Genomic DNA, 144,179 nt, shown 5'->3' with positions numbered 1-144,179 from the left:
CAAACACTTCTATTGCAAAACTGTAACAATTTGCATCCTCAATTCCCAAATTATTAAAAACATTAAAGAAATAGGAAAGCTGATGTCATTTTTTGAGTGTGTTGGAGGCATACAATTCTAAATTTGTTTATTTTTACAAAATACAAAGTCTGTGAGTGCAAACATTGGAAACCTTTTATTTGTACTTTAGCCAGTAAGATCTTGAGAGTCTTGTTTTTATGCCATTTTACAAAATGTCCCAACTTTTCTTGAAATAGGGTTTGTTTTAATGACATATAAAGCACATCTAAAACCTGACTAATGTATAATGCTGTGCTCGTGGTGTCAGGTGAATGTTGATGACGATGGTAACTAAATTAGGAAGGCTGACATGAGTTTAGCAGTGCCTGAGGGACTGTTCAGCCCTCGGATAGCGGCCTGCCAGCACTACAGCTACAGCTTCCCTGGATTCGTATAACACCATCATTAGACTCACAGGTCTTGGCAGGCCGAGCAGAGCTATTGCTGAGTTAAATCACATGACAGCTGCATAAAAGGAGCAACAGAAAGGTTGCTGTGGTTATACAATCATATCTGGCCAAATTAAGTCCGTCTTCTCTTTTCCATTCTTTCTCTAAATGAATAAACTTCATTTGGCCAGATGTGTGGTATCACCACAGCAACTTTTTAGTTGTTGGAAGTGTTTTCTGGAAAGAAGTCTTTGGCATGGCTTGACTTTTCTCTCCATCTTAACTCCCCCACTCCACTTTTAGCCTGGCTTCTTTGTCATCAGACTACTTTCCAAAATAAAGAGAGCCTACAGAGTATGGAGACGAAGCAAAAATTGGAGACATATGAGAGCTCGTCTACCAAAAAGTGCAGGTGAAAAAAAGAAATCTAATAATGTTGATTATGTGCTGTGATTCTTAAATCCTTAAACACTTTTTATGCAACTGTTCAATACACAAAACTGTGCGTTGTCTATATTATTTATATTATAGTATTTTATGTCTTACATTTTTATATATTACTTTTTCTTATGGTTTAACTATCAAGCCAGAGTAGCTTACTTTTCATTATTCTGTACATGTGTGCTGATGAATAACAAACTATCTTTGATCTTGATCACAAAAAATAAAATCTATAGATAATATAAATCAAGGATAACACATTTTATGGCCTACATTTTACATTACATTTACATTTTCAGCATTTAGCAGACACTTTTATCCAAAGCGACTTACAGTACTGTGACAGTAAGCAATTGAGGATTAAGGGCCTTGCTCAAGGGCCCAACAGTGGCAACCTGGCAGTGGTGGGGCTTAAACCAGTGACCTTTGGATTACTAGTCCAGTACCTTAACCACTAGGCTACAACTGCCCTAGACTAGAAACAAAAGAAATGGAAGGAGACTTAGAGAAGGAACATTCCTAAGGAAGCTGTGGCTTTAGGGGGAATTTTGACCAAATCAGACAAGGGAAATGAGGATTGCAGTTCTGTATTAGACCCTGACCACAGATTCTCCAGACTGCAGAATTTAAGGATCATGTAATAGTATAAGTGAGGCCACATCTTGTGTTCTGAAAGCTTTTTTAGTAATGCACTGAGACAACTGTACTACTGCAGCTAAATAAAGCCACTCACCCCTAATCTATTTTCATTTACTTTGCTCACATGACTGAACTGTAATCCTTTCTTAACTAATTTCACATATAGTTTTTTGACCTTATGTTTAGCATGTGTAAAAAAAAACAACGTAACACCTATTTAAAAAAATCGGTGCTGATTTAATAACAGTGTCCACCAACAGTCTCAACTACAAAAAAGCGAAATAAAATAATTCATGTAACTTGACAGATTTCTCCACATACACTGATGAGGCATAACATTGTGACCACCTCCTTGTTTCTACACTCACTGTCCATTTTATCAGCTCCGCTTACCATATAGGAGCACTTTGTAGATCTACAATTACTGACTGTAGACATTCCTTTTTAGCCTGCTTTCAAAGCAAAACCTTTGGGTGGTGGGTCATTCTCAGCACTGCAGTGACACTGACATGGTGGTGGTGTGTTAGTGTATGTTGTGCTGGTATAAGTGGATAAGACACAGCAATGCTCATGGAGTTTTCAAACACCTCACTGTCACTGCTGGACTGAGAATAGTCCACCAACCAAAAATATCCAGCCAACAGTGCTTTGTGGGCAGCGTCCTGTGACCACTGATGAAGGTCTAGAAGATGACCAACTCAAACAGCAGCAATAGATAAGCGATCGTCTATGACTTTACATCTACAAGGTGGACCAACTAGGTAGGAGTGTCTAATAGAGTGGACAGTGAGTGGACACTCACTGGTATTTAAAAACTCCATCAGTGCTGCTGTGTCTGATCCACTCATACCAGCACAACACACACTAACACACCACCACCATATCATTGTAACGGCAGTGCTGAGAATCATCCACCACCTAAATAATACCTGCTCTGTCGTAGTCCTGTGAGGGTCCTGACCATTGAAGAACAGAGTAAAAGGAGGTTAAAAAAGTATGTAGAGAAACAGATGGACTACAGTCAGTAATTGTAGAACTACAAAGTGCTTATATATGGTAAGTGGAGCTGATAAAATGAACAATGAGTGAAGAAACAAGGAGGTGGTCATAATGTTATGGCTGATCAGTGTATGATCCCGATAATACCATATCCACAGTGAAGTATTGAAGTGGGGGCGTGATATGATATGGGGCTGCTTCTCTACAAATGGTAGTGCGGCATTACACATCACTGAAGAATGACAAGAATGGAGCAATGTACTAGACAAGAATTTAATCTTTCGGGCCAAGAATTTAAGTCTGGATGTTTTAAAAGGACAATGACTCTAAACATGTAGCCAAAATAAATTAAGACTGTTCTAAAAAAGTGGAACTTCAAGTACTTGTTTGCTTCATTTGCATTGTACCTCCTGTGCTAATCTAAAGATGAGCAAACTAATCATCATCAGACACCAGACATGTCTTTGCTGAATCAGTACATATGAAGTAAAAAGATGACTGTATATATTATTTTTTGGCATTTGCTTTCCCATATTCTTGGACACAGTAGCTAATGAGCTAAATATACACATGGAACGATAACGGCACAGTAAGTGGGACAGAACAGATACCAAAGGTTTTCTTTATCTCTAAACACTGAGCTTCCTGCCAGTCATAACATGGCTCCTGTTGTACGAAGAAGACAATCCTCTCTGACAGACTGCTAATGAGAAATCTAAGAAAACAAGCCAACTTTCCCACTTCATCTTAACCTGGTCTTTATCAGCCTAGCTCATTAATCAAAACCGCAGCCTCAGACTGCCTGCTGGACCAAAAAAAATACTTGCTTATCTCGATGAGAGTAATAGGCTAGCAGGCTATAATAAGCAGGCTAGGAGCATTAGCCATGCCCCTCAGCAACAGGAACAAGCCAGGCTTTGTGTGCACTATTCACACTGATAAAACACGTGCACGTCCCAGACAGTGAAGGTCACTCTAGGTTACTCTAATCTGACCGCATTTTTCAGTAACGAGTAATCTAACGCGTTACTATTTCCAATCCAGTAATCAGATTAAAGTTACTTATCCAAGTTACTGTGCGTTACTATTTTTGTCATTTTCCTTAGTAAAAAGATATATATTTGCTTTCTTCTTGCGTCTCGGGGAGTGACGTCTGGCCTATGCGACAGTTAAGTCACGGGCTGCGTCCGGAATCGGTTACTTAGAGTGTGCACTAGATTGGAGGAAGTGTGCACTACTCGACCAACGCCGAGTGATGACGTGGGGACGTGATGACGTAATATCACCATGGTTACAGACTCATTACAAATCCCACTCGCCAAAATGTAGGATATTTATCGTCTTTTTGTTATTTATTTGTCTTTAAAAATGTTTTATTTTATTTATCTTACTTACACTTGTGAACAGAGGACTCCGTTTTCCGCGTCTTTCTTGTTTCTTATTGCGCTTCAATCGCAGCTCCAGTTGCATTATGGGATACATTAGCAGACCGCATTATATAACTAATAAAGTAACTTGTAATCTAACTTAGTTACTTTTAAAATCAAGTAATCCATAAAGTAACTAAGTTACTTTTTAAAGGAGTAATCAGTAATCAGTAATCAGATTACTTTTTCAAGGTAACTATGCCATCACTGGTCCCAGATCAGCCAGGCTCCGGGGCCGTATGATCATTCACCCGAGGCTCTGTGGTGACTGGAACTTTCATCAGATTCGAATTCTTAGAAAAGGAGGAAATGCTAAATTGTAATTATCAGGTTTTGTTAGAGCCATCTAGAATTAAACACTTAGAAATTATAAATCCAAAGCTTTTTAAATATTATGAAAGGATTGTTGAAGCTAGCTAACAATCATATTAGTAATCATGTCGTGCCAAATGCTGTTTATGTGTAAAATAAAAAATAAATTATTTAGCTAATTCTCTAGTAAATATTAATAAGCTACCAGCTAAGTAATCAGTAAACAGCAGTCTAGTATAACAATAAGTATAACAAGTGTTTTAATTGGTTCCTTTAGTAAGATGTTGTACAGAATATTTCAACCCATATTTTTTATTCTTTTAATCAGAAGTTAACCGTTTTTGATTGACAGCAGTTTTATGTAGCATTCCCAAGCAGCACCAGACCACCTGCTGGCCTGACTGAGATATTGTGGTAAGAGAAAGTACAGAAAGTATGAAGCTAACCCATGCCCCCTCCGACACGTGGGCAGAATGCCGTATGCATCTTATCACATACACTTTGACGAGTGCAGTGCAGCTCAGCGTTGTGTACGGAGAGACACACCCTGAGAGCACCAGTCATGAGAGAGAGAGACCCCATCCGGCTTAGTCCCGCCCATATCTGAACAACAGGCCAATAGTTGTGCATGTGGCCGCTCAGCCTTAGTCGGCAGGCAGAGCTGGGATTCCATACAATGTATTCGAGATCCCAGCTCTGGTTCCAGCGTGTGTTTTTACCGCTGCGCCACCTAAGCAGCGTTAATAATTATCTTAGAACCAGAAGAAAAGTCTTCAGTCAAGCATGAAGGTGGGTCAATGATGATATGAGGAGGCTTTTTTGATAAATAATTGCAGGTAATGTCGAGTCTGTGTAAAATCACATTGTAGATTTTCATGTCATAATAAGCATGTTTTGTGCTTCATCTAAAGTTTAGATACTCACCAGGAAACACTGTTCGTATTGCAACCTCCCCTCTTCAACAAACCCTGATTGAGCTTAAACACGGAAAAATGAACTTTGAACCACATTAAACAGCAATTAGTAAATTCTGTGCTTTCAGCCAACAGCATAATGCAGCACAATGCAGTACAGTTTTATAAATATTACTGCTGTAACATTACTGTACAGATTCAGATCAAATCCAGGTCCAGTTAACATACTTTTCCACACAGACCTTTTATACTTCTTGCTGGCACTCCTTCCCAGTAATATATTAACTTTTGTTCACACATGAGCCAAGACGGCATGTACACAGCAATCATATTACATTTTTAAATGACAAATTGCTGCTGCAGTGTACTTACTGTACCTCCAAATAGATAAATTGCTGGTTACTACCTAGTCAACTATGCATTACTAATTTTCTAAACATGACAATTAGTTGTACATTAAAGTAGAGATGAATACTCATATTCTGAAAATGTTTTCTGAACTACCCATATACCTAAACATGTGCACATACTTAAACGTGTCACACATGTCAAACACACAAGGTACCCATATACACACACAAAGGGTTAAGCATAGGTATGCGCACATACACACATCCTGTTTCAGAGGGCCTGGAGTGACCCCTTAACACCTCAGTCAAATGACAAACGGCTACACCCACACCCACACACAATAACTGAAATAACAGGTCAAAAGGGACAAACCTCCAGCGGCACATTAAATCACTGTTTATCCCCATGGATCTGAGCCCACCAAAACACTTAGACATATTACTGATCCAGCAGCTCATTCCACACACACACACACACACACACTTTTTATTTCTATTTTAGTAGGGTATTCTCATTGACTTGACAATTGACAATGCACGTGTTGTCATATGCTTATGGGAATACTGGGGGACACATTTGACTTACCTATTGACATACCATTTACCATGGGTTCATTCTTAGCTTCACCCGATACCCAACTACCACAAACATAAACACAATGTGTTTGAACTGTTTCTCAGTACTACACACATAAGTCTAGTCTACTTTAACGCACACATTCATTTGTTTAGAGTGTGCATTTACTCAACTGTCCACAAATGCTCTTTTAAATAAATGGGCACAAATTCCAGCAGACATACGTCAGTCTTCTCAAAAGAGTGCCTTTTCAGTGGTTTTAGTTTAAGTGGCTTTTGTTATAACTGAAAAAAATACACAGAGGTTCCTCACGGCAAGAAGGTCCTGGGTTCGATACCTAGGTGGGGTGGTCTGGGTCCTTTCTGTGTGGAGTTTGAATGTTATCCCCGTGTCTGCATGGGTTTCCTCCCACAGTCCAAAGACATGCAAGTGAGGTGAATTGGAGACATTAAATTTGTCCAAGATTGTTCGATATAACCTTGTGAACTGATGAACCTTGTGTATTAAGTAACTACTGTTTCTGTCATGAATGTAACCAAAGTGTAAAACATGACGTTAAAATCCTAATAAACAAACAATAATTATTATAATAAAATTGTTCAATTCTTAATTTTTTACCATTCAGGTTTCTGATTCTACACCCTCTTGAACTTTATAATTATAAGTAAACCCATTGTTGCTAACTGGTAAACTTAAACATGGTGGTGGTGTGTTAGTGTGTGTTGTGCAGGTATGAGTGGATAAGACACAGCAGCATGGGCAGCATCCTGTGACCACTGATGAAGGTCTAGAAGATGACCAACTCAAACAGCAGCAATAGATGAACGATTGTCTCTGACTTTACATCTACAAGGTGAACCTACTAGGTAGGGGTGACTAATAGAGTGGACAGTGAGTGGACACCAGCAGCGCTGCTGTGTCTGATCCACTCATACCAGCACAACACACACTAACACACCACCACCATGTCAGTGTCACTGCAGTGCTGAGAATGATCCACCACCGAAATAATACCTGTTCTGTGGTGGTCCTGTGGGGGTCCTGACCATTATAGAACAGGGTGAAAGCAGGTTAAAAAAGTATGTAGAGAAACAGATGGACTACATTCAGTAATTGTAGAACGACAAAGTGCTTCTATATGGTAAGTGGAGCTGATAAAATGGACAGTGAGTGTAGAAACAAGGAGGTGGTTTTAATGTTATGGCTGATCAGTGTATATCGAGCTTCTGCATTCCATGGCATCCTATGACCTTATTCCAATTTAGAAATGTGAGCTGAAGAGAAGGAACTAGAAAACAAAAAAGGATCCAGGAGCCTGAATGATTTGCAGATAATGATCTGGAGTACTTTTAAATTCTTGGCTCAGTTTGTCCAGAGCTAAATGTATAGGGTAGGTTTAACTTACAATGGCAACACATTGAGGTTTTGTCTTGGAGGTTGTTAATGTTAAACACTGTACTAAAATGTATGTAGTGGGCTGTATAATATAATCTAGAAATATACCAGACCAACACACACACACGTCATATACATTTTTAAGTAAATGTATAGGTAAGGCATATACTTCACCCAAGCAGAGCAGTTTAGGCCCCTATTTAAAAGAAACCCGTAGGAGGAGGTGAAGGTGGATTAGAACGATTGGCCCCTGCTATTATTTCGAGAGTTGATGAACAAAAGATGTGCTAGAAGCCACATGGCCACATAACAGACTGCTGCTCCCACATACGTTTCCCTCCACAGCAGAGAGTAATCAACCTCTCACTCGACCTGCTTCACCACCGCCTTTCCTTCCTCTGCCTCAACCGCACACACAAACATATGCACAGGAATGAATTCCTTAAAGCCAAATATGCATGCAGATGTCAGTATGCACATGCACACACACTCAGTATATATAAATATTACTATATATTAACAAGATCAAGATAAGAAACATACCGCTGTATTGTTATAATTATTTATTTGGATTAGGGGACAAGTTGGTAACCATTCCATGAAATACTGGGATAGACCTATTATCTACTTGCATGTTTTAATGAGGTGGGGAAAACAGACATAAACCTCACACCAACATTACCTGTTGTGAAATGCTGCTACCCAGTTTTTATTATGATGCACCTTTAGCATGTAGCATGTAGTTTGGGTTGTAAGCAGGGGTTTGAGGAAGGATAGTAGAATAAAAATAGAATAGAATGACTGTGTCATATATACAGATACACGTGTACAGTACAATGAAATTCTTCTTTTGCATATCCCAGCTTGTTTAGAAGTTGGGGTCAGCCACTGTTCAGTGCCCCATGCCGAGAGGGTTAAGGGCTTTACTCAAGGGCCCAGCTTGGGATTTGAATTCTCAATCTTTCAACTGATAGCCCAAAGCTCTACCCACTAAGCTACCACTGTCTCCTTGATGTGGTGTTTTGAAGTAATAACATTACAATAAATGAAGCTTACACATTTAACTAAAGTTCCTGGTAGCAAGGTGGTAGTTTCACTATATTTTTATTACCTAGCATATTATAGTATTGATAATATACACCGATCAGCCATAACATTAAAACCACCTTCTTGTTTCTACTCACATTGTCCATTTTATCAGCTCCACTTACTATATGGAAGCACTTTGTAGGTCTACAATTACTGACTGTAGTCCATCGGTTTCTCTACATGCTTTGTTAGCCCCCTTTCATGCTGTTCTTCATTGGTCAGGACTCTCCCAGGACCACTACAGAGCAGGTAGTCACTGCAGTGACACTGACATGGTGGTGGTGTGTTAGTGTGTGTTGTCCTGTGACCACTGATGAAGGTCTCTAAGATGACCAAGTCAAACAGCAGTAATGATCGTCTCTGACTTTACATCTACAAGGTGGACCAACTAGCTAGTAGTGTCTAATAGAGTGGACAGTGAGTGGACACAGTATTTAAAAACTCCATGAGCATTGCTGTGTCTGATTCACTCCTACCAGCACAACACACACTAACACACCACCACCATGTCAGTGTCACTGCAGTGCTGAGAATTATCCACCACCCAAATAATACCTGCTCTGTGGTGGTCCTGTGGGGGTCCTGACCATTGAAGAACAGGGTGAAAGCAGGCTAAAAAGGTATGTAGAGAAACAGATGGAACTTCAAAGTGCTCCTATATGGTAAGTGGAGCTGATGAAATGGACAGTGAGTGTAGAAACAAGGAGGTGGTTTTAATGTTATGGCTGATCAGTGTATTTAGCATTGGTTATATATTTATTGTGAGGTAATTTAAGGGATTTTTCAGGTCAGTGCAGTGAGGCTGTTTCTAGAAATGGTTTATTATGGGTATCTTCAGACAGCTACTTTTGTTTAAATATACACTAAAATGGCAAAATCTTTGCCTCTATTGATGCACGCCAATGTTTTTTAAAGGCAACAATTAAACATGGTGAAACCAAAGTTTGTGTGCTTTCACCATTACCAGTGCAATTTACCCCCCTGCCACCTTGTTTGATGGACAGCTAAGAACAGTGGACTGTTGACACAGCTTTCAGGGATAATAATCAAGCATCAACCAGATGTTTTCTTTGCATGATGTTAACTGAACTCGTCGTAGTTTTTTTTCCTTCCTATTACCATTGTAAGCATTTTGAAATAAAGCATTCCTCAAGACCATCACTCCTGGAGCCAAGCTCACAGAGCCAGAACAATGCAAACATTCATCAGAACGGCTCTGAACTTTTGAAACTGCGGTCAAGCTGCTTCTGCTACACACTACATACAGAAACTGATTAAATCAGAGCTCGCAGTTCAAACAACGAAACTTCCCCTCAACAAAAGCTTCACGTCTGATGGAAGCCATTAAAAAATATCTGGTTGTAATTCCACCTCCCGTAATATACACCCCCTCGGGCTGTTTGTTCTCGAAATAGCGCAAAGCAGCGGATGTGGGAGTTCCTGCAGTGCAAACACAGTTTGTCATTAGAGATGAAGTGAGGCCGGGAGGACACGAGAGCGGCGGCAGGCCTGTGAGGAGGGGGAGAGGAAACAGGGACAGTGTATGCCACCCTGCCGGTGAGGTCCTTGGCCTTTCACTGCTTGATCTCGACCACTGTTTCAGCTAAAGCACTTGAGATATTCCATATGGCTCCAGTCACGTGGCTAACACATACATGGATAGGCCTACACACCAGCACATGGGTTTAGCACACTTCCTGTGAGGAGGCATGGTGGGTGACACATGTGGAAGAGATTGGAGGAAAACTAAGCTGATGAATGACCACATCACAACAGGTTTACAGGAGGAGTGACACATAAAAGACTACACTTAAATCTTTCATTGCAGGAATTTTTACATCTGGCACAATTTTTTATCTAAAGCACATTACAAGTCAGACAGAACGGTATACATTCATCCAGCCCAGCAGCTGAAATTTAATTGTCATGATCAAAAACCCATTTGGGATTTCAACTAAAAACCTGAATAGCTTTATAAATAGTTGAATAGTTAAATTAATAAATCATTATGTAGGGTTCTGACCTATTTTACCCCTAGCATCAAAAGTTGAGTAGTCAGCTTTAATTGTTTACATTTACATTTTCAGCATATGCCTTTATCCAAAGCGACTTACATTACAGTCTGAGCAACTGAGGGTTAAGGGCCGTGCTCAAGGGCCCAACAGCAGCAACCTAGCAGTGGTGGGGCTTGAACCAGCAACCTTTGGATTACTAGTCCTGTGCCTTAACCACTAGGCTACGGCTTGCCCTGTTTATAGGAACACAAAGCCATAATTGAAGGAAATTACAGAAGAGCTAACTCATCCTAAAAGTCCTAAAAGATCCTATAGAAACAGCTAAAGACATGCAAATATATTTAGCCTCAACTTAGTCAGTGTGTAGGTGGTATCCCACTGCACAAAACATGCCAGTATGGGTGAGCAGCAAATCTAAATTGCCCCAGATGTGAGTTTAAACCAATGAGTGTGTGGGTGAAATTAAGGGTGTTATTAAGGCTCCAGACTGAATGAGACCAGGATGTGCCTAGTGTTTCCAGGAGCAGCTGGAAAGAAGTGTAAATACTCAGTGTTCATGGCTCAAAAATGCTAATTGACTAAGCAAAAATAGGATTCATGAGATAGTTGCAAGGAGACAACCTTACTTACCAGGAGAAACATCAGTGCTCACCTGACCTGTGCAAAAAAGTTAGTTTTCATTTCTTCAGAAATCTTGCATTTTAGAATCAGAATCCTTACTTTACCAAGTACCAGGTGTACAAGAAATTTCTCTTGGTGCAGGTGTCAACATTTAGATGTAGTCAAATAATATAGAAAAAGGTATATTATATAAACATAGACATTAATAGAACATAAATACAGTACACTAACAATGTGTTCGGGAGAAGTATGGCATGATATATACAGATATATACAGATATTTATATATACAACCCCAAATAAGAAAACGTTGGGACGGTATGGAAAATGCAAATAAAATAAAAACACAGTGTTCCTTACATTTACTTTGACTTTCATTAGATTGCAGACAGGATGAACCTGAGATATTTCAGGTTTTATCTGCTCAACTTTTCATTTATTAATATACTTCCATTTCTGCATTTCAGGCCACCAACACATTCCAAAAAAAGTTGGGACAGGGGCAATTTAAGGCTAGTAAATGGTTTGGTATGAAAGCAGCATCCAGGAAAGGCTGAGTCTTTGATGAACAATAATGGACAGAGGATCTCCAGTTTGTCTACAAATGTGTGAGAAAATCATTGAAATGTTTAAAAACAATGAACCTCAAAGAAAGATTGGAAGGGATTTGCATATTTCTCCCTCTACAGTGCATAATATCATTAAACCATTCAAGGAATCGGGTGGAATTTCAGTGCATAAAGACATGGGCGCAAGCTTAAGCTGAACGCCCGTGATCTTCAATCCCTCAGACGGCACTGCATCAAGAACCGCCACTCAACAATAGCTGATATAACCACATGGGTGAGGGATTCATTTGGCAAACCTTTGTCAGGCACTACAATATAGAGTTACATGCACAAATGCCACCCAAAACTTTACTGTGCAAAAAATAAGCCTTATGTTAACCATGTCCAGAAGCGGGCCGACTTCTCTGGGCTCAAAGACATCTAGGATGGACCATCACACAGTGGAAACATGTATTGTGGTCAGATAAATCAGCATTCCAGGTTTTTTTTTGGAAAATGTACATACAGCAAGTGCATTTTATGGTAATTACAATATGGTATTTTTGGTTTGGTAATTTTTGGGCTTTTTATGGTAATAACTGGCACTAACAAACTAAAAGTAAATAAAAAAGCAATGGAATTGAAATATAAAAGTAAACTAACAAAACTTTAAGTAGAAAATTGTACAAAAATTAAAGTGATTATTATTCCCAGTAGTAGGGTAAGGTGCGTATGTGTTCAGGAGAATTAGGGCATGATATATACAGATGATGCACACGTATATACAGCAAGTGTGCATAATTGTGCATAATTCTGGCATTTTATAGTAATAAAATAAAAACAAATAAATGGTAATTTATTGTTTATTTATGGTAATAACTGGTATTTTATAGTAATAACAATCAAGCAAACTTATACCAGGACTTGGAACCTTCTGATATTATTATTGAATATTGTATTTAACACTCCATAAGACAGATACCTCTACATAAGATAAATTATGGTAGTCTGTCCATTAGCTAAAGCTGAGATGTAATTAGGTTATAAAGTAAAGCAATGATCCAAAATACAAAAGCAGGTTTACTATCTAAATTGCTCAGAAGAAACACAAGTAAGTAATTTGTCAAATCCAAAAGAAATGTGGTGCTAAGGCCAGTAATGAGCAGTGTGCCTGATTTAAACAGTTCCTCCAGAGCAATGTGAAAGATTGATAGTACAGTCATTGTTCACAGAAAGTTAGGCTGAAAGCAAGTATTTGCTTGTAGGGTGGTGTGAGCATTAGGTAACTTTGTTTGTAAAAAAAAAAAAAATGAAATAATGTGTTACAAAACTTTACAAAATATATACAGGTTTTTTTTTTATTGGATTTAAACTCTAACAGATGCAAATGAAAAGGAAACCACTCCCTCTGAACCACACATTATTTTCTGTCACCCAGTGCTGAATTAACCACAGGCACGACAAGCATCTGTTTAAAAAAGAAATTACACATTAAAAAAAACGAGGAAAATAGCCCGTAGAAGGCAATTCCTCCTGCAGGTAATAATTAGCCTAGCTCAGTGCAGACGCTCGGCCGTCTCCCTGAGGTTAACCAGACGAGGTCGAACACCCACCACACATAGTCAGCATGTTTGCTTAGACCAGAGAACCAAAAACAGCACAGGAACATACTTGTTTCTAGAATTACTTAGAAATCAGGTCAACAGAGCAGCTATAACTCCAATAACATTAGATATAATTTTATTTGAAGAGCTGAATTCTCTTACGGAGCAATTCTCTTATTTTACCTCCTACAGACACTTTAGCTTTTTATAAGCATGCTTGTTTAATTACATTATCTCTGCACAGCCTGACAATGGAATTTAATTTATAGGAACAGTTTACTAACTAATGAAATGTAATTTCGTTCCACTTATCCCAAAAGTAATTAGCTTATTTGCCAAAATAAAATTAGCATCTTATGTTTGCTGCTTTCAATTTGTGCTAAAGCTGCAAGGCTAATGTGTGATGATTTATGCATGCAGTGCTAAACTAGTGCAAGACTTATGACATCAAACAAGTCTTGGCTTATCAATTACATTTGTCAAAGGGAAAAATTATTGTAACTCATTTTCATACAATGGCTGACCTGGCTCTGATCCCAGGTTTCAAACATTTACATTTTCAGCATTTAGCAGACACCTTTATCCAAAGCGACTTACAGTACAGTTACAGTATACAGTCTGAGCAATTGAGGGTTAAGGGCCTTGTTTAAGGGCCCAACAGCAGCAACCTGGCAGTGGTGGGGCTTGAACCAGCGATCTTCTGATTACTAGTCCAGTACCCTACCCTCTAGGCTACGGCTTGCCCTCAAACAAGCTGGGATATGTGAAGAAAAATTTTTGGTGTACTGTACACCTGTATATGTATACATGACAAATAAAGGCATTCTATTCTATTCTATTCTAAATTGCCCCTAGGTGCAAGTAAACAATTGAATGGGTAACTGAGTGATGCTTTACCTTGGATTAAAGGTGTGTGTGGGGTGTATTACTGCACCTGTTTCCAGGAGCCATTTGACCAAGAGCAACACTGATTAGGATTAAGAGTTGCTTTTGTCATTTTTTTTATTTAGCAGAATTTACTGCTGCACCAACCGAGTGTGAATTAAGCAGTTATTAAGAATAAATGCAGCTGCTCTGGTGGCGCAGCTGTAAAAACACACGCTAGCACACCAGAGCTGGGATCTCGAATACATCGTATCGAGCATTGGCTCTGCCTGCCGGCTGGGCTAAGCACACACATGAACAATGATTGGCCTGTTGTTCATATAGGGGTGGGATATTGAGCCAGATAGGGACTGTCATGACTGATGCAACTACGACCTCTGCTGGCTGATTGATGGCGCCTGCACATAGACGGGGAGAGAGTGCGGATCTGGATGTGTCTCTCTGTACACAGGGCTGGTCCACAGCTCATCTCGTCTGGTGTAAGTGACAAAATGCATACGGCTGCTGCCCACGTGTCGGAGGGGGTGTGGATTAGCTTTGTTCTCCTCAATCGGAGATTAGTGGAGTGGAAGCATGATGCAATTGGGCAAGTGGACGCTATAAAAGTCGGGAGAAAATGCATTAAAAAAAGAATAAATGCATTAATAAATGAATAAAGGACAAATAATTTTATGAATTTATGTTTTCTTAGACAAGGCCGGTTAGGTGTCTTATGTTAGATTGTTTTAAACTACAAAACAAATGTGTATTATTTAAAATATGCTATTTGCATTATGCTCAACTATTGGTAGTACGAATACATTACATTTAAGCTACATTAGCCTCATAGCTTTAGTGCAAAACTAAAGAACTTTTTAAAGAAGCGGGTTAAACCACACAATGTAGTTCATAAGCAGGAATTGTTCCTGAAATAAAAATAGTTAATGGCTGCTCGTCTTTGATCCCTCACCCACATCATAAGACTGAAAATCATAACCGTAGCGCACACACACTCAGGGTGCTCGATGAGAGAGATAAATCAGATTTGAGCAGTCCTGTGACATGTCTTTGAATCCTCTTAGTTCTGCAGCTCCCACATTTACTTTGGATCGCAAGCTAAAGACTTAAAATTATTTTCCACCATAACCACTGCAGTAAAACCATTTTTTTCGTCTGAGACTGCACCACATTGGTCTCAGCAGGGTATTGCACGTGCACAGATTCCAATAATAAAAGTTTGATTTGGGTAGACGTTCTGTGTGTACCAGAGACTAAGTGGAAAGGAGAGTAAGGTTAGGAGCATCTGTGCTTTCAAACTGTTCTTTCATGGTGTAGATGGAAACGGGGTAGAGAATTGTACTGACTTGTCAGACAGAGAAATAAAGATGGAAAGGATATACAGCAGGTTAGAATGATAAATGATGCAGATGGGAATGTGCCGACAATGAGGAGTGGGTATTAAGAAAATGGAAAGAGTACATTGAGGAGCTGATGAATAAAGAAAATGAGAAAGAAGGTTAGATTACATATAAATAATGAACCAAAAGTGCCTCAGTAAAGAGAAATGCCTAGTTTACACTACAAGATTTTTGCCCTGATTTTCGCTTGCGGACTGGTCGCCGATAGATTTGCCGGCTCGGAAGCAACACGGCGTTCACTCTGCAGTAGAAACTCGGCTCTCAATCGCTATCTTAACTGCTCAACGACTTGATCCAAGCGGCTTGCCGATCGCTCGCCGACTGAAATGAGATATCTAGATGTTAAATATCTGGATATCAGTTGGGCAATTGTCAGGGGAGGAGTTGTAAAAAGGTGGGACAGGGGCATAATATAGTTTATATCAGAATACATCGGCACACACATGTTTTAAAGTATTTCTGACCTTATCGTTCTTGACAAAACACAACACCAACATTGCATTGCAGAAAATATTTATTAACCTCCAACTCACTACAGAACAATCCATGCTGTTCACGTAGCCAAATCCACGCCTTTACTCAGATTCATTTCTTTTTCCTCTCTGCTTTTACGCAGCACATCAGTGCACAAACAACTTTGATCGCTCGCTTATTGATGAAGTGCATTTTTGGACATGGTATCATTAAACCCCCTATCGCAGATCAGTCGTGTAGTATGAAAACCACAATGACTGAAAAGACTTACAAGTGCTAGAGATCCAGTTGTGTAGTGTGAACTGTACAGCGACCTGAACAACTTGAAAGTCGTGTAGTGTGAACTTGGCATAACACAAAGTGAGGGCAGCTATATAGAGAATGAAGAGTGGAAAGGCAGTTGGCCCAGATGACATACCAGTGAATGCATGAAAATCTTTAGGAGCGAGCAGTGGTGTTTTTACCTAGATTGTATAGGATGTCTGAGAATTGGAGAATAAGCGTAAAGGTTCAGATTTTTACTGATAATAATAAGTGCAGAGCTGTAGTAACTAAAGAGACAAGTTGACCAGCCACAGCATGAAGATCTGTGAAAGAGTAGTGGAACATAGGCTGAGAAAAAAAAGTGAGGATTAGTGAGCAGCAATATAGTTTTATGCCAGCAAAGTGCACCACAGATGCTTTGATAATGATGGAGAAGTATATGGAAGGGCAGAAGGTGCTGCATTGTGTTTTTGTGTATCTAGTGGAAGCTTATGGTATGGTTTCAAGAGACGAGCTGTGTATTGTATTAGGAGAAGTATGTTGGGGTGGTGCAAGATGTGTATGAGGACAGTGTGACAGTGGTTAGATGTGCAGTGGAAATTTACATTTACATTTTTGGCATTTAGCAGACAGAAGTGCTTCCATAGTAAATATTACCTTACTTTAGTTTAAGTAGACAACAGTCCAAGAACACAAATCTGCTTAGAGTTTTTTTTTGTTAATAAGAGTGTTAGTAAATAAGTACACGTCAGCTTAAGTGCTTACTAAAGAGGTGATGAATGTTTTAATCGTCTTTTGAAGAGAGTGAGAGACTCAGATGTTCGGACAGACAAGGGAAGCTCGTTTCACCACTTGGGTGCAAGTACAGAGAAGAGCCTTGATGCTTGTCTTCTTCTAGTCCTGGGTGGAGGATCAAGTCGAGCGAGACTAGTGGCTCGGAGGTTGCGCGGTACAGAGTGGGGTTTGATTAGACCTCAAAGGTAGCTTGGGGCTGGTCCAATTTTGGCTTTGTAGGCGAGCATCAGTGTTTTAAATTGAATGTGTGCAGCTACAGGAAGCCAGTGAAGAGAACGCAGCAGTGGGGTGATGTGGCAGTGTTTAGGTTGGTTAAAAACCAGGCGAGCTGCTGCATTTTGGATGAGTTGCAAGGGTTTAATAGTGGACATAGGAGCACCTGCCAGGAGGAAGTTGCAGTAGTCCAGCCATGAGATTACAAGTGACTGGACAAGAATCTGAGTGGCTTCCATGGAGAGAAATGGCAGAATCTTCTTGATATTATTATACAGGAGGAACCGGCACAATCTTGTCATGTTGGCTTCATGAGGAGAGAAGGTCAGCTGGTTATCCAGGACAACACCAAGCCTTCTTACATTATCAGATGGTCTGTTTTAGGAATCAACAAGAGAGATGACTAGGTCCTGGGTTGGAGATTGATCTCCAGGAATAAGTAACAGCCCGGTCTTGCTGGGATTAAGTTTTAGATGATGAGAAATGACAGAGCAGGTAGGATGTTGAGATGAGATTGAGATGGTTTGGGCATGTGCAGAGGAGGGATGACAGTTATATCAGGAGATGGGTGCTAAGGATGGAACCACCAGAAAGAAGGAGGAGAGGAAGAAGAAGAAGGTTATAAATGTGGTGAGGGAGGACATGCAGATGGTTGGAGTGACAGAGGAAGATGTTTAGGACAGGGCAAGATTGAGACGAATGATCTGCTATGGTGACGAAGAAGAGGAAGGAGCAGGAGCAGACTTTAAAATATAGTTGTAAGATCATTGTGCCATTGTGCCTGCTTTGAGTCATAAATGTTTGTGTTTTATATGAAAACAGGTTTTATAGAAAAACAAATGGTTTACAGATTGCTTAAATGTCCTTAAAGCTGAGCCTGCACCCTCCAGCCTTCTTGGCAAAGATTTACAACCAGAATTACTAAACTAATGAATTCTGGAGTGTCTCATTGTATTAATGTTGACCTAGTTCTTTACCGACTTTAAAGAACGCTTAGTGGTAAAGCAGCCAGATTTTAAATACTGGAATACCAATAGGGCAGAGTAAAATACTATGAAAGAGGGGCACAACATAAAGCAGTGAATGTAAACATACAGTTGATTCTCACCCGAGGAGTATTAATAAAAACGTCAGGCTTGTCAAAAGCATTTAAACTGATGCGAAACGAAAGCAGAGCAGAGTGGCCTAGTGTGGGTGAATTGTGTAGATATTTAATCTTCTACTTAAAAAGTTCCCACCAAAACACAGAACGTAGTTCAGCTCCAGAAGTTTCTTTAAAGGGTAGCTCTGTGTACAAGGTCTGGGAGGAACCTTCTCTCGCATGTTTAGCTTGGCTCAACTCCGCCTGATCCTGAGAGAGCTGACCGTTAATCTAGGTTTGAAATACGTCTCTTTTTAATTAGCCGAGTTCACTATCCGAGCTGCATAATGAATTCCAAATGCCCAAGGGGTGCACAGTAAGGGGATAGGGCTCTGTGGACAACTTGACCCCTGGCTGGCCTTGTACTCGTGTGTGCACCTCCTGCAGACTGACTCCAGTTAGTAGGAGTTTACACAAGCTCAGTGAGTGACAGAATAACAGGCGAGCTAATGGAATCAAACTGACCCTTACTAAGTTATCTGCTCCCTAGAGATGCAGCACCCGGTCCGGCTTTCCAAAACATTACATTTATACGTCATAGCTCAGGTAATGTGGCATGCTTGGTCTTTACTAGTGTTATTGCAGTTTTGAATTTCTTTTAGGAGAGCACGTACAAACCACCAATTCAGAAGACTGGCGGCTAGCACATACTTACCTTAAGCTGTGATACCACTTAATACAAAGTCATTGGGCAGATCAGCATAACTGAAGGAGGGCTCAAACTGACCTTGTCCATACATTTATACCCACAGATGACCCAAATGCATGTGATGAGAATGAGAAATTATATTCCTTTCATCCAGAAAGCACAGCCAATCAGCTTTCAGATCCCAGCCATATAAGACTTTTGGTACAGTTGAGGCTTAAACTAGGTACTCGTGCTTTTTCCTATTTCCCAAAAGCATGCCAGAATGTGGACAGCTACTCTAACTTGCTTCTGGATACGCATGAAAGACTAAAAAGGTAAGTGTGTGATGCCATGGGTTGGACTGCCATATTATATTTGTGCCCAGTGTATCTTGGAAGGCTTAGGACACACTAAGATGATTAACAATCTAGTTTGCTTGTGCTACATTTGTACCAAAAGAGAACCAATTAATTAATTTATGGGAGGCCTGTCAATGTAGCCTAGTTATATGTGCACAGAAAGGTAACCAGTAATAGTAAATCATTGTTTGTTTGTTTGTTGTTTACACCATGTTTACCCATTGGTCATTCTCATGGCAAGATAGGTAACTAGCTTTGTTCGGGTTATTTATTCATGTTCTTTGTCTTGTGTCCTTTCTGTGTTTATTTCTATATGTGTATTATCAGTCCTGTATTTTTCAAATAATTGATCAGAGTTTCTGTTTTGGTTTTGTTAAAGATTTCTACTATTGTGTTTGGAATTACGAGTCTTTGTCGTTCTATGTTATATTTTGTGCATTTTGTCAGTAAATGTTCGATGGTTACTTGTGTGTTACAGTGTTCGCATATCGGTGGGTGTTCTCCCTTCACCATGTGTACATGTGTTAGGCGGGAGTGCCCAATACGACATCTTGTGTATGTCGTCTGTTCCAGTCTCTTTCCAGTAGTAAATCATTGTTAACAATAGAATTTGGCCATGCAATAAAATTATATAACATTATAGAACCTTCAGTACCACATGGTTATTTGAATTGCTCTATGTCACATGCGCCACGTCATTTTATGTGGCCCGCAAGAGCTTAAACGATGTATGATTGTCTTAAAATACACTGTAAAACTGCATCTCCCACAGTGCATGCCGATTTGCCACTAGATGACAAATTAGCGTTTAACTGAGGCGGTTTTCCAACAGGTGATGTTGAGAAATATTTACAAATAATCCCAAAATGTACAAGAAGAGAAAATTGAAGCAGAAGGAGGTCATTTAATGAAAGATGGGAAAGTGAATAAAAGTTTGTGCTTCAAGAAGAAAAACTGGTACGTCTCTTGTGTTATGAGGCAATATAAACTTCTTTATATTGTAAAGAAGTACAATATAAATGTAGATATACAGTACATTATAAATATACAGTAAACATTTGGCATTTTGACACCAAGCACATAATTTAGCCTCCAAGAAAAACAACAAATTGTCCAAGACTTAAAAGGCAGACTGCAATCACAGCAGGATACGTTACAATCGGCCCTTTGAGGGCCATCATAATGCAGATGTGGCCCCTCGGTGAAAATGAGTTTGACACCCCTGCTCTGTGTAGACTTTTTACCATGCAGACTATCAGAAAATTCAAAAAAAGAAAAAGAACAGTTGCATGTACATGTGTCTTAAGATAAGATAACACTTAATTAATCCCCAAAGGGAAATTACAGAAGTACTACAACTTTATGCAAACGTTTGATGACAGTTGCATGCTGGAGATTCAGCTAATAGGGGTAAGAATGTCAAACATTTGGGTATTTTTCAAAAATGTCGCCTTAGAAAACAAGACAAGATCAACAGAAAAAAATAGTCTAGTAAATAAAATCTGACAGTCAGCAGACATCATGCTGTTATTCATTCCCAGACCACCCTTGAGAGTTGACCGGGTCTGTCCTAGGCCATGTGGTTCTGGCATGCAGCCACTCCAAACGGGGTCAAACTGGGTCTCCTCTGCAGCACATGTTGCAGCCACACAGCTCAGCCACACAGATCAGCAATAAAGTGCTGCCACACAGCTCAGCAACAAGCTCTGCCACACAGCTCAGCAACGAAGCTCTGCCACATTGAGCTGAGTCACAAAGCTCTGCCACACAGCTCAGCCATGAAGCTCTGCCACACAGCTCAGCCAAGAAGCTCAGCAACAAAGCACTGCCACACAGCTCAGCCATGAAGCTCTGCCACACAGCTTAGCCATGAAGCTCATTCACGAAGCTCAGCAACACAGCTCAGCCACAAAGCTCTGTCACACTGAGCTCAGTCACAAAGCTTAGCAACACAGCTCAGCCACAAAGCTCTGTCACACTGAGCTCAGTCACAAAGCTTAGCAACACAGCTCAGCCACAAAGCTCTGTCACACAGCTTAGTCATGAAGCTTTGCCTCACAGTACTGCCACACAGCTCAGCCATGAAGCTCTGCCACAAAGCTCTGCTGCACAATTTATCCATAAAGCTCTGCCACACAGCTCAGCCATGAAGCTCTGCCATACAGCTCAGCCAAGAAGCTCTGCCATACAGCTCAGCCACAAAGCTCAGCCATAAAACTCTGCTACACAGCTACGAAGCTCTGCCACAAAGCTCTGCCACAAAGCTCAGCCAAAAGGCTCTGCCACACAGGTCAGCCATAAACCTCTGTCAAGAGACTCAGCCACACAGCTATTCCACAAAGCTCGACCATGAGGTTCTGCTACACATCTCAGCCACAAAGCTCTGCCACAAAGCTCAGCCATGAACCTCTGTCAAGAGACTCAGCCACACAGCTCGGCAACACAGCTCAGCTGCTCAACAAGACACATTAAGTGGCTGCCACAGGGCTGCAGAAGAGGGGTAGAACAGGGGAGCATATAGGTCCTGTTCAGAATCTACCAGCTTGCTTATTCATTGACAATGAGGTCATTTCCGAATTAGTCCATTGTCTACAGAGCCTCAGAATCTTAAATAGTGATCTGTTGTCCTTACAGAATCACCATAATCGACCAGAAATAATCGAGAGACTCTGGGTGATAACACAAAGTATCTCTTCAGCATGTAGAAAAAAGAGCAGCATGGACTAAAAAAAGTAATGACAGCAAAAAAGTGAAAGACTGGAAAGTCCTGAAGAGACCAAAATACACTTAATGTCACTCGACCGATGAGGTCATGCTCAAACCACAAGACCAGGCTGGTCAATCGTGGCATTTTTTTCACGGCCCTGTAGAGGGCCAGTTAGCCACAAAGCTAGGGGAAATGCCAAAAAGAGCAGCTATTTTCAGATGGAAATGAGGCTCTGGCGCCAGAGCGTATGGTCAGATGATAGTTCAGCCAAGTTGGTGACAGCAAAAAGCAGCGTGCCGCCAGAGGAGCGTGTCGGAGGAATGGTGTAGGCAAAACTGCTAAATGTGCCTGCTGCAAGGGACCACTAATGACCGCCACTTAGCATCATGGGAATGACAAGGCCACCATGATAGAATAGCTGTCCTGGTCTTTTTACAGTGCAATGCACCCACACAATTTATATCAAACTGCTGATTATAGAGAAGTAATACTTGGAACTGAGCTGGAGACACAATGATACAGACATCTTTAAACAATGTGATATGTGATTAACACAAGTGTAACTTCAGACTGAGAAAACAGCATCTGAAAAACAGAGCATGTTTATACACTGATCAGCCATTACATTAAAACCACCTCCTTGTTTCTACACTCACTGTCCATTTTATCAGCTCCACTTACCATATAGAAGCACTTTGTAGTTCTACAATTACTGACTCTAGTCCATCTGTTTCTCTGCATGCTTTGTTAGCCCTCTTTCATGCTGTTCTTCAATGGTCAGGACTCTCCCAGGACCACAACAGGACCACCACAGAGTAGGTATTATTTATGTGGTGGATTATTCTCAGCACTGCAGTGACACTGACATGGTGGTGGTGTGTTAGTGTGTGTTGTGCCGGTATGAGTGGATAAGACACAGCAGCGCTGCTGGAGTTTTTAAACACCTCAATGTCACAGCTGGACTGAGAATAGTCCACCAACCAAAAATATTCATCCAACAGCATCCTGTGGGAAGCGTCCTGTGACCGCTGATCAAGATCTCAAAAATGACCAACTCAAACAGCAGCAATAGATGAGCGATCGTCTCTGACTTTACATCTACAAGGTGGACCAACTAAGTAGGGGTGTCTAATAGAGTGGACAGTGAGTGGACACGGTATTTAAAAACTCCAGCAGCGCTGCTGTGTCTGATCCACTCATACCAGAACAACACACACTAACACATCACCATCATGTCAGTGTCACTGCAATGCTGAGAATTATCCGTCACCTAAATAATACCTGCTCTGTGGTGGTCCTGTGGGGGTCCTGACCATTGAAGAACAGGGTGAAAGCAGGCTAAAACTACCACACCCTGAACAGAAGCCAATCCATTGCAAGACATTGCACACTCATTCAATTATTCACCCGAACCTTCTGTATGTTTTGTGGGAGGTGGAGGAAAACTGTACTACACAAAGGAAATCCACAAGAACTAAACATGTGACACGGCGTATAGACAGTGACTTTAAAGTTAGTAACTATACTGCTATGCAGCACCCATTCGACCAGCTTCACCCCTGTGTTGCCCCACACAACCAGCAGCATTATTGTATTGCACTGTAAACCACCTACTCCCATTAATTATTTATTTTATCATATAGATCAACTGATTTAAAAAAAAGTCATCCTTTGCTGAATGCTTAATGCTGAAATCGTGCTCCCCTGTTAAAATGAGTCTTTGAACATGTGGTACAAATGTGGTAATTATAAATAATGCTGAAATAATGTCAGCATATTTCTTCAACCAGTAGGAAAATAGTTTCCAATGTTCAGACAACGCTAATCAGCCCTGTGAGTTATGCTTGAAATAATACTTAAAAGTCATAAGAGGTCCTCGACCACACAGCAGCACAACAACTTTCTGACCATGTCCTTCTAATGTCTGTGAATGGACAATTATCTCACACATACGCACTGATAAAAAACGAGAAGATAACTGAACTCGGCCTGGTCTATCACACGACCCGTCCACACACAGCTTAGAGAAAAAACAGAGAAGCATAGAGGAACTGCAGGACTGTTATGTTACACCTCTAATTCGATCCATAGGCTGATCTCACCACCCTGGATCCCCTGAGAAACACACTGACAAAAATATAACCAAATCCATCAAGGTTAAATAATAATGTTGGAGCCGCGCAGTCAGTACGACTGTTTACATTCACATTATTAAATCTGAGACAAGCCAGAAACTGTAGAAAAACGAGGGCACAGGACTTGTACAAACCGTACAAAAAAATTACTCAAGCAAAGCAAAACAGAGTCTACGTGCCACGGCAATTTAAAACGTCAACATCCGAGAGTAATGTCTGAAATATTACCAAACTTTTACGCTCAATTTGGATGCAAGCGTCCATGCGCAAGCCTGCTATATAAAACACACAGTGCCCATTAAGCCACGGCTTATAAAAGCACACCATCTACCAATTACACCACATTCCCTGTGCAGTCCAGCTGCCTCTGTCCTCCAAATCACTATAATTCCAAAGTACAGTGTGGTCATTTTCAAGGCAGGGAGCGCAGGTCTTCCTAACTGTCTGAAATTTAAAGCCTGTGGTTTTCTGCATGAAGTTTACATCAGCTGTCATAATGTTAACAGTATACACTGATCAGCCATAACATTAAAACCACCTCCTTGTTTCTACACTCACTGTCCATTTAATCAGCTCCACTTACTGTATAGAAGCACTTTGGAGTTCTACAATTACCGACTGTAGTCCATCTATTTCTCTGCATGCTTTGTTAGCCCCCTTTCATGCAGTGACACATGGTGGTGGTGTGTTTGTGTGTTGTGCTGGTATGAGTGGATAAGACACAGCAGCGCTGAAGAAGTTTTTAAACACCTCACTGTCTCTGCTGGACTAAGAATAGTCCACCAACTAAAAACATCCAGCCAACAGCGCCTCGTGGGATCTCAAAGATGACCGACTCAAACAGCAGCAATAGATGAGCGATCGTCTCTGACTTTACATCTACAAGGTGAACAAACTAGGTAGGAGTGTCTAATAGAGTGGACAGTGAGTGGACACGGTATTTAAAAACTCCAGCAGCGCTGCTGTGTCTAATCCACTCATACCAGCACAACACACACTAACACACCACCACCATGTCAGTGTCACTGACAGATGCCTCAGGCTACAAATCAGCATCCTTACACAGCGTCAAAGACCCTGTCCCCTTTCCAGTCTGGTCTTTTCCAACCCAGCAGACTTTAGTGGCCAATTTTGTCTGCTGTAGGCAATGCCAAGTGTGCTTGCTAGGGTGCCCAGATGACCAGTAGCAGAGCTGAGATTTGATCCCTGAGAGTTCAGAATCCCCAATATCCCCAGCGCCACCTGGGCCCAATGTAGTTTTGTTTTTTAAATAATGCCTCATAATACTCCTTTTTTCACACTTTATTGTGCATGTTGTGTTTTTTATGTGCCTCCCTTTAAAGATGATCTCATTTGTCAAATTGTTTTAATGTGTCTAAATGAGTTTTGTGAGGGAGGTGTAGGAATGAAGATGATTGTATTAAAGTTCAGTGTTTATTCCCCCCTGTTGTTCTTGCTGCTTTTTTCATATTTTCTTTTCTTAATAAAGATAAAAGAGGAAGAGGATGGCCAGTAACAGGCTGAATAGATACCGTTTGAGGAATAATGAACAAGACGTTAAGAAGCCCGAAAACCCAAACAGATGACAGGATGTTTTGGAGAAACACAGTCCATATGGTCACCAGGAGTCGGAATAAACTTGGCAGCACTGTGTTTACAGGATTAATGCACATAATTGCTGCAGATTTGTCAGCTGCACATACAATATAAAATTTTACGACCTGCCAGATGTGCACTATTAGATTCAGACTTGGTGATTGAGCAGGTCAGTTGAGTATACTGAAATTATTTTCATGTTCATGGAAGCAGTTTAAAGTGACCTGGTTTGTAACCATCATTATACTGGAATCATTATAAGACTGTAAACTGTGTGCATAAAGGAATTAACACAAGGTAAGTTGGGTTCTTCTAGATCCATCCTGTTGACAATTTAATTTCTGTCCGTCACAGCAGAAACTTACACTTATTAAACCAGGCGACTTTTTGCATTCTGTACCTGCCCAGTATCTGTGCTCCTGTCTGTACTGTAGCCTTACATTTAGAAGTGCAACCTAATGATGTATTTTGCAGTTCTAGCCCTTCAGCCTCAAGGTTTAGCATAACTTACATTCTAAGATGTTCTATAGCTATTCAAGTTGCTATTTTAGGTACCTTAGCTTTTCACTGACCACAAGGCGTTTTCAACTACAAAATTGCTGCTCACTGGATGTTTATTTTGTTTTTACACTATTCTGTGTCAATACTAGAGACTGTTGTGTAAAACAATACTTAACTTACTCAGACCAGCCCGTATGGCACCAACAATTGTCATTATTCATGCTGTGGTCAAAGTCACTCAAATAATAGAGGATGTATGTAGACATGAACACAGGTTTGTGTATAATGTAATGCATTGTGCTGCTGCTGCTGCTGCTGCTGCTGCCACCGTGCTGCTAATAATAAAGTGGGTGATGGTGTAGATTGCATATTCTAAATAAATAAACATTAACATTTGTGGAATTAAAAAAAAAAAGCAGTCCAACACCATTAACCTGATAAATCACTGTTTTTAGTAGAAATGCTATTTCTACATAGCAAAAAATGTACTTGAAAGTGTAGCAGAGTAATAAAAACAAAACAAACCCAACAATTAGGACATGCATGCCACTCATTCTGAGTAATCGAAGCATTGATTGAAAGGGGGTTGTTCGAAATAATAGAGTGGAGGAGTTCAATTGGTGAAGTCATTCATTCTGCAGAAGAACGGGTGTTAATTTTGGCCCTTATTTAAGGTAGGAGGGGGGCAAATGTTGCACAGCTTGGTCATAGCACATTTCCTTCTGAAATACTGGTTAAAATGGGTTGTTCCAGACATTGTTCTGATGAACAGCGTACTTTGATTAAAAAGTTGATTGTAGAGGGAAAAACATACAGAGAAGTGCAGCAAATTATTGGCTGCTCAGCTAAAATGATCTCAAATGCCTTGAAGTGACAACCAAAACCTGAAAGATGCAGAAGGAAGTGTGGAACTACTGTTCGAATGGATCGAAGAATAGCCAAAATGGCAAATACTCAGCCAGTGATCACCTCCAGAAAGATCAAGGAACATCTGAAGTTACCAGTGAGTACAGAAGATGATTAAGTGAAGCCAATTTACCAACAAGAACAAGAAGTCCCGTTGTTAAGATAAAGACGTGTCCTGAATGGGTTCAAATTTGCCAAGGAACACATTGACTGGTCCAAAGAGAAATGGCCCAACATTTTGTGGACTGGTGAAAGCAAAATTGTTCTTTTTGGGTCAAGTGGCCGTAGACAGTATGTCAGATGACCCTCGAGCACTGAATTCAAGCCAAAGTTCACTGTGAACACAGTAAAGCATGGTGGTACAAAATTATGATATAGGGATGTTTTTCATACCATGGTGTTACGCCTATTTACGGCATACGAGGGATCATGGATCAGTTTAAATATATCAGAATACTTGAGGAGATCATGTTGCCCTATGTCAAAGAAGAAATGTCCTTAAAATGGGTGTTTCAACATGACAATGACCCAAAACATCTTGGTTACAGACAAACCAGTGATAGCTCAGTGGTTAAGGTACTGGACTAGTAAACAGAAGGTTGCCGGTTCAAGCCCCGCCACCACCAAGTTGCCACTGTTGGGTCCCTGAGCAAGGCCCTTAACCCTCAATTGCTCATCGTGTTCCGCTCATTGTGTAAGTCGCTTTGGATAAAAGCGTCTGCTAAATGCTGAAAATGTAAACAAGATTGAGGTAATAGAGTGGCCAGCACAATCCCCTGACTTCAATCCCAGAGAGAACTTGTGGGCTGATATCTGAAACGTGTTCTTTTGAAGCAAAACCCAAAAATGCAGAAGAACTGTGGAATGTCGTCTAATCATCCTGGACTGTAATACCTGTTCAGAGGTGCCAGAATTTGGTCGACTCCATGCAACACAGATCTCGGAAACCATGCCACTAAATATTAGTTCAGTAATTTAAAGTAAAGTGAAACCTCAAAAATTTTTTGTTTATACAAACATTTTTATAGAGTTTTAAAAGTAGCAATGTTACATTAGCTAATGTGCTGCTTTGTTAAACTTAGCAGCTTGGTTGTTAGCATCATAGTGTTTCAGTGTGGGTAACCAAGAATGGATATTCTGGATACCAAACCTGTTCTTGTGTTGTTTATGTTAATCTTTGGTTGAAGGGAAGTAAAATAAAACTAGCGTGCAAATGGTGCAGGGGGATATACCTCTAGCACACCAGTGCTGGAATTCTGGACTCTCCGAGTTCAAATCTAAGTTCTGCTACCTGTCAGCTGGGAGCCACTTAGCGGGCACGATAAGCAGTGCCTGTGGCAGACAAAATTGGTCTGCTGGGTGGGGAAAGACCGGACTAAAAAGAGGGAGGCTGTGTCGACGCTGTGTAAGGACCCTGGTTAGAAGCCCGAGGTGCCAGAAGTGGAGAAATATGGAGATCTGCTTGTGACTCTCTGTGCGTGAGACTGGTCTCACATGGGAAACTATGGGTGAATAAGAAGGGGTCGGTGGACTGAGCAGGCGTTGGAGAGAGCGTGCGTCAGGCAAATTTACCCTCCTTGGACGTAAACGGGGTCCCTAGCAGCGGAAGCCTAATTGGTTATGCTAAATTGGGAGATAAAGGCATAAAAAAAGACTGCAAAAAATACCAACACCCGTATGTCTTAGCTTCTGTAATCTGTTAGCTTGTTTAGTCTCAAAGATTCTGTGCTGTTTTATAACAGAGGGAACACAGCAAGCATCTTGTCTGATGGAAAACTTGTGATAATGAGATTTCTCCCTCAATCCTTCCTTGGATGACGTCTAATCTACTGACTCTCGGTCATCCCTGACCACAAAATGGATAATAACAGTGTGAGTCAATTTAACGCAATCAGATTCCTCTCACAGTTTATTAAAGCACTTTATTTCAGCCTGCATAATCGTAGCATGGCATGGATCACTATGGGCACCACATAATCCCAAAACAAATGACTCAGTGGAAACGTGGGGAGCAGATCTGTCCTAATATCACAGCGGCGGGAGTCTATGCAACTCCCCCATCCTTCTCCCGCGCTGTAAAAGGCCTCCTTTGTGCGAGCGTCATCGCCATGGCTACTGCGGTCTGACTGTAAGACCTTTAAAAATGATTAGAGTTCCTGTCGACGGAGAGCACTGTAGCAAAGCCCTGTTTTCCCAGATCTGATAGGGACGTAAAAGCAATACACACCGCGGCTCTGCAAAAACAGGACTTTTCATTTATCCCTCACATTAATTAAAATAGAATTACAGAACGGAGGGAATGTGAAACCCCAGACTAACCAAACACACAGGGCTGGGAGAGCAGCTTTCGCTTCAGAGAAATGGCATTGATTCAGACTGATGGGAAATGCTCTGGCCTTTTGTGCATTTTTTAATGTGCATTTAAAACTTTGGAACTCTTTACCACGGCACCTTTGGGCCATTTTAATTTGCTTCGGTTGTTTTATTCTAATATATGTCCCCTTTATTTTAAATTGATTGTCATTTGGGTGTGTTTGAAAATCTAGTGAGCTGCCTTGCTGTCTTACTGCCTACATAGGCAGCTGCCTCAGTAGAGGAAATTCTAATAAGCCATTGACTTATAAGGCAAGTTATTCAAACGCGCTACTTAGACAGCGATTCCATCAGTTTTCGATAACATAGTTAGCCTCATGCCATTCAAACCAATGGGATGGAGTGGCACAACGCGCTAGCATGTCAACTAACATCTCCCTCCGTGTACCGAAAACGGTTAAATTCGCTGACAAGGCCGAACTTGCAAACTCAATAATAATTTATTTACGTTTGAAAATAATTCTGTTCGTTTCTCTGCACCGTCCGTCATGTTTTTTAATTTTTCTGTGAGAAAAGTTGTGCCGCAGTGGATGCTGGGATTGCCTCCACTCAGTCAGCATCAGATGCTAACTTGTTCTTGGGTTAAAATAGCGTTGAAATTTTAAGATACCTCATTAGTGAGCATATTAAGGCATCTAGGATTTCGAACAGCCTCCTTCTCGGGGGCGCGCATAGGATGACTTAAAATGCTGTCTATGTAGAGAGATCACTAGTTGTTCGAACACACCCTTTGAGTTTCTTGAAAGATGCCCATACAAGGGTTCTTCAAAAATTTTCTGCATTTTTTTAAAACTTTATTTATTAAGAATTTCAAAAACAAATGACTTTAGTTTTCTACAGTCACCTTCTTTTCCGTTGCATTTTTCTCAGCGTCATACCAACTTTTTAATGCCATCAGCAAAAAATATTTTTGGTTGAACGTGTAGCCACTGATGCACCGCTGCTCTCACATCATCACCACATAAAAATCTTCGTTCTCTAAAAGCTTCTTTGAGCGTCCAAAAAGGTGGAAATCAGATGGTGCTAAATCCAGACTATAAGCTCTCTCAGTATATCAGACACAACCAGTTACTACTCCTCCCACCCTCACTGTATCCAACCAAAATATAAAAAGGCGGAAACTTTTTGACGATCCCTAATAAATAAAATATTATTATTATTTATAACACTCATGTAAGTCTTTACATTTATACACTGAAAATCTTTAACCAAAGGGGCACATGTAGGGGCATCAGATTTACAACTTTCGGGTCCTTATAATGTAAAGCATTGTGCAATTCAAGCTTTTCCTGTTAAACTATCAGCTCATGTTTACACACGTTGTAAAATTTGACATTTGCAGCATTTAGCATACGCTTCAATTCAAAGCAACTTACAATTGACTGAATACAGTTCAAGCAATTGAGGGTTAAGGGCCTTGCTCAAGGCCCCAACAGTGGCAACTTGTTGGTAATAAGGCTTGAACCAGTAGCTTTCTGATTACTAGTCCAGTACCTTAACCACTGAGCTACCACTGCCCAATTTACTTTTATCAACTACTGTATATCATAAGGCTGGTGGGTCTGGTGCATCCTGGTAACACTGGGCACATGAATTCATGAAATGGTATATTAAGAGCAATCAATCCACCCTTGACTCCCCAAAATTGCTAGCCTGCAATTAAGTGATAATGAGTGTCCATGCATACAGTGTTTTCAGGTAGGCACCGGACCCACCACATCCAAGACCAGGATAAAGCATTTACTAAAGATAAGTGATCCACAATTTTATCTGGCTCCATTTTCAGGACAGAACAGGGTTAAATGTTTGCTGAAATATAACAGCGGTTAGCATAATACAATCAACCAATCCCGTAGGGAAAAGTCATAAATGAAGATGAATGGAGACGTATTAGCAGAAATCCGGCCGGAGGGGAACACGAGGACCAAGAGCGAGGCCAAATGAAACATGTGATGGTGCTCTGTCTACATCTATGCGCTCATATAACACTGATCCAAGCTCGACAAACGAGTCTTTGTGTTCCCCATGAGCCGTGTTACCCAGCTAGACAATACAAACTGTTCTCTGAGCATGTAGCCCGGAGCAGGACACGTCTCTCCGCTCGTAATCTCACCTAAACATCTCAACAGGTGGTGTTTGATTGCACACGGCCAGTCCTAACTCCAGCTCCTCTTCCTCTCCAGCTAAATGTTAGCACTTTCCCTGCCGTATAATGAGCACAACTAGATCCAGTTTCAGTGCTAAGTTGTTTCTCTTGAGCTGGATTGTTACATCATGTTGATTTAAGTCAGGTTTCTAATTGCTTAGGGGTGTAGGAGTTTGTAATTCGCTCCCTGTGCACTAGTCTAAAACTAGAAACAGTACCAGATATTTACCTATCCGTATTCAAGTACACTATGGGGTCTTTCTGAAAACCTGGTGATCTCTTGACATAGATGCATTTTATGTAATCCTACGCTCCCAAGATGAAGGCATGTCTAAATTCTTGATATGTAATTTTATTTACTGCTTTTCCTGATAGGTAATTTTATTTACTGCTATTCCTGATAGGTAATTTCATTTACTGCTTTTCCTGTTAGGTAATTTTATTTACTGCTTTTCCTGTTAGGTAATTTTATTTACTGCTTTTCCTGATAGGTAATTTCATTTACTGCTTTTCCTGTTAGGTAATTTTATTTACTGCTTTTCCCGATAGGTAATTTTAATTACTGCTTTTCCTGTTAGGTAATTTTAATTACTGCTTTTCCTGATAGGTAATTTTAATTACTGCTTTTCCTGATAGGTAATTTTATTTACTACTTTTCCTGATAGGTCATTTTATTTACTACTTTTCCTGATAGGTCATTTTATTTACTTCTTTTCCAGATAGGTAATTTTATTTACTACTTTTCCAGATAGGTAATTTTATTTACTACTTTTCCTGATAGGTAATTTTATTTACTGCTTTTCCTGATAGGTATTAGGATTTTAATTGGCTTAACATGCTACCTTAAAATGCTCCTACTGAGGTGCCTTGTTTCGAAACTATTAACTGACTGAAAAACAAGGGAGCTTCTTTAGTGGTGAAGTCAATCCCAGCATTCAGTGCGGCACAACTTTTCTCACAAAAAATTACAAATATGATATGCGGAGTTATTTTGAAATGTAAATACATTATCATTGATTTTTAATTTGTATAAATGTGTACAAGTGTCATTTATTTGCAAATCCGGGCTTGTCAGTGACAGTTTTCGGTACACGGAAGGAGATGTTAGCTGGCATGCTAGTGGGTTGTACCACCTCAGCCCATTGGTTTGAATAGCCTGAGGCTAACTGTGTTGGCTAAGCAAGCAAAACTGCAAGACTGTGATTTAGTAATTCTCTTGAGACTTTAGTTAACTAATACAGCTACAATAAAAAATTAAGGCATTATGACTGATTATAAACAAGGATCCACTAAAGGCTTAAAAATGGGTCGTGACTCACCACTTCATAAGAGAATTTTGAATCAATTTGCAATTTTTAATGCAGGAATACAGATAAGGCTTTTTACAATCTACCATACATAATATTGTAAACAGATTTATGGAATTCGAAGAAAACCAGGGTTGTGGTTATGTAGTGATTGTGCATGACCTTTAAGCCCTCAGATGGCAAACTGTCATGCTACTGTAATAAATTTAGCCACATGGGCTTGGGAGTTCTTCGGAAAGCCATTGTCAACACAGTCTGCACATTTATCAAGAAATGCAACTCGAATTTCTATTACTCAAAGACAAACCCATACATCAATTTATGCAGAAATGCCACTGAGTTCTCTAGGCTCAGGCTCATCTAATCTCAGATGAACCGATCAGATGAGCCCATGTTTCAGCTTGTTTTAGAGAAAAACAGACATCAAGTACTATTAATATACTAGAAGTATGAATTAAACTAAAAAGAATTAGGTATTAAATGTAGGGTCACCATGTTAATGTGTTAATTTATATTTATTAATTAGGGATAAATGGCATGTACATTTTGCCTGGTGTTCAACATGGTTTATCTGAATATTAAGTAGGCAATAAAAAAACTAAAAGGAAAACATGAAACAAGACAGAGCCGTTATGCCACTGGAATCCACCATCACAGACTTCACAGACTTCTGGCAGGTCGATTATTGTGCAGGACTCTGTGAGGCACAAAGAGAAAGAAGGAAGAGTGAAGTGAGACTGGATCTGGATAAAGTATCTTACTTACAGCAAAGCTTGTGACTATGTTGGCCACACCACAAAACGTGAACATTTAGAAACATGATGAATCACTACACTGATCAACATGCCAGATCAGACTGATTCCATATTGGCAAAGCTGCATTCACCGTTCCTGTTCAACCTGCACACTGAGCATATAATGAGTGAAACATGACTGATAACCTTTTGTATTCAGTAATCAGGAAGACCTGAAGGCTTTTATAAGAAAAGCTAAAGAACAGAAAGAGCAGATGTGACCTCAGTTTAATATGAAGAAGACACAAGTCATGACAAAATGAAAGTGGTGGACAGACTTTACCTACTTGAATCAATTATTAATAGCAAAGGATCAGGCAGTCAGGAAATACAAAACAGACTGGCACTTAGCAGAACAAAAATCAAGGAACTGGAAAACATCTTCAGATTTAAAGATTTGTCTCTCCAAACAAAGACCAGAACTGTCCTGACTACTGTCTTTTATTTGGGTCTTTTATATGTGAAAGCTGGACAGTAAAAATCAGGACAGGAAAAATATTGATGCCTTTGGACTTTTGGATGACAAAAAAGAAAAACAAAACGGAACAATCAAACCAACCTGTCAATCAAAGCCCAGATAAACAAACTCCAGCTCTCTAATTTTGGACATTCTTATTATGAAAAGAGTTTGTTGGAAAAGCTAATGCTTGGAAAAGTTAAAGGTAAAAAAGAAAGAGGATGGTCAGCAATAAAAGGATTGATACAATAAAAGGAACAATAAACAAGTCATTAAAAAGCCAAACAGAAGACCGAATGTGAGGAACACTATTTAAATGGTCCCCAGGACGTACTTTAATTTCCTTCAGGATCAAAACAGTATCTATCTATCTGTCTGTCTGTCTATCTGTCTGTCTGTCTGTCTAGCTATCTATCTGTCTGTCTATCTATCTGTCAGTCTGCCTGTCTCTATTTGTCTGTCAATCAATCTCTGTCTGTCTGTCAATCTATCTGTCAGTCAGTCAATCTGTCTGTCTATCTATCTGTCTACCTCTCTGTCTGTCTGTCAATCTGTCTATCTCTCTATCTGTCTGTCTATCTATCTGTCTACCTCTCAATCTGTCTGTCTGTCTATCTATCTGTCTACCTCTCTATCTGTCTGTCTATCTATCTGTCTACCTCTCTATCTGTCTGTCTATCCCTCTATCTGTTTGTCTGTCAATCTATCTGTCTGTCTATCTATCGATCTGTCTATCTCTCTATCTCTGTCAATCTATCCGTCTGTCTATCTATCTATCTGTCCACCTCTCTATCTGTCTATTTTTTTTATTTTTTATTTAACCTTTATTTAACCAGGAGGTCCCATTGAGATTCAAAATCTCTTTTACAAGAGAGACCTGGCCAAGGTTGCAGCCAAACCACAAAACAAGAATTAACAACATCTTAAAACAATTTACATTTTAAATAATTAAACATGTGCAATATAATAAATAGAACACAATATAAAAATACAAAGAGTCTCAAGAAAAACAAGTACAAATCTCCATCACTACATCCTTTAAGATAGCTTTAAATCTATTTAAGGACATAAGTGTTTCTATTTTGAGCACTTTTTGTATTTTATTCCATCCCCAAGCTGCCGAATAGGAGAATGCAGTTTTTCCTAATTCAGTTGACACTCGTGGTACATTAAAAAGCAACCACTTATTAGAGCGAAGCTGATATGGACCAGAGCTAACAAACAGGAGATTACAAAGATACATTGGAAGTTTGCCAAGTATTGCTTTATAGATAAAAATATACCAATGCTGTTGTCTACGAATTGTAAGGGATGTCCAACCAACTAAATTATAAAGGATACAGTGATGAGTAAGGGACTTGGAATTTGTAATGAAGCATGATACACTGAATCCACATGTCGCAATATGTGGGATGCAGCAAGCATGTACAATATGTCACCATAATCAATCACAGACAGAAAAGTAGCTTCTACAAGTTTCTTTTTAGCACTGAATGTAAAACATGATTTGTTTCTAAAATAAAAACCAAGTTTTGCTTTAAGCTTTTTAACTAAATTTGCAATATGTACATTAAAAGATAGCTTATCATCTATCCATATTCCTAAGTACTTGTAAGAAGACACTCTCTCAATGAATTTCCCTTCTAAAGACAAGATTCCGCAATTATCCAACTGCTGTGTTCTAGCTTTTGAAAAGACCATGAACTTTGTTTTCTTTGTATTTAAAATTAGTTTTAGATTCAGAAATGTGTTTTGCAAGGTCTGAAATGCAGCCTGTAGTTCTTGTACTGCTCCTGAAATAGTGGTCGCGCATGTATACACTACTGTATCATCAGCGTATAAATGTAATTTTGCTTGAATGTCTTTACCTAAATCATTTATAAAAATTGAATACAGAATGGGCCCCAAGATTGATCCTTGAGGGACACCTTTGGTTACCTCAAGAAATTCAGATTTATAACCTTCAGCATAAACACATTGAGTACGATCTTCAAGATAGTTCTGAAACCATGTAACAGCCTTCGTACTTAAACCAATTGATCTTAATTTGGTTAGTAACAACTCATGACTAACTGAATCAAATGCCTTGGAGAAATCGACAAATAATGCAGCACAATGTTGTTTTTTGTCCAAAGCTTCTATAATATGGCTTGTCACTAATGTAGCAGCAGTGATAGTGCTATGACCACTTCTAAACCCTGACTGAAAATGATTTAAAATGTTTTTATCAGATAAAAATTGTTTTAACTGTAAATTTACAAATGATTCAAAAATCTTAGGCAAAACTGAAAGTTTAGATATTGGGCGATAATTATTCAGATCCGATGGGTCTCCACCTTTATATAAGGGGAACTTTTAGGAATAGAATTGGAAAAAAGACTTAGATTGAAAATATACGCAATAGGATCAGCAATAAAATCAGCCGACAACTTTAGAAGAAATGGATCGAGATTATCAGGACCAGTAGACTTTTTATGATCAATGTCTTTCAAAGCTTTATGAACTTCTGACACTAAAATAGGTCTGAAATGAAAAGGTTCCAAATTTCCATTTTCATGTTCAGTTTCAGAAATGGCAGGATGTGTATGAACTGTTTGATCAAATATAGAACCAGCATAAATAAAATGATTATTAAAATGATTGACCATAGCTTTTTTTATCTTTTATTTCATCAGAACCAACTAGAATCTGATTTGGCAGGTTAGAAGTCACATGCTCACCAGACAAAGATTTAACTGACTTCCAAAACTTTAAAGGGTTTTTTAAATTTTCTGTGACAGACTTCAGATAAAACTCAGATTTTGATTTTCGAATCATTATAGTACACTTGTTTCTTATTGTTCTAAACAAAGTCCAGTCAGCAGAAGAGTTGGATAATCTAGCTTGTGTCCACAATTTATTTCTCAGATAAATTAGTTCTGACAGACTGTCTGAGAACCAAGGATTGTCTTTACCACTGATCCTAAACTTCTTAATTGGTACATGTTTATTTATAATTGAAAAAAAAATTTAATGAAAAAAAATCCCATGCCAATTCAGAATCTGAAATCAAAGATACCCTGCTAAGCTCACTGTGATACAAATCATGCAGAAAGGCTTGTTGGTCAAAACTTTTAAAATGTCTTTTTAAAATGACACGGGGTTTTGCCTTAGGGATTTTTGTATTTCTAACACATGCAATTACACAATGGTCACTAACATCATTACAAAACACAGCAGCCGATGTGTATTTATGAGCTGTGTTTGTTATGATTAGATCAAGCAGGGTTGATTTTATTTGTGCTTTTGGATTTATTCTTGTTGGCTCATTAATGAGTTGCACCATGTTTAAATTGTTACACAAATTTTTAACACAATCTGAGTTCCCTGAGAGCCAATCCCAATTCAGATCACCCATGAGAATAAATTCAGAGTCATTGAGTTTATGTAGTATATCAGATATAGATTGAAAAGCATCATTTGAGGCAGATGGAGGTCTATAGCATCCAACTACTGTAATATCAGAATCCTTTGATATAGTCACTTTAATTGCCAGAATTTCAAACTGTTTAGCTTTAGTAACTGACAGTTACAGAACTTAAAAACTTCGTTTTCACATATACGGCAACCCCACCTCCTTTGCCAACCCAGTCCGATCTAAAAACATTATATCCTTCTATGAAAATTAATTCATCAGGTACAGATTTTTTAAGCCAGGTCTCAGAGATAATAATAATATCAGTGTTAGTTGTACTTGCCCAGATCTTGATCAAATCCATTTTAGGGACAAGACTTCTAACATTTAAATGTAAAAAACCAAGACCACATCTGTTTTTGAAGTCAGAAGGAGTAATTAAGGATTGCAAGGTGTTAGTAGACTCAGCAGGACCAGGATTTGGCTGAACATTACCAGACAACATCAATAAAAGCATAATCATACAACGCAACTTATGTTTAACTGAATAATATTTATCATTTCTATTGTCCTTTTCGAACTGAGTAGATGAAAAATCTGAAACAATAAAATAGTCATTTAACAACAGTAGATTCTGAAGATACAGGATCTTATTTGCTTGTGAACAGAAAGGGTTTTGACACAGGTTGATTAGCTGATGGTATAACTCAAAATAACTTGTAGATGAAGTTGAAATTTGACCATAATTCAACTGTATTAATATACAGCCTCTTGCAACACTTGCATTATAACCACCAGCACTCACAACATTATGTTTACTCACACTTTGGTCTCTGTGTTTGTTTTATTACACTATTTATTGATCCAGTTTGTGGTATTTCTCTTGTATATGTAAACACAGCTTTAAAGATGTTAGAACGTGAAAGTTCTAGCTAGAACATCAATTAGACTACATCTTCATTACTATACTACTAAAAATATTAAGACATCTTATCTACACGTCTATAAGATTTTGATATGGCTGAACTGTTGCTTTAAATTCCTGTCTCTTGCAGGCTTTAGTGTGTTACCTTGGCTAGCAGCGTGGGCCGAGGTACTCCAAGCCAATCACATAGCTGGTTTCTGTAACTCCTCACTGTGGTGAGGTCACTCTCCCTGAAAGATGAAGATAATGAAGAGATGAATGAGGTACTGTGGACCGGAGTCGTCCTGTAAGGTGAATGTGATTTCAACACTCACCAATTAGTGTCACTGAGTACCGTCGTGACATCATCCAGCACATTGGCATCTACCACATCATCGTAGGTCAGGAACATCTCATACACCTGACTGGCAGTGGCTTTTCTGATCTGATGGGGAGGGGGAGCAGGATAAGGATTAAATAACAAGGTAGGAATGAGAAATGTTTATAACATGATACTTAGGGTGCATTGTCACTGTGAGCCTCTGCGCAAACTGCTGCTTTGTTCAGCGCTTGGTTTGAGCGAATCTGCATTTGTGTGGAATAACCATCAAATTTACTCTGAAAGCGTCCACATGTATCTGTGTTTAGTTGGACTTCTCTCCTGTTTCACTTTTAAACTTGTGTTTTAGCTGAGAAGTTGTAAGAATCAGCTTTTTAGAGTGTCTAAAATGCTTATCATTAGAAAAAAGGTTAACATTGGTTAATGTACTAAAAGAGTGACAAGTTGTTTGTACTGTGTCATATCAAACAGTTTGTCTCATTGGAGGCGCTTTGAAAAGGTCAGCGGCAAACTGGGTCAAAGTTCAATCAGATGAACTTAGAGCACCCAGGCAAGCGCAAAAATCGTGAGCCCAGCACCAAGGTGGCGCAGCAGGATATTCCACTAGCACATCAGTGACCTGGGTTCAAATCTTGGCTACCAGTCGGTTGGGCGCCACCTATCGAGCACAACTGGCAAACAAAAAATTGGCCACCGTGTCTGCTGGGTGGAAAAATAGCTGGACTAAGTGGGTGGGGTCTACAAATGCTGTGTAAGGACCCTGGTTAGCAGACTAAGGCGCCTGTGCAGAACGACGCACGGGTGTAAAAGAAGGGGTCCGCAAGGACTGCAGACGCGTCAAAAGGGGCGTGGAGCAGGCAAATATACCCTCCTCGAACGCAGTCGGGATCCCCAGCAGTGAAAGACAAACTGATCGTGTTAAATTGGAAAAAATGCATAAATAAATAGAAAAAAAATAGTGAGCCCAACGCGGCAAAAGTGCTTGGTGCGCGCAGTTCAGGGAAGCGCAGCGTCAAGCTAAACGGCACCGCCTTACTCCATAGGAAATAACGACAGAGCCAGCGCTAAAGCGCTTTTTGGCGCTTCTCATGTGAATGCACAGAGCCCTGACCCCAAACCCAAAGAACACATCAGGGATAATTCTAAACGTCAACTGTAAGTCAGACGTTGTCGTCCAACTTCATTGCTTTGGGATAGGGAGAGGGGGGGATCAGGAACATTCTGTTGTCTCCTCATTGTGCTAAAGGTTCAAATCAGTTTTTTGTTAAAAAAACAGAATAGATAAATGAAAGGAAGTAAGCATGAGTAGACTGTTGAAAGAATAAAATAAAGAAGCAAAGAGGAAATAAAATAAAAGGGAAAGTCGTAATTACAGGTGATTTCTTTATGAAGGAACTAAAAAGATACAATGATGGATGACTAGATATGAGAAACAGAAACAATGAAGAAGGTAACAGAAGGAAGGAACTGATTAATAAATGGATGAATAGAAATCAGTTAATAAAAAAGAAACCAAGAAACATGAAGGTTAAAAGACAGAACAAAGAAAAAACAGGAGAAAGAGCGAAAAGCCTGCCAGCAGCAGTGCCAGTGCCAAACCCCAACTGCACAAGAGAGGCAATGTGCAATATCTGCTTACACACGTACATTCCTCATGTGCAGCTGTACAGGAGCTAAGAAAAAAAAAAGTCATCTCTCTCACACAATGACCAGAGGCTCACAGACACTCACCACAGGGAAAGGATGGCACAGCAGCATCAGCAGCTGTGCCAAGATCTTCTTCCTTACATCTCCCTGAAACTGGATCAGCCCACAGTATCTAAAAAAGAACAGGAATCTTAGGAGTGGTTTTTTTTTTTATTACACTTGCACTTTTTAGTCCCGCTGGCATGAATCATTTGGATCAGTGTGAACACAGTAATCGTTCTTAGATGTGGACCAATACAAAAACACTGAGACTCCTGAGAAGAGGTGATCTCGGTCCGTTCCAAAACAAACTCTAAAATTTTCGCTTTATCAGTATGAGTTATCAAATGTAGACTGATGGGTAAATATTGCAATTTTTATAAAATCCATAACCAATTAAAATAGGCAAGGGGTCTGAACACTTTCTGGATCCACCGTAGAATTCAGACACATGTTACACGTTGCACGTAATGATAAACCAGTCATAGTAAATAAATTTGTCAGTACTTACACGGCTATGCAGGAGCGTAACTTCTGAATGTCCTTCGACTTCTTCATCTCCTCTTTACATAAAGCCAACAGCTCCACACAGAACGGGTGACTAAAAACATTAAAAGAATGACATATACAGTGGGGTCAAAAAGTATTTAGTCAGCCACTGATTGTGCAGGTTCTCCTACTTAGAAAGATGAGAGAGGTCTGTAATTTTCATCATAGCTACACTTCAACTATGAGAGAGAAAATGAGAAAAAAAAATCCAGGAAATCACATTGTAGGATTTTTAAAGAATTTATTTGTAAATTATGGTGGAAAATAAGTATTTGGTCAATAACAAAAGTTTAACTCAATACTTTGTAACATAACCTTTGTTGGCAATGACAGAGGTCAAACGTTTCCTGTAAGTCTTCACCAGGTTTGCACACACTGTAGCTGGTATTTTGGCCCATTCCTCCATGCAGATCTCCTCTAGAGCAGTGATGTTTTGGGGCTGTTGCTGGGCAACACGGACTCCACAAATTTTCTATGGGGTTGAGGTCTGGAGACTGGCTAGACCACTCCAGGACCTTGAAATGCTTTTTACGGAGCCACTCCTTCGTTGCCCGGGCGGTGTGTTTGGGATCACTGTCATGCTGGAAGACCCAGCCACGTTCCATCTTCAATGCTCTCACTGATGGAAGGAGGTTTTGGCTTAAAATCTCACGATACATGGCCCCGTTCATTCTTCCCTTAACACGGATCAGTCGTCCTGTCCCCTTTGCAGAAAAACAGCCCCAAAGCATGATGTTTTCACCCCTATGCTTCGCAGTAGGTATGGTGTTTACTCAGCATTCTTCTTCCTCCAAACACGACGAGTTGAGTTTTTACCAAAAAGTTCCATTTTGGTTTCATCTGACCACATGATATTCTCCCAATCCTCTTCTGGATCATCCATATGCTCTCTGGCAAACTTCAGACGGGCCTGGACATGAACTGGCTTAAGCAGGGGGACACGCCTGGCACTGCAGGATTTGAGTCCCTCTCGGCGTAGTGTGTTACTGATGGTAACCTTGTTACTTTGGTCCCAGCTCTCTGCAGGTCATTCGTCAGGTCCCTCCGTGTAGTTCTGGGATTTTTGCTCACCGTTCTCATGATCATTTTGACCCCACGGGATGAGATCTTGACCCCAAAGGAGATTATCAATCATCTTGTATGTCTTCCATTTTCTTACAATTGCTCCCTCAGTTGATTTATTCACACCAACCTGCTTGCCTATTGTAGATTCACTCTTCCCAGCCTGGTGCAGGTCTACAATTTTCTTCCTGGTGTCCTTCGACAGCTCTTTGGTCTTGGCCATGGTTGAGTTTGGAGTCTGACTGTTTGAGGCTGTGGACAGGAGTCTTTTATACAGATAACGAGGTCAAATAGGTGCCATTAATACAGGTAACGAGTGGAGGACAGAAACGCTTCTTAAAGAAGAAGTTACAGGTCTGTGAGAGCCAGAAATCTTGCTTGTTTGTTATTGACCAAATACTTATTTTCCACCATAATTTACAAATAAATTCTTTAAAAATCCTACAATGTGATTTCCTGGATTTTTTTTTCTCATTTTGTCTCTCATAGTTGAAGTGTACCTATGATGAAAATTACAGACCTCTCTCATCTTTCTAAGTAGGAGAACCTGCACAATCAGTGGCTGACAATACTTTTTGACCCCACTGTACTTATATAGAACCTTACACCGATTAGGCATAACATTAGAACCACCTCACTGTCAATTTTATCAGCTCCACTTACCATATAGGAGCACTTTGTAGTTCTACAATTACTGACTGTAGTCCATCTGTTTCTTTAAATACCTTTTTAACCTGCTTTCACCCTGTTCTTCAATGGCCAGGACCCCCAGAGAGCAGGTATTATTTAGGTGGTGGATCATTCTCAGCACTGCAGTGACACTGACATGGTTGGTGGTGGTGTGTTAGTGTGTGTTGTGCTGGTATGAGTGGATCAGACACAGCAGCACTGCTGGAGTTTTTAAATACTGTGTCCACTCACTGTCTACTTTATTAGACACTCCTACCTAGTTGTAGATGTAGATGTAAAGTCAGAGATGATCGCTCATCTATTGCTGCTGTTTGAGTTGGTCATCTTCTAGACCTTCATCAGTGGTCACAAGATGCTGCCCATGGGGCGCTGTTGGCAGGATATTTTTGGTTGGTGGACTATTCTCAGTCCAGTAGGACAGAGAGGTGTTTAAAAACTCCATCAGCGCTGCTGTGTCTGACCCACTCATACCAGCACAACACACACTAACATACCACCACCATGTCAGTGTCACTGCAGTGCTGAGAATGATCCACCACCTAAATAATACCTGCTCTGTAGTGGTCTTGTGGGGGTCCTGACCATTGAAGAACAGCATGAAAGGGAGCTAACAAAGCATGCAGAAAAACAGATGGACTACAGTCAGCAACTGTAGAACTACAAAGTGCTCCTATATGTTAAGTGGAGCTGATGAAATGGACAGTAAGTGTAGAAACAAGGAGGTGGTTTTAATGTTATTGCTGATTGGTGTATATACTCTATATGGCCAAAAGTATGCAGACACCTGACCATGAGCTTCATGGACATCCAGTTCTAAAACTACTGGTACTGTTCTAGAGATACCTTATGCTATAAAAGCCTCCACCCACCAGGCTTTTCTCAGTATTTTGGAGTGCTTCTGTGGTCATTTGTGTCCATTTTATTTTAATTCTTTTATGCATACACCCCCTTTTCCCCCAATCCGCTGCTGGGGACCCCAATGTCCAAGGAGGGTGTATATTATTGTGTATGCAGTCCACCAATCCCTTATTTACCCATTCTTTGGTGGATTTGCACGTGAGGTCGGCTTCGCATAGGGAAAGCCACGCCCTGATCTCCGCACTCCTCCACTTTCTGTACAGGCGCCCTCGGCAACCAAGGTCCTTACACAGCGTTGATAACCCCACCCCACCCTTTAGTCTGGTCTTTCCAACCCAGCAGACTGGAGGCCAGTTTTGTCTGCTAGAGGGCACCCAGCCGACCGGTAGCAGAGACGAGATTCAAACCCGGGAGTTCCGAAGTGGGGATTATCCCGCTGCGCCACCTGGGCGCCCATTTGTGTTCATTTTATTAAAAGAGCATTTGGTCTGGCACTGATGTTACATTGGAAGGCCTGGTTCCAATTAATTCCAAAGCTGTTCAGGTGGGAGGTGGGATAAGGTCAGAGCTCTGTGAAAGCAGTGACTGGAGTTCCTCCACAACAAGCTTATAAAACCATGTCCTCCGGTCATGCTGGAATAAAAAGAGCCCTTCTCAAACTGTTAGCACAAAATTGAAAGCATTTTTATATGAATAATCTATTTTTATATGGATTATTTTTAATTGATTTAAGCTTTAAGAGAGGTGTCCACATACTTTTAGGTAAACAGTGCACAAAAACATATTACATAAGCATGTTGCTAAAGCATATTATTTAGAAATTTTGCAATGAGGAGCAAAGACCAACTTACTTCTCCTGATGAATGAAGATTTCGAAACAGCCGTTGGATAACATTTGATCCAGCATCTTCAGTAAAGGCACAGACACTCTGATGGAGAAAAATAATATGGTACGAATTAAGGGTTTCATTTCAAAACATTATAACAAGGGCCCTACTAAATTCACAGAAAAATGTGCCTAATTTCACGGACCTCGTTTTTCAAAAATCACAGATTTCGAAAGAAAAGTGCCACATTTCAGTGTCTCTAAATAACACTCATAAATCGAATGATAAAATAAATGGAAGGTACAGTGCACAGCACAGCCTACATTAATAAACCTAGAACATTCAGTGATGGTCTCAAAAATGAAAATCTTCGTCCTTGTTTTGACACCCTCCCCCTTCCAGTTACACGAATCATGTTTTTAGCTGCTTTACACTTCGATCTCAGACATTTTGACTAACCGATTACTAACTGAATTGCCGTAGGATTACTAGTGTAACAGAGTTTTCTGTGGTTTTGTGTGCTGACGCTGTTTGATGTATGTGTTTACTTATTAAGTGCATTTTGTCCCTTTGGGGATTTCAGTCAATGGAAAAAGTGTGCTTGTCTACACACATGATCATCTCACCATCTCACGCTGGCCATAACCTGTTTTGGCACCTTCCATCAGGCCGACGCTTTAGCCACATAAAGACCAGAACAACCAGGCTACAAAGAAGCTTTTTTCCACACTCCATTTTGCTCATGAACAATTGAACAATACAGAACTGTTCATCTTTGGGACACTTGTACATCCACAAATGACCTATTTAACTTACATAATGACTCGCAACACTGCATACACTGGTCTTTCACATTCATTTTTCATTTCTTATTTATATATTTTTCTATTTATATTTTTTATACTGCATAGAACTCTGCACTTTTAACCCATAATATGAATTGTACATGCTAATTGTTTACAGGTATGAATGTGTGTTAGAGAGAGAGTATATGTGTGTGTGTGTATGTATAAGACTGCCCTTATTGTATTTATCGTGCACTGCTAGCATATCTATAACCAAAGTCAATTCCTTGTATGTGTGAGCATACTTGGCCAATAAAGTCTGATTCTGATCTCTCTGTAGTCTGTTCTTCACCTCAAAAGAACAAGTCAGTAAAGTAAAAAGCCCCCGATAATCTGTCTATGTACAGTTTTATTTCTTACTTTATAAACTCAGCAAACTCTAAAGACGCTCGAGTAAACTAGAACCACCTCATAGTTCAAACTAACCAGTAAACGCAAGGTAATTGAATGCTACACAAATGAATAAATCGCTAAACACAAACTTTAAATTGTGAATTTCACAGCAAATTGCATATTACATTGAAAAAGGCTCATTTCATGGCCGTGAATTAGGTAGGGCCTTAACTATAAGCCATTCAGCATTAAAATATCAGCTGGTACAGATTTGTCAGCTGCCCATTAACTCTCCTGTTCTACCACATCCCAAAGGTGCTTTGGTCAATTCAGATCTGAAGACCGTGAAGAGCATTGACGTACACTAAACTCATTGTTCAACAAACCACATTGACTTGTGATTTGTACCATTATGCATTATCTTGCTGCAAGTAGACAAGTGAACAATGGCCATAAAGGTATGCCCATGGTCAGCAGTACTCAGACAGGTATGGATTTACAACTGAAAGTCATCGTGTTTAAAATGAAAAGCTCTTTGGCCTGACCAGGACTGCAGTAGGAGGTAAAATACCTGTCATTGCGAATGTTGTCTCTGAAGATGTGTAGTACTGCGTCTCCAAACTCCTGCAGCTGTGCATGATCCTGCTGGATGCTCTTCAGGTGTTCGAACAGTGATTGGGAGGAGAATCGCACCTGTGGAAACAAGCACATGCTCGTCTGATTCTGTTCTTCATTATCAGTATGAGACAGATCTGGACCGCAGGCAGGCCAGTCAAGCACACACACTCTGTGTCTACAAAGCCACACGATTGTAAAGTAGGCAGAATAAAGCCTGGAATTGTCTTAAATGCAATAAGCACAGACTTCCCAGAACAAGATGTCTCTCTAAAATACAAATATACACCTCTACATTAATGGGACCTTCACACATATGCAACTCACTCATGGCGTGTGCACTGACGCACCACTATACCATGACAAAAGTTGTTTTTGCACCTTCTGATGAAAACAGACTAGATCAGTGGTGGGTAGACTATGGCTAATCTTGTCTGTTGAGTATATACAAAACTGTCCAAAAGACCATATTCATTTCACCTTTTTACTGCTATACCCTGCGTCTACTAGATGGTGCACTTTAAACACTACCGACCTTTGCTAAAGCCGAGTCTGTTGTCTCTACACACAGATATTCATTCTATACATTTGCATTGAATACGGTAGGTAGATAATCTTTACTTTTTTTTAATATATATTTTCTTTATGCATTTTCACTCCTTTTTCTCCCTTTTTAGCACGTCCAATTGCCCGATTGCATCATGCTTCCTCTCCACCAATGCCGATCTCTGCTCTGATTGAGGAGAACAAAGCTAATCCACACCCCCTCCGACACGTGGGCAGCATGACGTATGCATCTTATCACCTTCACTTTGACGAGTGCAGTGCAGCTTAGCACTGTGTACGGAGAGACACACCCTGAGAGCACTCTCATCTAATCTCTGTACATGCGCCATCCATTGCACCAGTCATGAGAGAGAGATCCCATCCGGCTTAGTCCCGCCCATATCTGAACAACAGGCCAATCGTTGTTCATGTGGCCGCTTAGCCTTAGCCGACAGGCAGAGCTGAGATTCGATACAATGTATTCGAGATCCCAGCTCTGGTTCCAGCGTGTGTTTTTACTACTGCGCCACCTGAGCGGCATAATCTTTACTTCTTAGGTAATGAGTTTCACATGTATTTATTTATATTAGTATATTCCCCTGTTGGCTACTCGCCCGGCATGTCTGTCATTTTTTTGTCTGTCAAATTTTAAAACCCAGTGTGGCTCTTGAGCTAAAAAGAGCCACCCCTGGTCTAAATGGTACTTTTTGTCTTTGGTACAAAGAACTTGACAGGCATTTTTGAAAAGCAAGCTGAAATAAGAGCCGAAATATAACGTACGGTTGATGGTTAAAGACCTAAATTATTTGCAATCTTGCGCTAAGAAATTCAAATGTTCTTTTTGGGACATTTGGCACCAATTGGCACCATCTAAAAAAATCTGTATAATCTTCATATTCTATGCTGGATAAATTTTTTTTTTATAAACTTAGGTTTTAGTTTTTGATAATCTTGTCCATTAAATAAATATAAAAAACTCAAACCTAAAATGTAAACTTTTACCTGCTGTCAGGTCTGTAAAAAAAAAAAAAAAGCTGGTGGACAATAACACGTTTAAAGGGTGCTGTGTAAGTCCCTGTTTTTGCTTTTTTCTTTAAAATGTGATAAACAACAAACTTTAGTCAAGTTTTAGGGTGCTAGTAGTAATTTGTAGTAGGCGTTTCATTCTCTTGACATACACATTTAGATGTAAAAAGCCTCTAATTCATGACTGAACTGTTTTTAGGGATTACATCTGATCAGATGTGGTTGGGACAGTCTTACATAAGCACTAAAACATAATTGTCCACTTGCTGGCGCACGTCTCTCTGTGTACATGAGTGATAGGATTTGCGTTGTCGGGAGGCTCGCTTTGTTCTTTGCTCGCCTTTTTCTCTGTTTTATGCATAATTTTTGCATGTTCTAGTGCTTAGTTATGCACCAGCACTGCTCCAGTAGCCACCAGCAGTGCTTCAGACTCAAAATAATAGATACTCTGAGTGGCCACCATACAATCAGGTTTTACATTACATATTTATGTATCTATTTACAATGTTTATTTACTGTTTATCATATGTGTATGTTTAGCACTTTTGTGGATCTTAGTGCTGTGCTTTTGTATATTTTCGCACCCCTGGAAAAAAAAATAACCTCGCTGTTTCGGACCAGTTCATTAAATCAAGGTTCCTCTGTATATGTATAATGTATATTATTAAATTGGATTACACAGTGGGCAGGTACTTTTGAAAACAGATGCAAAGACAGATAGAGAGCATAGAAACACGTCCCAACAGCTTTTCCCAGCCACCAAAACATAAGTGAATAAAGTTTAAGTATGAAGAGGCAGAAATGTTATTGCTTAAATACTAAAATATATTGCGATATCATTCTGGCCATTTCCAAATCCACTGCTGGCTCCCGCTCTTCACTTGCAATATTCTACTGCATGTTGCAACTCCCAGTCCCAGAGCTTAACTGTGGGAACATCTCAGATATCAGATGCTGGCACTCAGGCCATGCAGTCCAACCCTGACTAAGGTGGTTTAATCGCCACGTCAATGCTGATCGTCCCAAAGAGGGGAACAAGAACAAAAATGGGGGGAAAAGTCTTTGTGGCCTCTGAGGAAATTTGTTTATGGGCACTGGTGGTACATGATCTCGATTTGCACAAGCTCCCGGCACTTATTAAAGCCTTTTACCCTTATTTTTCTTGATTACATCTACAAATACTTGAGAATATGGAGAGCAAAAGGGCTACAAATCATGCTGAAAGATTTTTCCTATTGGCTTCTGACCAGCGGAGTAGATTCTCACTGAAAGAATTAGAGAAAAGGAGAAAGAAAAAAGACGGAGGGGTAGGGAAAAAGATATTAGATGAGAAGAAGTAATGAAAACAGGTAAAGCAGGGGGATGGGAAGCCAGCCAGAGAAACAGACTGAATAGGAAAAAGAGGAAGAAATGGAGCATGCAAGGCAAAGCAAGAGTGACAGAAAGAGTTAGAGACTGAGAGAAAGACGGAGTGAGAGCTTGAGCTTTCCTGGACAGCCGATTTGCTTCAGAGCCTCTCATTCATCACTGAAATGCATGAGCTCAAAAGTGCAGGCTGGGTTGCCAGAAGCGCTCGTTCGGCTCCAGCTCCGTTCTCTCTGACTGAATTCTCTGCTTCAGTGTTCCAGCTGGGCTTCTGGTCTCAAAAAACATCACAAAGACTTGCCATTTTTAGGCTTTTGTGGGAATTGAGTTTACAGTCTGACATAAAGCATTTAAAATAAATTATTAAGAAAACAGGACAGCATTTAACAACTCTTTTCCCTAGACAGTTCACAATCAAAACAGTTATTTATTCTTGGAATTATACAGAGATTACTCAGATCTGTGAATCACTGTTTCATGTCTTTATCCAGTGTCCATGTGGGCCGTTTAGGTGGCGCAGCAGTAAAACACATGCTGAACACCAGAGCTGGGATCTCGAATACATCGTATCGAATCTCAGATCTGCCCCAGCTGGGCTGAGCAGCCACATGAACAACGATTGGCCTGTTGTTCAGACAGAGGTGGGATATTAAAAGCCGGATAGGGTTTCTCTCTCATTACTAATGCAATTAAGACCTCTGCTGGCTGATTGATGGTGCCTGCACAGAGACGGGAAAAGTGTGCTGATCAGGGTGTGTCTCTCTGTACACAGTGCTGATCCGCATTGCACTCGTCAAAGTGTAGGTGACAAAATGCATATGACTGCTGCCCACGTGTCAGAGGGGGAGTGGGTTAGCTTTGTTCTCCTCAATCAGTGCAGGGATCTGCATTGGTGGAGAGGAAGCATGACGCAATCAGGCAATTGGACGAGCAAAAAGGGAGAAAAAGGGGAGAAAGTGCACAAACAAAATATTTTAAAAAAGTGTCCACGTGGAGCTACCTACACCAGGTTACGTATGACACAAGTGCTAGCCCTCCTGGAACCCAATGAGATTGCATTGCAGTGACTACAGTTGGAAAAAAGCTTAACATAAGAGCAATCTGGACGATTTTCAATTACAGAACACACCTTGACGCTGATTGGACTATGATATTCAGAAGCACGACAAACTGTCCAGAACAGTCACAGCTAGTTTAACACTGTGGTGGAATGTGATAGAAAAAAATTCTTCCTCTTCGCCCTTTGGTGGTGCGTCGCCCTACTGCCCTAAGGAATGAGCAGCCCCGGCTACTCTTCATGTGACCTCCTTCCAATTTTGCAGGCACCAGTCCAGAACGCATATTCATCAAACCCTTCATCCCTTCATCAAACCCTGCCAGTTGTGTTTGTGTGGACACTTGGCCAGGTCGGTGGATCTGCTGAGATTCAAACTGACAAAAACCCACAACCCTGCAGTGATGTGCTAGTGAGTTAGACTGTGTGCGTGTGTGTGTGTGTTTTTGTATGATGCTTTATTACTGATTAATTTGTTTAAACAGGTAAAACTAATAATATGCAAATATGTTTTGCCTTTGCATTGAACATTTACAGGCAGATGATCGAACATTGCACCCCTGAGGAAAAATATATGTGGAATGATTAAGATAAACAGTAAAATTGATGGCTCATTAAATTGATGCCATTAAAATGTGGCAAACTCTCTGACAGAAAGTTTCTGGCTACAGCTAGAGGCTGTGTTCCAAACCACATGCTTTGTACCATACGTAGTCATTTTGTGTGCTATCTAGTATGGAAACATGTGATTTGGGGTTTTAAAGACAGAGATATATGAGATATATTTTTAAAAAGTGTAAGGGTTATTATTTTTTATTTGGGCACCCGAGTGGCCTATTACAGTTCGAATCTCGGCGGTGCTATCAGCTAGCCAGGCGTCTACACTGACAAGATTGGCTATGTCTGAGAAAAGTGGGTTAGCCAAAGCCAAAGGATAAGAGCCCTGTCCGGGGTATTCCTGCTTTGCGATAAATGAAAATGAATTGATGAATGAATGAGGGTTTTCAAGGATACATAAAGGATACATAAAGCAGACACATTCATGACCTTAAAAACCTAAAACCTGCTAAATGCACACATGCTTAAGTCAAAACTACCGGAGGATCCCTTCTGCTTTGAAGCCTTACATATTAAATTTGGCTGCTACCAGTTTGGTTGGGACTAAAGGCAACACATTAAGTAAGCAAGACAAAATATAACAGCAATTCCTGCAGTGTCTCCATACTCACAAATGTGCAAAAAATGCTTTTCCTTAAGGTCATAATAGACTTATTTTTAAATTCAAGTGTTTCAGCCACTGCAGTTGCTAAAAGGTGTGATAAATGATTTATATGAAGGAAATTATATGCTTCCAACTTTGCAGCACTAGTTTAGAGAAGGCTTTTTACCAGGGGTGTCAAACTCATTTTCACCGAGGGCCACATCTGCATTATGATGGCCCTCAAAGGGCTTATTGTAACATATCCTGCTGTGATTGCATTGGATAATTCGTTGTTTTTCTTGAAGGCTAAATTCTGTGTTTGACGTCAGAATGCCAAATGTTTACTGTATATTTATAATGTATATCTACATTTATATTGTACTCCTTTACCACAGATACAGCCTCATAACACAAGAGACGTATTAGTTTTTCTTCTTAAAGCACAAACTGCACTTTCCCATCTTTCATTAAATTTCCTCCTTTTGCTTCAATTTTCTCTTCTTGTATATTTTGGGATTATTTGTAAATATTTCTCAACATCACTTGTTGGAAAAACCACCTTAGTTAATCACTGATGTGGAAACACTGGCATCTAGTGGCGAGTCGCGGTCACTTTGCGGGTCACAAAAGTGCCATGCATTGTGGGAGATGAAGTTTATGTACGATTTTACAGTGTATTTTAAGACAATCATACGTCTTTTAAGCTCACGCGAGTTTCTGAAATGGGATGTCCGTGTCCAAATACTTTTTTTGTTGCTGTGTTGGGCTCGCGATTTTTGTGCTTGATGCGGTTCTCAAAGTTCACCTGATTTAACTTTGACCCGGTTTGCCGCTGGCCATTTCAAAGCACCTCCAATGAGACAAACTGTTTGATATGACACAGTAAAAAGGACTCAGGCCATACCAACAATGTTTAAAAAGAACAAAGCTTAACATGACTTATTGTACTAAAACAACAAGCTAGGAATTTATTAGTGAAGAGAACTTATGAGCAGTAATAATTAGGAGAAGACTTTAGTATCCTTATGTCGATCTTTTGGTATATTAATCCATGATAAGATAAGATAAGATTTTTTTTTACATTAAGTGTTTAGACTTGGAGAAGCTAATTCTCACAATTTCTCAGCACCCCAAGCTGTAACCACCACGCAGTGAGGAAAATCCAGCTAAACACAGATACATGTGGAGCGTTCAGAGTGAATTTGACGGTTATTCCACACAAATGCAGATTCGTCTCATATTTTACCACACCGCTCAAGCCAAACGCTGAACACGTCGAGTTTAAGGGTACAAATTTCTCGATGAAGGGCGTCGAGTTTCAAAGATTTCCAGTTTAGGGGACGTCGAGTTACAAGGTACCACTGTGCTACTTTGTACAATAGGGAGTGGTTTGGAATGCCATTCTGTTCTAATCATGCTGTTTCCCCACCTCAAGGCAAAATCCCCTACAAGTCATAAAGTCTGTCCCTGTGAGCCAAATGCTGAACTTGTAGCTGTAAGCTTTCCATGACTATTTACTGTTAGTCAGTGGGGTGTTAGTGGGAGGATCTCGGGTGTATCGTACGTACCGTGGACTCGGTGAGACCGCCCACAGAAACAGCCAGGCCCAAGAGTGTGTGGTAGCGGTAGTCTTGCAGTCGCAGGAGCTGTGTGACCCGAGGGAAAGCTTGAGATGCTGCGTTCCAGTTCAGAGACTTCACACCACCTCTTTAAAACAACAGATCAGGATTAGAACATGCGCACACAACACAGATAACATCAGGAGCAGATCGGATTTGATAAGAGAGCTGTTTACGTGCCCACTTGTGAAATTTCCACAAAACTTTCCACATAACCTACACAGATCTCATCAACTCATGGAAAAAAATCAGAGCTAATCTTTGGAGCGATCTGATACTGAAAAAACAAATTTGAGATCCGTTTTTTCCTCACAGCTCTGATATCGATTTGAGAAAGTAATGAACCTAGGAAAGACGTTATAAGCATTAAAATGATTATACTTTGACTTATGGCCAAGTTTAGTTTGGCAGTTGTAGCTAGAGCACCTGGTCAAGTTTTTGAGAAGTGAAAAAATTAGAGAAATGTGGTGAAATGTGAGCAGTTATATCATTAATCCCTATAACAGTATAATTACGAAATATTTTTTACTATTATTTTAAACATATGTTCATTTGGTATACAGTGGCACTCACAAGCAGCCCTATAAATAAGCAAATCGGAGTGGCGCAGCAGTCCAACGTGCTAGCCCATCACAACTGGGATCTCTACCTCTCGAGTTTAATTTCCAGCTGTGCTTTTGACCGACCGGTCACATACACAGACACACGATTGACTGTGTGTCTGTAGGGGGCGGTTAACAGTCAAAGCAGGCCCCCTTGTCGCTGCTATAATTACAAACTCGAAAACTGGATGACCAAGGTACCTGCACATTAAGAACAGTGGCTGATCATGAGTGTTTTTTTTTTTTGCTATTTTGTTTATGCATTTTCTCTCTTTTTGTCCCAAATTTGCTTAGCCGATTAGTCTTCTCCAGCTGGGGACCCCATCTGTGTATGAGGAGGGTATATTCGCCTGACAGACTGTGTGTGCAGTCCACCGACCCCTGTCTATTCACCCATAATTCAGTGGATTCGCAAGTGAGGCCGGTCTCATGCATGAAGAGTCCACTTCTGTACAGGCGCCTTTTGCTACTAACCAGGGTCCTTACACAGCGTTAAACAGCAGACTAGTGGCTAATTTCGTCTGGGGGGCACTCAGGCAACCGACAGCAGAGCTGAGATTCAAACTCGAGAAGTGTTCAACCCCTCTCCATATTTGTGTTGGACTTTTTTATATACAGTGTATCACAAAAGTGAGTACACCCCTCACATTTCTGCAGATATTTAAGTATATCTTTTCATGGGACAACACTGACAAAATGACACTTTGACACAATGAAAAGTAGTCTGTGTGCAGCTTATATAACAGTGTAAATTTATTCTTCCCTCAAAATAACTCAATATACAGCCATTAATGTCTAAACCACCGGCAACAAAAGTGAGTACACCCCTTAGTGAAAGTTCCTGAAGTGTCAATATTTTGTGTGGCCACCATTATTTCCCAGAACTGCCTTAACTCTCCTGGGCATGGAGTTTACCAGAGCTTCACAGGTTGCCACTGGAATGCTTTTCCACTCCTCCATGACGACATCACGGAGCTGGCGGATATTCGAGACTTTGCGCTCCTCCACCTTCCGCTTGAGGATGCCCCAAAGATGTTCTATTGGGTTTAGGTCTGGAGACATGCTTGGCCAGTCCATCACCTTTACCCTCAGCCTCTTCAATAAAGCAGTGGTCGTCTTAGAGGTGTGTTTGGGGTCATTATCATGCTGGAACACTGCCCTGCGACCCAGTTTCCGGAGGGAGGGGATCATGCTCTGCTTCAGTATTTCACAGTACATATTGGAGTTCATGTGTCCCTCAATGAAATGTAACTCCCCAACACCTGCTGCACTCATGCAGCCCCAGACCATGGCATTCCCACCACCATGCTTGACTGTAGGCATGACACACTTATCTTTGTACTTCTCACTTGATTGCCGCCACACATGCTTGAGACCATCTGAACCAAACAAATTAATCTTGGTCTCATCAGACCATAGGACATGGTTCCAGTAATCCATGTCCTTTGTTGACATGTCTTCAGCAAACTGTTTGCGGGCTTTCTTGTGTAGAGACTTCAGAAGAGGCTTCATTCTGGGGTGACAGCCATGCAGACCAATTTGATGTAGTGTGCGGCGTATGGTCTGAGCACTGACAGGCTGACCCCCCACCTTTTCAATCTCTGCAGCAATGCTGACAGCACTCCTGCGCCTATCTTTCAAAGACAGCAGTTGGATGTGACGCTGAGCACGTGCACTCAGCTTCTTTGGACGACCAATGCGAGGTCTGTTCTGAGTGGACCCTGCTCTTTTAAAACGCTGGATGATCTTGGCCACTGTGCTGCAGCTCAGTTTCAGGGTGTTGGCAATCTTCTTGTAGCCTTGGCCATCTTCATGTAGCGCAACAATTCGTCTTTTAAGATCCTCAGAGAGTTCTTTGCCATGAGGTGCCATGTTGGAACTTTCAGTGACCAGTATGAGAGAGTGTGAGAGCTGTACTACTAAATTGAACACAACTGCTCCCTATGCACACCTGAGACCTAGTAACACTAACAAATCACATGACATTTTGGAGGGAAAATGACAAGCAGTGCTCAATTTGGACATTTAGGGGTGTAGTCTCTTAGGGGTGTACTCACTTTTGTTGCCGGTGGTTTAGACATTAATGGCTGTATATTGAGTTATTTTGAGGGAAGAATAAATTTACACTGTTATATAAGCTGCACACAGACTACTTTTCATTGTGTCAAAGTGTCATTTTGTCAGTGTTGTCCCATGAAAAGATATACTTAAATATCTGCAGAAATGTGAGGGGTGTACTCACTTTTGTGATACACTGTATGTTTGCCCCTAAGCAAATGAACTGTACTTAAATTACACCAGAGCTGAGGCTGGCCAGGAATCACAGAGGTGTCACAACCTCAGGCCTGGATGCTAAAGGCCACTGGCTGGCTTGCTGGCAAACAAAGCCTGCACCAGGGAGTTGTGTCCCAGACACAAAGTCACTGTGCGCCTTTAGGTACCCAAGCAAGCCGCACGTTCCCATCTATTGAATTATGTCTAGGCAGGAGAATTTTTGAGTGTCTGGTATCTAGTTTTACTAGGTTACCCCTAAATTAGGGTTAAATAGGGGCTTAATCATAGTTCTTACAGAGCTGTAACAATCTGGAAAAAGGACAGGACATGAGTAGGTATAAACTGGAATGTGCCCACTGTTCAAAATGTGTGCACCCCTGGCAAAATTTTAAACAACATTTGAAGCAGAGTATTAATAAATGCACATACCACAAAAATGTATTAAAATTTGCATGTTTTTTTTACACAAATCAGGAGGTGCACAAACTTATGCACACAACTGTACTAGTTTAACAGCATAGTTTAACACACACTTAAAATAAACAGTACTCTGTATACACGTTTCAACGTCTCCTAATGGATAAAAAATATAAAAGGAAAATACCAAAGTGTGAATAAGTTATGGCTCCCTCCTGAATCCTGAATCCTTCTGTTCTTGCATATCGGTAAACAAAGCATGATATTGCACAGCAACAACAAAATATATTTATAGATCATAATTTCATTTTGTCAGTATCAGCAGGAGCTGAAACTATTAGACACAGTGAGGCACTTACAGAGGAAAAATATTAAGCAGCTCCTCCCGGTGGGGGATGTTAGGTACTACAGGATCTGTGCTGTGGAGCAGACGAAGAAACACAGATCCAGCATTAGCTCTGTAACGGTCAATCTTTTCTGCAGCTTGCTGAGACAGGAAGCACATCATCCGCAGGCATCTATAAACACAGAACAAGAACAGAAATGAGACAGAGAGAGAGAAAGCAAAAAAGATGGTGATATACAGTATAATGCCCCTTTTCCATTGCACGATAAGCTATGACCCTGCGGTCACATATGGGGACATAACATTTTGGCTTTGTTATGCCTCATACCTCGCTCTGCTTAACTTAGACATGGTGTCCCCAATAGTAGACACTTTTGTCTGCCATCTAGTAGTAGCAGCAAAAGTGCTAAACAATAAATAAGACAAAAACAAATTCAGTCATGGGCTACCTCCACCGAACAGCAAGACAGATCGCTTCAGACGTTCTTTTGTGCCAACTGCCATCAGACTGCATAACAATAGCAGAATACACAGGCTGTCCTCACACTGACAAGCCCCCCCCCATAAAATAACTCAAGACCCCCCCCTTTTCCTCCCAACATGGGACTCTACATTCTTATTACATATTACACATTCTAATCTACATATAGTGGTTTGTTATATAGTTGTTATTACCATACTGATGTATAATAGTAATTGCATCTCATAGCTAATATACAGGTATATTTTTTTGAATTCTCTATTTTTCCCCCAATTTTCTCCCCTAATCTAGTCGTGTCCAATTGCCCTAAATGCGTCCTCTATACTGATTCGACCCTTCACCGCTGACTGAGGACGCCTCTCAACTGACATACGCCCCCTCCGGCACGTACAGTCAGTACAGACTGCATTTTTCACCACTGTGTACAGAGGGCCACACCCCCATCAGCATTATTCCTCAGCCCTGTGCAGGCGCCATCAGTCAGCCAGCAGGGGCCGCAGTTGCACCAGTTATGAGGACCTATGGTCTGACTTTTTACCTCTATGAACAACAGCCAATCGTTGTTCATGCAGCCACCCAGCCCAGTCGGAAAGGCAGAGCCGAGATTCGATACAATGTACTGGAAACCCCAACTCTGGTGTGCTAGAGTACTTTTTTACCGCTGCGCCACCTGAGCGGCTACATAGCTAATATTTTTTATAATTTTCTTATTTTTATTTTATTCTACTCTATTTTATTTACTCTATTTACTGTACTTACACTGTACTGGAGCTGCTGTGACACTCGAATTTCCCCCATGGGGATCAATAAAGGAATCTTACAAATAAAATAATCAAAGCTTTCATAGTTCAATACTTTCTAAATCTATGGTCCAAGATTTAGTGGTTGTTTTCATAGCCAAGTGACCCGTACTGTTGCTAAATGTCTGTGCTAAATTTGGTTAGCCTTCTTGACCAGGGACCACGTGTACCGAAGCAGGTCGTACAGGTGGGGCAAGAAACTGTGCAGACCATGATTGGTCAAACAGAATTACCAGTAAGCGCTATTTTTAAAACCCAATTGCAATAGATTTCATTAATTTCAATGTTGTGAAAAAACATGAAAAACAAGGCAAAAGAAAATCAAATTTCACAACAACCGCAGTAGAGCAAACAAAAAATGGTTTTGCGGTTGTCACTGCTATTGTTGACAGTTACTGGTCTGGTGAAGTAGCCTTCACATCCTCACCACAAGCAAATTGTTACTTTCATTGGTTTTAACAGTAAACAGCACAACAGCAGCACTGGTGGTTCAGGATTTAAAAGCGAGCCATATTGTGCTGTGCGGTACCGTGCAATGAAAAAGAAGCATTAGTGCCATTGTGTTTTAGAAAATTTGATATGGATTGCATATCGCAGCGTAGGGCTGGGCGGTATGACCAAAAATTTGTTCCAAAAGATTCTGACGGTTTCACAGTATATCACAGTACGTTTTTTGTTTGTTTCCTACGCTTCCAGTTGACTTATAACGCTGGTTTAGCAGCTGACCTGAAGTATTTTCGCCCTGTAAGAGATTCCTAGAATCCACTGTTTTAATTATTGCTCTGAAAGCTTCTTTCTCAACTGTCTATAGAGGAATTGTGTCCTTACATATGTGGATTGTTACTGCGTTTGTAATGTCATTGTTTGCAACAGCTGTGGCTCAACAAACCGTACAGTATATAGTGTTATAGTCTGTTCTAAACTGCCGACATGCCTCATTTCTTTGGCAGGTTCTTTTGGTGCACATTTGGTCTTCCTCTCTTTATCCTCCATCTGTTTTTTTTTTTCACCATATCGAGGAAGCCTGTCTCATCTGTTAACACTGTTATGTTAACGGTACCTGGCTAACTCGTGAGCTGTATCTAAACTGCACGGCGTTCCATAGCGTTTTTATCGGTGAACAATATTATATATTTTTTTGCTTACTGAAGCTTACAGCTGTTAAAATTAACTATGCTAGTATGGTAGTATTTGAAAAATCCATAGCATATGAGGAATCAAAAATGGTATACTGAATGTACCATCATACCGCCCAGCACTATCACAGCGGCAGAAGGAAGAGACCCCATCAGACCCACCCTTCTTCTAAAAAAGCCAACTGTGTGTGTGTGTGGATGCCCTGACAGGTCGGTGGATCTGCTAAGATTCAAACTCGCTGAGTCACCTGAGCGCCCCTTTTTTTTTTTTTAACCATGACCCCTTAGGGACTATGTAATCATTACAGTAAAGTATTTGATTTGATGGTAAATGCAAGTGGCATCATACGGAAAATAAAACGAGCTTATTTCAGACTAATAAATATCCATAAAAAAATGAATTATGTGAAAAATCTCCATGGGTCTGTATGAAAACCTAGTGAGCTGCCTTGCTGCCTATTGCCTACCTGGGCAGCTGCCTAAGTAGAAAGGATTCTAATAAGACATTGTACTCATAAGGCAGATTATTTAGGCGCACTACTAAGACAGAGATTACGGCAATACGTCACAGCAGTTTTCGCTTACTAAGCTAACACAGTTAGCCTCAGGCTATTCAAACCAATGGGCTGAGGCAGCACAATCCGCTAGCATGCCAGCTAACATCTCCCTCCAAGTACCCAAAATAGTTAAACTGTCACTGACGAGGCCAAATTTGCAAAATTTCACTTGTGCACCTAAAAATCAATACAAATTTATTTACATTTGAGAAGACCTCCATTCGTTGCTTTGCATTCGTCCGGCACATTTGTAATTTTTTTGTGAGAAAAGTTGTGCCGCACTGAATGCTGGGATTGCCTTCACAGCTAAGGAAGCATCAGATGCTCCCTTGTTATTCAGTCAGATTATAGCTCTAAAATAAAACCTTAGTAGGAGGCATTTTAAGGTATCTACGAATTTATACATGCCTTCTTCTCAGAAGCGTGTAGAAAGATGTAAAATTTTGTCTATGTAGAGATCACTAGGTTTTCAGACAGACCTCAAGTCACTCTGATTCACTCTGTTCACCCGCTTTACTTCTCCTTTGCCAGAATTTGTTACAGTTGATCTGAGATTAGGAATGCACACAGACAACAAGCCATTGTGAATGTAGGGTAGCACTTACATAGAAGGAGACACGAGATCAGGGGCAGAACTGGCAACATGAAGAGTAATATCCTGCAGACCAGACATGGCTGCTGCCCGAACCCTGAAAAAAAGGAGGCAAAAATGATCAAACACACAAACATTTAGAGCATTTAATTGAACACACATAAGCAAAAAAAACCTGGACCTGAATGTAAAGTTAGTAAGATTTGAGTTTTTGCTTTGTGCTGGTACAGCATGTGCTTAGCTGGTGAAGCTGACTGCAGGTTGATATAGATCAGGTCATAAAAACAAACCTGGATTCTGCGTGTGTGCATGTGTAAAAAAAATATTTATTACACATTTTATAGGCTGCTATGTATTTGTGTAGCTTTTGGCTTTATATTCAGCACAGGGTCGACACTGTAGAGCAGCTTGAGTGAGTGCCTTACAGCAGCATGAATCATGTGGACCTGGATTCAATCATATCCAACCTGGCTGGTGTATAAAAGTAGCTTGGCATGTTCTTTTAGTGTGTTTTTTTTCTCTGTGGAGTTTAGTTTTGTTTAATAAAAAAAAACAAAAATAATAAAAAAGGAATTTATTTTTTAAAGTGAGTGAGTAAATATGTGATACCCTGTATTCCTGCCCAGTGCCCAGTGCTGTTTGATTATTCTCAACTCTCTTTGGCCCTTAATATTTGTCCCTACTTTTGTCTGACCATTTTGTTGTCTTTTTTGACATTTATTTATCTTCAATAATTGCTTAATTCTAATCAAGTCACGTTTCACAAGGTAAGTTTCATTTGGTCTCTTATGGAAAACAATTTCAGATGATGCCCTTCTGAGTGGTCAATGAAACGGGCTGTATGTCCAAAAGAAAGCTATTTCACACGTTTCTAGCACCAGGTGCGTCCACCTGATGGAAGGAGCGAGCACTGACCAGGCTCCCACGTCTCCTCTGCTGTCCGTGGTGTAGTTGTTCATGCAGCCCAGCAGAGCCTCGAACACACCGGTCACGTTGTTCTTACATAAAGCACAATCAGGACTGGCCTGAAAACACACTCCTACGGTTAAAAACACCCTGTGAAAGAAACACACACACACACAAGTGGGACTTAGACAAAGCGGGGGAGTGAGACGGATCGTGATGGATCATGTTGAAAAATCATGAATTTCAGGTCAGGCTGGTAGGAGCAACAGGCGCTAATTGTGTTTGCTATTCCCAAGATCCAGCCGTTCCTCGGCCACACAGGCGAGGGAAAAGAAGGAAGGGAGGGGGGTGGGAATGAATGGAGACTGGTGAGAGTGAAGGGGCGGAAAGATAAAGAGAGAAGGTAACCAGTCAGGTGAGAGTAAAGGAGGAGGAGAGAGAATGATTAAGGTAAGGGAAGGAGATAGACAGATGACTGACTGGGCGAGAGCTGTAGCTGCATCTCTTCTGGCCTCTGGAAACCCTTCTTCCTTCTCTGTGATCCTACAAGCTTCCTGCAGCCCTTCCAACACCTAAACACAAGAGCACAGACAAGCAGGTTAACATCGGAGGCCACAAGATCCACTGTTTTAATGGGTTTTTTTACAGCGCCACTTGTTGGCGAATATGGTTGTACACTGACCATGGTCAAGCAAGCTTTACATCGCAATAAGCTTAGAGTTTGCTGTCAAAGAAGAAAGCCTTTGCTTCAATGTCAGCGCCTTTATTTGCCAGCTCCACGTTAGTGAATATGGTTACTGATCATGGTCCAGCAAGCTTTACATCGCAATAGGCTTAGAGTTTGCTGTCAAAGATGTCAGCACCTTGGCGGCTCAGGTGGCGCAGCGGTAAAGTACGCTAGCGCACCAGAGTTGGGGTTTCGAATACATCGTATCGAATCTCAGCTCTGCCTTTCTGACTGGGCTGGGCGGCTGCATGAACAACGATTGGCTGTTGTTCAGGGTTAGAGGGTAAAAAAAGTCGGATCATAGGTCCTCATAACTGGTGCAACTGCGGCCCCTGCTGGCTGACTGATGACGCCTGCACAGGGCTGAGGAATAATGCTGATGGGGGTGTGGCCCTCCATACACAGTCAAGTGTATGAACTCGACTCGTGCAGGTGAAAAATGCAGTCTGTACTGACTGTACGTGCCGGAGGGGGCGTATGTCAGTTGAGAGGCGTCCTCAGTCAGCGGTGAAGGGTCGAATCAGTATAGAGGATGCGTTCAGGGTAATTGGTCATGACTAGATTAGGGGAGAAAAATTTGGGGGGGAAAAGTGTGGGGGGGGGGGGGGGGGAGATCTCAGCACCTTAAAACGTGTTGTACTACAGACTTTGAATGTATGTGTAGCCTGCTTGATTGTGGACAGTGACACTTATGTTTGTACTTTTGTCAAGTAAATGAAACAACACTAAAAAAAGTAAACTTTATAGACACCAAACTGCGAAAGCTCACATTTTCCACTCAGGACCATAAAGCTAGTGTGGACAGAGGCTCACAAATACAGGACAGATAAAGATTAGAAAAACTTTGCCCAGTCAGACACATCTGGATTTCTGCTGTAACATGCAGACGGCAGAGTCTGCATTTGGCATAAACAGCATGTTCTGAACTAACAGGAGTGGAACTGGACATGTACCAGTCTGTGTAAATGCTAGAGACTGTATGGTTGTCTTTATGAAGGTCCTGGGTTCGATCCCCAGGCGGGGTCGGTCCGGGTCCTTTCTGTGCAGAGTTTGCATGTTCTCCCCGTGTCTGCGTGGGTTTCCTCCGGGAGCTCCGGTTTCCTCCCACAGTCCAAAAACATGCAGTCAAGTTAATTGGAGACTGAATTGCCCTATAGGTGAATGTGTGTGTGTGTGCCTGCCCTGCAATGGACTGGCGCCCCATTCAGGTTGTTACTGTGTGCCTTGCGTGACCCTAATTGGATAAGTGAGAGTAAGTACATGTCATATGTAATGAAATATTAATTGCACATTACAGAATTAAATAATATGAATTGCTGTCACATCTGGAAATGTGTTAAACAAGTTCACATTTTTGCATTGATTTGTACCTGATTAACTTTGCTGCAAATCATGAAATGTGGAAGAGATCCGAGAGCTAAAGCACAACCACAGCGCATCTGGACCTCTGTACTCCTCAATCCTGCTAGATACCCACTCACCAACTGCTCTGTACACATACACATACACCGGAGACACGTCAGGCAATGCAGCGGTGCCCTGAATCAGAGTTTAGATTAAGATGAATTCTCTATCACACACACACACACACACACACACACACACACACACACACACACACACACACACACACACGTGTCTAAGTCTAATCTGAGGACTACAACCTGGATCCTGCAACATGGGGACCCACATTTCTAAAAGCTCTCTCTCACACACACACACACATTACTATTATTATTGTAACTATTATTAACATTATTATTATTACTGTATTACTATTTTATTATTATCATTATAATAAACACACTTTATAATTAACACATTATTATTGTTATTATTACTACTATTATTGTATTATTGTTGTTATTACTATTGTTATCAGTATATATTATCATCAATATCATCATCAGTCTTGCTATTTCTTTTTTATTATTATTATTATTATTATTATTATTAACACACATTATTGATATTATTATTACTATCGATTTATTATTGTTGTTATTACTATTATTTTTACTAATATATTATCATCATAATCATCATCACGATCATTAATATTGTTATCATCATCATTAACACACACATTATTGTTATTATATTATTACTATTTATTATTGTTGTTGTTATTACTATTAATGTTACTAATATATTATCATTAGTATCATTATTATTAGTATCATAATTATTATCATTCTTATTATTATAATTATCATTATTATTTTTATCAGAAATATTATTATTATTATTATCATTGTTATTATTATCATAATTATTGTTAATTTTATCACTATTTTTCATTATTGTTATCATTATCATTTTTATTGTTGTTATTATTATTACTAATATATTATCAGTATCCTTATTATGATCATTATTATTGTAATTATAATAATAATTATTACTATTTTTTTATTGTTGTTATTACTATAATTACTAATATATTATCAACATGATTATCATCATTATTATCATTATTTACACATTATTATTGTTATTATAACTTTCATTATTACTTTTGCTTAATGCTGAACTTGTGTACCTTGCACATTGGTATCAGCCACCCCGGATTGGACCTGGTAGTACTCCTGACACAGAGCTGCAAGAGCCGACACTGCTGTTTCCTACACACACACACACACACACACACACACACACACACACACACACACACACACACACATTAAAAACCACACTTAAGCAAATCAGTGTCATTCTGTATGTATGATTAGAACAACGTCGCTGTACCTGGATCTCCTCATTGCCATTTAAACTGTCATCTATGAGCGACTGCCATCCACCTGCAACATAAGACACAAAACATTAAATCCAGCCCATGTGTGTCTTATCACAGCCAGATATAATCTAAGCACATTAAACAGTGTAATGAATTTGTTTTTTGAGTGTGTTTACTTACTAATGACAGGGTCGCCTTTAAACGGCATCATGGAGTGAGACAGTTTCTCAATGAGGAAACACACTGCAGGCAGAAGGAAGGAAAAGTCGGTCAGCATGCTGTCACGTTAAAATTCAAAGCGTTACAATATAATTTTACTTATTATAGCCAAATTAGCTAACTGAATGCTGCAATGCTCGATATCTGCCAGCACTTAAAAATTCAAATTGCATCTTTTTAGCTGCACAAGACAAGTTCATGTGTGAATCATCTTTGTGTACGGAGAGTCACACCCTGATCACATTATCCCTCGTCTCTCTGCAAGTGCCATCAATCAGCCAGCAGAGGTCGTAACTGTATCTGTTATGAGGAATCCCTTTTCTGTGCCCACCAATCGTTGTTCATGCAGGCACCCAGACCGCTGGTAGCAGAACTGAGATTCGATCCGAGGAGTTGGAGATGTCAGCGCTGGTGTGCTAGCATGTTTTACTGCTGCGCCACATGAGCACCCTTTTTCTTTTTGTTTAATTAATGTAATTAGATTTTTGTTTTACCACTGCTTTATGCTTGTCAGGCTTCCACAGAATCACTGATAACAATGCAGTAACACACCCCAAACATGACATCAATCCAACATTGGGCCACAACCATTACTTTCCCCCTTTTCAGACATAGCCAGTCATATTTGGATTTACATGCCCGACCAGCTGATAGAGGTAGCAGGTTAGCGTAATTTATCACTGCACAAGCAGAGCATTCCTGCTGTTCCTTAAATGAATATAATCATTTAAAATGTGTTATCTTCATTTATATTTTATTTTTATTTATCTTCGTACACCATCATGCAGTCATGATATGTGTCCAGTTCAAATAAATGTAAACTGTGGACTAAATGTACCCGGTACTGTTTTCAGACTGACATGAGGGGAGGGTTCAACAAAAACCTGACTGAACAATAATGAAACTGTAGCACACTTCATGAATAAAAACACCGTGGGTAAAATGATGGCAAATGAGTGTGCTGTGAGCTCTGTCACTAAGAACACATCTCCATAAAATCCTCAGGGTTTAAACAAGGTACAAAAGATGAATTTGTAAATTTACCTGCTGGCCTCATCAGCTCCCCACCAAAACCCCTGCAGAAAGAAAACAGAACGATACAAAAAAAAAAAAAAAAAAAAAAGAATATTAAAAGATGTCATTTGTTTTATGAAGGTTTAACATAACCTGTGTTATTTATGCCTTCTTGTTGGAACAAATATGTTTACCTGTACAGCTTTCTGTCAGAGACCTAAAACACAGAGATATGTGATTCAGAGCCAGAATTCAGATATAGCAATAAATAAATTAGTAAAACACTTAAACATAAGCTCAAACATGCAAGTTTACTTGTAATCTTTGCTGATATTGCTCTAACAGACATTGTTAGCCAATGAGTTGTCGCACTTATGTCCATTAATATTACTAATAATCATAATGTTCTAGCACTTGATAAGTGGGAAAGAAATATTTTTGGTCTTCATAATAAAAGGGTGGATTTTGAGAAGGCCTATGACTTGCTGGTGCCAGGGATTTTTTTTGTTAATGTTGTCTATTGTACTTTAAACCCAGTCAGTTGGATTAGGGAACAGTTACTGATCTTTAGGGACAAAATTTTTTCTGTAATAGTTTCCCTTGGCTAGGTTCACATACTGCCATGAACCCTCTGTTTTTGGTGCCAAGCCTGAGATTCAAACCTTCAGTACTTCTTCTCTTATCATTACACCTTATGAAGCTCATGAAATATTAGCTTAAAATAATGTAATTTTATGTATTTTAAATAATAATAAAATACACTAAAAAAAACGTTGCTTTTCTGTTGATCAACATTTCCTGATTTATTTCCACTATTTATGGTGAATTCTAGTACTATCTATTTAATTTCATGGTGTACTGTCAGTAGGGGCTGAACTGCCTCGGCTGGAGTGTGGATGTCAGGAGTAAACATTACACTATTGTAAACTAAATTCATATTTTAAAGCAATGCACTATGCTAAATAAAGAAGTGTCATTTCATTCATTTAATTTTATGATTACATTTATTTATTTATACGATTTGGAGTGCATAGGTCTTCCATATGTGTGCATATAATAGCTGTAGTATTTGTGCGTATAAGTAACATATTGCTGACCTTCTGGTGGATGTCCTTGAGACCCTGGATAGAGTCTGAAGACAGGAAGTCTGTGACAGGCCTGAAAAAAAATTGTCTCTTTGTTAGAATTTTAAGGTTATGTTTTACACTTTGGTTACATTCATGATAGCCAGGTTGCTTATAGGTTACACATGATTCATCAGTTTAAGTTTAATGTCAAACACAGTTAGGACAATTTTGTATCTTCAATTCGCCTCACTTGGCTGGCTGTACAAGGAAACAAAAGCTTTTGGATCTCCAGAAACTCCACACAGAAAGGACACGGACCACTTAGGAATCGAACTCAGGACCTTCTTGCTGTGAGGTGACAGTACTAACCACTGAACCCTCATTGACTGCTTACTCTCAAAATCATTTGAGGTAATTCAGGATGAGTTTGTCTGGACCAAGCAAACAACAAACTGCATGGAATAACCCTTTAAGTGATGCTCAGTAAAGTTCAAATAGGGCTGGACACAACCCTTCCAAGATGTGCACTGCAAAGCATCTCATACGTAGAGTCAGGGCGCCTTTGACCAGCCAGCAGAGGCTGCATTTTATTTATTTATTATTTTATTTTATTAGGATTTTAACGTGATGTTTTACACACTTTGGTTACATTCATGACAGGACAGGTCGTTACTGGTTACACAAGATTCATCAGTTCAAATTTTTAATGTCAAACACGATCATAGATAATTTTGTATCTCCAATTATACTGACTGCATGTATGCATGCAGGGGAGAACATGCAAACTCCACACAGAAAAGACCTGGACCGATCCACCTAGGAATCAAACTCAGGACCTTCTCGATGTGAGGTGACAGGGCTACCCACCGAGCCACTGTGCCGCCCCAGAAGCTGCAGTTGCTGCAGTAATGTGGAATCCTTTCAACCATCCCTCCCGACAGACACTGGCGCCTGGCCGTTCGATAGCAGAACTGAGATTTGAACTCGGAGCACAGTAATCTTAGGCATTCCTCGTAGAGGTATAGATGCTGTGTATGTCTACTGAACTATTCCCACAAAACAGTTGATGTAAGGTAAGTCAGTACCTGCTACTTTGAGCACCCAGTTCGTACAGGGCATGAGCGATCTCAGCACACGCCAGTATTGCTCCATGGCGGCCATGCAGATCCATTCCCGTCGCCATCGGCAACAGCTGAGGGAGAACTAAAAGACAGGTGAGAGTAGAAATCATCATTGAGGTCATATCAATGAGCAGATTAGATACTGGAGTTGTTTGGGTCATTCTACATACAGTCCTGCACTCAGTGATCACATCTTTAAATTGAGGGGTCACTGACTTAATAATCTTGCACTCTTGTGATAACTAGGGCCCTTCTAAAATTTCACGGACCTCGTTAAAGTGCCACATTTCATGGCAGTTATTAAATTACACTGAATGATAGAATAAATGGAAGCTACAGTACACAGCACAGCCTACATTAATAGTTGAATGTAAACCTAGAACATACAGTGACGGTGCAAGGCATCATGTTCTGTCTCAAAGACGAAAATACTCGTCCGTGTTTTGACCCCCCATCTGAGTCCACAGAATTGGTTGGGAATTGGTTACCTGAGTCGAGTTTTTAGCTGCTTTACACTTCGACATCTTGGACATTTTGACTAAGCGATTAATAACTGAATTGCCGTAGGATTGCTAGCACCTTGATACTTAAACACTACGCAAATAAAAAACGTTAAATCGTGAAACACAAATTTCACAGCAAATTGCACATTACACAGGAAATGTCTCATTTCAAGGTCTGTGACACAATTTTCAGCCAATAAAGTTCTATAAACATGTAAATGGTGAATTGTACTTCTTAACATCTTAGTTTCCATACCAAAAATTAAGGACCTTAGTGCACCTTCCTATAGATTCTACATTTTCATTTTCCGGCATTTAGCAGCCACCCTTTTCCAAAGCCACTTAAGAGTACTGTGACAGTATACAATCTAAGCAATTGAGAGCCTTGCTCTTAGTGGCAACCTGGCAGTGGTGAGGCTTGAACTAGCAGCCTTTCAATTACTAGTCCAGTACCTTAACCGCTAGGCTACAACTGCCCTCTACAAGTGTCTGAAAGAGTGCTGGAGGGATGGAACACCAGTTTTCCAAAGATCATTCCTCAACATGTGTAATTCTTCCGCCGCCACACCTCTAAGACATTTGTGCAGTCGGCCTAAATATAATTATTTTAATAATTATGCAATTAAAAAGGGTAAGTACACGCTTATTAGCTTCTGTACCACATTTCCTTTAGGCCACAAGTTTGGCTTGTCTTGATCCACCCATCAGTAATCGAGGAAGACAGGAGTTATGGTTCTTCTCTGTACAAGCATCCAGACTGTCTGTTCACACATCTCAGTTTTTTGCCATCTTCAAAAGATGATTAAAGCTCTTCATCACCTCTTTACTGAGGCCCTGCAGTTACTACTCTGTTTCTAACAGGGTTTCAGCAGATTTGTGTTCTTAGACTGTTGTATATTTCTTGTATGCTAGAATAAAGAGGAAGCTCTTCTGTAAGTCGCTCTGGATAAGAGCGTCTGCTAAATGCTCCAAATGTGAATAATAATAATTAAAAGTGTGTAAAGTTGCCTAGATCACAATGCCTAGATGCTGACAGACTTTATTTGCTTTATACTGACAACACTGACCGACTTCTGTCCAGCATGATTAACCTGTTTCTCCTGATCCCTCCCTCACGCCCAAACATCAGCATTCCATCGTCTCTTACCTGTGTTGGCCATGTAATCTGGGGCCTGTGGAGTGAGGTTATGCAGGGCTTTGGATGCCAGCTCCCGGATAGCCCTGAACACAAAAGCATAACTAGTTAGACACAGTACAGAGAGGGTTTGAAACACTGAATTTACACAATTTCCTGTGCACACTATATAGAAGTGACCCACCCATACACACAGTCACACACACCTCAAATTTTTGTGTGACACACAAAAACAGTGTAAAACACGAAACAGTTTCTTCATTTAATTTTATTTTTAATCTCTGCTTTATTCTGGTCAGGGTTGTGATGGGTCCTGTTCCCCAGGGACACTTGATGCAAGGCAGGTACATACCCCGGACAGAGCGCTAATCTATCACGGGGCTTTTGGTAACCCCGACATAGCTGATAATGTCTGTGTGAGCACCCAACAGGCTGATAGCACCACTGAGATTGGACGTGGGCTAGTGTAACAAACCGCTGCACCACCTGAGCACCTAAAACAACCAACTGTAGTTGAGACAGTAGGTTTTTATTTTATTTTAATGTAATTGTTTGAAGTGAAGTTAAATTAAGTAACTAGCATTAAGTGTGTTTACATGCACACTATGGTCAGATTACTGTAAGAAATCAGATTATGATGTGCTGTGCTTTTGACTGGAAAGGAGTCCACACAGACACAACAGGCTGTGTCTGAGGGGAGATGGTTAAATAGGTTTGTCATTGCTACTGTACACTGTGGTGCTTTCTCTGTCGCATTTTCTGAGACAGCCAATTGTGTCTGTGTAGACAGCCAATTGTGTCTGATAGCACCGCAAAGATATAGAGTAAAGGACTGCACCTGCACTTTAAATAAAGATTTTATGTGGACAAAAAGTATGTGGACGCCTGACCAAGTGGTTGTTGGACATCTTAAAACCATGGCCACAAACACACCTTACTTAGTTTGAAAAGGCTTTCCACATATTTTTGGAGCATGTCTGTGGAAAATTGTGTCCATTCAGTCAAAAGAGCCTTGGTAAGACAGGATGAGAAGGCCTGGCTTGCAATCAACATTCCAATTCATCCGAAAGATGCTTAGTACAGCTATAAACATGGGTCTGTGCAGACCATTAGAGTCCTATATTAATTAAATATTGTATTTCTGTGACCATTTATTTACCAATATTCTAATCAAGTTCAATATTCTAATCAGACACCCCTCCTTACCTATCCCAGTGGTTGATTTTCCTAGTCACCAAATGGTCGATCATCGGCTTTGTGTATTCCTCAAAACCTGCTATATAGACACTGAGGACAAAGCACAAGAGAAGAGTTAGCGTGGTTAAACTGAATGGTGTGTGCAGTTGTAAAAATGGATTAATGATCAGCTTGATGTGATGCACTATGAAGATATTAATATTGGTAAAACATGACAATTTTCTTTTATGCTGTTATACAACAGTTAGTTCCGACCTTACAGTCTGATTGGTTGAGAAGCGTTCTAACTGTGCTGATATTCGTGATAACAGCACGGCCTTTTCACACCACAACTGTATTACTCCGCTGACGCGTTGCCATTAACGACAATTATTATGAAATTCAGGGCTTCTTTGATTTGTTTTCTTTCTTTATTTTGTAAAAACTGTTGTATAAAAGCAATAGAACACTCGAGGTCGTGTGTTATCGCCTTCGGCTCGTGTCTGCGACCAAATCACAGCCGTGTTATTCAGGATAACACACTCCCTCTTGTGTTCTATTGCTTAAATATACATCATAAAATACTAAACACCCTCTGCTTAGGAAAAGTTTCATCAAGCAGGACACCAAATATTAAAAAAATAATTTTAGCTTTTTCCCCCCAAATTATTTGTATATATTTAATAGTATGTCTTTTTGAAACTGAAAACACCTCATCCTCATCCACCAAGTCTCTCTCTCTCTATAAACTATACGGCCATGAATGTGTGGACAAGTGGAAGGGTGGATAAAAAAAGCCACCAAAAAAGAATATGACAGGATGACTCAGGTTTCCAAAAGCTCACCTGAACATACCACAAAAGGTGTGGAACACTAAGCTTTAGACTAATGAGACCAAGGTGGAGCAGTTTGCCATTCCCAGTGTATTACCACTAACTGTAAAGCATGGCAGAGGAATGATTTTAAACCTTGCAATTAAGAGCTGGGATTCGAATGCACTTCCAATCTTCCGTTTGATATCCCGAAGCGCTACCCACTAGGCTACTACTGTCCCAGTTATGAGGTCACAACAAAAGCCTGATAGTGGTGCAATAGCAGTGTTACAGGTTTGGGAATGATCCAACAACCAAAATGCTAACTTCACAGTTAAGCTCTTTGTATTATTTAGCTCTTTCCAACTAATTAGCATAAGCTGAAAAACATAAGGTAAAGTGGGGGCAGTAAAACAAAAAAAAGCATGTTTAACACTTTAACAGCACAATTCTGAATTTTTTTTTTTTTTTTTTGGTTGATGTGGTAGCCGGGACAGTGGTGGCCTAGTGGGTAGAGCTTTGGGCTATCAACTGGAAGATTGGCTGTTCAAGTCCAGGCTCTGCTATGCAGCCACTGTTGGGTCCTTGAGCAAGGCCCTTAACCCTGTCTGCTCCAGGGGCGCTGTACGATGGCTGACCCTGTGCTCTGATCCCAGCTTCCAAAACAAGCTGGGATATGCGACAGGGACAGGTGTACAGTAGTATTTCATTGTACTGTACACCTGTATATGTATATATGACAAATAAAGGATATCTATATCTTGATATCTTTAGAATAATATGGGCAAAAATTCTGTTACTTTACTTTTTTGTTTTTAAGTGGCTACGGTGCTGTGTGGGTTTTAAACTGCCCCTTGAGCACATAAAGACACATTTGGTCAAGCTACTCGCTGAAAAAGCAGTGTGTGTCACTTTGTTCCCTAAGGCTAGAATTTTACACATTGTTCCTCTACTGAAGTGGCATCTTAGCAGCTTGCTCGGTGACATTTCAATGTCAGACCTGCCCTTCAGCTAATGGGTATATTCTTAGACAGACTGACAGGGAAATGTCTTCATACACCCGATTTTAAAAGAATGCAGGTAGGCAGTGCAGTGCATATAATCCTGAGTGTTAACTGAAAGCAGTGTCCGAGTCAGACCGGATCTGATCCTGATCATACACAGGAAGTCTCACAGCAGTTGTTTTTTTCTTTACCTGATGGTCAGGTAGCAGTTATTCAGGTTCCCAACGGTGAAATAGTCTGCGGCTGTTAAGATATCAATACCGTGGGGGAATGTGCCCTGAGGAGAGAAATCTCACAGCTCATTAATTATGCATAGTTAGAGTTACACCAGTACTGTCGGGAAAATTAGCTTAATATATACCGATCTATATGTATAGATGTAGTCTATCTGTTTCTCTACATACTATCTTAGCCTGCTTTTACCCTGTTCTTCAATGGTCAGGACCCTCACATGACCACTACAGAGCAGGTATTATTTATGTGGTGGATCATTCTCAGCACTGCAGTGACACTGACATGGTGGTGGTGTGTTAGTGTGTGTTGTGCTGGTATGAGTGGATCAGAAACAGCAGCACTGCTGGAGTTTTTAAATACTGTGTCCACTCATTGTCCACTCTAATAGACACTCCTACCTAGTTGGTCCACCTTGAAATACGATCGCTCATCTATTGCTGCTGTTTGAGTTGGTCATCTTCTAGACCTTCATCAGTGGTCATAGGGCGCTGCCCACGGGCTGCTTTTGGCTCGGTGAACTATTCTCAATACAGCAGTGACAGTGAGGTGTTTAGAAACTCCATCAGTAGAAACCACCATGTCAGTGTCACTGCAGTGCTGAGAATGATCCACCACCCAAATAATACGTACTCTGTGGTGGTCCTGACCTTTGACGAACAAGGTGAAAGCAGGCTAAAAAGGTATGTAGAGAAACAGATAGACTACAGTCAGTAATTGTAGAACTACAAATTGCTTCTATATGGTAAGTGGAGCTGATAAAATGGACAGTGAGTGTAGAAACAAGGAGGTGGTTTTAATGTTATGGCTGATCGGTATATAAATAAATATATATACGTATATATATATACAGTGCTCAGCATAAATGAGTACACCCCCTTTGAAAAGTAAGATTTTAATCAATATCTCACTGAACACAGGAACAATTTTCTAAATTTTGACAAGACTGAGTTTCATAGAACATTTCTTTAACCCATAACATAAAAGTAAGGTTAATAATATAACTTAGATTACAAAATATTCAGTTTTACTCAAATGAGTTGATGCAAAAATGAATACACCCCACATCAAAAAGTACTACATCTAGTATTTTATATGACCACTATGATTTTTATGGACAGCATTAAGTCTTCTAATCATGGAATGAACAAGTTGGCGACAAATTGCAACGTCTATCTTTTTCAATTCTTCAAGAACGACCTCTTTTAGAGCCTGGATGCTGGATGGAGAGTGATGCTCAACCTGTGTCTTCAGAATTCCCCATAGGTGTTTGATTGGGTTCAGATCAGGAGACATACTGATTCACTTACACCCTGTTCTTCTTCAGAAATGCAACAGTGGCCTTAGATGTGTGTTTTGGATCATTGTCATGTTGGAAAAGTGCATGACAACCAAGGGCATGAAGTGATGGTAGCATCTTGTCCTTCAATATAGAGCAGCACATCTGTGAATTCATGATACTATCGATGAAATGCAGCTCCCCAACACCAGCAGCACTCATGCAGCCCCACATAAGGACACTGCCACCACCATGTTTCACTGTAGGCACCATGCATTCTTCTTTGTACTCCTCACCTTTGCGACGCCATACAGTTTGGAAGCCATCAGTTCCAAAAACATTTATCTTGGTCTCATCACTCCAGAGTATAGAGTCCCAGTAGTCTTCATCTTTTTCAGCATGGGCCCTGGCAAATTCTAGGCGGGCTTTTTTGTGCATGGGCTTCAGGAGAGGCTTCCTTCGTGGATGATACCCATGCATGCCATTCTTCTGCAGTGTACGCTGTACTGTGTCACGGGAAAAAGTCACCCCAGTTTGGCTTTTTACCTCTTTAGCTAACTGCAGTGAACTTGCATGCCGATTTTCTTCAACACTTCTCATCAGAAGACGCTCCTGTTTGGGTGTTAACATCCGTGGATGGCCTGGACGTCTCTGTAAGATGGTTGCAGTTCCATCTTTGTTAAATTTTTGTATCACTTTTGCTACAGTATTCTGACTGATCAGTAAAGCTTTGCCGATCTTCTTGTAGCCTTCACCTTTCTTGTGTAAAGAAACAATTTTCTTTCTCAGGTCTTGTGACATTTCTCTTCCATGTGGTGCCACTGCTGACAGCATGAAATGGGATGGGGTTTTCTTTGTTAAGTAATGCCCTTTTAACTGTCAACTGTCTGCTGGACACCTGTTTAATGAATAATTAGACTCACATGTGGTTAAATTCATGTTAATTAGAATTTTGTAGTCTAAACTCCTAAGACTTTCATTGGGGTGTACTCATTTTTGCAACATGGTCTTAAATGAATTTGTTAAGAAAATAACTTTTTTGTGTGTACAAATGAACAAATCTTGTTTGCAATCAATGGCCCACATTTGTAGGAGTATTCTGTAGTATAGTACCCCATAGAAAATGTTGATTCTGTAAAGAAACTAAAGGTTTTCTGACAAATCTGTTGGGGTGTACTCATTTATGCTGAGCACTGTATATATATTCACTTGTGTACATTAGTAAAATACATCTATTATCTACTAAGCGATTCTGCATTGCTGCTGCTTCTTTTTCAACTTGTCCAAACATCTGTAATAGCCTGTGGTATTCTATAAATCTTTCTGTAAATACAGTTTGGCTTCAGGTGTTGTACATGGCCATCAAATTAGTAAAATGATGGATTAAATGTATTTGACTCTAACAGGTATTCAAACTAGTGTAATTCTGGTGTCTGTTCTTACCTGCCTGCCGACATTTTCTTGGAAAGCAGCCTGAAGAAGAGAAAAGACCCATTTAATTCTATTATTATACATGCAGTAAAGGTGAGAGGTGCCAGAGGTTGGTGAGAACTTACAGATGCAGCTTTCCTGCATGTGACGTTCCTGTCGAAAATGGCAGCAATCACCAGAGCACTAATCAGAGATGAAAAGAAAGAAAATTCATATTTAAATACAGTCTATTTTTTATTATTTAAATCCTGGCAATCCTGACTACACCTTAGACCCCTTTTTAATAGTTTTACAAAGCCCATTTGACAGCATTGTACACCTGGATTTGGGCAGTTTATAAAGTCATGACTTAAGGTGATACATCATAATTAGTGACAGATTTATCATTACAGAAGTGTAAATGACCTTTGCCAAGGGCACTGACACGACCCCATACCATGACAGACCCTGGCTTTTGGACCCAGGCTGATAACAGTCTGGATTATCCTTTTCGTCTTTGAGCACACGGAATCTATTTTTTCCAAAAAAAAGACCTGGAATGCTGATTCATCTGACCACAATACACGTTTCAACTGTGTGATGATCCATCCTAGATGATTCAGAGCCCAGAGAAGCCCGCTTCTGGACGTGGTTAACATACGACTTATGTTAACTTATGCACAATTACGTTTTAAGTGGCATTTGTGCATGTAACTCCGTGTTGAAGTGCTTGACAAAGGTTTGCCAAAGTAATCCCTCACCCGTGTGGTTATATCGACTATCATTACTTCAGTGGCGGTTCTTGATGCAGTGTCATCTGAGGGATCGAAGATCATGACATTCAGCTTAAGCTTGCGCCCTTGGCCTTTACGCACTGAAATTCCTCCTGATTCCTTGAATGGTTTAATGATATTATGCACTGTAGAGGGAGAAATATGCAAATCCCTTCCAATCTTTCTTTGAGGTACATTGTTTTCAAACATTTCAATAATTTTTTCACACATTTGTTGATAAACTGGATCCTCTGATCATATTTGCTCATCAAAGACTCAGCCTTTCCTGGATGCTGCTTTTGTACCAAACCATGATCACAATCACCTGCTGACATCACCTGTTTGGAATTACATCATTATTTAGTTTTTTCACCTCATTACTAGTCCTAAATTGCCTCTGTCCCAACTTTTTTGGAATGTGTTGCAGACCTGAAATGCAGGAATGTAGGTATATTAACAAATAAAATGAAGTTGAGCAGATAAAACATGAAATATCTCAGGTTCATCCTGTCTACAATCAAATAAAAGTCAAAGTAAATGTAAGGAACACTGCATTTTTTTATTTTATTAGCATTTTCCATACTGTCCCAACTTTTTCTGATTTGGGGTTGTATTTTTTATATACTTTTTCTTTTTATACATCTGAACCTTAATATTTAAGGACTTCATTGTTGTGTATTTTTCACTGTTTTAGTGTGTATGAGTTACATTGAAAATTTTGTTATACACTGCCTGGCCAAAAAAAGGTCACACACTCTAATATTTGGCTGGACCGCCTTTAGCTTTGATTACAACATTCTGCAATGTCACAACATTTATTTCACTTCAGCCGCCTCTCTTCTTACCCTGATGCGCCCATCACTCTGGAATAGCATAAATCTGGACTCATCAGACCACATGACCTTCTTCCATTGCTCCAGAGTCCAATCTTTATGCTCCCTAGCTAATTGAAGCCGTTTTTGCCGGTTAGCCTCACTGACAAGTGGTTTTCTTAAGGCTACACAGCTGTTTAGTCCCAATCCCTTGAGTTCCCTTTGCATTGTGCATGTGGAAATGCTCTTACTGTCACTATTAAACATACCACTGAGTTTTACTGTTTTTTTTCTACGATTTGAATTCACCAAACGTTTAAGTGATCGCCGATCACCATCATTCAAAATTTTTTTCCAACCACATTCCTTCCTCGAAGATGATGTTTCCCCACTGTCCTTCCACTTTTTAATAATGCGTTGGACAGTTCTTAACCCGATTTTAGTAGTTTCAGCAATCTCCTTAGATGTTTTTTCTGCTTGATGCATGACAAATCCAGGTGGTGACCTTTTTTTTGGCCAGGCAGTGTATTTTTATATACACAATAACAATAAAGGCATTCATTCAAACATGCAAACATTTGATCTTTGTGAAGGAAGTGCTGACATCAAAAAAATCAACAAAAAGTTTTAATTTGGGTTGTCCAAATTTTTGCATGCAGTATATTTTTCAATGTCAACCAGAAGTCTGATCTAAGCTATTATCATACAGCCTTACAGCATATTCAACCTAATCCCAAGGTGGTCAAAAAGACAGAATAGAGAGAAGAAGTTTTATGTTTCCCTGAGGAAAACACCCCTATGCTTCCTCATTTAATTATCTTTGATCTGTTTTTGTTACTCCAGGATAATTAGTCGATTACTGTACAACAGAAACTATGACATACTTGAAGGATTTGGTTAATGGGTTTCGGCGCTGAATGCAGCATTGTGCAATCTTTACCCAGCTCTGCACGATGAGCTGGAATAACTCCCGCTCACCTGCTGAGCCTCTACTCAGATTATGATGAAATTCTCCCAGTGTGTGAAACGTAGCTTGTTGTTTTTTCCCGTAGCACCCCAGTGCCCTCTTTTCTTTCTGTTTCTGCACTCTCCCTCTTCCATGCTGACAGGCTATGTGAACGTGCCCGCGAGGGATTCCCACCAAAGATATACACACAGTCTGGAGAATGATGTGCCGCTGGCACCGTCGCTCGCGGGCACACGCACGGGAGCACACAACAGGCACACTTAAGAAAACACCATGCACAGCTACAAACATACACTGATGGATTTGATGAACTGGTGGTGGCCTGGAGCAACACAAAATCGAGGCTGATTTTCTGTGCTTGTTGCAGTGTATGTACACAAACACCTCTGCTATTGTTAGTGTTTGGGATTTAAATGTACCATTTTTACAGCACTAACGGCAAGTCTTAAGGTGCATTTACATACACTTTGTTCAGCTCTTGGCTTGAGTGGTGCAGTAACATGTCATTAAAGTGCAAATATGAGACAAATCTGCATTTGTGTGGAACAAGCATCAACTCCACTTTGAAGGCGTCCACATGTATCTGTGTTTAGCTGTATTTTTCTCACTGTGTGGTGGTTTCACATTTAAACTTGTGTTATAGCTCGGGGTGCTGAGAAATGGTAAGAATCAGCTTTTCGGAGCGAGAGTCTAAAACACCCATCATTAAAAAAAAGCTTTACACGGCTTAATGTACTAAAAGAACGACACAGGAACACTAAACCTCTCTTCGTTATTACTGCTCATAAGTTCTCTTCAATAATGAAATTCCTCACCTGTTGTTGAAGTACAATAAGTCACGTTAAGCTTTGTTCATGCTAAGCATTGTTCATCCTGCCTGAGTCGCTTTTACTGCGTCATATCAAACAGTTCATCTCATTGGCGGCGCTTTGAAAAGGTCAGCGGCAAACTGGGTCAAAGTTCAATCAGATGAACTCTGAGCACCAAGGCAGGCGCAAAAATCCTGAGACCAACGCGGCAAAAGCTAAACAGCATCGCCACACTGCATTTATTTGTCATATATACATATGCACGTGTACAGTACAACAAACTGGGGTCAGAGCGCAGGGTCAGCCATTGTATGGCACCCCTGGAGCAGAGAGGGTTAAAAGTCCTGCTCAGGGGCCCAACAGTGGCTGCATGGCAGAGCTGGGATTCGAACTCTCAACTTATTGATTGGTAGCCCACAGCTCTACCCACTATGCTACCACTGTCGCATCATCAGTTTACTTTCTGAGCATGGTTTTGACATCAAATCATCATTCCAGATGTGTATGTTTAGAAATTTGTGATGCAGAAGGCATCGTTCTGGTTGTATGAACTGACTCAAGCTGACATACAGCAGCAAGTGCAGAAGATTGTTAGGAAGACAACAGGACCTAACAAGCTTGTGCGAGAAGGTGACCGAAACCACACCGACCAAGCCGAAACCTGGCAGGGCTCGTTCTTATGGCGAATCTGCATTTGTGTGGAACAAGCATCAACTTCACTTTGAAGGTGTCCACATGTATCTGTGTTTAGCTGTATTTTCCTCACTGTGTGGTGGTTTCACATTTAAACTTGTGTTATAGCTCGGGGTGCTGAGAAATGGTAAGAATCAGCTTTTCGGAGCGAGAGTCTAAAACACCCATCATTAAAAAAAAGCTTTACACGGCTTAATGTACTAAAAGAACGACACAGGAACACTAAACCTCTTTATTTTAGTTATTACTGCTCATAAGTTCTCTCCGCTAATGAAATTCCTCACTTGTTGTAGTACAATAAGTCACGTTAAGCTTTGTTCATGCTAAGCATTGTTAATTCTGTAAATTGAGTCGCTTTTACCATGGCATATCAAACAGTTCATCTCATTGGAGGCACTTTGAAAAGGTCAGTGGCAAATGGGTCAAAGTTCAATCAGGTAAACTCCAAGCACCAAGGCAAGCGCAAAAATCCCAAGCCCAACACGGTAAAAGCTAAACGGCATCGCCACACTCTATAGGCATGCGCTATTACAGTACAACAAACTGGAGTCAGAGCGCAGGGTCAGCCACTGGAGCAGAGAGGGTTAAGGGCCTCGCTCAAGGGCCCAACAGTGGCTGCATGGCAGAGCTGGGATTCAAACTCTCAACTTTTTAATTGATAGACCAAAGCCCTACCCACAAGGCTACCACTGTCCCATCATCAGTTCAGTTTCTAAACACGGTTCTGACATGGTCATCATTCCAGATGTGTATGTTTAGACAGCTGTGACACAGAAGGCATAGTTCTGGCTGTACGAACTGACTCAGGTTGACATACACACAGCGCACAAGCAGATGCAGCAAGTGCAGAAGATTGCTGGGAAGCGACAACAGGACCTAACAAGCTTGTGCGAGAAGGTGACCGAAACCACACCGACCAAGCCGAAACCTGGCAGCGCTCGGGAGGGAGGGGGGTTGAGTGACAAACTGAACCAAACGGTGCAGTCGGTTGTGGATGGGCCCGCACTTGCCCTTGGAGCAGGGAGGGGAGGGGAGAGGCATGTCAAATCAGACGGTATATCTTCATCTCTACTTTACTGGATACCATTACAGCAAGGCTTTATGATTGAAAAGACAATGATTAACCTGTAATGCTCTAGGCTATTTTTATTTTTTCTTCTGTCTGATACGTACACACATACACACACGTACACACACACACACACACACAACTTGTCAAGTTTTCTAAAACCTACACTTTTCCATTCTTCTGTAAAACAGATTTTACAGATAAGCATAACCCAAATACACATTTAGAGATACAGAAAAAGGGCACTCAGGTGGTGCAGTGATAAATTCCACAAGCCCAGGGTTTGAATACCAAGCGTTGCCATCAGCCCTTTGGCAAGGTTATAATAGTTTTGGATTTTTCATTATAGTTTAGTTTTATTTCGTTGTGACTTTTTTTTCTCTAATTCAGTTAGTTTTAATTAGTTTATAGAGTGGGTTTGCTAGTTTTTATTAGTTTTTATTATTTTCTTAATGCTTAGTTTTAGTTTAGTTTTCATTAGTTCTAGTATTAGTTTTAGTTTTTTCATACTTTGGGTTATTTTTCAGGTGCAGGATTAAAAAAGGTCAGAGTAAGTATTGTGTAATAAAAACTCAACAAAAGATACCATTTAAAAAATGTATTCAATTACTGTTGAACAACCAACTGTAAACTGTAACAGTCCACAAGATAGTAGCCTTAAGTGCAAAACGTGTATAATACTGCTGCTGAAAATAATCAGAAGACTAAGGACACACATGAACAGAATAATTAGGGCTGTCACGCGATAACAAATGTTGGGCCCCCTCAACAAATTGCATATGCTGACAGCTGATCAGAATGAATTAAAAGTACTCACAGAAGTTACACTTCAAGTCCAAATTCCTGCCTCTGGTATTTTTAATGCACAGTTTTAGTTATTTTAATTTTACTTTTAAGTTTAACGAAAATATTGTAATATAATAATAACGACCTGGCGAGTGCAGCCAATGTGGGGGCAGTGAGGTGAGTGGTTGAGTTCATGTTGTGGAGCAGGGCTCTAGAGTGCGACCAATTCGCACATGCGACCTAATTTCTCAATGGTGCGACTAAAAAAAATCTCAGGTCGCACCGGTGCGACCAGCAGTTCAAGGGGAAAAAAGTCTCCGCTACTCTGAAAGTCTCCCTGTGGTACAACAACAGACACACATTAGGCCAATATAATGGTCTAAACCAATCAGAGACAGTGAAGGGCGGGACAATATTGTATCGGTGATATGTGAGCGACATTCAGCTCAACCAATCAGAATGCAGCACCGGACGTTCAGTTAGTTTAGTTTTGTATATGAGACTCGCCGGACGGCCAAAGTATAAAAGTTCGGTTTCTGGAGCTAGGCAGTTTAAAGTGTTGTAACGCTTACTGAAGTCCTGACTAAACCGTTACAGTGAAGTCTACCTTGTCGTGTGCTTTTATTCCCACACATTCATCACCACACAGCAAGAGACCCGTAACAGTGGTGAGCCGACCCTCTAGTAGCAATAGGCTAATGCTAGCGGTTAAGTGCGACGATAGCGAAAGTAAAAACACAATAATATTTTCGTTAAGTAAAATATAAAAATAACTAAAAGACAGTGAAGTGTTAGAATACATGTTATCAAAATACACAGTAAGTGCACCGCAATCGATTTTGGGAATCTGTGTAAAAGATCCAGTAAAGCCGATAATATAATGCACTTTATTTAAGATTACACTCTAACACTAGAGCCCCATACACACACACACACACACACACACACACACAAAAATATATATATACATACATACATACATACATACATGAATAGATATACTCTATTATTATTGTTATAATTTTTATAATAGTGTACTATAATGAGATTATAATACTATAATTAACTGTAAAGAGCATGGGAAAACCATGGCCGTCAAAATTGTATTTGTGACTGGTTCTAATACATTTTGAATTGAAAGGATGAAAAGCACAATGCATCTATAAAACACATTACATGCCGCAGTAAATGCACTGCCCATGGGTCCCCTCTCCCCACTGCCTTTCAGCGGCAGACAGCAACAAACATCAACAGACGAGGCCATGTTGACCAGACTGTTATTTAATCATTTACAAGTCAATATTGCCTATATGGACAGCGAAAAAACAAGTGAACCTGTAAAACTAAGGTGTTAAATGCGATGCAGTTGAAAATTAGGGTGCACCTAACTTTTGTGCTGGTGCACCTAAGAAAAAAAGTTAGGCGCACCAGTGCAACCAGTGCAAAAAGTTAGTCTAGAGCCCTGTGGAGGCCCCCCTGCCATGGGCTCCGGTGCACCTTTTGTGTGTACCGTAGTTTTTCCTGCCCTTGTAATTCACACAAGAACAATTTTTCCTTAAAAAAAGGGCTATTCTAAGAAAAAGAATGTTGTTTTCTAACGTCTCACCTGTCATGTAATGTGATTTACAAATATATTGTCTGGCCCTTTAAGAATGTTAAGAGTACCATAGGGCATAGGGAGCAAGTATGTAGGGAAGATCTCAGAATTGACCGTGTCCGGCTGTGCTTATTTTGTTCTGTTAATCAGCGTTCTGATTCATGCACTTTTAAAAAACGCAAATTACCACAGAGACACATATTTACGTGGCAAAAACAGCTCAATAAAAATAGTTTGATTAATCGATTAATTTTTTTAATCGCGATAAAAAATTTAACACTTTAATCACGATTACGACAGCCCTAATAATAATATAAACTAATTCATGAGACACACATCAGGGAGCTCAATCTGAGAAAAACATCAACTTAACTTTTGCTCTCATCATTTGGCAGGCTAGCGTGGTGAGCAGAAACAGAATGTAAACAAGAAGTGCCGTCAGGGAGCATGAGGTACCGTACGGTGCCGGCAGCTAACGTAAAACTGCTCAAGTGAAAAAATCTATTTCATATCAGTTCACAATGCTCATAAATAAATTGACAAACACGAAAACGAAGGGTATTCTATCTATAATTTTAGTATGCTTTAGTTAGTTTTGTAAACGCATAATACAGTTACAGTTAGTTATCATTTTTTCTTTTAATTATCGTTTTTATTTATTTCAGTTAACGAAAATGTTTTTTCAATTTCAGTTTTTGTTATTTCGTTCGTTTTCGTTAACGATAATAACCCTGCCGTGATTGGCTATTTCTGGGGAGCAATGAATTAGCATCCTGTCCAAAGTCTGTTACCATTACTCATGTTACTCATTACTTCAAAATTTTTATAAATGTGTTCAAGTGTAATTTACATCCAATTTTGTGTTTGTCAGTGACAATGTATCATTAATTTGAATGGCCTGGGGCTAATTCTCTTAGCTTAGTAAGCTAAAACTGCGACAGTGGGCAGGGACAGCCAATGATGCAACCGCTGTCTAACTAACAGATATTTTTCGTAAGTCTGCGAGCAATCGTAGAGACGCTCCGATCGAGTCGTTAAACAGTTCACACATAGCGATCGAGAGCTGATTTTCGAGCACCAAGCGAATTTACGGAGATTTCATATGACAGCCCTCGAACACAGCCAATTGTTTTTGTGTGGACCTGGGCAGGTCTGAGGCTCTGATAAGACTTAAACTCGCGACTTCAGACACCGCGGTGGTGTGTTAGTGTGTTATGCCTAGTTCACACTACACGATTTTTGCCCTGATGGGCGCAAAATTTGCCGGCTCGGGAGCAACTTGGCATTCGTTCGGCGATCGAAACCACTCTCAATCTCTAGTTAGGCACCTAAAAATTTTATTTTGACTCAAGAACGAGTGAGCATCGGAAGCGTCCTTAGTGATCAAGGCAATCCCAGCATTCAGTGCGGCAGCTCTTCTCTCACAGAAAAATAAAAAAAACATGGCTGACGGGGCGGAGAAATGAATGGAGTTATTTTCAAACATAAATAAATTATTATTGATTTTTTATTATATTTATATATATATTTATATTATATTTATATTATTGATATTGATATTATTGACTTGTATAAACTTGCACAAGTGTTTTTATTTGCAAGTTCGGGCTCGTCAGCGAATTTAACTGTTTTCGGTACACAAAGGGAGATGTGAGTTGACATGCTAGCACGCTGTGCCACCCCATCCCATTGGTTTGAATGGCAAGATGCTAAATGCGAAAACCGATGGAATCGCTGTCTAAGTAGCGCGTTCAAATAACTTGCCTTATAAGTCACTGACCTATTAGAATCCTCTCTACTGAAGCAGCTGCCTATGTAGGCAGTAAGACAGCAAGGCAGCTCCCTAGGTTTTCGAACACACCCACTGTGTGAACTACTCAACAACTCGATCCGAGCGGCTCGCCAAGCGATCGGCGAATGAAGATAAATATCTAGCTTGCCAGATATCTGGATATGAGTTGGCTGACTAACAATGAGTGTGGTGTCGAACAGCCAATGAGAACGCAAGATACGGGGTGAGGGGAAACGCAGGGGAGTTGTAAAAAGGTGGGACGGGGCAGACACTCAAGTTTTACAGTATTTCTGACCTTACCGTTCTCTACAAAACAACATCAACTTTGCATTGCAAAACATACGTATTAACTTCCAACTCACTATAGAACAAACAATCCATGCTGGCCACGTAGCCAAATCCACTCAGATTCATTTATTTCTCCTACTTGATTTAACGCTGCACATCAGCACACAAACTTTGATCTCTCGCTACTTGATGACGTGCATTTTTGGACGTGGTATCATTAAACCCCTCGTCACTTCTCGTGTGTGTTTTTATGACAAAACGTAGTTTGAGAGACCAGAGAAGCTCGCCTGTGATTCCAGTTGATGATAGATGGTGTAGTGTGAAACCCCCCTATCACCAATCAGTCGTGTAGTGTGAAATACACACCGACTTGATAGACTCCTGATTACAGTTGTGTAGTGTGAACTGTATAGCGACCTGACGACTTGGCAAAGTGTAGTGTGAACTTGGCATTGGACAGCTGCACCACCCGAGCTCCTAGCAAATTTTCTGTTTTTTTTTTTTTCTTACTTTAGATGCAGTAAAAACATGCTGAGTTGTGTATTATATAGAATATAAAATTCGATGCAATAACAGCCCTGCAACACACACTGACAAAGACAAAAAACAACACACCTGACTTAGACAGAGAAAGGGTGTGAAGAAAAGACTGGGAGAGGCATTCCAAACTGGTTTTAAACAATATCAATGCCTTCTAAAAACACTCAGCGTTCCTTTAAACACCTATATTATGTATAAACCACCTTTTTATATAAAAATTACAAATGTTTTCACTTACAGTACAACTATATGTTTTGTTACTGTAGTCCCCTTAGGGTTTTTGCTGAACTTGGCCAAACCGAGCGTAGAAACAAGCATTTATTGTTTTGTGTATAATCCGCACAAACAGTCTGACTTAAACAGGTTTTCCTGGTGTGAGGAAACAGGGGAGGGTCTAGAAATTGCTGACTAGCTTAGACGAACTGACAGTATGAGAAACAGAAACATAGTAGCAGGATTACTGCTCTTCCCTGAAGCCTGAAGATTCACTATATGGATAAAAGTATTGAGACACCTCTTCTAATTTATGTGTTTCAGCCACAATAATTGCTGACAAATGTAATACATCAGTTATATGGGGGAAACTTTACACTTACAACTTGGCAGAAACAGTTTAGGGAAGGCCCTTTCCTGTTCCAGCATGATTGTGCCCCTGTGCACAAAACAAGAAACTCCAGTCTACTGCATAGAGCCCTGACCTTAGCCCCACTGAACAGCTTTGGAATGAACTGGAATATCAATCAAGTATTGCTTGACCAACATCAGTGGTCAGACATACAGATGCTCTTTTCAATGAATGAGTACAAATTCCCAAAGACATACCCAAAGTGGCTGTTGTTATAGCTGAAAAGATCACATAGAGGTCACTATTTCAAATATATTACCATTTGTTTTTGCAAGTCCAATTACTTTTGTCCATATAGTTTAGCAAAAGCACTGGTCAACAAAGCCACCTGCAATGCAATTCTGCTACTGTAAGCACATCACCCACGCTGACCAAGGACCAATGGTGAATTATTTAAGACCTCCTTTAACCTATAAAAGAATACGCTTTGCTCTTTGTATTCTTTCACCTTTTTACACCAAGGTTTCAATCGAATGGTCGCTTTTGCACTGGCAAGGAGGTGAGCCCTGCTTTGACCGACTCTCCCTCAGACACAGCTTATTATGTATGTTAAGCATCCGGGACTGGATAAATTACCACATTAGACTGTTCCATCAACCCAATGGCCCCTGAGAGTTTATTGTTGCTAATTAATAACAATAAACTTAGATATCCTGTCAAGGCTAAAGGGAGACCAGGTGCTCACGTGGCGCAGCAGTCTTCAATGCTAGCTCAGCACTGAAGGATGCTTAAGGTTCTACCGTCCCAGCAGGCATCCAACAGATATTATTGATCAGTGGGATGAGGACAGGTTTGTGCCTTTTCAAACTACGTCCAATCAAATAAAATTATACAGGTGAACTTTAATTGAATTCTAGATACATTAAAGCAAACATGGTGCACATGACCATCATTTGGAGAGTTACAGGAAGGGGATTGTATACCTTTGTGAATATCGTATTTTTTCTCGTCGACAAGTGTAGAATCATGGGTAAAAATCAACATATTGATTGCATATGTGTGCAAAAAGTTCAAGGGGCCTGAATACTTTCTGAAGCCACTTTAAAATCCCAAAATGCAGCCACAAACTAAAACTTTTCCAACTGTTTTCTAATCCAAATGCTACAGACAAGTCATAAAACAAGCACAGCATGTGTAAACATGAATACATTTTGTATCTACTGTGATTTAGCATTAATGGCAAGTTCACACTACATGACTTTCCAAATCGTCAGGTCGCCGTACAGTTCACACTGCACAACTGGATCTCTTCTAATCGGGAGTCTTTCAAGTCGGTGTGTATTTCACACTACACGACTGATCGGCGATAGGGGGTTTCACACTACACCATCTATCACCAACTGGAATCGCAGGTGAGCTTCTCTGTTCTCTCAAACTATGTTTTGTCACGAAATCACACGCAAGAAGTGACGAGGGGTGTAATGATACCACGTCCAAAGATGCACGTCAACAAGTAGCAAGTGATCAAAGTTTGTGCGGCTACAAGACCAGCAGGGATTGTTCTATAGTGAGTTGGAGGTTAATAAATATTTTTGCAATGCAACGTTGGTGTTATGTTTTGTAGAGAACGATCAGGTCAGAAATACTGTAAAACTTGTGTGTGTGCCGATGTATTCTGATATAAACTATATTATGCCCCTGTCCTACCTTTTTACAACTCCTCCCCTGCGTTTCCCCTCACCCGTATCTTGCGTTCTCATTGGCTGTTCGACACCGCGCTCATTGCCAGTTGACATGCTAGATATATAACTTCAGTCACAGAGCGCTCGGCGAGCCTTGGATCGAGTTGTTGAGTAGTTCACACAGCGATTGAGGGCCGAGTTTCGATTGCCGAGCGAACGCCGAGTTGCTCACGAGCCGGCAAATCTAGCGCCGACCAGTCGCCGAGCGAAAATCAGGGCAAAAATCATGTAGTGTGAACTAGGCATAAGTCTACTGAAAAACAAATTTTGGTGCCACTCTAAAGACTTAACAGTAGCATCCTAGCAGTAGCGGGGCTTGAACCAGTAACGTTCTGATTACTAGTCCAGTACCTTAAGTGCTGAGCTACCACAGCCTCTAATCTACTCCTGATTTGTTGAGCTATGCACATGGTTTGTGAATGGATGTTATTACCTGGCAATCTGATTGACGTACAGTTGCAGCTCTTTGGGGTCGTAAGCTCGAGCAAATGCCCAGCACACGTAGCATGCAGCATCCCGCACATTTGAGCCCAGACTGCATGCTCCTCTTCGTTCATCGTAGACCAGGGCCTTCAGGATTAGTGGGACCACTGCAGGAGCACAGAAACTCATTTACATTCAGTCTAAAAGGGCTACGATCAAATCTTATGTTAATTGCATAGGAATATATTGGATTTTAACATCATGTTCTACACACTTTTGGTTACATTCAGGACAGGTAACTAATGGTTAGCTGGTAGCTACTGGTAAAATTCATCAGTTCAAGTTAAAAGTCAAACACAGTCATGGACAATTTTGCATCTCCAATTCACCTCACTTGCACGTCTTTGGACTGTGGGAGGAAACCGGAACACCCGGAGGAAACCCACACAGACACGGGGAGAACATGCAAACTCCACAAAGAAAGGACCTGGATTGCTCCACCTGGGAATAAAACCCAGGACCTTCTTGCTGTGAGGCAACAGTGCTACCCACCGAGCCACCGTGCCTCGCCACAACATACACAACTGAACTGAGATGTGAGTCTGAGTTTTGAGACTGCAACTGACTGCTGGACATATTAGTTACTGCCAAGAAAGAAGATCCATCATTTGACTATACTAATAAATATTTATGAACACCAGAGACCTTGTGCAGATGTAGCTTACTGGTTATAGCATGAGACTAGTGATCAGAAGGTTGCTAGTACAAGTTCTACCACTTCCAAGCTGCCAGTGTTGGGCCTCTCAGCAAGGCCCCTGAACCTTAATTGCTTGCATTGTATCAGTCAAAATTGTATGTTGCTTTGGATTAAAGCGTCTGCTAAATGTTGTAAATGTAAACTAAATAGATTTGGAAGGACTAATGATAACACTCATTGATCACAACTGACCAAGCTAATTTTCAAACTTCTCTAACTTAGAAAATCATTTTTTTTGTGGATCTAATTCCCCAAGCTGTTGTCACAAAGCATAATGCCCCGTCAGAACACCTCTCAAAAATGTTCAACAAAGAATTGTTTGTCAGACTGCTAGACCACAAATCATAATTACTCACTCAAAAATTCGGATTTTCACTGCTCCGTGAACTCCATGAATTACAGATTGCTTTACACCGACCCCAGCAAACATTGAACTGAAAATGTGTGCAGTTTGTGTGTGGCTGCTCGATCATGGAAATCATCATGACGCTCCTAAAGGTTATTTTATTTGCTGAATTTTATGTCTGAACTACTCCGTTTGTGCTGCATTATTAATGACAATGTTTGTCAGTGAGTAAGTAGCAGATGTGTCTAAAACAATTGCATGTCTGCATACTGTTGGCCACGTAGTGTGTTTAGTGCAGGTAATGTGTTTATTGTGCTTATGTTAGCATTTTTAGGTAGTGTCCATATACACTGATCAGCCATAACATTATGACCACCTCCTTGTTTCTGCACACACCGTCCATTTTATCAGCTCCACTTACCATACAGAAGCACTTTGTAGTTCTACAGTTACTGACTATAGTCCATCTACTTTTCTACATACTTTTTTAGCCTGCTTTCACCCTGTTCTTCAATGGTCAGGACCCCCACGGTATTATTTATTATTTTTTTATTTATTATTAAATACCGTGTCCACTCACTGTCCACTCTATTAGACACTCCTACCTAGTTGGTCCACCTTGTAGATGTAAAGTCAGAGACGATCGCTCATCTACTGCTGCTGTTTGAGTTGGTCATCTTCTAGACCTTCATCAGTGGTCACAGGACGCTGCCTATGGGGCGCTGTCGGCTGGATGTTTTTTGAATGGTGGACTGTTCTCAGTCCTGCAGTGACAGTGAGGTGTTTAAAAACTCCAGCAGCACTGCTGTGTCTGATCCACTCATACCAGCACAACACACACTAACACACCACCACCATGTCAGTGTCACTGCAGTGCTGAGAATAATCCACCACATAAATAATACCTGCTCTGTGGTGGTCCTGACCATTGAAGAACAGGGTGAAAGCAGGCTAAAACAGTATGTAGAGAAACAGATGGACTACAGTCAGTGATTGTAGAACTTCAAAGTGCTTCTATATGGTAAGTGGAGCTGATAAAATGGACAGTGAGTGTAGAAACAAGGAGGTGGGGTTTTAATGTTATGGCTGATCAGTGTGTGTGTACATACATATATTGTTTTCATTATTTTACCTGTAGTTCATTTAGCATTTTTAGTAAAGAATTATAGTAATAAGACACACTTGAAAATTCTCCTAAAAGTCTTTATGCAGAGACTTCATTAAAAAATAAAACATGATAAAAATGATCCAACCCCATTTTATAGGAAAAACCATTAAAAGCTAATTTTGTGCAATAAAGATAAGTAATTAGAAATAAACTCCCACTGATCCGTTCCCACAGAGCCGGTATGAACCCGACACATCAGGCAAAACAGAAATTCAACTGCATGCAAATCTCAGCAGTGTATCCTCACGCTGTTTCCACACCCCTCTTCCCCCCTGATCTGGATTATACACCACCATGCTGAAGATCTCAAGCTTGTAAAAGCCATGCTGGTGAATCGTGGCTCGGGGCCTGACTAATATTAGCTAGAGAGGTGCTGCCTCAGGGCTCTACCTGGGCATAGACTCCACCCCACTTAGAGCTACAGAGACAGTCACACAGGGACAGATCAGACACGACAGCTTCAATAGTCTCGTGCACGTCGTCATCGTCCTCGCCGACACCGTACGAGGCCGGGGACAGCTTCGCGCGTTCTGAGCGGCCCACCCGTTGTCCGTCAGTGATTAGGTAAGTACCAGGCATATATTGAGGATCTTATTATTAAATTGTACTTAATGGCTCTTAGACACGAACTAAAATTGAATCACCTCTGTTAGCCACATGACGTGATTTTAGGGTTGATTTGAGTCATTTCAGCAATTCTAGAAATTTATACTGGGGTAGAAACAGCAGGTGCTTTTGACTTTTGATATATAGTCATATAGATATTATTTGGGGTTTTAGAAACACCCCAAAACCTCTTGTTTTTTCACAGGTTATACTTATCAATGCAAAACATTGTGGGGAAAACTCTGTAAAGTAACTATTCTATGTCTAGAGAGCACAGAGGAAGAGTCCTATTTAAATAAAAGGTCAAATATTGACAGATGATTATTGTCCTCGTGACTGGGATTCTCTTGAAAATTGTATTAAATCTACAGTATTTTACTGCTTCATTCGTACAATGTTAACACTGTTCACTAAATGATTTTCCTTCTTTTTTTTTTAATTCAACATTGATTAGCAGTTCCTTCTGTACAATATAAAATATTCAGACGTTAAGATACAGCGAACAAAAAGAAGAAATAAAATTTCACAACACAAACGTCTTCGAGCAATTTTATTCCTTCGGAGGGAGCGGCCGTATTTGCGTGGAGCTTAACCAAAACTGGACTGACAACCTGTTGTGACAATGCATGACAAGCAGGTTCCTTAAGGCAGTGACTTAACAACAGAGAACCTGCAATACTTCTCAAGAAGAAAAAAAGAAACCTCACCCTTCCAATACCAACCCTGCGGCTTCTAAATCTTAGCATAGTCGTCCTCAACGAACCCTGATCTTTACAGCCGAGCTACGCAGGTCCAGTCCTGATAATCCACTACGGGCTTAAGTTTTATGGTGTAGAATTAGAAATACAACTCAAGTCCATTATTAAGTCCTATGAGGTAGATTTGGGTCGGGTTAAAGAGAGCTGTACTGCTGGAGTTGGGCATCCTCGGGTTAAAACGAGTACATCTTTCAGTGTCAAGAAGCAAAGGCGAAATCGTCTGTATGGTTTCACAGCTAAAATTTGGCACTCCTCCCGTATGAAGTACCGTTACGATAATTCATCATCAGCAGCAGCCAGTCTGCTTTCCTTAGTCCTCAGAGCAGGTGAGATCATTGAGTCTTTAAGTGGTTTGCAGGTGGGGTTACGGGAAGCAGGTGTATGCAGTTTCCCACGCCGTCAGCATGGGCTTCGAAGATGAGAAGCAAGTCTCCACAGGCCTACGGTTTCATCGCAAGAACCGCTCCTACCTGTCGCAGCACCGTGTGCCAGGAGCAAGCGGTGCTTCAAACAATCCACATGACCAAAGCCAAAAAAAGCCCTAAAAAAATTGCCTCAGCGTATGCAAAACTAGCTCAGAGTTTGAATACATACCCGTAAACTTCACTGGCAAATAGCACCCCGGGGAAATAAACGCAGCTAGCCTGCAGGGTACAGTTCACACAGGGTGAAGGTACCCTTAAAAAAAAAAAGGTATCAGAAACATTGCATAACCACAACTATTCATTCTATATTTTTTCCTGTTTAGGACTAAGAACATGGAAACTCAAACTCAGCCGGAGAGAAAACCGAAGAAGCCTCATTACATCCCCCGTCCTCCTGGCAAGCCCTTCAAGTATCAGTGCTTCCAATGTCCCTTCACGTGCAACATCAAGTCCCATCTTTTTAACCATATGAAGTACAACCTGTGTAAGAACTCCATCTCCTTGGTGTCCCTGCGTGGGGAACAAACTGCAAGAGCATCCAGAGCCCCACAGCGCTGCACCTCCTCAAACCAACTCCCTTTAGGAGCCTCGATGCCTGCTAAACCAAGCCCGATCCGGCTCGACCCCCCAGATCACCCGAGCTGCAAAGCTGGAACAGCAGAAAAACTTGATGAGTCAGTCGTCCAAGAGGAACAGAGTGCGGAAAAGATGACGGAAACAGAGAGTTCTGAGAAGACATCTCAAAAGAACGTCTCTGAGCTGAAGATTAGTGAGAGCAGGACTCTGGGTACTTCTGAGGGGCTGATCAAGTGCACTTCGTCGTCGGCATTTTCTCCAGTTTCACGGAAATGCGAAAGTGAGACGCTAGTTTCACCTAACTTCCACTCAGGGCAAACCTGGGGTCATCAAGCCACCACTGTACCCCTCAAACCTACAGCAGATTACCAGCCATACCTGCTCCCGGAAAGATCTTCACATGTCTTCTACCAGCCTTACATGCAAAATCAGGGCATTCCTCCAGCCTACTGCCTAAGCCTGCAAGAGCATCAAAGAACACTGGTCCCAGCACCTTTAATCCCACCAAGTCCAGCCCTCCTTCATCCATACCACTACAGATACGGCCACTCTTTTCTTCCAGTTCCACCACTGCCTTACGGTCTTTATGGTCCTCCAGAACATCCTTCGTCCTTACAAGGCCAGAGGTACGTCCCAGTACATATGTTCCCGCACAGCTTTGAGTCCAGGGACTATAGGGGGTACGGTTATCTCCAGACGAGCCCCTACAACAGAGTATCAGATACCAGGGAGGACCAACAGCCTGGAGGGGACCGGACCACACGCCAGAGCCCCATGGCTGGCTGTGCTGCATCTGGGTCTCCAGACAGGCCGGGTGTTGCAGAATTCGCCCAGCACCGTTCTGCCAACCCACAGAACTCTACCTGCCAATCAGACTGCCCCACTTCAGGAAATAGACCAATTACAGAACCTGATAGGATTCCGTGTAGCCAGCAGCAAGAGGGTGGTGAACAAAAGCAAAAACGGTAAGTAATCAGAACTCAGTTTAAACATTTATAATTCACTATAAAGCATTAACACAAATCAAGGATTTTTAATAATTACTTCTCTCTTCTCAGAGATAACACGGAAACTACCACTCCCATAAACAGCGCTGAATATTCATCAGACGAAGCTGTGAATGATGAGAGCGATGGCAAAACAGCTCCATTAAACCTGTCCAAGAGAAAGAGGAACAGGTCTCTCTCCACAGTCCATGAATCCGACACGGATATCAGCTCTGACTCTGAAGCCGAAGCCCCTCTCAACCTCTGCCTCCGTGCTCTTTCCAGCAGTCCGGTTAAATGGCCCCCCACCAGTTCTGAGCTCCAAAAACACGTCAATACCAGGCAGGTTCAGACCACGCCGTCCGACCAGGAGCAGTGTGACCGCAGACACTCGGCAGCTTTTGCTCTCTGCCAGCTTGCCAGCTCTAGCAACATCAATGCTGCCGACCCTCCATCGGCACCACAAGTGGACACTCAAAGACCAAATTGTCCAGAGCTTTCTGCAACACATTCGGGCACGGAAAAGTCTGAGCAGAGCACTTTGTCCAGGGGGAAGAAACGAGCAAGTGATGAGCCCAAGAAAAAGAACAACAAGAGATCAAGAGTGAAAGAGCTGGTCTGAGACCAGAGATGGAGAACACAGAACTGCTAACTGATAATCAGTGTGTCCAGAATTAATACAGTCACTAAATGTATGTCCAGTTTGTTCTTGGGTACAACTACAAATGTCATTGTGTTTCTACATCCTTAAAAGTATTTGCTGTTGCTAAAATCTAGATGTCCTATTACTGTGGCATCTTTTACATATCCTGAAATATTCTTAATGGATGTTTATGATGTGCTGCAGCACACATTTTCACTGCATTGTTATAATGTTTAAACCTTTTTTATCTCAAGTGTAAATAAATTGTTTAAAAAATTTTAATTGTGTAATTGTGTGTAATTTTGCTTCCTCAATCAACACTCACAGACCATTTTATCAGGTACATTTGTTTATCCGGTACGTACATTCAATAATTATTTTATATTTAAAGACCAACTTAATTCACCCTTTCATTCCATCTTAATTCATTGCCCTGAAAATCGCAAATCACATCACGGACCTTTAAATGAGCCATTTCCTGTGTAATATAAAATTAAAATGTAAAGTTTGTGTTTAGCGAATTTAACATTTTTCATTCACGTAGCGTTCAAGTGCCTCACGTTTACTGGTTAATTTGCACTATGAGGCGGTCCTAACAATCCTACAGCAATTCAGTTAGTAATCGGTTAGTCAAAATGCCAAAGATGTCGAAGTGTAAAGCAGCTAAAATCACGACTCGGGTAACTGAGTCTGGAAAACTTCCAACCAATTCTATGGACGTGGGGGGAGATGAGAATTTTCAGATTTGAGACAGAACCTTGCACCGTCGCTGGATGTTCTAGGTTTACATTCAACCATTAAGGTAGCTGTGCTGTGTATTGTAGCTTCCATTTATTATATCGTTTAGTTTATGAGTGCAATTTAATGAATGTCGTGAAATGTGGCACTTTTTTTTAAAAATCTGTGAAATCTGAAATGATTTTTAAAAACCAAGGTCCATGAAATTACGCAAATTTTCCCGTGAATTTAGTTAGTTTGTTTGTTTTATTAGGATTTTAACGTCATGTTTTACACTCTTCGTCACAGAAACGTTACTCGTTACACAAGATTCATCAGTTCACAAGGTTATATCAAACACAGTCATGGACAATTTTGTATCTCAACTTCACCTCACTTGCACGTCTTTGTACTGTGGGAGGAAACCGGAGCTCCGAGAGGAAACCTATGCAGACACGGGGAGAACATGCAAACTCCACACCGAAAGGACCCGGACCGCCCCACTTGGGGATCGAATCCAGGACCTTCTTGCTGTGAGACGACAATTCTACCCACTGAGCCACCGTATACAGCTATACAATTACTGACTGTAATCTAATGCTCTGTACACTATCATCATTCTGTACCGATCAACCAAAAAGGGACCTGCACATTCTCAGCACTGCACTGACACCAACATGGTGCTGTTACATGGCTTTAATTAAGCTTATGCTTTCAGTGGCATGTAAAATCTCAATACTGTTTGCAGGGAATCTGCCCGATTTTACAACGTTCCCACCTCCATAGTTTAGTATCAATCTAATTTTTTTTTCTCAAATTTGAAAGGTTGCCGCCAATTAGACTAGTGGGTAGAGCTTTGAGCTATCAATCAAAAAATTGAGAGTTTGAATCTTGGCTCTGCCATGCTGCCAGTGTTGGGCCCATGAGCAAGAACTATAACCCTCTCTGCTCCAGAGGCGCCATACCATGGCTGACACTGTGCTCTGACCCCTATCCTTACATTGTACTGTACATGTGTATATATATATATATACATATGACAGATAAAGACATTCCATTCTATTTTATTCTTTCTTTCATTTGACCAGAGTATAAAAAGCCTACAAGTGCTCCTTGCTGTCCTTGAAGGCATGCACATATCCCACCAGAAATATTTTTATTTCAATAGTAATCTGAGGATTTTGCGATTTTCTGTTATTCCTCCACTAAAAAATTGAGGAGGTAAACCTACCATCTGAAAGGCGTGAAGGAAGCAGCAATCCTCTACGACCCAGCTCAGCAAGAGCGAGGCATCCCCCATGCCATGCGTTATCTGTCTCCTGAAAGCTGGAATACAAGTAAACACACCAGCTCAAAAGCTACTCAAAGCACACATTTGCACATACACATACATACACTAACACAACCACACATGCACTTACACATGCGCGCACACACACACACAGTCTTTTTCCCTGGACTCTGGACAACTTCAATACACAACTACCAAGTTACTATATTACTTGCATCTCTGCACAATATAGCATTTTTTGCACATCACTCTTTAATATCTGCTGCTATATAAACCCTACGCTGATAACTGTATATCAGAAAATATTTTCACCTTACTTATCATTTACTCATTACCATGTACTGGCCAACACTAAACTTGTCTTTGGTCCTGTCACCTCAAACTCTTCAGATCAAAAATGTCTTTTGTATGTATTGTACTCTTTTTTTATCTATACTGTGTATACTGCATTGTTTTGCACTTGTGTTTATGTTGCACCCTGGTCTTGGTGGAACATTGTTTCGTATCGTTATGTACTTGTACACTGATCAGCCATAACATTAAAACCACCACCCTGTTTCTACACTCACTGTTCATTTTATCAGCTCCACTTACAATATAGAAGCACTTTGTAGTTCTACAATTACTGACTGTAGTCCATCTGTTTCTTTACATACGTTTTTAGCCTGCTTTCACCCTGTTCTTTAATGGTCAGGACCCCCACAGGACCACCACAGAGCAGGTATTATTTAGGTGGTGGATCATTCTCAGCACTGCAGTGACACTGACATGGTGGTGGTGTGTTAGTGTGTGTTGTGCTGGTATGAGTGGATCAGACACAGCAGCGCTGCTGGAGTTTTTAAACACCGTGTCCACTCACTGTCCACTCTATTAGACACTCCTACCTAGTTGGTCCACCTTGTAGATGTAAAGTCAGAGACGATCGCTCATCTATTGCTGCTGCTTGAGTTGGTCATCTTCTAGACCTCCATCAGTGGTCACAGAACGCTGCCCACGGGGCGCTATTGGCTCGATATTTTTGGTTGGTGGACTATTCTCAGTCCAGCAGTGACAGTGAGGTGTTTAAAAACTCCAGCAGCGCTGCTGTGTCTTATCCACTCATACCATCACAACACACACTAACACACCGCCACCATGTCAGTGTCACTGCAGTGCTGAGAATGATCCACCACCTAAATAATACCTGCTGTGTAGTGGTCCTGGGAGAGTCCTGACCACTGAAGAACAGCATGAAAGGGGGTTAACAAAGCATGTAGAGAAACAGATGGACTACAGTCAGTAACTGTAGAACTACAAAGTACTTCTATATGGTAAGTGGAGCTGATAAAATGGACAGTGAGTGTCGAAACAAGGAGGTGGTTTTAATGTTATTGCTAATCAGTGTAATAGCTATAATGACAATAAAGCCTCTCTTGAACTCTTGAACTTCTAAACAAAGAAAAGCACACAAAATGTAAAAAAAAGCCCTTATCAAGAAAAGACTTGTATTTCCAGTCCTGCTATCTCACTTCTATATAAGCAGCACTGATACACACCATCCTCAGCATATCACAAACACAAAAAGTCAAATAAACCTACAACTTATGCAGCAAATTCATTAATAAAGGAACAGAAAATGCATACAATGCACATACCTGAAACAGTCCAAAACTGAGCCAACCACATCGTCTGCCAGCTCCTTGGGCAGCCTTCCAGTCACTCTTCCAATACTGAACACAAACACGGTTAAGAACAAAAAAAAAAATTTTGAATGTATTATCTTTTAATTTTGGAGCTGTGCTTGCTGCATTCCAATATCTCATAAAGTTGCAAGATTTTTATTCAGTGTTGGAGGCTTTTTTGTTCCAAACTGCCTCTTTAAGCAACATCAGCTGTACTAGTGGACACATTTCCTGAAGAAATAATAGTCTGGTGTTGGGTTTGATGGTTTGTGTTGGGTAAAAGTTTGGGAAAGGTCTTTTCCTGTTTGACCAAGACAGTAGCCTAGTGCATAATGCAAGCTGAACAGAACTGGTAACTCAAATTTGGTGTGATCTGCTAATAGCTTTGATCTCAACACTACCCAGCCTTCAAGACAAATTGGAAAAGCGACTGTGAGCCAGGTCTTGCTACCCAACATCATCTCCCAACCTTAGTAATGCTCTTGAAGCTGAATGGAAGTGATTCCATCAGTCATAATTTAATATCTAGAATCAAGTTGCAGCAGAAGTGAAGGGTGTTATATTAGAGGAGGGGGAACCAACTTCACATTAAAGCTAATGATTTCACCTGTGGTTTAGTTATAATGTTCAGGGTTCATGTTGCTAACATGTAACGGAACCTCACATTTAGGGTAAGTGGAAAAATTAGTTTTTATGATTGAGGTTATTAGAATCGAGTAGGAAACTAAACTGTAGATGTTCTCACCCTTTAGCTGCAGACCAGCGCACTATAGTCTCCTTATCTTTCAGCCCCACCAGCAATTGCTCTGCAAAAAGCACCAACAATAAGTTATAATGAAACAAGCCAAAACGCCACTTGGCACCCCTTCCACGTTTCCTCCACAACAGTAGAAAGTGGAACTTACCGATGACGTTCTCCACCTCCTCGGGTATGTCATAGTCCTCCTCTGAGCTGACAGACTCCAGCTCGGGTTTTACATCCAGAACTTTACCTTCAGCAGTGGACTGGCTAAGGTTGAAAGCCAGAGATCTGCTTCCTCTCTGGTACCTGCACAGCAAACGCAGACTCTTTTTATAAATAAAGGCTGAATGGTTCATATGTGGATGTGGTAGTTATAGTGTGAAGGTTCTTTGCTGCATTAAGAATTACTACCAAGGCAACTTCAGAATCTCAAACTCTTATCAGAAAATTCTTAACCCATTAATGGTCTCACCAAAACAATAATGTTTAAAAAATATTTCTTTGCATTTCTAGTTTAGTTTTTTGGGACTTTACCAACAACAAACATTTTATATGCTTACTTATATTGTATTTTTTAATGAGCCTCAACCAAACAGTTGAGATGATCACAAAAATGATGCGACTCTTACGGATGATTTTTCAGCTGTTAGCTTTAAGTTAACATATTGGTTAGAAAAGTTGTTTACTTAAAACCACAGTGACATCTACCAATATTTTTAAATTTAACACGTCAACCAAAAAGTAGATATGGCCCAAACAAGATAGCTGAGCAGACCGTTAAAGGGTTAAGAAGAATGTTAGGCCATCTCTGTATGCTATGGCTGAGGCATAACTGAATTATGCATCAGAAAAGAATCAGAAAATATTTATATTATAACTTTTATATTATTATATTTTAATATTTTTATTTATTATTTATATTAATTTATTTATATTTGCATTTATATACAGTATTTAAAGCATACAGTATTACGGTCGTAAACTAACACAATTTAAGCAACTAAGAATTACGGACTTTGCTCAGGAGCCCGACAGTGGCATCTTGGTGGTGGTAGAGCTCAGCCTTCTGATTATTAATCCAGTACCTTAACCACTGAGCTAGCACAGTCAAAAAATGACTTAAAAGTATAGAGACGCTGAATAACGATGTTGTGACGAGACCTAGCAGTTCATACCCCAAATCCTAGAACTGTTTCCTGTTTAAAGATGCTCTGCAAAAAAGAGTCACCCAAAATGTTCCCATTTTCACATATATAATCATTGGGTTCTCAATCCAGTGTAAACACAAAGCCATTCACTAGTTTGCAGGAACTGGCATCAGCTCCAGCACCAGAACTTTGTTGGTGGAACAAAGATACATCACACCTAGCCTGAACTAAAAGCTTTAGAATGGCCACTTACCTAGAGGACAAGTAAAGAGAGTAAGGCAGGGAGTGAATTTAAAAACAGGGTTGAAACACAGAGCTCTTACCTCCACTTGGCCACACGGGGTTTGACAAAAGTGAGGCCCAGTCTCTGTACCACCTTCACACTGAGCTTCCTCAGCATGGCCTGGTTACTTTCTGCTAATCTCTTCTGATCCAAACACTGGAGCACTTTGGGAGCTGCAAACACACACACACACACACACACACACACACAGACAGACACACTCAGAAATATCAATATCACATAGGTATTGGAGCTGGTAAACCCCAGCAGAGTTGAGAAATGGGCAAGCAGAAGTATTACCCACCATACTGAAGGAAGTCCTCACGCTTGCCATGCTTAGAAAGCTGAGCCTGGTGAAGAAAAAGAGAAGAGATTCAGGAGACAAAATGTGCTTAGAATTTTCCAGAAAATCCCAGGAAATACAAAGAGAGAAAATAGTAATCAACTATGTAGGGTTTTTTGTGCATCAATAAACGTTATATGGCCGAAGTATGTGGAAACCTGGGCATCTTGGTTCAAAACTATAAGCATTTATTTGGAGGCAACTCAATTCAAAGCTGTAACAGTCTAACCTCTTCTAGAAAAGCTTTAACAAAATGTTAGTGTGTGAGGTCTGGTGCTAATGTTGAACAAGACGTTCCAATTCATCCTAAAGTTGCTTAACTGGGTTGAAGGGTTCCAGGTCTAATGGAAAGTAGGGCATGGCAACAACGAGAGAGAGGCTCCATGACTGGATTATGTAAAAAATAAAAAAGGTAAAAGAAATAGATAAGGTAAGAAGAAATGTAAGAAATATTATTCTGTGATCATCCTGCCCTCGACCAGTGAGCAGAGATCGTATTTACGGCATCAGTGAGAAGAACTGTCAACCCTCCTCCCTCAGAAACAGCCAATAGCATCTGTTGGATGCCCGGCCAAGTCGATAACAGAGCTGGGATTTGAATTTGAAAGCTCAGCAGTGGTGGGTTAGCACAGATTTCTGAGATTTGTTCTGACCTGGACCATGTAAAGTCCATGGCTTGCCTGAACACACCAGCCAGATAATTTACATTTACAAAGCGGATTCCAAAAAAGTTGGGACACTAAACAAATTGTGAATAAAAACTGAATGCAATGATGAGGAGATGGCAAATGTCAATATTTTATTCGTAATAGAACATAGATGACAGATCAAAAGTTTAATCTGAGTAAATGTAACATTTTAAAGGAAAAATATGTTGATTCAAAATTTCACAGTGTCAACAAATCCCAAAACAGTTGGGACAAGTAGCAATAAGTGGCTGGAAAAAGGAAATTGAGCATATAACGAACAGCTGGAAGACCAATTAACACTAATTAGGTCAATTGACAACATGATTGGGTATAAAAAGAGCTTCTCAGAGTGTCAGTGTCTCTCAGAAGCCAAGATGGTAAGAGGATCACCAATTCCACCATTGTTGCGCAAAAAGATAGTGCAGCAATACCAGAATGGTGTTACCCAGCGTAAAATAGCAAAGACTTTTAAGTTATCATCATCAACCGTGCATAACATCATCAAAAGATTCAGAGAATCTGGAACAATCGCTGTGCGTAAGGGTCAAGGCCGTAAAACTCTACTGGATGCTCGTGATCTCCGGGCCCTTAAACGTCACTGCACCTCAAACAGGAATGCCACTGTCAAGGAAATAACAGAATGGGCTCAGGAATACTTCCAGAAAGCATTGTCAGTGAACACAATCTACCGTGCCATCTGCCGTTGCCAGCTGAAACTCTACAGTGCAAAGAGGAAGCCATTTCTAAGCAAGCTCCACAAGCTCAGACGTTTGCACTGGGCCAGGGGTTATTTAAAATGGAGTGTGGCAAAATGGAAGACTGTTCTGTGGTCAGATGAGTCACGATTTGAAGTTCTTTATGGAACACTGGGACGCCATGTCATCCGGACCAGAGAGGACAAGGATGACCCAAGTTGTTATCAACGCTCCGTTCAGAAGCCTGCATCACTGATGGTATGGGGTTGCATGAGTGCTTGTGGCATGGGCAGCTTGCATGTCTGGAAAGGCACCATTAATGCAGAGAACTATGTTCAGGTTCTAGAACAACATATGCTCCCATCTAGACGTCATCTCTTTCAGGGAAGACTCTGCATTTTTCAACAAGATAATGCCAGACCACATTCTGCAGCAATCACAACATCATGGCTACGTAGGAGAAGGATCCGGGTACTGAAATGGCCAGCCTGCAGTCCAGATCTTTCACCTATAGAGAACATTTGGCGCATCATAAAGAGGAAGGTGCGACAAAGAAGGCCCAAGACGATTGAACAGTTAGAGGCCTGTATTAGACATGAATGGGAGAGCATTCCTATTTCTAAACTTGAGAAACTGGTCTCCTCTGTCCCCAGACGTCTGTTGAGTGTTGTAAGAAGAAGGGGGGATGCCACACAGTGGTAAAAATGGCCTTGTCCCAACTTTTTTGGGATTTGTTGATGCCATGAAATTTTGAAACAACATATTTTTCCCTTAAAATGATACATTCTCTCAGTTTAAACTTTTGATCTGTGATTTGTGTTCTATTCTGAATAAAATATTAGATGTTGGCACCTCAACATCATTGCATTCAGTTTTTATTCACAATTTGTTTAGTGTCCCAACTTTTTTGGAATCCGGTTTGTACAATTTCAGCATTTAGCAGACACCTTCATCCAAAGAGACTAACAACTGAAACTGTATACACTGCAAGCAATTAAGGGCCTTGCTTAAGGACCTTGCTAAAGGACAGAACAGTGGCAACCTGGCAGATACTTTTACCACTGAGCCCTTGTCAGACACCAGGAAAAAAAAGAAAAAATTTTCTTCACACCTTCAGTTCACACCGGTTGGCACATGGAATTCTAATTAACAGCCAACAGGAGCGGCACTTCTAAATAGAAACCTGCGAGGAATGCTCATCTTGTCTTTGCTTGCCAAAGCTGTAGCCTGGTGACATTTAAGCTGATGCAAAACTCTGGTGACGGTTTTGTTTCCTCGGGCATTCATGACACACAGAGCCAGTTTTGAAAGCCCCAGGTGAATAAGACACACCAGGGTTAACAAAAGCAGCAAGCAGCACCACCTTTTACTGGCTCCAGCTCACCAAAAAAACACACGGGGCCGGTTTTTAAGCCAGGAGCAGAAATCCTGTTTGCTGTCCCAAATAACACTAATGCTTCCAGTCGGTTTTCATCTTTTAACCAGATGAGCTGATTCCCACTGCTTTAGCAGGTATGTTAGACATGCATAGTGCTAATACAACATGTTAAAAACACCTGCTAAAGCTATATCTCACAGCTACGCACATTAGTCAACTCCCAAAAACACACACACCTAGCATTATATACAGATTATGTCATAGCAATATTTCCTGAGCCAGGTTACACAGCCAGGGATTCTGTATTGTTTATTTGATCTGTAGAACCTGAAAGTTTTATTGGCTGCTCGTTTGTCCTCAGGCAGAGCTTTTACAGTACACAAGAATTCAACCAGATGTGAGGAACCAGTAGCAAACCAGCACCCCCTGCTGGACAGAATAGTAAGAACTCTAACACACCAGAAGCCTCTGAAATCGGTCAAAATATTATCTTCAATACTATTGTTTTTTTTTGTTTTTTTTAATAGACCCTCAATATTCATAGTTGAGTAAAAGCAATAACACCTTTAATAATACCTTAGTTTCAATTAATCATAAGGTACATTTATTTACCAGGAAACACCAGGCACAAGGTGTGAATAAACTTTGGACAGGCTGCTAATCAATTGCGGCCAAGGGTCATTGATGCATGTGGGGAGCAAAGGCTGGGCCAACAGACGAGCTACTGTAGCTACTGATCCAACAGACGAGCTACTGTAGCTCAAATTGCTGAAGAAGTTAATGCTGGTTCTGATAGAAAGGTGTCAGCCTCCATGCCTCGACGAGTCAGGGCTGTTTTGGCAGCAAAAGGGGGACCAACACAATATTAGGAAGGTGGTCATAATGTTATGCCTCATCGGTGTACACTACCTCACTCTAGTTCACGAGCTATCTTTTATTTAAGGTCCTACCTAATCGCATCACGGACCGTGACATGAGGTGTTCCTCATGTAATACTGTAAGAAAATACTGTAAAGTATAACCTACAATTTGGGAAATACGAAATTAAAACAAGAGAGATAAGCAATTAAAACATGAAAACTAAAAGAAAATATAGTAGAATATACACTACAATTTAGAATGTACACTATTCTATAAAAAGAATTATTAAGAGCATGAAAAACTAAAAGAAATATGGTAAAATGAGGGTAATAGCAAAAATTTTGAGCTCAATCATAGGCACAAGAAAAAAGAAATGTTTTTAACCTGGATTTAAAGATTTCTACATTTGCGGAACATCTAATATCTCCTGGCAGTCTGTTCCAGTTATATGCAGCCCAACAGCTAAATGCTGCTTCACCATGTTTAGTTTGGACTCTGGGCTCAGCTAGCTGACCTGAATCCATGGATCTAAGAGATCTACTGGGTTTATATTCTCTAAACATTTCTGAGATGTATTCTGGGCCGAACCCATTCCGTGATTTATAGACCAGTAGCAGCACTTTAAATTCTATTCTGTAACTGACCGGAAGCCAGTGTAGAGATTTTAGAACTGGAGTGATGTGCTCAGTTCTCTTCGTCTTAGTTAAAACTCTAGCAGCAGCGTTCTGAATGAGCTGTAACTGTTTAATGGTCTTTTTGGGAAGTCCAGTTAAGAGACCATTACAATAGTCCACCCTACTGGAGATAAAAGCATGGATCAGCTTCTCTAGGTCTTGTTGGCACACTTAGACCCTTGATTTTGACTATATTTCTAAGATGGTAGAAGGCTGTTTTGGTGATGGTTTTAATATGGCTGGTGAATGTGAGATCTAAGTATATTAGAACGCCAAGATTTCGGACTTGGACTTTGGTTTTTAGAGCCCGGGAACTGAGGTGTTCACTGACACTAATCCTCTTCTCTTTGCTGCCAAACACAACAATCTCTGTTTTGTCCTTATTTAACTGTAAAAAATTCTGGCTCATCCAGTTATTGATGTTCTCTAGACACTGACACAGTGAATCTATTGGGCTGTAATCATCTGGTGAGAGAGCCAGATATATCTGTGTGTCATCTGCATAACTATGATAATCAACGTTGTTAGCCTGTAGCATTTGGCCTAATGGCAGCATATAAAGATTGAACAGAAGAGGTCCGAGAACTGATCCCTGGGGGATTCCACATGTCATAGCCACCCTGTCAGATTCACAGCTGCCAATAGTGATGAAGAAACTCCGGTCTTCTAAATAAGACCTGAACCAATTAAGGACTGTTCCGGAAAGTCCAACACAGTTTTCCAACCTATCCAGCAATATTCTATGATCTACAGTGTCAAAGGCAGCACTAAGATCCAGTAAAACCAGAACTGATATTTTACCCGAGTCAGTATTCAGCCGTAGATCATTTAACACTTTTATGAGAGCCGTTTCAGTGCTGTGGTGAGCTCGAAAGCCTGACTGAAATTTGTCAAAATAACCACTGGAATTCAAAAAACTGCTGACTTGATTGTAGGACCATAATAAACATTTTTCAAGTGCCTCACGTTTACTGGTTAATTTGCACTATGAGGTGGTCCTAGCAATCCTACTGCAATTCATTTAGCAATCGCTTAGTCAAAATGTCCAAGATGTCGAAGTGTAAAGCAGCTAAAATCGCGACTCAGATAATGGAGTTTGGAAAACTCACAACCAATTCTGTGTACGCAGAGGTGGGTGTGTCAAAACACAGACGAGAATTTTCATCTTCGAGATAGAACATGAAGCCTCGTATCGTCGCTGGCTGTTCCAGGCTTACATTTAACCGTCAAGGTAGGCTGTGCTGTGTATCGTAGCTTCAATTTATTCTATCATTCAATTTATGAGTGTAATGTAATGACTGCCGTGAAATGTGGCACTTTTGTTTAAAAATCTGTGAAATCTGTGATTTTTGAAAAACAAGGTCTGTGAAATTAAGTACATTTTCCCTTGAATTAAGTAGAGCCCTAGTTATAAATCATACAGTTGTCGTAAGACTACACCTAATTCAGCTGTACATAGTATGTGTTCAGTTACTGACTGCAGGTTATTTGCTGCTATGAATTTTGCCCCTTCCAACTGTAAAAAATGGAGCATCATATTTATTTATTAGGATTTTAACGTCATGTTTTACACACTTTGGTTACATTCATGGCAGAAATGGTAGTCACTCGTTACACAAGATTCATCAGTTCACAAGTTTAATGTCAAACACAGTCATGGACAATTTTGTATCTCCGATTTAAAATGTTTTTGCATGTTTTTGGACTGTGGGAGGAAACCGGAGCTCCCGGAGGAAACCCACGCAGACACAAGGAGAACATGCAAACTCCACACAGAAAAGGCCCGGACCGCCCCATCTGGGGATCGAACCCAGGACCTTCTTGCTGTGAGGCGACAGTGCTACGGGAGCATCATAAGTCTATCAGTGACCAAATATTATGTGATTTTTATACAATTAATTCTCTAGCAGCGCTGGCACTAACATGGTACTGTACCAGCATGGTACTGTACCAGAAACTCATAAAGCTGGCACGACCATTTCAGTCAATGCAGTGCCAAAAATGTTTATCATTTAATTTTCATTTTACTGTAGTTTTACTACTGCTTTATCCTGTTTAGGGTCTTTTCTGGGAATCACTGGGCACAATGCAGATTAGTGATCGACGGGCCGATTTTTGGCATTTTTTTGATAATCGGCATCGGCCGATATATGTGCGCACAAGGCCGATATTTAAACATTGCCTCCGTCAGCTCAGTGACTGTATACAGTCATTGGTCTGGCTGTTGTTAGAGCGCCCCGTGTGTCCATTTTGCCACTCTCCAGGCAGACATCAGTGAATGCACAAGAACGAGAATTTTTAGTGAGATTGGGACCATTTATGAGAAGAAAAGAAACAGGCTCACTGGAGAAAATGCAGAGAAACTTTGTTTCCTGCATTACAACTTGCTGCTTTTAGACTGGGACTACTAAAAAAGAGAGGCTGAGAAAACATTCAGTGAGGATATTGCCATTTTATTTCAAGACTGGAAACTGTTTCCTACAATTTGCTGCTCTTGACTTGGACAGGGTTTACAACCTTTTTTTTCCCAAATATTTCACTTTAACTTTAACTTCATTATTTTTTATTCACAAATATTTTTGTTAATATTTTATTTATATTTTGATTACTTATCTAAATGCTCAAACACAATGCACACACAGTTTGGTGCTTAAATAATGGCTCCTTAAAAGAAGTTCTTCTATGTGCAACTGTCTTCACTAAGCATGTTTGTTCATTCTTAAAAACAAAAAGATACTGCTATCTGCTTGTGTATGTTAAGTGCACTGAAACCTTTGAAATAATTTGTATTTTATTTAAAGTATTTTATTTAATTAATTCTGTTTTGTTGTATTATTATTATTATTATTATTATTGTATTTTTTAGTTGTAAAAAAATGGTATTATCGGCTTTATATATCGGCCATCGGCCACTTCTTTCGTCTAAATATCGGTATCGGCATCGGCCATTAAAAAACCCATATCGGTCGATCACTAATGCAGATACCCCAGAAAGGACACCAAGGTCTCTCTCACATAGGTATCCCAGCAGTAATAGGCTAGCATAATTTACTGTTACACCACTGCCATTAATAATCCACCTTCCAAATAATATCTGCTCAGTGGTGGTCCCGCTCATCAATTTCACTAATCATCTGGTAACTCTGTGGGTACAAACTAACAAATACAAACACAAACAATATTGCAAACTGCAGAGCAATTTTGCTACACTGTTTTGATCTGTGTGCAAAATGTGCAAAAAAAAAGCTTTACCAGAGAATGCAAAGCTCCATCCAGAGCCACGGTGCCCTGCATGGTCACATCACTGGTTTGGGAAATGGTTGTACAGGTCCAATCCAGAAACTCGCCTAACCACTTCTGCTTCACATCTGGTCGAGTCATGAACCTGAACAAACAAGTCAAACAGATTGTTACGTTCAGTGCTACACCCAGTATTTAGAAGAAAGTAAGGATGCACTTTTTTTATAGTGATGAATAAAATAGATAAAGTAATAAATACTCAAACTATTGGTGCAGAAAATGTATTATTTGAAATCTTTCACTATGTACATTAAAGGTTTCAGCCGAACTCAAAATTGCTAAATAATAATAAGCTTGTAATGGTCTCAACAGCAAATAATTGGTCAAAAATAAGCAATAGTTAAACAAAGTGCTCGGTTGGCACTGTAGTCTATTATGCTATCCCATTACCACTGACATCCGGGTTCTAATCTCCAGTGGTGCTATCGGCCAGCCGAGCATCTACACTGACATGTTTGGCTATGTCTGGGGGGAAGCTGGTGGGCACCCTGTCTAGGGTATTCCTGTCTTGTGCCAAGTGTTTTGTGGTGGAACCAGACCTGCCTTGACCCTGACCAGAATAAAGTGGTTAATAAAAATAAAATAAAAAAACAAAGTAATTTAATATGGTACAGCCTTTCTCTAAGTGGGTAATGAACAAACATTATCAGTTAACTTGCTGTGTCAAGCTTGCATGTGTGAATGACACATAGACCTGGGGTCAATCTTCAGCCAATCTACTGGAAGTGTGAAGTTTGTCAAATTCTCTACACACAAGATCTACTCCAGGTACTCTGGTTTCCTCCCAAATCATGCAGAAAGTAGACTGGCTGCTCAAAGTTTCTTAAAAACAAAACCTGGAATTAATTCATTCATTCTTTCCTTTAAATGATTTATTCATGGTTTTAGTACCACTGTATACTGGTCAGGGTTGCAGTGGGTCTGATTCATTGGGTGAAAAGTAGGAAACACCCCGGAGGTGACCAGTCCACCAGACACACACACACACACACACTTTTGTAGAGCCAGTTGGTATGACTGCACATCTTTGGACTTGCCAGAATGAAACCAGAGCACCTGGAAAAAAAAACCCACATAGACACAGGGAAAATATGTAAACCCCACAGAGAATTGACCCTGGCTGAACGGCCAGGGAACTGAACCAAGGCCCATTCTTGCTGTGACATAACAGCACTACCCACTACGCCACAGTGCCGCCCTGAAATTTGACCAGGGTGTTCAAACTTTTGCGCAAGCTATGAGTGCGGTTGAATGGCAGTATCAGTCTGCCCTCTGCTGGTCAAAACTTTAAATGACTGTGTATTTGACTCGCAGAGAAAAACGAGGCTGAAGTTAGTTACTTATTCGCGGCTTCCGATTCGTTTGGTTACTTATTCGCAGCTTCATATTTAGCGGCTGAAGTTGGTTCCTTATTCATAAAGGGAGCGTTCGCCATGGATATTTGCTGCACACTTTATATTTTACCGACATAAATCAACTAAATGACGACGTGAACATAATTTTTTTGGCTGATTCTCATCGTGATATTGTCAATGTAAAAATGTGATTCAAATATAATTAAAATATTTACTTTGTAAAATATTTGTTCAATTCATTCTTTCAGGCTGCATTTCCACTGTAAGGAAAACCTATTTTTATTCAGAAGCATACTGGTGGCATAATTCAAGTCGGGCCAGACAAATAACAAATCCATTATACAGAACTGGTCCCTCTCTGTAAGGAAAAAGTTGATTTTAGACTGGCCCAGGATCATTTTATACCTAAAATCTAACTGCCAACATGGCACACTTACTGTGGTGGTTTCCGTTTGTGTTTGTTTGTACTGGTTATTGTTGTGGTCTACATTTGTGCCTATTTTTAAATTACTGCTAGTCAGTGTTCACTAGTCCGTGTTTGTTCGTGGTTCTGCTCATTAAAAGCTGTTTAACGCATATGCGACTTGCGTTCGTCACATGAACAAGTAGGCTGTATAGTGAAGGGCCCCCAGGAGACAGTGGCAAAGATTGCAACTTCTTAATATGATTGCCATGTTCTCTCAAGTAATAAAATGTAAAAATTGCTTACAGGGAGAGAATTCTTCTTTTTGGTTAACTTGGTTGTCTAATTTGTTTTCTCTTTGAATCAATTAACATGTGCACCATTGCTGAGTGTGCCATGTTGCCAGTTCTATTTTAGTTAGAAAATGATCCTGGGCCAGGCTAAAATCAACTTTTTCTTACAGAGAGGGACCAGTTCTATATAATGAATTTGTTATTTGTCTGGCCCGACTTGAATTATGCCACCAGTATGCTTCTGAAATTGCCCCTTTGAATCAATTTTCATGTGCACCATTGCTGAGTGTGCCATGTTGGCTATAGATTTTAGGTATAGAATGAACTTGGGCCAGTCTAAAATCTACTTTTTCTTACAGAGAGGGACCAGTTTTGTATGATGGATTTGTTATTTGTCTGGCCCGACATGAATTATGCCACCAGTATGCTTCTGAATAAAAATAGGTTTTCCTTACAGTGGAAATGCAGCCTGAAAGAATGAATTGAAAAAATATTTTACAAAGTAAATATTGTAATTATATTTGAATCACATTTTTACATTGACAATATCACGATGAGAATCAGCCAAAAAAATTATGTTCACGTCTTCATTTAGTTGATTTATGTCAGTAAAATATAAAGTGTGCAGCAAATATCCATGGCGAACGCTCCCTTTATGAATAAGGAACCAACTTCAGCCGCTAAATAAGAAGCTGCGAATAAGTAACCAAACGAATCGGAAGCCGCGAATAAGTAACTAACTTCAGCCTCGTCAGAGAAAAGCAGGTACAAGCATTTAATAGGATCCATTACTACCATTAAATCTGCTATGACTTCTACTACAGTCAGATTCATAAATACTTGCTTGCTAATTACACTGTTGTAATCTTAGCTATATATCACTACTACTGCTACTGGAGTTGAAATGAAATAATGGATATAAGATCCAGGTTCAGATTTTGAGCTTTAATTTAAAGCTGTTTTCAAAATGTTGTAAAAAATAATAATCATGTTCACACATATGCACAGATCTTATGAGCTCAAAAGTGATTGGACAAACTAAAATATTTATTTTTTCCTTTCAGCTTCATGTTTTACAACTGTTTCATCCAAGTCAGGGTCTGGCAGATCCAGATTTCCACTAACACACCCTGAATATCAATCTTTGGTAACCCCCTTTCCCCCACAGACATTGCCAATCACGTCTGATTGGCCGATAGCACTGCTGGGATTCTAACAAAAACTTTTATTAATGAAAATGTCTTATTTGTACTTACTAAGTCCGAAATCAATTAACATTGCCAATGCTCTGCTTTAATTCCTATTTCCTATTTATGTTTTTGGGGTGCTCAGCTTTCAGTTTGGTCTTTGGTAAAAAAAAATAAAAATACACGTTCAGTTGAATTTAAGTCAGGAGTCTGACATTGCCTTCAGGGATTCCTTGATAGCCTTTGCTGTGTGCTTTGGATCATTATCCAGTTGCAGTGTGAAGCGCCGTCCAAAGAGTTTTGAAGCAATCAGCCGGACACAAGTTGACGGTATTGTCTGATATGCTTCAGAATTCATCTGGCTGCTTTTGTCAGTTGATGCAATTTGCATTTGTGCAATTTGCATTTGTACATCCATACCTCAGTGCTTGACTGATGGCGTGGTGTTTTTTAGATCATGAGCAGCCCATATTTCTCTGTTTTTTAATCTTCTCATAAATAAGGTACAAGTTAAGCTTGGTCTCATCTGTCCAAAAGATGTTCCAGAATGCAAGTTTCAGATGTTTTTTGCAAACCTTAATCTGGCTTTCCTGTTTTTGAGGCTCACCAGTGGTAATTTATTTCCTCTATTTGTTTTTGATGAAGTCTTAACTGTTGGCTTTGATACAGAGATGCCTACCACCTGGAGACCAAACTGTTCATCAGGCAACATGTTTTTGCTATTTTTCAAGAAATTGCTATGTTTGAGACACTGGGATGAACAACAAGGAAGTGACACATCTGGATATGAAGGGGACGAGTATTCGATAATCTGAAAATTTACTTTTGGTCCCATTGTTTCTTTATCATTCACCACACCTGGATCCAGATCCCCTTAAATTAAAGCCGAGACTCTGTACTTTAAGATCATAGCCATCATTTAGTCCCAACTCCATTATGTTGTAGTAAACAGTTAAACAACCAAAATTTTGTCCAGATATTTATGAACCTGACTTTACATATAATGAAAGTAATGACTGAGGATGGTCTGCTTACTTTGATACCAGTACTGATGCAGCATCCCTTGATTTGTCACTGACTTGAAGGTATGACTGCAACACACACACACACACAAACATCAAAACTGCAGATAAGAGACATATGTTTTGTAAAATGTCAAGCATTCAGACTCAATGCTAAAGTGGAACAGTGGTTCTATTTCATTTTAGACCAAGTACAGTCTGTAACCAACCCAAAACCTTCAAGTATCTACTGTAAAACATCTTCCAGGTAAACACACATCACTCACACAAACACACTCACACAGAGTGGTATGAGCCTGTTTGGGTTGTAGTCAAAATTCCCATCAAATGTCACATGATCAGCCAACAAGTGTTGACAAAGAGGAGGCTGACATTGTTCCTCTTGAAATCTGTTTTTTAACTAATAAATAATGTTGGGTTTTTGTGGGGTATTTTGTTCCTGAAAAAAAGTGCTAAGCCTGGAAAATATACAGTTGCAATGAAAATTATTCAGCCCCTACATACTATTATTGATCTTAAACTCTACTGCTAGCCTGTATGATCAAAAGTTAATTAAAAAACGATTAAACCATTGAGACCCAATAACAACCCTTAATTTGCTTTTTGAAGAGGATTGTCTTACCTTAAAGGTGAAGATTCCACAAGAGAAAGTCAGAAGCTTGTTAGAACTTACCAAATTATGTCGACTTATATCCTCAAAATTGCTTCTATGTATGAATTAATATTCACTAGTTGTTTCCTAGGGCTTCTTGTTGTATATTTCCATTCTAATTCTTTACACATCACTATAATACCTATTTCTGATTGCAACTGCACATCTCAGAAATCTTGAGACTAGAAAACAGTATCTATGATGCACAGTTGTAGTAAAGAATGATTTCTGTATATCCTACACAGTATGGACTATACACTGAGCACTAATCTGATACTGGTCTGTTACTGGTTGTATTAAACTATGAAAACCTTGTACACAGACTGAAAACCCTTTAACTAGAATATTTTTTTTCTATTGTAAGTTCAGTGCAAATGTATAACACTAAAATTTTCCTAGCTAGCATTTTGGATTATGAAATTAAAAACTGTAATGTTGGTGTTTGGTTGGATTGACAGTCTGTATGTACATACTGTATGTGCAGTAATGTACAGACTTTCATCCTCTACAGCTTAAAACCAGTCTCACCAATAAGTTGACTAAAGCTGATTCAAATGCAATCCATTTCTGGAAGTCTGAAAGATTCTACTTCTGGTCTTCAAAACTTAACATATAATACCTTTGCCACAGCCAGGATGCGGTTCATAATCGTCTCTCTGTTAAGCCCGGAGTCAGAGTTCATATTGCCATCTAAGCGTGAGAGATCAAAGGGAATGAGGCAGGTCATGGAAAGCCACAGCAGAAGTACGTATCGGGTTTCCCATGTCTGTGGAGAGACGGAGCAAAGAAAACTTGACATTTAGGATTATCTGAAACTTCTATCACATGAGCATTAAAGATGCAGGGCACTGGTAGCTTGGCAGTTACTCAACTAATTAGTAATTAGATGGTCAGTCTCTGATTCAAGCCCTACCACCGCCAAGTTGCCACTGTTGGATGCCTACAATTATGACTGAATATAATTCGAACAATTGAGGGTAAAAAAACTGGCCGATTACTAGTACAGTACCTTAAATTCTGAGTTACCACTATCCTATAAACACTCAAGATTTGCTTTTAAACCCCTGATCTTCTAAACAATGTGTCAGTACCGTAACCACTGAGCCTGAAGTGCCATTAGAAACAATACAATCATAATGTTTTGTAATGCTGTAGTATGTGTGCTTTTTATATTGTCATATACACTAACCACCCAGGTAATAACCTAATATTGATTTATTTATTTATTTATGATTTTAACGTCATGTTTTACACACTTTGGTTACTTTAATGACAGGACAGGTAGTTACTGGTTACACAAGAACCATCAAGTCAAGTTTGAATGTCAAACACAGTCATGGACAATTTTGTATCTCCTGTTCACCTCACTTGCACGTCTTTGGACTGTGGGAGGAAACCGGAGCTTCTGGAGGAAAACCCACACAGACATAGGGAGAACATACAAACTCCACACAGAAAAGACCAAGACCGCTCCACCTGGGAATCAACTCAGGACCTTCTTGCTGTGAGGCAACAGTACTACCCACAGAGCAAACGTTCCACCCCTAATAACCTAGTAAGGTAAAAATACTACATGACCACGAATATTTGGACACCTGACCACAAGCTTGTTGGACATCTATGTGATCTTTTCAGCAGTCACTCTTCTGAGAAGGCTTTTCACAAGGCTTTGAAGTATGTCTGCTGGAATTTGTGCCCTTTCAGTTAAAAGAGCATTCAGATGTTGGTTAAGCAGGGCGTAATTGACGTTCTGGTTCATTCCAAAGCTGGTCAGTGGGGCTGAAGTAAGGGCTCTGTGCAAGACACTAGAGTTTCTTTAAACTAAAGTTTTCTTCATGTCTTTATAGAGCTTGTGCACAGGAGCACAGTCATGCTGGGGAAAAAAGAACCTTTCCTAAACAGTTGCAGCAAAGTTGGAGCATACTGTAGTGAAACTTCAGCAAACAAACATGGTCCAAGTTATCTAATTAGACTAACCTAAAAAAAAATCTAAAAGAAATCCCACTCTTTAAAGCTCATCTCAGTGTAAACGTTGTATTAGTGGTACTTACTTCTGTGTCTTTTGGGTCCTGTCTGCACAACAGATCCAACACTGGTTGCAAATCTGATACCTCATGTGGGAAAAGCTGCATGAATGTCTTGTAGCCTCTAACCTGGAAAGCAGCCACACAGTGAGTAAGATGCCGAAAAAAACACTACTGTGCAATATTGATTAAAGCTTTGCAAACTGAAACGCATGCTTGCCTTTGAGATGATGTAGAGAAACTTAAAGCCGAGGTGAACCAGCAGAGGAGGAGACGTCTCATTCCGGACAAGTTCCAAAAGCATATTTAGCATCCATTCTGAAAATCAGATTATTAGTAAAGCTTAAGGAAGTGTCATATAGAGCCTTTACTGTGTATTTGGTTGTTCTGGGTGTGAGATTCTTACCCAGGTGAGGGTCTAGGAGATGTGGCTGCTCCTGATAATGATCCATTATCACTACAGCAGAAAATTACATTTATTTTATTTATTTATTAGGATTTTAACGTCATGTTGTACACACTTTGGTTACGTTAATGACAGGACAAGTAGTTACTTCAGGACAGGCAGTTATCATTCAAGTCACCATTCAAGTTTTTTATTGCCAAACACAGTCATGGGCAATTTTGTATGTCCAATTCACGTCTTTGGATTGTGGGAGAAAACCGAAGCTCCTGGAGGAAACCCACACAGACACAGGACAATTAATAAAAACAATTATTATCAGTTTTCAGCACAGTGTAGTAAATATGCTGATCCAACAGACCCACAAAAACCTAATCACAATATAAGGAGCTGAATAATTTTGTTCAACTGGAAGAAACTGGAGGAAATTCGTCTTTTTTTATTAACGGTTTATGGAGCTTTTTTCCCCTTCTTTCGCCCAATCCAGTCGTGTCCAGTTGGAGTTTATCTCTCTCTCTTCACTGTTGCCAACCACACCCATGATCGAGGAGGGCCGAGGCTGACATGTGCTCAGCCATCGATTGCATGTCATTATCTCATTATCTGTGCCTTCTTAAATGTTCATTTGCTCCAGTTTCCTCCTCAGATATTTTGCCACCTTCTCTATTGGAAGCCTGCTTTCTGTTAAAACTGTGATGCCAGGCTCAGTCCAATCTGGTATTCTTTTGGTCAAATTTAACATCACCACCACCAACTTCAACTCCCTCCCAGACCCCGACAAACTGCCCCACCTACTGGGGGAGTACAGAGAGAGCTCAGTGTGCACAGTAGCAGAACTGTACACACACACCTGCCACCAGGTGAGGGACAGTGGGTGACCATGTCTCTCACACTCGCACTCACACACACACTTTTGTTCTTATTACTGCCTAAATGTAGTTCATGTCACTGTTAATTTTTATTTCTTATATTGTTATTACTACTTGCACTGTTTTTCTTACATTTGTACAGTGGGGCCAAAAAGTATTTCGTCAGCCACTGATTGTGCAGGTTCTCCTACTTAGAAAGATGAGAGAGGTCTGTAATTTTCATCATAGGTACACTTCAACTATGAGAGACAAAATGAGAAAAAAAAATTTATTTGTAAATTATGGTGGAAAATAAGTATTTGGTCACCCACAAACAAGCAAGATTTCTGGCTCTCACAGACCTGTAACTTCTTTTTTGAGAAGCTCTTCTGTCCTCCACTCGTTACCTGTATTAATGGCACCTGTTTGACATTGTTATCTGTATAAAAGACACCTGTCCACAGCCTCAAACAGTCAACCATGGCCAAGACCAAAGAGCTGTCGACGGACACAAGGAAGAAAATTGTAGACCTGCTGGGAAGAGTGAATCTACAATAGGCAAGCAGGTTGGTGTGAATAAATCAACTGTGGGAGCAATTGTATGAAAATGGAAGACATACAAGACCATTGATTATCTCCCTCAATCCCGTGGGGTCAAAATGATCATGAGAACTGTGAGCAAAAATCCCAGAACTACACGGAGGGACCTGATGAATGACCTGCAGAGAGCTGGGACCAAAGTAACAAAGGCTACCATCAGTAACACACTACGCCGAGAGGAACTCAAATCCTGCAGTGCCAGGCGTGTCCCCCTGCTTAAGCCAGCACATGTCCAGGCCCGTCTGAAGTTTGCCAGAGAGCATATGGATGATCCAGAAGAGGATTGGGAGAATATCATGTGGTCAGATGAAACCAAAATGGAACTTTTTGGTAAAAACTCAACTCGTCGTGTTTGGAGGAAGAAGAATGCTGAAGAACACCATACCTACTGCGAAGCATAGGGGTGGAAACATCATGCTTTGGGGCTGTTTTTCTGCAAAGGGGACAGGACGACTGATCCGTGTTAAGGGAAGAATGAACGGGGCCATGTATCGTGAGATTTTAAGCCAAAACCTCCTTCCATCAGTGAGAGCATTGAAGATGGAACGTGGCTGGGTCTTCCAGCATGACAATGATCCCAAACACACCGCTCGGGCAACGAAGGAGTGGCTCCGTAAAAAGCATTTCAAGGTCCTGGAGTGGCCTAGCCAGTCTCCAGACCTCAACCCCATAGAAAATTTGTGGAGTCCGTGTTGCCCAGCGACAGCCCCAAAACATCACTGCTCTAGAGGAGATCTGCATGGAGGAATGGGCCAAAATACCAGCTACAGTGTGTGCAAACCTGGTGAAGACTTACAGGAAACGTTTGACCTCTGTCATTGCCAACAAAGGTTATGTTACAAAGTATTGAGTTGAACTTTTGTTATTGACCAAATACTTATTTTCCACCATAATTTACAAAAAAATTCTTTAAAAATCCTACAATGTGATTTCCTGGATTTTTTTTTCTCATTTTGTCTCTCATAGTTGAAGTGTACCTATGATGAAAATTACAGACCTCTCTCATCTTTCTAAGTAGGAGAACCTGCACAATCAGTGGCTGACTAAATACTTTTTGACCCCACTGTATATGTATATCTGTAATTTTTATATATTCTATATTTTCTATTACTACTGTTTTTATTGTTTTTTATTTTGTATTTTAGTTTTATTTTACTTTATTGTTTAATTATATTTACTAAATATGTTACATAGAGTTTATAAGAGTAGATACACTACTGCTTCTATTATTATTAATGTACCAGATGCACAATTTGCACATACCTTTTTTTACATACCATATAATGTATATATGCACGCTGTACATTCGCTACACCCAACTTACTTTATTTGTATTTGTATTAGTTTCTCCTATTTTGCTTGTTATACTACTGGAGGCCAATAATTTCCCTCAGGATTAATGAATAAATAAAGTGAGTGAGTGTCTGTCTGTCTATCTATCTATCTAGACTCAATCCCAAAGCTGTCACCCTATTTAAGTGTACTGGTGCATTATGTCTACAGAGAATGCACTTTCTCACCTATAAATCTCTCAGTGGCAGACTCCCGGGCCACCCTGTCTTCAACCTGGTCCGGCAGTGTGAGGAGGAGGGTTCGAATCTCTTCACTGTCAGTGAAACCAGCCAGCAGATTTACTGGAGTCATCATATCTGCTTCATCTCCGTTATTCCCATTCACCTGTTCTCGATCTGTCAGCGCCATTATTCTAGTATTATAAGTCTAGTGTCCGTTAATCTCAGTGTATTAAAAGTATTGATAGTAAAGTGTTGATTTATATCAGTATGTTTAGTATTAAACCCGGTAAGTGACTATTTCATTCACTACTGTACAATACTGAACCTGCGACTGTACTAGCATGAAACTAGCATATAGTGTTCGTCATGAGCTTTTAACAATTTTTTCTTCTTTTTACAAAATTTTATACTCTAACTTTATTCATAAAGTCCTTTTAAATGATCCGCTCGCGTTTTCCTCTCAAATTCGACAGATTTTCAGTTAAAATAGCAAAACAGCACAAATTCGAGCACTTCTGCCAAACACCCAAGCATCCCGGTTGTTGTGGAGTCGCTACGGAAAGACAAGAAGGTCAAGGCGTTGACAAAACGCGATTCGCTTTTGTGCTGTAGACAGACATGCACTTTTTATAAGTTTCTTGTGTTATTTACTACAAAATAAAACAAGATCTACTTGTATAAATTAAGGTTAATAATTCGTTGACGTATAACTTTTAAAATACTGTTTAACTTTGTGACTTTTTTCCTGAACTTCATTGAACAACACATACAGTATCTTACATAAGATACAACAAATCACAGCCAAAATATAAAGTACACAATGAATTAAATAATAATTAACTAAAAATTGGGGTATCGAGGTATATAATTAAAAGAAATAAGATATACCAGGGATTTATAAATAATGCAATTTAATGGTATATTATAAACGGGTGGCACGGTGGCGCCTCACAGCAAGAAGGTCCTGAGTTCGATCCCCAGGTGGGGCGGTCCGGGTCCTTTCTGTGCAGAGTTTGCATGTTCTCCCTGTGTCTGCGTGGGTTTCCTCCTGGTGCTCCGGTTTCCTCCCACAGTCCAAAAACCTGCCACCAGTCTAATTGGAAACACTGAATTGTCCTATAGATACCTAGCCGCCAGATGCACAAACCAGTCCAGTGCATTGTAGTGCCGGTCCTAAGCCCGGATAAAATAGGGAGGGTTGTGTCAGGAAGGGCATCCGGCGTAAAAATTGTGCCAAATCAATGCGGATTATGATCCGCCGAGAGCCGACCCCGCAACCGAACGGGACAAAGGCCGAGGAAGAAGAAGAAGAAGATTTAAGTCAATCCTAAAGACTGAACAAAATGTGCAGTCCCAAAATAAGTTAATTATGGATTCTTCATATTTGTGACAAAATGAACATTCAGTATTTATATATTTTTTTTATTTAGCAATAGTTTTATTGAGGGGTAAAGATCAATGCAGAATTCTGAGGGTAACTTCCCTTACCTTATTTGTGATAAAAATTTATTTGGTTAAACTTTGTGACATGACTTCCTAACTCCTTATTAGTAAATACAATGTAATAGCCAGTGACATTTCTCTGCCGCTAAAATAGCGCTAGCTTGACCAAACCTAAAGAATACGATCAACTGTGGGTATCTCCCAAAGTCAGAAGAAAAAACCCAAACTGTTACATTATGCTGACTATTTGGCATGATGTTTAGATGAAATCCAAGAATAGGGTGACAGTGTTCAGTCAAGCAAGCTTTACAGGACCATGTGGTTATGTACTTACTGCCTTGCAATAAAGAAGCCCCTGCTTTAAACCTGGCACATTTAAAATAGAATAAAACGCCATTATTTGTCATATACACATATACACATGTACAATGAAATTCTTTTACTGTATATGTTTGGAAGCTGGAATCAGAGCGCAGGGTCAGCCATTGTACGGAGCATCTGGAGCCAAGAGGGTCAAGGGCCAACTGTGGCTGCATGGAAGAGCTGGGATTCAAACTCTCAACCTTACAATTGAAAGCCCAAAACTCAACCCACTAGGCCACTACTGTCCCTAGTGACTTGGCTAAAATGTGCCCCCCACCCCAATATATTCATGGCAAATGCTTAGTTCATGACAACTGTGCAGGTCACAGTCAACAATATATTAAATGTTGGGTTAATGGTAGATAGTCACAGTTTATGTGTTGAATGCAGAGATCATCATATGCATGATCAGCATAATGACCTGGGTCACTTTGATAAGGGTCAAGTCATTATGGCCAGAGCACTGGGTTAAAACAGCAAAACCAGAAGGGGTACTCATGAGCAGCTGTGGTGAGTACCCAATGTCCATGACGGGAAAAGCCATAAACTTCCGACAGGTCATTGGGTGGCCAAGGCTTACTGATGTCAGAGACGATCGCTCATCTATTGCTGCTGTTTAAGTTGGTCTTCCAGACTTTCATCAGTGGTGCTGCCCACAGGGTGCTGTTGGCTGGATATTTTTGGTTGGTGGACTATTCTCAGTCCAGCAGTGACAGTGAGGTGTTTAAAAACTCCATCAGCATTGATGTGTCTGATCCACTCATACCAGCACAACACACACTAACACACCACCACCATGTCAGTGTCACTGCAGTACTGAGAATGATCCAACACCCAAATAATACCTACTCTGTAGTGGTCCTGGGAGAGTCCTGACCATTGAAGAACAGCATGAAAGGGGGCTAACAAAGCATGCAGAGAAACAGATGGACTACAGTCAGTAATTGTAGAACTACAAAGTGCTTCTATATGGTAAGTGAAGCTGATAAAATGGACAATGTGTGTAGAAACAAGGAGGTGATTTTAATGTTATGACTGATCGGTGTATACAGCTGGTGTACACAGTATACATAGCAAACAATCAAATGAAAATCAAGACAAAGCTGTTTAAGCTTACATTGGTTCTCAGTTTTATTCTATGCACTGCAGAGATTAAGACTGCATAACACTGAAACAACAATATGGTCATGTATGTAAACACCCTTCCTAATTATTAAGTTCAAGTGTTTTAGCCACAACCTTTGTATAGGTGTAAAATCAATTATATAAAAATGAAATGCATTTCATTAAGTAGCAACATGTAAAGATAAGTGTTTCACTGTTTTTGTTAATGCAAATGCACACAACATGCTCTATCATTTGTTATTTACATTTACATTTTCAGCATTTAGCAGACACTTTTATCCAAAGCGACTTACACAATGAGCGGAACACGATGAGCAATTGAGGGTTAAGGGCCTTGCTCAGGGACCAAACAGCGGCAACTTGGTGGTGGCGGGGCTTGAACTGGCAGCCTTCTGTTTACTAGTCCAGTACCTTAACCACCGAGCTATCACTGGCCCTGTTTATTTAAGAGTTAACAATCACGTAGCATGAAAAGTTTTTCTTTAAACTAGTGGAATGTGCTTTAGTATCAGTGTGGCTAAGCAGAATCAAGCAAGACATCTACAATGAATATGTTATGTGTGTTATTAAAGCTACAATCATCTGATCAAGCGAAAAGCAAATGTCAAAATAGCCTAGCATCTGCTAGATTTTATCCAACCCACTATGAGTGAAAAAAACCCTTTCAGGTCTAAAACGTTCAGAAATTCAAACAGCCAGAACCAATTTTTAAACCGTACAGATTGAAGCTCTACCAGATCATCTATTTGGAAAGCTCTTTCATGATGCGCAGTGAGGAGCCTCTGTAGCCGGTACCAAAGTGATTCCAGTGGTTCAGATAGTGGAACAGCATGTACAGCTGATGTCTCTTCTCAAACCCAGGTGCTTTTGGAATCTTCTCATGGTAGGTGTTGTAAAAAGTCTTCCCAAAGGCACCGAACATCCCTGCGATTGCTAGCTCAAATTCGGAGTGACCATAATAGGAGGCTGGGTCGAAGATGATGGGGCCGTCTGAGCATTCGGCCACATTGCCGCTCCACAGATCGCCGTGAAGAAGTGCAGGTGTTACTTCTATACCAGCAAACAGGTGAGGGATCTTAAGCTAAACAAAGCAAAATTAGAGAGGATTTGAGGAGTCTAGTTGCATTAACATTGTACAGTTAACAGCACAGTGGTTTCATTTATTTTTATTTATTAATTAGGATTTTAACATCATGTTTTACACACTTTGGTTACATTTATGACAGGACACAAGATTCATCAGTTTTTTTTTATGCATTTTCTCCCCATTTTCCTCCCGATTTAGCACACTCAATTTTGTCTTCCGCTGCTGAGAGATACCCGACTGAATCCGAGGAGAGCACGTCCCTGTACACGCCTCTTCCGACACGTGCACAACTTTCCTCTTCTCGCCCATGCGTTCTGCACAGGCTTCTCCTCCGCCAATCAGGGTCCTTACACAGCGTATGAAGAACCACCCACCCACTCATAGTCCGGCCCCCACCCTGCAGATACGGTGGCCAATTAGTATCTGCTGCAGGCACTGCCAATTATGCCCATCAGATGGCGCCCAGCCGATCGGTGGCAACAACGAGTTTCGAACTGAGTTCAGAAACTCGCTGCTGGTGTGCTAGCGGAATATCCCGCTGCGCCACCTGGACGCATCAGTTTTAGTTTAATATCAAGCACAGTCATAAACAATGTTGTATCTCCAATTCACCTCACTTGCACGTCTTTGGACTGTGGGAGGAAACCGGAGCTCCTGGAGAAAACCCACACAGATATCAGGAGAACATGCAAACTCCACACAGAAAGGCCCAGGGCCGCTCCATCTGGAAATCGAACCCAGGACCTTCTTGCTGTGAGGTGACAGTGCTACCCACCAAGCCACCATGCTGCCAGGAGCACAACGGTAGGTGCCTGGGGGTCAGTTGGTTTTTCATAACTTGTAACTTTAGGGCTGTTAACTGCTCACACACACAAACACAAAAGCATAGATGATCCCAACCGTTATGTTATTTGCCAAAACTCACAATCCTAGGGATTTAAATCATACAAGTTTTACAAAGAAAATAATAAAGTAAAACATACATATATTTACATATTTATAATTAACAAATTCCTTTGACAGTAATTTAGTTAGATACAAATACAATGACTTAGTTGTTGCTATGCAACAAAATCACATCTAATCTAATGCAGCGATGGATCAGTGTGTAATAGGTTTGCAGGGGAACTGATCCTGTTTTTTAGTTCTGTTTCATCTTCGTTATTTAATAGCTTTTGCACAAAACTTGGGCAGACACCCCAAACACACACACACACACATACCCAATATAATAAAAACTGTTAAAATCCTGATCCTCATTTGCATTTTTTCAACCACTGTCTACAGTCCTGCCTTTTCCGACAGCAGCAAAATTGCTCCGATTTCCCTTTTTCACTTTTGCAGTGATTAGGCTGTAAATAACTGTATTTTTTTCTTCTGAACAATGTGTGTTAATCCTCTAGCCTTTTGTTATAATATACACTGATCAGCCATAACATTAACACCACCTCATTGCTACACTCGCTGTCCATTTTACCAGCTCCACTTACCATATAGAAGCACTTTGTAGTTTTACAATTACTGACTGTAGTCCATCTGTTTCTCTGCATGCTTTTTTAGCCTGCTTTTACCCTGTTCTTCAATGGTCAGGACCCCTACAGAACCACCACAGAGTAGGTATTATTTGGGTGGTGGGTCATTCTCAGCACTGCAGTGACACTGACATGGTGGTGGTGTGTTAGTGTGTGTTGTGCTGGTATGAGTGGATCAGACACAGCAATGCTGATGGAGTTTTTAAACACCTCACTGTCACTGCTGGACTGAGAATAATCCACCAACCAAAAATATATACAGCCAACAGCGCCCCGGGGGCAGCGTCTTGTGACCACTGATAAAGGTCTAGAAGATGACCAACTCAAACAGCAGCAATAGGTGAGCGATCGCCTCTGACTTTACATCTACAAGGTGGGCCAACTAGGTAGGAGTGTCTAATAGAGTGGACGGTGAGTGGATATGGTATTTAAAAACTCCAGCAGCGCTGCTGTGTCTGATGCACTCATACCAGCACAACACACACTAACACACCACCACCATGTCAGTGTCACTGCAGTGCTGAGAATGATCCACCACCTAAATAATACCTGCTCTGTAGTGGTCCTCTGGGGGTCCTGACCATTGAAGAACAGGATGAAAGCAGGTTAAAAAAAAGTATGTAGAGAAACAGATGGACTACAGTCAGTAAATGTAGAACTACAAAGTGCTTCTATATGGTAAGTGGAGCTGATAAATTGAACAGTGTGTGTAGAAACAAGGTGGTTTTAATGTTATGGCTGATATTATCAGTTTCCACCCACACAAAGATTGGAGTTTAATCTCTGAAGGTCTGTTTCTATTTTAATGATGTTCTTACTATATTATATTTGCTTTTGTGGCATTTAGCAAACAACACTGTGTCTACGCAATTGAGGGTTGACCCAACAGTGGCAACCTGGCAGTGGTGGGGGCTTGAACCAGCAATCTTTTTTATTACTAGTGTAGTACCTTAATCACTATGCTACAACTGCCTATATTACATTTGTTTTGTCACATTTTGGGTTTAACGTAAGATTAAACAGAAATTCTGCACTGAACTGTGGTTTACCATCCTACATCCCAACCTTATTAAAGTCAGGATTAAAGTGATTCCTGTTTATGTTTATTTGACGAAAAAACTGTAAAATACACTTTGCAACATCTCACATTCCTAAATCCTCCCAATAAAGATCTATAAAACAGCCCCCTGTTAGATCCTAGATTTTAAAAGCACACAAAAGTGGCCACTGATCATAATATTGTCCAGGAAAAGTATCAGTATGAAAGTTTTAATTGGTAGCCATGTGCTTTGTGTCCACATAACTTATTGTTTACTTCGGTTGGTGTATCATTTAGGTGTTTTCTGTACCTGGAGGCTGGCCCATAATTCTCTGACTTCTCTGTCCCCGTATGACTGTTCCACCAGGCTCAGCTGGTGCTGCAGTCTTTGCTGGGAGTAAAATGACACCCAGTCTGTCTGCCACTCATTCACCTATACAAGAGAAATAGAAAACATTCTTCATCTCAAACACGGGTGTAAAAAAGTAATCAATTGTATTGTGATGGAGGTATCTGAGGGTGCTTTGCTGTGTATTGCCATTATTGAACAAACAATTTCATTCAGTATGAAAAAAACTGTTTACTGAGGCCTAATTGGACTATGCAGCAAAACAGAGATTCAAAAACCAAAAGAAAGTTCATATCTGAATGGCAAAAAATAACAAAATGATAGTTTTGTATTAGATAGTCAATGCATTGTCTTAATTCCAATAGAGTGGGCTTCAATTTCCATATCATGGCACTAACTATTCATCTTAAAGTTTTTGTTTAATAAAGTGAATAGTGTGAATCAGGAGGAAGCATTTTTTTACTTACTTACTTACCTGAGGGATGTAGCCACAACATGTTTGCACATGAAACCCAAACTTCTCGATGACCGGGACTTCAGACTGACCAGAACCCTTTCCTGCAGAAAACAGTGTAATTGATGTGAAGCACCAATAAGACTGATCAGACGTTCACAAAAACAAGTTCAAGAATGCGAACAGACATCAAGGGACATGTCTAGAAGCAACACATAGCGTATGGTGGGCGTGGCTTATTGGGTCCACATAGTGCAGTTATTTACTGTCTGTTAAAAAGGTGGCATCAAACAAAAATGGAGCAAAGACATAACATTAAATTTTGTTTCTAATTGAGAAAAACTGCAACAGAAATGCACAAATTGCTGATGAAAGTGTACGGAAAGGAAAGTGTGTGTACAATTGGTTTAAATGCTTTAGCCTTAATGAGGTCATGAAGAGATCAAGGTCTGCGGACGTCTTAGACATTCTGACCCATGTGATGGCAACTCTGAAGGCAATTCCAAAAAAAAGAAAGAAGCTGTACAAATGTTTACAAAAGTGTCATGTCTGATGGACATTACTTTAAAGGTCAATAAAGATATTTTCTATGTATATTCTGTTTTGTTGTTTTATTGTAACTTTAACCAAACAGGTTAATGCGAGAGAGAATTGCAAGCCAGGTCCATGAGGTCTGTTAATATCTAAAAACAGATTTATCCATCTAATTAAATATTGTTACAGAGTTCATCACTGTTATAGCCATATACATGAATGAAGACCCATGATACCTCAGTAAAGTGTACCACCAGGGTGCATGTAGTACTTCTGTGTGAAATATGTAAGGTGCCCTGTTATAAAAGACATAACAAACAAAACAGGCAAAAAACACCACCATGCAAAGAGTCCTGTCTGCTATGTTCTTATGAGATGACAGTTGCCTGCATTACAAAAAATTACATCCTTGTAATTGCATAGTATTTTATATATCAACATTTAAACAAACCTGTCAAATAATGTCAATACTGGGTAATTGACATTAATAATCTTATAAACAATCACTTATAAGACTTAAATCCATTAAAACTATCCAAATCAGATTTTTGTACATCTGAAACATTTCAAAGACCTGGCTTGTAACTTTCTTTTGCACTAACATACTCACATACTCACTCTTATTTAGCAGGCAGAAAGTCAAGTCAAATTTGCTTTTATAGAGCTTTTTACAATATACAGTACATTGTCTTAAAGCAACTTTACAGTGACAGTGGCAAGGAAAAACTTCCTTAAAATTACAGGAAGAAACCTTCAGAAGAACCAGACAAGTTCTCCACAAGGGGCCGTTGTTTGACTCTGGTGCTATTGCTACCAGCGCAGTGATGGTTCAGGCATTAGTGTGGTGTCTTACCGACAGTTTGCTCTCCTCTGTCCTGCCTCTCCTTCAGTCTTTTATTATGTAAATGCAGTTCAGCTAGTTGCTCCCCCAACTGAGCCGAGTACCTTTATGAACAATATGCAGAAAAAAACATTTACTTCGTGCTATTTCCCAAAGCAATTTGTAGCAGCCATTAACAAAGTACAGGATTAATGATTTCACTCCAGGCAACAGCATAAGTAGCCATTAGGCAGGATCAAACCTCTGACCTATTACACACACTCAGACAAATTCCCCTACCGTTGGGACGTTTATGCAAAATAAACTGCCGGTAAGCACTTCTTGATGATTATTGATATTGTGTTTCATAAGCCTCATATTGATATAATCTTGTATAACTAATAATTAGAAGTGCTGATTATTTAATAAACTATACAGCATTATTAAACAGTATTTTAAGGTACAGCCTGACTTGACATGAACAGAATACAAACATTTAGAAAAGATCTATACTTACACTTCAGGGTGTATACCTAATTTAATACATCTAGTTTAATAAAGCATGAGCACACTTTGTCCTCACAGATTTTTCACTGTTTTGCTATAACAGGGGTGAAAAGAAAATTACAAGCCTGGGGCCTTAAAACAAGAAGATTTTTTTATTCATACTTGCCCGCTGGACAAGTGACTTAGACGGCTGCAGCAGGCGGTAATCACCGGGGTTTCTTTAATGAACCAGAAAATACTTTATTGACTTGGTCGGATAAACACAGTGTATTGTGAGGGTTTTTTTTACAAGACAGAGAAAATTAGCTTTTCATTTCAGGGCAGTGCTGCAGATTTGATCTAGCAGTCCCAAAACACTACATAAAAACATCTTTCATACAACTGCAAATTTAGAAACAAACCAAAATACAGTGGACCCTTGAGTTACGAACGGTATACCATACGAACATTTCGGGTTACGAGTGATCTTGTTCAACTTAACGTACGAACAAATTTCTGATTACGAACCGAAATTTGCGAAACACGTGACGTCACGAACAAGTTGACTCCAACCGTCTCTCTCTCTCTCTCTCTATATATATATATATATACAGTGAGCGAACACTCGGACAGCGGACAGTGTTTTCCAGTGTTTTTTATTTTTTTTTATATTTTGTAAAATTCAATATTAAAATGTCCCCAAAGAAGGTGCAGAGAAAGCTAAGTGGTGAGAAAATGAACAAATCACTATTTGTTGTTGTATTATTACTCCTGCCAGTAGGTGTCACTGTGTATCAGACAGAGGAGACAGTGAGTGAGAGAGAAGAAGGAAATCGCTGAGTAAAGTATTCTTTCTTTCGTGCAATTACACCTACAAAATACAACACTATTGAAATAAAGAAGCAAATAATAGAGAAATATGAGAGTTATTGCTGTTTCTGGTAGATACATTTTATATAAAAAGAAGAAAATGTATTATGGTGTATAGTGAAGCACACGTACTGTACTGAAATGTGGTATGTGTTTTATGTACAGTACTACTGTGTATTGTTGTTTATTATTGTTGATTACAGTAATGTCTATTCTATCATTTAAGATTTAAGGGAAATGTACTTGTATAACAAAAAAGACCATTTAAGACATTAGAAGGGTTGGGTAAGGTTTGGGAGGTCTGGCACGGATTAATTCTTATGGAAAAAATAGGTTTAACTAACGAACATTTTGACTTAAGAACAGCCCTTCGGAACCAACTAAATTCGTAAGTCAAGGGTCTACTGTACACAGGAACTTCACAGTATTTAATCGGCAGTCTATTTTAAAGCATATTATTACATTACATCATTACATTAAATTTTTAAAGCATTTTCTCCCTTTTTCTCCCGATTTTAGCACGTCCAATTTTTACCCAATTGTCTTATGCTTCCTCTCCACTGGAGCTGACCCCCACCCTGACTGAGGAGAGTGAGACTGTCACACTTTGTGTACGAAGAGCCACACCCTGATCAGCATTATTCCTCGACTCTGTGCAGACGCCATCAACCAGCAAGCAGAGGTCGTAATTTGCTCAGTTATGAGGAGTCCATAACCGGCTCATCCTACCCTATAAACAACAGCTAATCGTTGTACATGCAGCCGCCCAGCCCAGCTGGATGGCAGAGCTCTGGTGTGCTAGCGTGTTTTACCGCTGTGCCACCTGAGCGGCTACATCAGGGTTTTTCAATTATTATTATCATTATTACTTCCTTTGCGACCAATTGTTTTTGGTCACTGAGAAAGTAATAATAATTAAATAAACTAATTTTAACCAGCATATTAACAGGAAAAGAACTTGTGCACTTTATGGCTTTATGTTACATCTTGTAAACCACAGTGGGATCAGACTGGACAGCAAGGAGAACTAAAAGAGTATAAGATGCATTGTTTGTGCGGCCTGGGTCACATGAAAAATCATGGACATAATGTGGGTCGCTTAAAAAAAGTTTGAAAAAACATGCATTACATTGTTTCTTTACAGGCGCTCAGGTGCTGCAGTGGTAAATTACACTAGCCCGCTAATGATGGAATCCACTGTTTGAATCCCCAGCATTGCTATCGGCCGGCCGGGCGTCTACATACAGATTGGCAACGTTTGAGGGTAGGAGGGCTGAAGGGTTTCCTTATTGCTGATGCAACTGCAGCCTCTGCTGGCTGGTCGATGGCGCCTACACAGAGATGGTGAATAATGGAGAGCAGTGCGTGATTCTCCAAACACGATAATGATTCCTGTGTGGACCTGCTTCATGCTGGTGAAAAGGAGCGGTTGGCTACTACACATGCATTGGAGAAGGCATGTGTTTGATACAGTACTCCTCAGCCAGGGTAGGGGTCTTCAGCAGTAAAGGAGATACAACCGGGTAATTGGATATGACAAGATTGGGAGACACTTGACAAATGCAGAAATTTTCTCTTCTTGCACATTTTAGGATTATTTGTAAATATTTCTCAACATCACTTGTTGGAAAACCGCCTCAGTTAAACGCTGATGTGGAAACACTGCCATCTAGTGGCGGGATGCGACCATTTTGCGGGTCACAAAATTGGCTTGCAGTTTATGTACGATTTACAGTGTATTTTAAGACAATCATACGTCTTTTAAGCTCTTGTGAGTTTGGCACATCTGTTCTAATGGCTTTATATGACTTTATCTATAATAGTCCAAGTACAATTTAAAGACTTGCTAAAACATTGGCTAGGGGGACCAGCAGTCTAACGCACACAAGTTCAAATCTCAACTGGTCATGTGAAGAGATGGAAGGTCGGACAGAGTCTCTTCCTGCTGCTTGTATCAGAGGAGAAGAGGATAATGTAGATCAGTGTGTGTGAGACTGAGCCCCACATGAACTCGACTTGTGCAGGTGAAAAAATGCAGTCAGCTACTGCACACGTCAGAGGGGGCATGTGTTAGTCACAGCTCTCCTCAGTCAGGAGTGGAGGTCAGCAGCAGGAGAGAAAACACAAATTGAAATCATGTAATTGGACATGATTATATTGGGATAAAATTGAGAAAAAAGCACAAAAAAAACTATTTGGTATAAATTCATGCTTTAATACGGTTTGTTTATTAGGATACTTGAATTAACCAGTGAGCTGTTTATGATTGCTTTGAAATGGTCATTGAGCTCCTTTTATTACACAGACTTTTCAAAGCTTACCTTTGAAGTGCAACAGTCTTTCCCATCCTGTGCTTTACCCCATGCCTGGAGTAAAAATCTTTACCCCCCACCAGACCAGCTCTATTTTTTCACTCTATTATTTGTGTAAAAAATTTCCAACAGTTGTTAACTTTAATCAAATTGAAACATTTACAGCAGGGGTCTCAAACTCGCGGCCCGCAGGTCGATATTTTGTGGCCCCCGACATAACGTCAAAGTTAATTGTTAGTGCGGCCCACGCGGCACCTATTTTGCCGAGTCGTTGCGCAACTCTTTACCCTTCGCATTTTATAATTTTTTTCACTTAGCAACGTATTAGCAATGTCACTTGGCTGAAACGTGATTCAGAGCAACACCAAGTGGAAGGAAAATATATCCTGTCAGCCAGTGGACAGAAAGGTGCGATCGCAAAAGAAATTTACCAAGAACAATTTAATCAAAAAGAGCAAGAATTTAAAATATATAAAACAGACAATGCACTTCATATTAAGAATTAAGAGAGGTGAAGTAACATGGACACCAGAGTGAGCTCAGTGGCGGAGAGATTTGGTAGAGCAGAAGGACGTGTAGAATAAAATCTAGATCACTTTATTTATGAATGTGAAATGCATAAACACCTGAGAGATAAATTTAATAATGATAAGAAAAACGAAGTGCTCAAAAAAGCTATGAACAATGATACAATTTTCAAATTCCTCTCAGAATATATAGAAAGGGCTCTCTGAATAATATCCCAAACACTCAGGTATTGGGCAGAGGTGGAGAGAGTACTAAAATATTGTACTCAGGTAAAAGTACTACTACTTTCAATAATTTTTACTGAAATACGAGTAAAATTACTAGTCTAAAAACCTACTCAAGTAAAAAAGTAACTCATTTAAAACGTACTCAGAGTAAACGTTACTTCGTTACTTGTGTTAGTAAAAAAAAAATTTCTTAACAATAGGGGGGGGTCTCCTGTGTAATGCAAACAGGACAAGTGGATATATCTCACAATAGTTGTTTTTAATTAAAATATAATAGAAAAAACATGTTGATAGAACATTTAAAACATTTAGGGATGTGTAATGTGTCATTTTAGTACAGACCATCCCATAAAACCTTTTCAAACTGTATAACCACTGAAGTTGGCATTAATTGTGGATTCTATAGACCAGCCTTCTTTTCATCACTAACAAATACCAAACAACAGTCATACTGCAAATCTCATAACTCAAAACAAGTCACGGTTACAAGTGTTGTGACTTTCACTAAATGACCCAAAGAAAACCTTCAAGATGTAAGACAATTCTGGGAATAATGGATCTTTGAAGGTTTCTGGCAGCAAAGAGTAGGTAAAAGAAGCCTATGTTCTGAAGAATTGTTCATGTTCTGAACTGTTATTAATAAAGATTAAGAAGTTTTGATCAGTTGTACTTTTGTTTGGAATACCTGAAACCCTTTTTTTGTGGAATACTTGATGCCGCTCCTAGACTCTACCTCCAGCGGCCCCCAGGTAAATTGAGTTTGAGACCCCTGATTTACAGCCATGTATAAAACATGTATTAACTGCTTATCCAATGAACCTACCTGTTAAGAGATTTCATGTCAACATGCTCCATAATCAGCACAGCTCCTCCACGTTCCAGATCCACAACCTTTATGGGTTTTGGCACCCTGATTGTGTTTGTAGCGATAATGGCATCCAAGCTCGCTTTCTCTCCATCAAACATAAGCCGGGCCTGGATGAAAGAACAGGAATGTAAAATCAGTGCAACATTAAACCTCTGGACCAAAAATTTACACTTCTTTGGGTTTAGGAAACACTCATATGTATTTAAACTCAATTTTCACAATTTCTGACATTTAATCCTACAATGTACATTCACTTTCTTAGGTCAGTACTATATTTTAAGAATATGAAATGTCAGAATAATACTAGAGACCTACACATACACATGGTTAGTATTTAGTAGCACTGCATTTAAATTGTTTATAATACTGAGCTTTTTTGACTGATCACCTGTTCTTTAGAAAGGAACATCACTATCCTGATGAGAGTGGTCTCTTCACTTTTTAAAAGAATTTGGTATTAATGTAATATAAATGGGGTGGCCGGTGGCTCAGTGGGTAGCACTGTCGCCTTACAGCAAGAAGATCCTGGGTTTGATCCCCAGGCGGGGCGGTCCGGGTCCTTTCTGTCTGGAGTTTGCATGTTCTCCCCGTGTCTGTGTGGGTTTCCTCCGGAAGCTCCGGTTTCCTCCCACAGTCCAAAAACATACAGTCAGGTTAAATGGAGACACTGAATTGGCCTATAGGTGAATGGGTGTGTGTATGTGTGTGTGTGTTTGCATGTGTGTTTGCCCTGCGATGGACTGGCGCCCCGTCCAGGGTGTTGCTGTGTGCCTTGCGCCCATTGAACCGTGACCTAATTGGATAAGCGGTTAAAAAAGTGAGTGAGTGTAATGTAAATGACATGTAGTGGCCTTTACTTTGAAGAGGAATTAGTGTTGAATTGAAATGATAAAGCAACCTCGATCACATTGTTGGCATGTCATCTGACCTCTTTATTGAAAAACAATACACAAGGACTTTCATTTAAAAACAAAACACTGAATTTGGGTCAGACTGCCTTCTGTTTCTTTAAGGCCATAACAAACCTTGCAACAAACCAGCCATTACGCCTTTCAGTTGACATTTTGTTGGCTATTTTACATAATAAAATAGCTTAAATATGAGCATCTTATTGTAGTTGAACTTTCTTAGCATTGTGTATTTTAGTAATCTGTAATCGATTCGAATTGATTGTGTCTGTGCGGCCCTATTAACCCTAATTCGACAAAGGATTGCGATTAGACAGTGATTACTTTTAATTGTGGCACAAATACCGCACTGCTTGGGACTGAAATACAATAAAGCACCACAAAGCAAAATTTAGTACATGTATTGGTTTTCTGTTAAGGTTGAGTGACATTAAATCAATGCAATGGATCTTTTCATTACGGCACGTTTTAGCACTGCACTGTGGAAAGCAATGGTGCCTTGATTTAAATTTACAGTCGACTGTTTTTAAATTCAAATCTTTGTGTACTGTTTTTTAATAAATAGGTCAAGCGGTGTGCAAAGGTTTTTCTTATAATATCGGTACGTATTATGCAAGTTGCATGGAAAGCATTGACGTGTATATTGCATAGGGTGACCATACGTCCTCTTTTTCCCAGACATGTCCTCTTTTTTGGACCTAAAAATGCATCCGGCTGGGATACACATTGCCACTTTGCCACCAATTACATGAAATTACTTTGGCAATCCAACACCATCCAACCCTTCCACCAAGTATCCTCTTTTTTGAAAACCAAAATATGGTTACCCTAATATAACATTTAAGATATCCTTTATTTGTCATATATACATATACAGGTGTACAGTACAATGAAATTCTTTCTTCGCATATCCCAGCTTGTTTGGAAGCTGGGGTCAGAGCACAGGGTCAGCCATCGTACGGCGCCCCTGGAGCAGACAGGATTAAGGGCCTTGCTCAAGGTTAATAGCCCAAAGATCTACTAGGCTACCACCGTCTATGTGTAATATTGCATGTCATGCATTTTGCATTTGAATTTGCCATTAAGTCCTCTCCATACTTAGGTTACCAGATCTCAGATTACCAGATTAAACATCTGTGGGGGATTTTGGACAGATGTGTTGGACTGCACGTTTCAACGTCAAAACACTACATTCTTTAGAAAGGATGATCTTTCATCCCTCTAGAACAGTTCAGGAGTTCAAGGCACTTATACTGTAAGTAAGTTACCTGGCTTTTGTGGTTAATTTTGGTGAAGACAGTCCCACTGTCAGTGTTGTAGCTCTGTCCCTCGCTGATACATCCTCCCCCTGAGTGTCCGAGCTCCTTGACCCTGCTGCAGCCAAGTTCCCTTTTCAGCACTGCCTCCATCATTCAGTTTATTGCGCAAACGCTACGCTAAGTTGTGCGCCTATAATTTTCCGAGTTTTACCGAGTTTGTCCGATGTTACCCGAGTCAACAAGTTCGGCTATTTAATCGGTTTAATGCAAATTCACCACTGTTTAAAAAATCTACACTTTTTATTTAATCTTGAATACTTAGTATATCATTAATATCATAAATATTTCAAATAAATTAAACAAAAAGCATTTGTTAATAGCAAATGTTTGCACGGTTTACGCCATTCAGTTCCGTAAACTATCCTGCAAAAGCAAGTGACAGGTTTACGCATGTGCAGTGCAAATCATCCGCGCTGTGTCCTAAACCACACTCTATTCACTATGCAGTGCACTAACTAGGGAGTTTCCTCTATTTCGTAATCATAGATGCGAAAGACTTAATTAAAATATTACATTTATTTCTAGTCATGAAATGCATTGTAGTCGGGACAGTGTGGATTAATCCTTGACCATCGTAGCCTCTCAATCATAGCCCAGATAACCATGAAGTTCTCTTATTTTGGACACATTATGAAAAGAACAAATTCATTCTACAGTTAAGCTTGGAAGAGTTGAATGTAAAAGAGAACGAAGCCTGAAGACTCAAATGGAAGACAGAATGTTCTGGAGAAACACTGTCCATATGGTCACCAGGAATTAGAAATGAATCAGCCTAGAGTGTACACAGCACTTAATATGTTGGAGAGAATAGGGTTAATAAGTATAAATAGGGCGTCTCAGTTTGTAGCACTGTTGCCTCTCAGTAAGAATGTCCTGGGTTCGATCCCCAGGTGGAGTGGTCCAGGTCCTATCTGTAGTTTGCATGTTCTCCCTGTGTTTGTGTGGGTTTCCTCCCACAGTCCAAAGACAAGCAGTCAGGTGAACTGGAGATACAAAATGGTTTATGACTGTGTTTGACATTAAACTTGTGAACTGATAAATCTTTCTACCGTTTCATTTTTTAAATGCATTTTCTCCCGGTTTTTAGCGCGTCCAATTTTTATCCAATTGCGTTATGCTTCCTCACTAGTGGTGCTAACCTCTGCCCCGATTGAGGAGAGCGAGCTGACACACACACTCTCCGACACGTGAGCAGTAGCCGACTGCATCTTTTCACCTGCCCGAAGCAAGTTCATATGCAAATCAGCCTTGTACATGGAGAGCCAAACCCTGATCAGCATTATTATGTCTACTCTGTACAGACGCCATCAATCAGCCAGCAGAGGTCGTAATTGCACTGGTTTTGAGGTCCCTGTCCAGCTTCCTACCTGGATGAACAACAGCCAAACAGTAAAATGAGCTGAGATTCAATACACTGGCTACCGTTTCTGTCATGAATGTAACCAAAGTGCATAAAACATAATGTTAAAATCCTAAAAAATACATTTAAATAATATACACCGATCAGCCATAACCTCCTTGTTTCTACACTCACTGTCCATTTTATCAACTCCACTTACCATATAGAAGCACTTTGTACTTCTACAATTACTGACTGTAGTCCATCTGTTTCTCTGCATGCTTTGTTAGCCCACTTTCATGCTGTTCTTCAATGGTCAGGACTCTCCCAGGACCACTACAGAGTAGGTATTATTTAGGTGGTGGATCATTCTCAGCACTGCAGTGACACTGACATGGTGGTGGTGTGTTAGTGTGTGTTGTGCTGGTATGAGTGGATAAGACACAGCAATGCTGATGGAGTTTTTAAACACCTCACTGTCACTGCTAGACTGAGAATAGTCCAACAACCAAAACCATCCAGCCAACAGCGCCCTGTGGGCAGCGTCCTGTGACCACTGATGAAGGTCTCAAAGATGACCAACTCAAACAGCAGCAATAGATGAGCGATCGTCTCTGACTTTACATCTACAAGGTGGACCAAGTAGGTAGGAGTGTCTAATAGAGTGGACAGTGAGTGGACACAGGAGTATAAAAACTCCAGCAGCGCTGCTGTGTCTGATCCACTCATACCAGCACAACACACACTAACACACCACCACCATGTCATTGTCACTGCAGTGCTGAGAATGATCCACCACCTAAATAATACCTGCTCTGCAGGCTAAAAAGGTATGTAGAGAAATAGATGGACTACAGTCAGTAATTGTACAACTACAAAGTGCTTCTATATAAGTGGAGCTGATAAAATGGACAGTGAGTGTAGATACAAGGAGGTGGTTTTAATGTTATGGCTGATCAGTGTATAAGGTATAATTTCACGTAATATAAACATACAAACAAATATAAAAACAGACAATTTACACCAAGGGTCACAAATTAACATTTCAATTGTGTAGTAATTGATTGATTAATCTATGATTGAGCTCGAAATTTTTGCCATTACCCTAATTTTACCATATTTCTTTTAGTTTTTCATGCTCTTCTAAATTGTAGTGTATATTTTACTATATTTTCTTTTAGTTTTCATGTTCTTAATTTTTTATCTCTCTTGTTTTAATTTCATATTCCCTAAATTGTAGGTTATACTTTACAATAATTTCTTTTAATTTTTCATGTCCTTAATTTTTTTTATCTCTCTTGTTTGAATTTCATGTTCTTAATTGTAACTAAATGTTTGCAAGAAGTCTTTCTGAGGTTTTAGATCTCAGGAATGTTTTAATGCTTTTAATTAATTTTTTTTTTCCTTATGTAAAGCACTTTGAATTGCCACTGTGTATGAAATAAACTTGCCTTGCCTTGCCTAATTTACCAGCTACTACACCTAATGTATCTGTTCATGTAAATGTTATCACTTGTTATGTTACATTTACTACTTCATAATGATTAAATACAGACAAGAAATTGTAAAATAGGTACTGTGAATAACTAGTTCATTCATTAATAAAACATATTAATTATTTAACAGCTGAAATGCATGGCAAGTTGTTGCATGGCATGGCATGTGCATGGCAACAGGTGTCTATTGTTGAGTCCAGCCCGGTGTGGAGACCAAAATGACTTTCTTGCAGCAATTCACTTAAAACACAAGAAATGATTACAAACTAAACACACTATTACACAGTAATAAGAATAATTTAAAATACAGGGTGTACTAAAGAGAGGTGACCTGTCATCATTAATAATTAACAAGTGCAACCGTTTGCTCCAATTCAACAGCAGCAAATTTTAATTTCCTTTTTACTAGTAGGTCCCATTACAACTTAATTATAATGATATAGAGAGTGGTTAATGATTGTAAGTTATAATTTCCCCGAGGAGACATATTGGCTCAAATGACTAAAATCGAGGCCATGTAGCAATACGTCTGCATGATCCGACATTGTCGTTGTATTTTGCAGTCACTAAAAAATTACTCCAGACTTGTTCAAACCGCTCCCGGAGGAGCACTAGTTCTTAATTACATCATTCAAATGTCCTTCTATCTTATTTTTACTGCTTCCTCCGATTATGATTTTGACATATGTGATTGAGTTGTGTGATTTTAAAGTGAAGTACACTTTCTGTAGTATTATAATCAAGCAATTATAATCAACTAAGTGGTCCAGAGAGTGGCTTAATTAAGCACACTGATGGCTTATTCTGCTGTTTCCTCTGTTCTTGGCCCATGTTGAGTGCTCTGATACACAAGCTGACAGTCTGATCATAGTATTACACATTATACTGTAGGTTTGTTATTATGGGTGTGGAAGATGTGGATGGGTCTGGGTAAACAAGAGCCCTCTGCACTAGTTAATGTTTTCCAATGGTGAAGCTATGAAGGAATGAAGGTAAGTCTGCTGTCTGTTTCTACCACTAAAGTAGAAATCACTTTTATTATGATTACATGTCATATTTCAGCACAATATGTAATCAAGAGCAGTTTTCATTGCCTCCGAGTGATCATTGTGCTTGTAAAATCTAATAAAAGTCATAGCAGGGGGTTAATAAATTACCATAAGTTAAACCAACGGCAACAATCCTGTGTACTTGTACTATACCTTTTATTTTCTAAATTGTAAAGATATATCTAATGCATTCCCATTTCACTTTATTTTTACATTATCTTAAAATTGTTTCTATGTTTAAATGACTTCTAGTGCTTTATCTCAATTACATTATATTATTCTAACACGAATTTATGAGTAATCATTATTATTGCTGTTATTGTGAACTTACTTGTGACAGTTGTACAATGCACCTGGTATGTTCCAGATTTGTAGTATTTTCATAAGCTGACATAGTTTTTTAAAAAGCTTTTATAAAAAGCTGTGTAGTAACAAAGTTTGGAAAAATACTATTTTTACCCCAACATTTAAATGAGAAAGTAAATCACTGGGTCTGTACCATGTAGGACAGTAACAGTGTAATGGATTTGACTAGAAGGATCATGATTTATTAAATGATGTTTTTTATTGAATTTTGAGCATTGTGGCTCTAGATAAAGAAAAAAATATTACAATGTAAACATTTACATTTATGCCTTTAGAAGACACCTTTGTCCAAAGCAATTTACAGTGCAAGCAACAGAGGATTGAGGGCCCTGCTCAGGGGCCCAGTGACTACTTGTTAGTATTGGTGATTAAACCAGTGACCTTTGGATAACAAGTCCAGTGTCTTAACCACTGAGCTACCACTGAATTAAACAAGTGTCTGTATATACACTGATCAGCCATAACATTAAAACCACCTCCTTGTTTTTACACTCGCTGTCCATTTTATCAGCTCCACTTACCATATAGAAGCACTTTGTAGTTCTACAATTACTGACTGTAGTCCATCTGTTTCTCTACATGCGTTTTTAGCATGCTTGCACCCTGTTCTTCAATTGTCAGGCCCCCCACAGGACCATCACAGAGTAGGTATTATTTAGGTGGTGGATCATTCTCAGCACTCCAGTGACACTGACATGGTGGTGGTGTGTTAGTGTGTGTTGTGCTGGTATGAGTGGATCAGACACAGCAGCGCTGCTGGAGTTTTTTTAAATACCGTGTCCACTCACTGTCCACTCTATTAGACATTCCTACCTAGTTGGTCCACCTTGAAGATGTAAAGTCAGAGACGATTGCTCATCTATTGCTGCCTATGGGGCAGTGGGCTGGATGGTTTTGGTTGGTGGACTATTCTCAGTCCAGCAGTGACAGTGAGGTGTTTAAAAACTCCAGCAGCACTGCTGTGTCTTATCCACTCATACCAGCACAACACACACTAACACAACACCACCATGTCAGTGTCACTGCATTGCTGAGAATGGCCCACCACCTAAATAATACCTACTCTGTGGTGGTCCTGTGGGGGTCCTGACCATTGAAGAACAGCATGAAAGGGGGCTAACAAAGCATGCAGAGAAACAGATGGACTACAGTAAGTAATTGTAGAACTTCAAAGTGCTTCTATATGGTAAGTGGAGCTGATAAAATGGACAATGTGTGTAGAAACAAGGAGGTGGTTTTAATGTTATGGCTGATCGGTGTATTTTATCATTTTTTAAGTAAATACCTGTATTTAAATCACATTATTAAATGTAGTTACATACATATTATAAGGAACTTGTAAATACCATGCAGTACTCAGTCGTTTAATACTGTAATTTGCTAATCTTACATTTTAGTACAAACTAATAGTTTTGAGGTGGTATGGGGATAAATACTCCTTTTCCCTCCCAATCTATCTATCCATTCATCCATCCATCCATTGTGGCTAACAGGTTGCGACATCTGACTACAAAACACCGCCAGAAGGCCTAGTCGTTATCCATATGATCAGCAACAACCTTGAGTCAAGATTTAAAGTTATTGCTTCCTTCTTGCCAGGCAGCATCTAAATCTATGGCAGTATAAGGCTTCCCTGACAGTGGACAGTGATTCAACACCTGACAGTTTGGTAGTCGAGAGACGATTACTTCATGGACAACCCTTTTTCAACCTTTAAATAAACATTTTACAATTTTGTTTAGAACCAACATAATGATATACACCGATCAGGCATAACATTATGACCACCTTTCTAATATCGTGTTGGTCCCCCTTTGCACTGTGTGTCTGACACCTTTCTATCAGAACCAGCATTAACTTCTTGAGCAATTTGAGCTACTGTAGCTGGTCTGTTGGATCAGACCACACGGGCCAGCCTTTGCTCCCCACGTGCATCAATGAGCCTTGGCCGCCCATGAGCCTTGGCCGCCCATGACCCTGTCGCCAGTTTACCTTTGTTCCTTCCTTTGATAGAAACTGACCACTGCAGACTGGGAACACCCCTCAAGAGCTGCAGTTTTGGAGATGCTCTGACCCAGTTGTCTAGCCATCAAAATTTGGCCCTTGTCAAACTCGCTCAAATCCTTACGCTCGCTCATTTTTCCTGCTTCTAGCACATCAGCTTTGAGGATAAAATGTTCACTTGCCTAATATATCCCACCCACTAACAGGTGCCGTGATGAAGAGATAATCAGTGTTATTCACTTCACCTTTCAGTGGTCATAAATTTATGCCTGGTCGGTGTAAAGTATAGTGCCTTTCTGATTGCCTCTGTTATTCAATATTTCCAACATTAAATGTGTAAGTGTTAAAAATGTGATATTACACCAAGAATTCATTATGAGTGACATTTATATTCTGCATAGGCCTGCATTAAGCCAAGCTTGTTTGTGTTTAATTAGCTACATTTGTTAAAAAGTCAAAAATTACCTTTTAATGTATAGCCATAAACTTTGGATCGTATAAAAACCGTATAAAGATTCTTTGTGTAATATTATGGATTGTTCAATGATCTAAAATTATTTAGTGTGACAAATACACAAGAACGAATGCATTTGGAAAAAAGTCACTAAATTATAAACCTATGGCGGCAAAGAGCAACTGTTTAATAAGTAATTGATGTGAGTGTTCACATGAATCTGGAGTTTAAACAGTAACTGAATTACTACAAAAAAGCTGAGTCAACAACTTAATGGCACTAACATATGATGATTCTCTGACTGTTCCTCTGGTACACTTTTCTGGAGCAATTTGTCATGCATTAAACTGTGGTTAAAACAGCTCTCGCCAGCAAATTTTAAATAAAAATGACATGTAATGTAATAAAATGTGCTGCAGTCAACAGTTTTGCATTATGGAAAATCCAGTACAGTAGACCCTTGAGTTACGAACGGTTTACCATACGAACATTTTGGGTTACGAACGATCTTTTTCAACTTAACGTACGAACAAATTTCGGATTACTGTATATATATATATATATACGAGCGAACATTCGGACAGCGGACAGTGTTTTTTTTTTTTGGTGTTTTCTTTATATTTTGTAAAAGTCAATATTAAAATGTCCCCAAAGAATGTGCAGAAATAGTGCAGTGGTGAGAAAATGAAAAAAATCACTATTTGTTGTGTTGTATAATTACTCCTGCCAGTAGCTGTCACTGTGTATCAGACAGAGGGGACAGTGAGTGAGAGAGAAGAAGGAAATCGCTGAGTAAAGTATTCTTTCTTTCGTGCAATTACACCTACAAATACAACACTATTGAATTAAAGAAGGAAATAATAGAGAAATATGAGTTATTGTTATTTCTGGTAGATACATTTTATATAAAAAGAAGGAAATTTATTATGATGTATGGTACAGCACACGTACTGTGCTGAAATGTGATGTGTTTTTTATGTACAGTACTACTGTGTAATGTTGTTCATTATTGTTTATTACAGTATTATCTATTTATAATTTAGCGAAAAATATACTTGTATTTATAACAAAAAAGACAATTTAAGACATTAGAAAGGTTAAGTAAGGGGGTGGTTTGGGAGGTGTGGCACGGATTAATTCCATTTGCATTATTTCTTATGGGAAAAATAGGTTTAACTAACGAACATTTTGACTTAAGAACAGCCCTTTGGAACCAATTAAATTCATAAGTCAAGGGTCTACTGTATTAATAATCTGACTGCTAAATTGTTAATTCAAAGGTAAAATGCTAATACGTACTATAACATAGTGGCGGATGATGACCGCTTTTTGTTTTATATTTGCAGCCCTAATGATGCCATCTGAAATAGGCCATGATGTTTGCCGTTTCTTCCGCTTTGCCATCTTTATACTTCCCACCTTGCTTATGGGCTCCCTTTATTACATGCCTTCCTTCCAACATCTCATCAAACCATATAAATCCAGCAGCACTGCACACCATCCCATCCTGGTGCTCATCTGGCTCTGGCCCTTTGATCAGCCCTTTGACCTTGAGCTCTGCAGTTCCCAGTTCAACATACAAGGCTGTCACCTTACAGTCGATCAGAGTTTGTACGATAAAGCAGACGCCGTCCTGATCCACCACAGGGACATCACCAGGGACTTATCCAATTTACCCCAGTCTCCTCGGCCACCTCATCAAAAGTGGATCTGGATGAATTTGGAGTCACCATCAAACACAGCCCAAATTCCCAGCCTAGACAACCAGTTTAATGTCTCGCTGAGTTACCGCAGGGACGCCGACATCAGTGTGCCCTATGGACGGCTGGTTCCTGTTAACCAAGACCACAAGTTCGTGCCACCAGAAAAGGACAAGCTAGTATGCTGGATAGTTAGCAATTACAACCCTGAACACAAGAGGGTGCACTACTATGAACAGCTGCAGAAGTATGTCCAGGTTCATGTCTACGGTGACTATTTTGAGAGGCATGTCTCCGAAGAGGAGTACAAGGACATCGTCTCAGGCTGTAAATTTTATTTGTCATTTGAAAACTCTATGCACAAGGACTACATCACAGAGAAACT

General features: G+C 40.1%; 4 protein-coding genes across 4 annotated transcripts in view; 2 read left to right on the top strand and 2 right to left on the bottom strand.

Annotated features, from left to right (window-relative positions):
- Window positions 1-33,234: 33,234 nt before the first annotated feature.
- On the bottom strand, window positions 33,235-119,663 carry tbcd (tubulin folding cofactor D). The gene is made up of 39 exons (XM_063015908.1): window positions 119,129-119,663; window positions 116,164-116,214; window positions 115,978-116,075; window positions 115,785-115,886; window positions 114,353-114,499; window positions 113,095-113,150; window positions 108,774-108,906; window positions 101,186-101,231; window positions 100,922-101,054; window positions 99,614-99,756; window positions 99,454-99,514; window positions 98,682-98,756; window positions 96,988-97,082; window positions 88,785-88,941; window positions 76,065-76,122; window positions 75,952-75,981; window positions 73,190-73,275; window positions 71,213-71,293; window positions 70,019-70,092; window positions 68,333-68,450; window positions 67,278-67,338; window positions 66,375-66,397; window positions 66,211-66,242; window positions 65,128-65,190; window positions 64,959-65,011; window positions 64,753-64,834; window positions 63,581-63,699; window positions 61,964-62,055; window positions 61,493-61,633; window positions 60,591-60,674; window positions 57,025-57,183; window positions 53,322-53,460; window positions 46,518-46,639; window positions 44,793-44,870; window positions 41,294-41,383; window positions 40,828-40,915; window positions 39,092-39,201; window positions 38,923-39,007; window positions 33,235-33,904 (listed from the first exon to the last, which is right to left on the bottom strand). The coding sequence occupies exons 1-39, from the start codon at window positions 119,307-119,309 to the stop codon at window positions 33,890-33,892; spliced, it is 3,561 nt and encodes a 1,186-aa protein (XP_062871978.1). The 5' UTR covers window positions 119,310-119,663; the 3' UTR covers window positions 33,235-33,889.
- On the top strand, window positions 91,535-95,048 carry znf750 (zinc finger protein 750). Its single transcript, XM_062990852.1, is given in 3 exon segments — window positions 91,535-91,609; window positions 93,158-94,375; window positions 94,502-95,048. Coding segments are annotated over 2 exon segments (1,755 nt in total). The 5' UTR covers window positions 91,535-91,609; window positions 93,158-93,167.
- Window positions 119,664-121,932: 2,269 nt separating the features above from the next.
- On the bottom strand, window positions 121,933-135,602 carry fn3krp (fructosamine 3 kinase related protein). Its single transcript, XM_062990851.1, has 6 exons — window positions 135,336-135,602; window positions 133,115-133,266; window positions 127,902-127,993; window positions 126,536-126,618; window positions 126,022-126,144; window positions 121,933-123,134 (listed from the first exon to the last, which is right to left on the bottom strand). The coding sequence occupies exons 1-6, from the start codon at window positions 135,477-135,479 to the stop codon at window positions 122,796-122,798; spliced, it is 933 nt and encodes a 310-aa protein (XP_062846921.1). The 5' UTR covers window positions 135,480-135,602; the 3' UTR covers window positions 121,933-122,795.
- Window positions 135,603-143,448: 7,846 nt separating this feature from the next.
- Window positions 143,449-144,179, top strand: part of LOC134301631 (4-galactosyl-N-acetylglucosaminide 3-alpha-L-fucosyltransferase 9-like) — a 1,077-nt gene continuing 346 nt past the window's right edge. The window contains exon 1 of the mRNA XM_062986432.1: window positions 143,449-144,179. This exon is cut by the window's right edge and continues 346 nt beyond it. Coding sequence (XP_062842502.1) covers window positions 143,449-144,179 — 731 coding nt within the window.

This window comes from Trichomycterus rosablanca, chromosome 2, assembly GCF_030014385.1.
Source record: "Trichomycterus rosablanca isolate fTriRos1 chromosome 2, fTriRos1.hap1, whole genome shotgun sequence".
Taxonomy (NCBI): Eukaryota; Metazoa; Chordata; class Actinopteri; order Siluriformes; family Trichomycteridae; genus Trichomycterus; species Trichomycterus rosablanca.
This window is presented reverse-complemented; position numbering and strand designations above follow the sequence as displayed.

Bases quoted from the DNA above. Each gene is read 5' to 3' on its own strand.
- tbcd (XM_063015908.1), bottom strand. From the start codon at position 119,309: ATGGCGCTGACAGATCGAGAACAGGTGAATGGGAATAACGGAGATGAA. The intron at 99,757-100,921 runs GTAAGAGCTCTG...TTTGCTGTGCAG, and splicing joins CCCCGTGTGGCCAAGTGGAG to GTACCAGAGAGGAAGCAGAT. The intron at 39,008-39,091 runs GTGAGTGTTGAA...TTCATCTTTCAG, and splicing joins GTACTCAGTGACACTAATTG to GGAGAGTGACCTCACCACAG.
- fn3krp (XM_062990851.1), bottom strand. From the start codon at position 135,479: ATGATGGAGGCAGTGCTGAAAAGGGAACTTGGCTGCAGCAGGGTCAAG. The intron at 127,994-133,114 runs GTAGGTTCATTG...TTGTTCATAAAG, and splicing joins GACATGAAATCTCTTAACAG to GTACTCGGCTCAGTTGGGGG. The intron at 123,135-126,021 runs GTACAGAAAACA...TGCTTTGTTTAG, and splicing joins AATTATGGGCCAGCCTCCAG to CTTAAGATCCCTCACCTGTT.